The sequence below is a fragment of the Lotus japonicus genome, chromosome 5 (genome assembly GCF_012489685.1).
Source record: "Lotus japonicus ecotype B-129 chromosome 5, LjGifu_v1.2".
Classification (NCBI taxonomy): domain Eukaryota; kingdom Viridiplantae; phylum Streptophyta; class Magnoliopsida; order Fabales; family Fabaceae; genus Lotus; species Lotus japonicus.
Genome location: NC_080045.1, coordinates 54,929,313 through 55,065,513, shown reverse-complemented (window position 1 = coordinate 55,065,513; position 136,201 = coordinate 54,929,313). Strand labels below are relative to the sequence as shown.

The window sequence follows — 136,201 nt, the reverse complement described above, 5'->3', positions numbered from 1 at the left end:
TAGAAATTCTGAATTAAGATTATGTTATTATGATATTGCTTTTGTTGTATTAAAACACATTTATGAGTTGGGATGATTGTGAATTTTTGCAACTTGTGAGTTGGTTATGAGTTTGTGGTTTTTATTCTTAGTGTAATTGTGGAAAAAAAAAATTGGATAAGCAACTTGTGGAATTGATTCTACTTTAGATGAATCAAAATTCAATAGTAATGTTGACATGGAACAAAAAAATATGGAGAAACCACTTTTTTTTTTTTAATTTGGTCTTAGTGTTGTAGTGTTGCTAATTGCAATTTTTCGCTTTTTGTCTATTGCCCAAGAAAAATGGAGTAAAATTTTTTACTTATTGCACTACATTTTTTTTGATTGTATACTTTAAGTGGACTAGTCCGCCAACCCGTCAAAATGTGGACTGGGTTGGGACTTTCTACCCAAATGTGAAAAGTAGATTAGTCCAATCCAACCCGTATTTCGGCGGGATTATGACAAGTCGTCCTCGACCCGCCCTGCCAACCCATATTGTCACCCCTAATCTCTAATAACAACTCCACCAGTTCCACTATTGACCATGGGCAAAAAGGATCCATCTCTGTTAAGCTCAATCCATGATTCAGTAACTTGTGTTTGAAAAATGACTGTCCGAGTCCGATTCTTTGATGACAGCAATTTGAGTTTTTCCTATCAATCATCATTCCTCACTTGGTCAAGACTGCTTGTTGTTGGTTAATTCTTTCATTTCTTATAGTTTACTTCATGTAAGGAGATGTGGTAACACAATTGTAAATTTAATGTATATGTTGTCTTTTACTGTCAATGATTTTGTTTCAATAATGTTACTTACACACCTCATTTTGAGGTGAAATGAGGAGAGAGATAGGAAGAAAAGAAAAAGTAAGAGAGAGAGAAAATATGAGATGTGATAGCTGATAAGAGGAAAGAGATAGAAATACGAATATGTGGAAATAAAGTGTTTAAAAAATGATGTGTGTATATATCATTTTTTATTTTGTTTGACTTGAAGAAATTCCACCCAAAATGGATTCTATTTTTCTTTAGATGTTAACATTTTTTCATTGATTGAAAATATACTCCATCTATCCCAATCTTTTAGTCACATTTACCCAATTCTTTAAGATTAAGAAAAGTACTAGCATTAGATGTACGAAAAAGCTGATTGACTTTCTTTTTGGTCCAGTGGCCACTAATCTCCATGGGGAAAGATGTCTCACGTGACTAATCTGGCTCGGGATACGGTAGTAATATCCCTGGCCACAAAGGTATTTTTTTACCTCAGCGGGGATCGAACCCAGGCCAGAAGCTTAGGCGAAATCCTTTAAGGAAATGCACATTCACCACTTGTGTCACCCCCTTGTGGTTACCCATGAAATTCTTTTTCCAAATTAAAAACTTTTTAAAATCACACTATCTCTTTCATATTAAATATGAGTGCTAACATAAAAAAAATCATTAATGCTTCATAGATATTGAAGAGTAACTTTTTAAAACCACACTATCTCTTTATTATATTTTGGGGCAAATTCTTTTGAAAAAATGTAACTTATAATATAGGACCGAGGGAGTACTATTTTTGTTCATTGTTCTTCCTAAACTCCTCAGATACTTAATTCAAAGCGTAACTAAGCTTAGGTCTTGGATTAGCTAGTGTTAAAAGTGAAGATGTGTTAGTTCTACATGTTTTCTTATAGGTCCGGTCCATTTCTTGTCTCTTGAGTTGTTAAGTGCACGCTACCATTATGTGCTTAATTAAGCATTAAGTGTGATAAGTACTTCCTCCGTTTCAAAACTATTGTAGTTTTAGTTTTTTTGTTTTGTTTTAAAACCATTGTTGTTTTACATATCCAAAACACTTTACCTCATTCTCTTCCATTCATGCTCTCATTTAATATTATATCTCCCAAGTATCAGCTCTTATTTCCACCAATAACAATTCTCATCGATTACTTGACCAATGATTTCAATTATCTCTCTTTCATATGACTCATATTAAATCATGATGTTTCAGTCAAATTATAATATCAATTAATGGACTCTTAAACTTTGGGCATAACCTTTAATTGCTTTCAACGGTACGGTTATTAGCGACTACTCCCTCCGGTCCTATTTATAAGCATGAAAGAGAAGAAAAACCTTGGTCCTTTTTATAAGAACCAAATGAAAGTTTGAGCTATATTAATTAATTTTTTCCAATGATGCCCTTATTAATTCTAACTTGTAAAATGTGTCTCATTAATTATTCTCTCTCTTTCCCACTTTCCAACACTAATAACAAAGGATAATTTTGAAAGTTTATTTTGATTTAAGACAAATTTAATGCATTTTATCTAGTTTAACTACATTTCTTAAACTATGTGAATTTTTTTTTTGTTACTTATAAATAGGACCGGAGGGAGTATTTATCATTGGGAGTTATTACCCATGGACCATTGGGTTCCAATCAGTTATCTAATGCCTTGGGGATCAATGGCCTTGGGAGATGTTGCGGGCTTGACCCCCCTTCTCGATTGGGATATCACTACCTGAATTAAGAGGAACACATCCGTTCAAGCTCTTAAGTGTGTGCGCTTAAAGGGTTTTTTAAGATAAGCTTCTTTTATTGTTGGGTTATCGTTTTATGATAACTTAGGAGAGACATTGTTTATTATAAGAATCAAATTGGAGGTACATTTTAAGTCCTTATATATTTTTTTTAGATAAGCCAAATTTTGTATTGAAATGGAAGTACAAGGGGTACTTCAAACCCAATACAATAGAGAACAAAGTAAAGAGCAACATATAACAAAATTAAACTGACAGCAAAGCAAATAAAATCCCCTAATATCAACTACCCAACACCCAGCGAACAACACCAAAATGCATCAGGTTGGAAACAGGTGGGGAAACATGAACTAATGACACCCAAAAACCAAAAGCCAACTACAAAGAACGGATGCAAGAGACAGGCTCAGTACTCCATTCAAACATTGAATAAGAAAAACCCTTTAAATTAGCAGAATTCCATTGCCACGACCTCCATCTTATTAATTCCAAAACTGATGCCATGCAAAATCCCTCACCTCGGAAAACAATTCCATTACGTGCCACCCAAATTGACCAAATACATGCCAACCAAATCGTGATCAGGCCACAACGCTGCTTCAATGAGCCTCCAAAATCAAACTGAAGAAAATGGTCCTTAGGAATAATTGGTAAAGCTGTATGAAACCCAATCCATCTATAACAAGCTCGCCAGATGTCCATGGATACAGTACATGAGAATAGGAGATGAGTAGTTGTTTCCAAATACCCTCCACAAAGTTTACAAACCGCAGCACCATCCTGTAAGACAACACCACGCCTGACCAGATTAGCACATGTAGGGACACGGTCCAGCAGACACCGCCAAGCAAAAGCTTTGACAGTTGAAGGTGCATGGGAGCGCCATATAATCTCAAAAGCAGGATCAGATGGGCCAAGAGAAGGCTCCTGTAAAAACAAGTAAGCAGAATACACAGAGTAAACCCCATCTGAACTCGGAAGCCAAACCCACGAATCCCGAGCACCCCCCTGAAGATTGCAGTTAGAAATCACTTGAAGCATTGCGGCTAGCCATCCCTGCTCCCGCCCTTGTAGCTGTCTGCGCCACAAAAAATCCCACTGCCACTGATTTTGAACCCAGATACCACAATCAGAAATATACCTTTGCTTCATTCTGGATAAATTAAACAGCCTAAGAAATTGCTCACGGAGGACACCACCCCCACTCCAATTTTCCAACCAAAACTTTGTACTATCTCCCCCACGAACTATTTTCTGAGTTCCCTCATGAAACCAGTCAATCTCTTCAAAACAGCAAGCCTCATGAATATTCCGCCACCACGATGAAACTATTCCAGTAAGATCCTCCCCATACTTTGCACGGATCACTTGGCACCAAAGAGCTTGCTTTTCCGTACGCCATCGCCAAAGCCACTTACCCAACAAGGATCTATTGAAGAGGTCAAGATCCTTTATACCCAATCCTCCAACATCTTTAGGTTGACAGACATCAAGCCATTTCACCCAAGCAATCCTTTTCCCACCGTCACTAGCACCCCACAAAAAATCCCTCATTATCCTATTGCAAACCTTCACAACACAGGCAGGGATCCGGAAAAAAGATAGGAAAAATAGAGGCAATGCTGACAAAACGCTTTGGATCAAGCAAATCCTACCACCAAAAGAAATCAGCTTTTGCTTCCATAAAGCTAGCCTATTGCGCATCTTTTTAATTACTGGCTCCCAAGTCTTCAAGCAACTTGCCCGAGCACCCACGGGAATCCCCAAGTAAACAAAAGGAATAGTCATAACTTTGCAGTTAAGAAAAGATGCAAATTGATGTGCTACCCCAGTCTCAATTGCAATAGCAGCTAACTTACTTTTATGGAAATTTACCTTCAAACCAGATACTAGCTCAAAACAGCGAAGAATGCATTTCAAAGATACCAAATTCTGAATAGTTGCCTCACCCAAGAAAACAGTATCATCTGCAAACTGCAACAACGACACCTCAAGGCCCGTATCCGCACCCACTTTAACACCCTTGAATTTGCTCAACCTGACTGAATTCTGAAATAAACCATTCAGACCCTCAGCTACAAACAGAAACAGGAACGGTGCCAAGGGATCCCCTTGCCGGAGACCCCTCTCCATTTTGAACTCACCAGTTGGACTACCATTTACAAGCACTGAAACAGAAGCTGATCTCAGACATCCCATAATCCAACTTATCCATTTAGAGCAAAAATTCATCCTACCCATCATGTATTCCAAAAAGCTCCAATCCACAGTGTCATAAGCCTTTTCATAATCAACTTTGAAAATAATACTTGGCTGTTTTTTTCGTTTAACTTCATGAATTACCTCATTGAGGACTACAACACTATCCAGCATATTCCGGTTACCCACAAACGCAAACTGACGCTCATCAATTACCTTCCCAACAACTGTACTCAATCTAGTAGCAAGCAGTTTGGATATTACCTTATAAATGCAGCCAATTAGAGAAATAGGCCTAAACTCATTAAGAGCTTGAGGAGAATTGACCTTCGGAATTAACACAATGAAAGAAGCATTACAACCGCGAGACCAAGCTCCCCTACGCCAGAATTCCCTCACAGCCTTGATCACATCGCCTTTCAACACATCCCAAAACTGTTTGATAAACCGGAAATTAAAGCCATCTGGACCGGGGCTTTTATTTCCTCCACAAGCCCAAACAACATCTTTAATCTCCACCTCATCCATAGGACCAATCAGAACAGAATTATCACTGTCAGACAAGGTTTTAAATGGAACACCCTCAAGCCTCGGCCTATCCCACACATCTGATTTAAATTTGGCCTCAAAGAAGCTTTCCACTGCTGCTTTTACCCGAGATGGGTCCTCCTCCCAGACACCCTCAACCCAAAGACCAACAATGGAATTTGTTCTTCTCTTCCAGTTTATAGTTGAATGGAAAAACCCCGAGTTCTGATCGCCTTCTGCTAACCACCTGGAACGAGCCTTCTGACACAATAGTGACTCATGGTGACGCAAAACAGTCCAAAAATCAGAAAGAAGACTCTCTCTCGTCGCCACCTCTTCCTGGGACAGCCCTGTTTCTTCCTCCTTGACATCAAGGATGTTGATTTTTTGAACGACCTCCTCTCGCCGAGTCGTCAAATCACCAAACACGGCTTTATTCCAGTCTTTAAGACGCCCTCTTAGGCCTTTTAACTTCTCCTTAAGCACATACGAACCCCAACCTTTAACCTTCATGTCCTTCCAAGTGCTAGTAACAACAGTAGTAATCCTTGGATCATCCAGCCAACAGTTGAGGACCCTAAAGGGTTTGGGCCCCCAATCAAACACCAACTGCCTCATCAACAAGGGACAATGGTCAGAAATATTACGGTTCAACACAAGTTGAGAACAATTTGGCCAAGCCTGACACCACTCATCAGAAACCAAAAACTTGTCAATTCTGCTCTGTGCTTGATTATTAGGCCTCCTCCAAGTGAATTTCCTTCCTGCCAAAGGAATGTCTGCCAAACCCATATTGGAAATAAAAAGATTGAAGGCATTCATCTCACGGCGTTGCGAATAACTCACCCCTGAAATACCCCTCCTTTCATCATCAGAACGAACAGCATTGAAATCGCCAGCAAGGCACCAAACCGTAATCAGACAGTTACTACGCCAGGATGAAAGCGCTTCCCACATTGCCATTTTACTGTCAAAATCGCACGCAGAATAGATATTAACAATTACGCACCTTGTATGAGTTGCTTCCCAGCAGCCCACAAGGCCAAGGTAACCTGGGCCTTCCACACACTCTTCTAACGTAAACAACGAAGAATTCCAGATACAGAGCAAACCCCCACCTCTGTTAACAGCAGGTACAACTCTCCAATCAAAATTCGAATCCCCCCACAACATTGCACAAGTCCTTCTACTCACACCCTGAAGCTTTGTTTCTTGAATGCACAGCACTTCAACATGGTTTTTACACACAACCTCTCTAATCACCCGTCTCTTTGCACCCTCCCCTAACCCTCGTACATTGTAGGAGAGCATCTTCATTGACACCCTCTATTCACCCCTTCAAGACTACCATTCTGACGTGGAGCATCACGCTGCTCCATCCCAATCAATTTACTAATCATCTCGGACTCATCTCCATGAAACGAAACCCCAATTTCCTTGCCTATGGCCCAAATGTGTTTTGCTTCCCTGGCCGCACCACGGATCCATGTTGTTGATTGCACCAGACCTGGTAAAGAGGAGGACGATGAGACCACTGAATCGCGGGTTGGTGCCGCAGACGGAGACGGAGCTGAAGATGACGTGCGAACACGCCGGCGCAAGACGTCAAACTGGTTGCGGACAAGCACTGGTGATGCATCGCACCTCTCTGCCGGAGACTGCTGAGGTCGCGTGAGTTCGGTTGTGGGACAGGAACTATCGCTCATAATCCTTGTGTGCAAGATGATCCCAGAAGAAGGAACAGGGAAAGATCGTTCCAGAGTAATGTTTTCTTCCTGTTGGTTTTGACCCGACCCGGGTGCCACTTCCCCAACTTTGGGCCCAATCTCAATACCCTGGCCCAAATCGGTTGGATCTAAGTCCTTAGACAACACAACAAAATTTTCCTGGGGTCCCACTGTGTCAACTGGCACAACTGATTCTGCACCCAACGGTTTGTCAACCTTTGTAACTTCCTCCGAGAAACTCTCATCACATGTTGAATCATTTGAATTCAAAACTGCATTCATGCCACCATCATTATCCACGCAGTCTTCGCCACCGTTACCGGGTAAACTGTTACTCTCCTCAACGGATGCACCGTTTGAATTCACACCGGCAACAACCTGCTGCATGACCACGGTATCCGGCGGTGAACCATCATCTCCGCCAGCGCTGTAACCAGCAAGGGAGTGCGCCAACCCTTCTGAGGCACTGGACAAAGAAAACGTCTCAGAATCCTCAACGTCTTCATGCTTCTGGCACTGACACGTATACCCTTGAACAATCCCACGCTCCTCCTCCAAGCGAACACAGTATACCACGCCATTAATAGAGATCTTCCTGACGGAAGAGATGGCATCATACACCGTCGTTCGAATATGCAACCTAGCGTACTCAAGCACGGACATATCTGTCGTGCTGTTATCAATGGACACCAACGATCCAATTGGATGGACAACTTCTTCGAAGCACTCTCGATTCCACATGTGGAGGGGAAAACCAAAGCAACGAATCCAAGTCAACCTAGCAGTGATAGCCACCGCAGGACTCCATTTGTATAACTCCTTGAATACAGCATCCTCCCCTTCCTCCATGTCCTTGAGAGCGTTACCCAAATCAAACTCCTCAGGACCTGTCAACAAAACCTTATCGTCCCCAAGGTACCTGACACTAATATAAGTTAAGTCTTCCATGAGCCCTGCATTCTGGAATGCTGGTATCAAGTCCGGGTGTTTGATGACCCCTACGAGGCTTCGTTCCAGCCAAGCTTCTCCTTCCCGAACCAGAGGTCCTTTCCATTCTTCAGCAGGTGAAGATGAATTCGTTTCTGACAGTGTAACCGCAGCAGTGCAACTGGGATTAGGCACGACTGGTGTGGAACCAGATTGTACCACCTGAGCAAACATACGTGTCACTGGTTCACCCCTCCGGCCACCATCATTGGCCACCCTCCTCGAATGGTTATGGTACCCTGGATTCTTGTCTGCCTCTTTTGACCGTTTCGGGAACCGGGGGAAGTTTACATACATCTTCATGCTTCCTATTAATCAACTTGAAGTTTGAGGTGCAATAACTATTTTTTGACAAAAAATTAATTGAAATTTTTATCTCTCAATCGCTCTCTAAAGCATTTTGATGATGTATATAAATTAAAAAAAATGTGTTATGAGTAATTTTAGAATGATATAAATTGAGAACAAAGTACAATTATATATTGATAGAAGGTTGATTGGGGAGCTCGAATAAACTCATTTAGGCTCATGGTGACGTTGAAGTACCTTGTTTTTTTTTCAATATAATTCATTGCATATAAAAAAAATGTAAAGCAATCTTACTAATTGATAGATATTTCAGTTCTATTTGGGCTTATGTTCCTTGGGCCAAGCTATTTCTATTACTCTTATTAATTTCAGTTTATTATTCTAGTTAATATTTCTACCATACTATTATCTCACATGTTCTAGAAGCTATGATTTTAATATATATTGTAATGTCTTGCTAATGAATAAATTAACCAGAAAATTGAAGTAATTTTTATTTTATTTTTTTGTTTTCTTAGCTTTAGCTTTTAGGTTCTTAATGTTCTTCCTTAGTAAGAATTATTTTTCTATTAACTACACTTTTTTATAGGCAAAATATATTAAAAAAAAGTACAAGTGGTACCTAAACCGTAGTTAAACGACTATGTTACAATCATTCCTTAAGCATATAGGAAGTTAAGAGATGTCCCAGCAAGCTGAATTGTTAAGGTCCCGGCCCCCACCCTTCGTAAAACAACTAGAAGTCTAGCTAGCATGATCATCAATCCTTGATTGTCCCTTCTCCCCTTCATTAATAGAGTTGTGCATCTGCTAAATTTCACTTTTTTAAAGTCCGTGAGATAGTTTTTTTTTAAAAAAAAAAGTGAGTGAGATAATTATTTAGTGAATAATGTTTCATCCACACCTCTCTTTAAGGTGGAGAGAGGTGGAATGAGGAGAGAGATAGAAAGAAAAGAAAAAGTAAGAGAGAGAAAGTATGAGATGTGATAGATGATAAGAGGAGAGAGATAGAAATAAAAAGAGGTGGAGATGAAGTGTTTAATAAATGAGGTGTGTATGTATCATTACTCTTATTTAGTTTCTTATAATCATTTTAGCGTCATAAAGAAACATAAAAAAATTAATTGAAATGAGACTTCCCCGGAAAAGAACATATTTAAGTGTTGAAAGTGAAGTGCCGGAATCCGCTGCTCCTGTCCGCTGCTCTTGACTTATTCGATTTGGCAACTATAGTCCACTCAATAAGACACAACAGAAAAACTCCAACACACTTGACTCATCTTTTTACTCATATGACATATTCCAGAATATTTCTCTTCTTATTGTCATGTTTCCAACTAAACTTCACATATCACATTTGTCTCTAAATTTGATCGTTTGTTGTAAATTTCATGTTGTCTTGTATGGCCCTTAATTACATATTCAATTGCAGGCGCAGCATATTTATTTCTAACATTATTAGTCGAATTTTGTACAAATTGACATAATCATATAAAAGTGATGTTGGGGAGATAGATGACTTCATGAGCAAGAGAAACAAGAATATCCACACTATATTTTACCTAAATCAATCTTAATAAAGAATAAATACATTAAATTTATGAGTCACATCTCTTATAATTTTTTTAACTTACTAATTTAATTGATGTGAGACTTCAACTCGTACTTAAATTATTAACGAGTAAAGTAAAAAACATTTGAAATATTTGTATACAAATGGAATTACTTTATTATTATAAGGTGAGGACAATGGCCCTCTAAACATGCATTCTGAACCTCTACAATATTTGTTGTGTTTTCCGCATCGTTATTCTTCATAAAAAAAGGTGATGTATTATATTTTATCTATTATTGTAATGCCCCATTACATATAAATCAACTTTTCATTCATCATATATATATATCATTATAATTTTTTTCTGTTCAAATGTGTCGGTCGGCCGGACGGATGGGATGAGAAATATATACATATTTTATTGTGTAATAATTGATATAGTGAATTATTCTTGTTAGGCTTGTCGACATGCATGTGAATAAAATATTAATTTATTAGTATTTGAAATTGTATGTATAATTACAAAGACAACAACATAACATGGTTAATTGAGTTGATGGACGAATTTTACATTCTAAAAAATGTCATAAATTCTTAAATGTGTAAATTTGTCAATATTAAAATCTAGTGTCAAAAAATTACTATACATACACGTATAGAGAGAAATTTGATAGTACTATATATATATATATATATATATATATATATATATATATATATAAATAAAAGACATTTACACTGCTTAACGTTTCTTGTAAAATAAATAATTAAAAATCTAATCATTTTATCAGAATCATAACCTTTTTTGTTTCTTGTATTTATAAATATATAAATATTTATATTACTATAATTTAATAATATATGCCTATTAAAGTTCAATATTGATTGCTCGTTAAGAGGAAACCGGGACCTAATGGCATCAGAGGTATGATTAAAATCATAACAGGGAGACTATATATGGAAATTTTTCAATGGATGTTGGGATAGCATGGGCTTTTAAAGCGGAAGTGAAGCAATCTTAAAAGCTCTTGTCTTTTGCTAGTAGTTTGCTCTTACAAACATTATAATTGAAAGTGATTCCTCCTTAACAGTAGGGGAAGGTGGGTTGTAAATCGAATTGACACTGAAAGTTCTTTAATCAGTTCAACTTGAATGATTTATTAATGAGAGAGGTGATCTGTGTTGGGGTGGTTCATATCTCATAGAAGCAAATTATTTATCTAAGTTAGGAATTGGAAGGGAATTTCCTTTATGGGAATTTCTAGACTCTGTGTAACATTCTTTATATTTCATTTTCCTACTTGAGGGATGGTTTCATCAACTTTCAAGGCTAGCTCTTGCAATAAAATGTGTCTTCTTTAAAAAAATATGTACTTATTAATTATAATTAGTACTATCTCTTTTTTCCTTAAAAGTTCAAAATGAAATACATGGAACATCATATATTAAGTGGGACTTGGAAGTGTCAAATTTTGATTAGGACCATTATCCTCTCATCATTTTTTTCTCATATTCTTTTATATTGTAGTTTTATGTTTATATCTCTTTGTTCTTTTTAAATTAATCTAAAATCTTCTTCCCATCTTACGAATTCACATGAACTTGTTATTCTTAAATGCTATATTAAATAGATGAGGAGACTTTGTGATTATATATAAAAAATAAAATAAACATAAAAGTGAAAATGACTATATTATGTGATATGAGAAATTTTGGAGGCACTTCCAACCAACTTCAATTCAACTTATGAGTGGCAGGTTGTATACAAAAATAGTAGTATATTAGAGTTATCTCCATTCTATCCATTGAAATGAATCAAATGATGCTTTCCTTTCATAAAATTAATTTTAAAAGCTAAAAGAAAAAGAAAGTTCATTAATGTCGTTGCAAACTGCCAAACTGTATTTGGAGTAGTTATTTTCTCAACTGCTTTAGATCTCATTGGACGGAAAAGGCATTTTTGTCCTAATCATATCGTTTCAGGTGAATTAAATATTTTCGTCATTTTCTTAAGATAAGTGTAAGCTCCACCAGATGTAATTTTAATTTTTTTAGTTGGAAACATTGACACTCTGGTATATACTAGTTCTCCTAGCTCAGATTTTTTTTCTGTTCACTAAATAGAATTAAACATGTAGTATCACTTAAACTAGTTTTCATTAATGTGTTTACATTATTTAATTGAGAGATTTTAAAACTATTTTGATAATAATTGCATTCAGTATATAATAGTATCATATTACCATCATCAAAATGCTACCCCACTTGATATAAGTATATTCCAACAACCATTGCAAGTGGCAGAGTCATTCACGTCAACACCTACAGCATAAGTATTTAATTAATTTCTTAATTAACAAATTTTGGGAGGTCACCTAGATTGACATAACTGGTTTTATTTTTTTAAGGGGTTGTCTAAATAACCCTTGATAAAAATTGGGTTAAATCAACCTTTGATGATGAGGTGTTCTAATAATATTCTAACATGTGTTTTTATAAATTTTAACTCATTTAATATTCTTTTTATTTTATATTTTCATAGTACTCATTTTATTAAATAATCTATTTGCACAATAAACCAATCAATTAAGATAATAACATATAACTCCTTTTAAAGAAAAACCGTAAGAATCCTTACGACATTTTGGAAGCTCTCCAAGCTCTGCCATTGTTTTTTCTACCTGCCATAGCCGCAACAGCATTAAATGGTTTCAAAATATAAGAATAATTGTCATATGGATCAACAATTAAATCAATTTTTTTAAATTTAAGAAAATAATAGTGCAATTGGGTTATGTCTAATTTTCATCAGACCATGATCACCTTTCTGCAATTGTTGTAGCACTGCAACAGTAATTGAATATGGTATCAATCCTTGTTGCTTAAGTTTTGCACACTAAGATTAATTCTGAAAAGACATTATTGATTTTCTTTGTCACATCTCGTGTCCTTCAGTAACGAAGCCAAGAAGAAGAGCGGACAAAACAGATTCAGCTTACATGGAAGAATTAGAGATTAGGGTTCTCACTTGTTTCTTTAGGGAAAAGGAGTTACGTGTTATTATTCTAATTGATTAGTCTATTATGCAAATAGATTATTTAATAAAATGAATATTATGAAAATATAAAATAAAAAGAATATTGAAATGAGTTGGAATTTATAAAAATACATGTTACAATATTATTGGAACACTTTATCAAAGAATGATTTAACCCAGTTTTTATTAAGGTCATTTAAACAACTTTTTTTAAATAAAAAATTAAGGAGATGGAGAAGCTTTCTAGGTCAGAGGAGCAAGGACCCAAGATTAAACAATTTTCTAGTTGCAAATCAGGATTCAAATTTAATGACATCGTCTTTGTCAATGCAATATTAATGCACATTTATTTATCGGTGCCTTATTTATGTCCCGTAACTTATGTTGAATCATTGCCTTGATTAATTCATTTATTACAATTTTTTTTTTTGCCGACCTCATTGGTGCCTTAAGTAAGCACTGATCCCGGTGCCACATGGCAAAATGTTCCCCCGATTATACAGAAATTAAATTAATCAACCTTTCTTCCTCTTTGTGTTGCTTGTGTTTGAGACACATCTTTCAATTGATTCGATCAGCTTACTAATTTTAATTCGACTTTGGTCTGCGCTGTGGTGAACCATGCATGCATGTACATGATTTCACTCAATTCTAAAGTACGGGAATACCATTATCCTAGAGGACCTAGACAATACTTTAACTTGATACAACCTTTTTATGACCCCATGCATTATCAAAACATCAAGGTTATCAAAACATCAAGGTTTTGTTGAAAGACTTTTGATTATTTAGAGCATCTCAAATGCTAGTTCTTAGTTCTTAGCACTATTTATGTGGGTCCGTACTGCCACATATGCTTAAGCAATTTTTTGTAGATTTTGCTCAAATCATGAGTTTTTAGTTCTTAGAACTATTCATCCGGTCCCACAATATCATTATATTAATATTTTTTATTTCCATATAATTTTGATTTAAATTTAAATGCTAATTCAATACTTAAATTAAATAAATGAGAGAAAAAAAATTAATTTTTTTATGCTAAGAACTCAAAAAGTAAAACTTCTTATATAAGAACATAATCCTTATTTTTAAGAATTAAGAACTCCACGTTATCCTCTCCAATGGTTAAAAACTTAGTTCTTAACTAAAAAATAAGAACTAAAACCTTGCATTGAAGATGCTCTTACACGCTCAATTTTCTCTTTTATTTCATTTATGATGCTATCTAGAGTACTGAACTATGTCTTCATTGTCTTGCATACACCTATAAACATGTGATATCAAAATTCAGTAGTGTGTGTATATATATATATATATATAATTATAATGCACATATAATAATGGATTTGGATCCCTTATGTGTTAATTTCACATGATCATGTCATGTGAAAGATCTGAACCTTTAATTACTTTTTAATAAAATCTGGTTGTCAATATTATTTCCGGTATAATTTTAATTTTCTCTCTCCATATGTCTATTAGCGCTCAAGATTTCATTAACATATAATTAAAGTTTCTCTCTCCATATGTCTTTGTCTATTAAAGTTTGACTGTGTCTTTCATTTCTAATGTCAGGAACTCATCCCTAAAGCGGATGTCACCACCTGTGGATGACGCCCCAAGTACATCCATAGAAATTAAAAGAGTGCAAGAACAAACTTATCATGAGAACATATGAGTAATACAATAATTGAATATACTTTGCACATCCAACCACACTTACTCTGCACTAGTAGAGCTACACATAAACAACCACATTAATGTCATGTAAGGCATCAAACTTAGAGTCGGTCTACATATCATGCTCATGCAATTCCTACGATGATCTGGATATAAACGTCGAAACATAATGGAGGCGGGACAAGCATAACTCAATATGTTATCATGTCAATTATAACTTATATTGTTACTCAATATGTCACTTATACCTTGGTTCAAACTAGGGGTGTACAAGGGACGGGTTGGGACGGGTTTTGGTTAACCCGAACCCGGCCCTAAATGTTGATTGGGCCAATTCATAGACCCTAACCTGTCCCTAGACCCGAAGCAACCCGACATTATGCGGGTCCAATTTAGGACGGGTCTATGTAGGACGGGACCGGGTTGACCCGAGGGACAATAAGTTTAAGACTATTTGATACTAATTGTAAAATTTTAAAGATAATAACATACTAAAAGAGTTATAAGTTGGAAATATTTTTTAGAAGAAATAACTTGAAAGGATCCAATTCTTTCATAATCTATTGCACTTGAGATATTTACATTTTATTTGATCATTTCTTCACTTGTCTCACATATACATAATACGCACACATGATTTTCTCTTATTAGAGCATGAAAGTGTCCATAGTTTGACCAACGTTTATTTAATTCATAAGGTAGATGTTAAACATTTTAATCTCATCTACATGGTAAGATAAATTTGAGCATCATGTATCACATTTTAATCACTATAACAAATTAAAATTTTATAAAATATATATGTGGGACGGGCCGGGTGACCCGAGTGTCAACCCAAACCCGACCCTACCCGAAGTCGGGTAACTCAAAGATCAACCCGAACCCGGTCTCTTTTAATGATCGGACCGGGTTCAACCCGGCCCTAAAGGCTTGGGCCGGGACGGGTTGGCGGGTAGGGCCGGGTCTTGTACACCCCTAGTTCAAACTACTATTCAATTCAAACAGATTAATGAACGCATGGTATATTCTACACGTTATCCACAATCGTTCCTTACAACAATCAACAATTAACAACCACCAACGGAGATATCCTCTCACGTGTTCGGTTCCAATTCCAGAGGCATGATCACTTTCAAACTAAGTGTATGTGTCTACTCGTTACCACGAGATCATCCTTCCCTTATGGATAAACTCTTATCTTTTCTTTTACAAAATTTTCTTATCATTTCTTTCATAAAAATTTTGTGATTCATTTTAGAAACGATGTGGGGGGCAAGACTCATGGCCATTTATAGTTATACGACACTAGAGACTTGTCCGCCAACACCAGACTAAGAGTTACCTTACTTACACGAGAGTCTCAGGCTTCCCTTGATGCGACCACTGGTGGAGTGGATGAGGAAACCACAGCGAGATGTCATAGTTTCTAAGCTTAATCTCCTCGCCTAAACGAGGAATCGGTGTTGTCGCAACATATTGTTATTGCAACCAAACGACTGCAGACACATGGATGCAAATGTCGTTGCCAAGGTGGATATGTTCCTAAAATTAGGACGTTCATGAGTGTATGGCATCCATTGACGCTAGTCATGTACCGCAAAAAGCTAATCAGAAGTATGGTGTGGAGCAGGACAAGGAATCAGTTCGTAATTAGTCCCTCGCTCAATATCGTCCTCATATTTAGGAATTTTTTTGTACTTGTTTTAGATATTGCTCTTCGAAAATGTGACTTTTATTGACAATATTGTTTTGAATTTGATACTTAATAAACTACATTAATTAACTTGCATTCTATTTTCTTTTATGCTGAGTTATTTTTTAAGTATTTAGAATTGATGATTTATGTGGAAGGCCAATTATACCTTCATATATGCTATTTGTGTCATTTTGTGGCGGTCTAAAACAGGAGAGTGTCCCAAAACAAAGTTTGATCGATATATCCGCTTGATCTTAAAATCAATATATCAAATGGTGCTAGATAACAACTTGATACATTCTAACCACTTTTAGTCCTATCTCATTTTGATCTCTTTTTTTTTTTTTCTATTATCTTTTTTTTTATCCAATCATTCTTCTATATTCGTATCTCTCTAGTTGCATGTAGAGTTCAGGTTTATATGGATTATTTTTCTGCTGGATAAATTGGATAATTTGAACAATAAAGTGACTCAACCGACTTCCCCAGACAAATGTGAACAACAGAGGAATAAGTTAACTTTATACAAAAATCACCTGAGAAGAAAGAATCCTGCAATATCGGTTGTAGAGTGTGATACAGAGCAGATTCTCTGTTTTTTGTTGCTACACAAGTACCCAACATGATACACATTTTGAACAATATCAGTTGTAGAAGAGTGATACAGAGTAGATTCTCTGTTTTTGATTGCTACACAAGTACCCAACATAATACTACACATTTTGATCAATTTAAGGCATTGTTTCAGCGTGTATCCTGCCAATATATCTATAAGAAATCATTGATGTCCTAATAAGATGATTATATGACTTCGAATTGTGTTTACTTGTGAAAATATACATGATTTCAATACATTCTCATTCACTTTGTATTTCATCTTATTTTTAGTCTTATCACTCATTCACAATGTCATATTATTTATGTTCACCATTATTTTGGATTTAGTAAGAATTTCTACCGGTGTGAGTAGAAAGAAGCTTACAGGGTGAGTCTAACTTTGAATTTGAAAGTTGAAGCAGTCAACGCATACGCGTTACTCACACTGGTGCTGCATCATAAATGTGATGGATAGCGAAGTGAACCTTTTTGCTTTTAATTCAAAGACCATAACACGGTTCTGAAAAAGCGTGTGTAGCACAGCAGTCAAGTCCATTTAACGCACCAGACACACAGCCGCTACCAGTCGGCTCCCAAGTCTCACTGTCCCAACTTTTCTATATATTCACCTAAACCTAACATACCTACTACTTCCTACCTTAAAAAAAATCTACTCACCTCCATAAAATAAATGTAATAGTATCAAACTATCTCATAAATCATGATGTTAGATTAAGTGAATATGTTTTTCTAAATAAATTCTTCCATATACACACGGTTCATATATTAAACTCTAAGCTATACTTAAAGAGCTCAGTTATCTACCGATTGTATTAAACTTTGTTGGTAATCAATTCATTGCTAGTGACTTAAAAAGAACATTCCTGTTAAATTAGTTAGTTACTATGTCGTTACATTATACTCCCTCCGTTCCTAAATATAAGACATATTCCAAAAAATTGCGTTTATTAAGAAAACACTTAATGTGACTAATTAGTGTATTGGTTTTTTAAAAATGCATACATTCTTCCCTATTTACCCTTTGTCATTTTCTCTCACTAATAATCATTGCATTCATAGTTAGTTGGATTAGTAGTAATTAATGGTGTGTGGTAACTTTGGAATTGAAAACATATAATTAATGTGAGGGGTGAATATGGAAGAGTACAAAACCTTTTGCTAGATTTTTGTAAGAGGTCTTATATTTAGGAACATGAAAATTTTGAAACTATGTCTTATAATTAGGAACGGAGGGAGAGAGTAATATACATAGATTTACCTACCTTTTCAGGTTGGATCCAGTCTCAATGGACTATGGAATTTCAGACTTGACAATTGGGATTCCTCTTTCTCCCCTTTTATTTTGCCTTTTTCACTCCATCTTGCCCTGTCTTGTCTATAAAAGCCCACTCCTACTTTAAATAAAGGCTTAATCCTCAAATTAGTCCCTGTCTTTGTCTCGCCGTCTGATCTAAGTCCCTTACCGGAAAAATTTGTGGAAAAGGTCCTCATCAATGCAAAACGTTTGGAGCAGGTACTCGCGGGAGCCCGAAGCTCCGGCGAGTGATGATTTGACACGCTGACTGGTTTAATGATGCTGACGTGGCATTTTTTTTTAAATTAAGGTTTAGTAATTAACATAAATGAACTATTTCTAATCCTAACCCTAAATTAATTAACCTAATCTAATTAACTCCCCAAATCAAAATAAACCCAAAATCAAAATCCTCAAATCAGAACCAACCATGGAGATCTTCCTATTCCAGTTTCTTCTTCTTCCTCATCACCTCCTTCCTTTGTTCCTATTGTTCCAGCTTCTTCAACCGGGCTATGCCCTCATTTTGTTAGAAAGTGATCAAATTGTTAGCCTAAGACATTAAAAAGACAATAGCCTTAACGATTATTTCACTGTCAGTTTGAAAATCACTCAATATTTAATAAACTTTTCATCATGACTTGGTCCAATTTTACAGAAACAACACTCGATTAGTTTTTTTTAAGCCTGGAAGAAAGAACAATTACAAAGAACAAGAAGAGATGCATCAGTTTGGGAAAAAATAAAATAGAAAATTGTAACTCATGGCTGCCAATTTCTTCTCCTTCTTCCTCAACCTGAAGCACAGCGCAGCAGCCACCACACACAACTCCTTCTCCTCCTCTTTCAAAACAAAGCTTCTGAACCCATCCCTCCCTCACCTGCCACCCACCCCTAAAACCCACCCCCATCCAGAACCCATCGCAACCCACCGCACCTCACCCACAACCCACCCCCATCCCCACCCCACCCTCACCCGCAACCCGCAACATAAACCCACCGCTACCCACCACAGAAATCCACCCTCACCCAAATATTGAGCCCACAAATCAGATCCAGAACAAAGGAGAAGATGAAGAAGTAGAAGACAGATTTGGTATGGGTATGAAACAAAGCTTCCTCTTCTTCTTTTCGATCTGTCTTGCTTCCTCCTCCCTTCGATTTGAGTTTCTTCCTTCTCTCTTCGATCTGGGTTTCTTACTCCTTCTCTTCGATTTGGATTTCTTCCTCCTCTCTTCGATCTGACCGTGAATGCTATTGGTGAGCCGGTTGCAGGGTTCGAACGAGAGTCTGGCTCAGGGTTTCAAGGCGAAGGAGGTGTCGCAGGTTGAGATGGAAGCTGCTAATGACATTCTCTCAACCTCTTCTTTTGATCTGCAAGCAGCTCTTGGCTGTGTTCAAAGGAGGAAGAACCGTCTTCTGTAGATTGTTTTTATTTTAGGGTTAGTTTGTTAATTGTTTTGGTTAATTAAGTTTTAGGGTTAGTTTTGTCAATTGGTTTTAATTTTTTTTAAATAAAATAAAAATTCTGATGTGTTGTTTATTTTTTATTTTTTTTAATGCCAAGTCAGCATCATTAAACCAGTCGGCGTGCCAAATCATCACTCGCCGGAGCTTCGGGCTCCGGCGAGGACCTGCTCTAGACGTTTTGCATTGATGAGGACCTTTTCCACAAATTTTTCCGGTGAGGGACTTAGATCAGACGGCAACACAAAGACAGGGACCAATTTGAGAATTAAGCCTTAAATAAACACAATACTATATATCAATTTCCAGTTGATATATATTTATTACCCTACCCCATCTTGGTCTTTTAAATTTGATTGATTTTGAATAAATTTTTATGATACCTCTCTACCCTTCTCATCCTCTCCCCTCCTGTGTCATGTATATATATAGATCACACACCATGCCACCTTCTCCAACCAATTTTATCTACACACCCTCCAACTGTTTCTTCAATTGCTCCATATCGACAATTCTTATATATACTTCATCGCTATATTCTTAAATAGCAATGGTTGCGCCTTCTCCAACCTCGATGAGGGTGAGGACCAGGAAAACAAAAGCCGTGGGGATTCCGACAATCGACCTTTCCATGGAAAGGTCAGAGTTGTCGGAACAAGTGGTGAGAGCATGTGAGGAATATGGTTTCTTCAAGGTGGTGAACCACAATGTGCCGAGAGAGGTGGTTTCCAGATTGGAAGAGAAGGGAACGGAGTTTTTCTCCAAAAGCACTTCTGAGAAGACTCAAGCTGGTCCTGCCACTCCTTTTGGTTATGGCTGCAGAAATATTGGGCTAAATGGTGATATGGGTGACCTTGAGTATCTCCTTCTCCATACAAATCCTCTTTCTTTCACAGAGACATCCAAAACCATAGCAAATGACCCTACCAAGTTCAGGTATTACTTAATTAATTGTCTAGCTAGCCAGCAATTTTATTATAGTACTCTGTTTTTTTCATTCTGTACTCAACAACAGAACTGATTCCATGATTTGCGTCATAACTTTCATATAATAATAAGGGGGGAAAGGGTAGAATAGGGCCCCCTTTAGAAGAGTTCAATTGTACTTATATTATATAGTAGGTACAAATGTTTGAGAAAACCTATATGTAAATAGTTACAATGACATACTCATATGAGCTTATGCATTAAACAACTCAAGTTAAGCATTTACACATACATATACGCCCTTTTTGACTTGTAGTATAAACGCTTATTCAAGTGTTTGAAAGAACTTATAATTTAACCGTAAATTGTTTTAAGCTTATTTTGATTAACTATGCTGAATAGTTAGTGCTTACCTTTAGTATATTTTGACCTTATTTCAATATTTCTCAAAATAACTTATAAATAAATGTTTATGCAACAAACACTATTTTGCTATATCTGAGAATTCGGGTTAGGGTTAAGTCTAGTCCAAAAGCTAGCTCAAACTGGTGAGAGTTTCCTAACTCTCTGATAAAGACTATTTTAGTCATTATCTATAATTAATGAGATTTCTCAATACATCCCTCACACCCATGACTAAACATCAAAATGTGTCATTTTCACGAATGAACATCCAAGTTTAACTTATTTACGAGTGATCTATAAAAAATGGTGTAAGAAAAACTCCAATATTATTTTAGAATTGACCTAATTCTAAAAAAAATAAAATTGGTCAGAGGTAATGTTTGTTCTATTGATAAGAACTATTTTAATCATATATTTCTGGATAATAAAAAACTTCTAAACATCATAAGAAACCTATTTTAAGCTATTTGTGCACACTTGTAATAATAGAGGTGAGCTTTGCAATTAATTTACTTTATTGGTATGAGAAAGGGAGTAGGGTATGGGGAATAATCCATCATCTGTCTGTGTCTAGTAAGTGCCAAGCAGGCTGGTAAAGGCTTGCTGTAACACTCTGACGAGCTTGTCATAACTTTTTGATTTCCTTTTTTTGGGTTATTCTTGTTTCTATTTCATTTCTTTTTTTGGTCTGCATATTTCTGTTTCATATATTGATTTAACATATTGGCATTGCAGTAATTAACATCTCAAACAATTGACTCTGGACTGGTAATGTCAATATATTAATTAATGTGCGTCTATAAACAGGACATTTTTGTCAATTTCTTTTAGGACATAAGTATAATATTATTGATAGACAACAACTGCATTTTTCTTTCGTATTTCAAATCATTATGCTGCATAAAAATTTACAATTTGTTCAATATTTAATAATTTATTAGCAAAGCTCGATCATTTTGTCGCAGCTTATACCATTTATTTAATCAATATGTATAATTAGTGTTTTCTTGTGGTTGATTCAGCTACACGATAGAGACTTCAACACCTGTGAATTAGTTGGAGACCACTCTAATCATCAGGGATGGGCTCCATCTTGGCTTCTATTCATTTTAATTTTTAATCATCATTTTTATTTCCTTTTTTATAAATATGTTAAATATATAGACTCTCTATCACACTTTCCTTTTATAATATATAAATATATAACATCACACAACAATTAATATCCTGACTTATTTTTTGATATTTGTATCATTGTAATATGAAATTTAGAGTTCAAATGGTACACACGTGCACAAAGAATGGTTATACCATACAATCTGTTGATTTTTTTGGGGGTCTTGATCTTTAGTCCCTGACTGGTAGTGTGCACATTCCGATACCTCATTATTGATTATTGTATATAGCAATAGCAATTATAATGATATTTTTATGCTCTTTTCTTTTGAGGTATCTTAACCAAAAAGTAGTTTGAGAAATTATTGACGAAATTTTTATTTTAATTAGTTAAACAATCACAAGTCTCAACCAATTAATCATGCAAAGGTGATGAGAGAGCCACGTAAGAGATACAGAATCACCTGTACTTAAAACATCAGCAAAAACTTCATTATGTCAAGAGAATCTACCTGACTGCATTATGCAAGAATTTAAAACTAAAATCTTCTTCACTGAAATCATGCATAATTAAGCAGAATTTTCAGCTACAAATTCTTCATCCATTAGCACAATTGTGCCCAATGATTTGTCAACCGAAGAGGGTCCAAGTACATGCATCCACAATTTTTTTTTTTGAAGAAACCGCCTAGCTTATTTGTCCTAACATTTTCAGATTGAGCCAATGACAATCGAGATTAAGATTATATGTTCTCAAATGATGTTTTATTTCATGTGTCATTCATGAGATTGTGTTGTATTAATTAAATTTTGTTTCAATTAACGCGACACATTTTGATTGATTGAAATAAAAAATGAAACAGGGAAATTAATAACTCAACACTATCAAATCAAGGATTAATACAGAAAGGACTTTTCCCTTCTTCAATCTAAGAAATGGGAAATTAAATATAATATATATCATGTGACCCTCCATATGTCTTTGCTTGCTAGTCTCACAAGTTCAAGTTAACAACAAAAATATTTACTAGATGAAAATGAGTGACATGAGTCATGACTCTGATTCTGTTCTCCAATTGCAGTTGCGCAGTGAGTGATTACATAGAAGAAGCAAAAGAACTAGCATGCAAGATTCTTGAGCTTGTAGCAGAGGGCTTGTGGGTCCCGGACAAATTTTCACTGAGCAAGTTTATCAAAGACGTGGATTGTGATTCAGTGCTAAGGATTAATCACTACCCTCCAGTGAACAAGAATCAGGACCAATATGAACAACTTGATCAAGCACGGGTTGGATTTGGCGAGCATTCTGACCCTCAGATCTTAACCATCATGAGGTCCAACAACGTCGGCGGCCTTCAGATTGAGACCCCTGACGGGTTGTGGCTCCCGGTCTCTCCTGACCCTAATGAATTCTTCGTCATGGTTGGCGATGCCCTTCAGGTTAGTTGCTTCTTAACCAATTTAGTAACGGATCCAGAAACTTTATATCGTGAAGGCAACATATTTATATATTTATTTATTTTTGTAGGTGTTGACAAATGGAAGGTTTGTGAGCGTGAGACACCGGGCTTTGACAAACGCGGCGGAGGCGAGAATGTCAATGATGTACTTTGCAGCGCCACCTTTGAATTGGTGGATCAGTCCACTGCCAAAGATGGTGACACCGCACAATCCAAGTCTATATAAGCCTTTTACATGGGCCCAATATAAACAAGCAGCTTACTCTCTCCGATTAGGTGATACTCGCCTTGATCTCTTCAAGGTTCAACAAAAAGAAGATACATCCATTGTTGATATACTTGTACAACCTAAGTAGTCACTATATAGATAGCAACATCAGCAGGAGTTATTGATGTTTCATATCCCCTTATTCTATATTTTTTGTTCCTTGTTTTATAGCCTTTATAATTTGATAGTGTTTTATAAGGTTACCTTAGGAATTTTTTGGGGATTTACAGTGGGGAGAAGTGTTTCACCTTAGTTGGATCTGTTGTAAAATATAGGCAACATTTTAAGTGTTATATATACAAGGGGATTTTGACATGAAGAATGATGAAAATATCAATGAATTAAGCAGCACCATCATTTATTTATATAGGGTTCTGTTTCTTGTGTGTTTCAAGATAATTATTAGTAGCATAAAGTCATCATGTAGGGTTGGACAACATGATTGCTTGTACTTCTTCCGTTTCAAAATAACTGTCTACTTTATCTAAAACACACATATTAAGAAGTGTAATTAATTTTGGTAACTTTTAGAAAAATGATTAATTTTTTTAAAATAACTTCTATTAGTACTTATCAACATGAAGTTTGAGAAACATTAACAAGACAAGTAGGGCAAAGTCATACAAGACAGGTCCAATTGGGCTTGAGGGGAGTATTGAAATTAAAAAGAAGTCTCACATCAGTGGGAATGTTAGAAATCCAACTGCTTAAAATTTTTGGACCACACAACACACTCACCTCATACTAGAGGAATCTTTTTGATCCGTGCTTCCAAATCTAACAATATTATGCTGTCGTCGGTAGACAGTGAAAGAACACAAAACCAGCTGCTAGAACTTGAAAGTCAAATTTGTTTTTCACGCACAGCACAAACCAAATCTGTTCAGTCTCCGACATATACAAATCTTGGGGACCAATCAAGGCCAGGTAACGCTCAAAGAAGTTAGGATGCAGCTTCTAAAGTTTCTCTCTTGAAAACTAATCTTTTAGTCTTAGATACCAATTGATGTTGAGGTTCACAACTAGTAATTGAAGGTTCCTATCAATAGGTTTGGCAGAGCAAAACAGGAGAGATATGAACTTGCTATTTTGACATATAAGAAGCTTTGCAACAAAAGCAACTTCTTTTTTCTCAGCTTTTGTGTGTCTACTTGATTTTATCTTTGTGGTTTCATGGTATATCTAAACATGCGCTAAATTGTGCGTGATAGGGCCGACTTAAGGGTAAAGCCATCCAAATTTTAAAAAAAAAATTACTAAGTAAAAAATGCTCTAATTTTTTTTACTAAGTTAAAAAAGCCCAAAAAAAGGTCACACTTTAAAATTTATTGTATGCCACAGTTAGTGTTGGGTCGACCCTAGTGGATGTGGTGATTATTCTAGGATATGAGAAAAACTTTGATATTGTGGCTACAATTGCTTGCTTATTGTCGAATACTGTTTCGTTGACATTTGAAACACACCTACATTTAGTGAGATACTAGAAGAAAAGGGGGAAATTAAATTAGAGATATGATAAATGTCTTGATGAGATAAAAATAAAAGTGTTTTGAGCTACCTAGAAAATCACATTTTACCAACATTTCAGTGTTTAACACGTGTTTATAAAATGGTTTTAGTGTCATTGTCATTTGATCATTCTTTGTTCTTTTGGTTGGAGAGTTAAATTCTGATGCAGATAAGAAGAAGGAAAAAAACGAAGAAGCAATGATATAGGCCAATTCCAATCAGGCAAAGAAAGCTGTCATGACTAGAAATTGAAATGAAGTTTTGGGTGTCTAATTTATGGTCTTACCAACTTTGGCAAAGAATTAAGTCACAGTTGTTCATTAATTTGTGAGCTCATTCAAATGGTAGGTTCAACTAGACACTGACCTGAAACTCTGAAAGGTTATACTATATTTTCTCATGAGGCTGTTCAACGCTCTCCTGACCTACATAACTGAAAAAGAGAAAAGTCTTAGGTGGCCAACTATTGCCAGAACTTGGAGGGTCATCCGAGCTACATGAAAAAGTTTGGTACACAAAGTATATCATAAGTTAAACTCACAGTGAATGAATAAACTGCTTTAGACTTCTCCATTTTTATTTTGAAATCATTCCCATCAACCAACAATCTTATATGATTTCTGGTTTAAGCCCAATTCTGTGATTACATTATATAACCAGTTGTCTTGATTTGGCGAGAAAATAGTAGAAGCGTGGAAGAGTTAACTTTGAGTTTTATGATTATTTAATTTGACAAGCATTCAAGAGTGTCTCCATGAGTAACAACTAACAACTAACAAGTCCCCCTTCAAATTTAAATATTGAAAACATGTATAAGGGTGAAGAGCAGAGCAAAACCCTGCATATATATATGATGTCTCATTCTTCCATCTAATCTATGTCTGTCTACACCTTGACAACAAATGTACCATCTCTACAATGGCTTCAATTTTGCTATTGCTTGAAGCTTTAATAAGATGCTGTCATCATGAACTTCTACTACAGTGTCCGAGGTGTAAGGGGAAAGAGACAATAGATTTGACATCTATTACTGAGGTGAACAAGCAGGGGAAAGCATCCACCAGCATGGACAACTTAGATCACTTTTGTGGTTTTCTGAATGATTACAAAGAAGAGACCAAACCCTGGAAATTAGCAGAGTGTTCCATTTGGCCTTAAAATTAATCAAACATTATGACATTCTGATGTTCCTCTCCATCTTACCCTACATTGTATTTTCAATTCATATCCCAACAATGAAGACAGAATTTGATGCTTTTGTAGGAAGCATCAAGCTTGTCCAGCGTGGTGTTTTATTGGTCCTTTCCTCCATCATAAGTTCATAACCGCATCAAATAATATTGTCTTTTATTCTTTCTTCCATTCAAGAAGACATATACTGTCGCTTAATTTGAAAGTCCAAAGGGAAATTATGAAGATGAAGACAGTTAGCAGTGCATTATGTATCTGTTGATGGTGAGACAAATATATGAATAACATATTTAATTAGTTATGCAATTAATTAAGAGCCTCATAATCAATTTTAGAGAAAAGCTATGAATAGTGTGTTTGGATGAGTGCACACGTTAGAAACTTTTTGGAAAAACCACGGAGGATTCAAAATCATGATGATGGACATAGACAACTTCTCTTAGCTTTTACTTTTGTTCACCATAATTTTCAAATAAGTTTCTAAATATGTACCGAGAGATGAACACACAATCCAAAGTAGTTAGTCATAAGTTACATTTTATAACTTCTCACTAGAAGTGATTATGGAGTTTCCTACTACATAACCAAACACACTAACAATGTAGTGCTATTTTTTTTTGTTGGGGACCCCATTTGATACCTAGGAATTTTGAATCCCACTTTCTAAGGCAGTGAACGCAGAAGAAACATCACTTCAACACAATTAAAAATAACAGTGACTTTTAAATTACCGTACTTTAGATTATGTGTGTCCCCAACCAACCTAAACACAATAGTAGAGCTCTTATTATTTTCAAGTAGTTAAAACTTAATTGAAGCAAATTATTTGTAGATATAAATCTAGCATTGATGAACATTGATAAGTTGTGGAAATTCAGAAGTTGAGATCATGGCTTAGGGGTTAATGAGCCAAGTGTCTCCTTCAATGAAGTTCATCCCAATAAAAGGTTTGGCCTCTTCATCTGTAAGCACTCTAGCCCATGGCACTCTTCCGCTCAAGTTAGCTCCCGGCCCACTGCACTTGTACTCTCCATAATATACCCTCCTGCAACACACACAAACAATAAAACAAATTCATTGTGTAATTTGTGTAAAGACAAGGATTATGGAGACTATGCTTCTGCATTGTACTTACTGGTCCCTCTTTTGGTCACCCCAATCACTCCATCCTCTTGGGTGGACTATCTTGTCCATGTAGGTGTAAGAAAAAACAACTCTTGAATAATCTCCCCATGCTCTTCCAAGATACACCTGTCCACTGCCTGTTATAACACTGTTTTTGAACGAAAAGCCGCTTTCCAATGATGAATTTGTACGCTTTTGTGCAGTGATGGAAGCCACTTTCTTGGTTATGGAACTCAGATAGCAGTTCTGTATGTCAATTGAATCAAGCACTTTAGCCTTCAATTTTACTTTATTTTTTGGGGCCAGCAAGCCCATGACAAGTTATCATAATGCATGTTTGGAAATCCTTAAAAAAAAGCTATCATCAATTCTGGTAAGAAGCTTCTTGTGAGTGCAAGAATTGGTTCTGAGAAAAATAAGCTGATATAAGCATCCTTATTCAAGTTTATAATATTAAGCCCAACTAGGCCAGGAAAACCCATCTATTATAGTTTTTTTATATTGTCAAAGGCCATCTATATAAAGTTAACTTGAGCTGGAAGTTAGTGTCTTTTGGACCTTGATCAAACCCATGTCTCAATTAGTTAATTAGCAAAGGCAGGTCCACACCCAAAAAATAACAAAAGTTTGAAACAAAAGAACCTTCATAAAGATAAAAAGAGAAGCAAATCAAAAGACAAAAAGACCTCATAAAGGGACTTCCCAGAGCCGAAGATGAAATCAACAGAGCCTTGAATAGAGCAATTGTTGAAGTAGTGAAGACCTTTGTGATCATAAAGTGTGTCTTGAGCCCCATAGAAGCTGCAATTGTAAAATGCAGCTTTGGTTCCTGAGATGCGAAGCGCCACTGCTTGTCCCCCCACTGATCCAATGACATGCCCAGCAGTGTTCTGTTTTAGCATGCAATTAGAGGTGTTATTAGCATTTTTCATTATGTTATGAAGGTCTATTTCCTTGTTCAAGAAAATAAACTTGGATAAAAGTAACTTGTATTTATTAATAAGGAAGTTTATTGTTATGAAGTCAGGGGAAACAAATGAAGAAGGAATTAATGAAAAGGGCATAATAGACAAAGAGGTGGGTCACGTGGCACATGACAATGAGAAACAGAAATTGAGAAGAAGCACTAGAGAGAAAATAACCAATTCTCAATTGAGGGATTACGTGTGTGGCTGAGAGGGATATAAGCATGGTTGGGGGAATGAGAGAGGGTGGGGAATATTGTGGACTCACCTCTCTTCTCTAGTCTAGTCTCTGTGTCTCTTCTGAGTGTTGTTATCTTTTAGTTATTTCCATTCCATAGAAACTCTACATCCATTGTAAGAAATTTCATACAGAAATACAGAAAAGTTTACCCACGTACTCTATACTGGTACTGTTATCCACTATAATTCAGAAAATTCTCTTAATTGCTTGTTTGTTCTTTACATTTGGTGCTTTCATTGACCTCCATGGCTGAGAACACAAGGTTGAAGGAATTGTCTGCTGATGTGAAACGGCTTATGGAATTGATGGAGAAACGAGATCTGCAATATTCTGAGCGATTTGATCAGATTGATGCTGCAATGGGCAATCTCGGTCAGATTCTCGCCGATGGCGGCTCGAACTCAAGTCGACCTGTGCAGCCATTTCAGGTAAGGAACATTAAGCTTGATTTCCCACGTTTTGATGGTAAGGATGTGTTGCAATGGATTTTTAGGGCTGAACAATTTTTTGATTATTACAAAACCCCTGATGAGCAACGTTTAACGATTGCTGCGGTCCATATGGAGAAAGATGCTGTGCCATGGTTCCAAATGATGAATCGAAACAATCCATTTCAGTCCTGGAAGGGTTTCACCAAATCATTGGAGCTGGAATTCGGTCCATCCCCTTATGATTGTCCACGAGCTACTATGTTCAAGTTGTCGCAATCTGGGTCTGTGAATGACTATTATGTTGAGTTCACCGCTCTTGCTAATCGAGTTTATGGAGTTAGTTCTGAAGCATTGGTTGATTGTTTTGTGAGTGGGTTGAAAGATGATATCAAACGGGAAGTGATTGCTCAATGCCCCACTTCCTTACTCAAAGCTGTGTCTCTAGCCAAACTCTATGAAGAAAAATATATCAAACCAAAACCAACTTATCCAAGTTCATTTCCCAGAACTCAAAACCAATCATACAGAACTCCCACCATGGCTCCAATCTTACCAACACCAAACCTTAAACCTACCACACAACCTCAACGAAATTCTAATGTCAAAACCATGTCTCCTGCTGAGATGCAATTGCGCAGAGAAAAAGGCCTCTGTTACACATGTGATGACAAATTTTCCTTCAATCACAAGTGCCCAAATAAGCAGTACTTGTTTTTGCAATTGGTGGATGATGATAACATCACTGCTGAACCTGAACCTCCTGACAATTCTGTTCAAGATGGTGGGCAAGAAATACTTGAGCATCATTTATCTTATAATGCTTTAAAAGGTTCTACGGGTTTAGGAACTATGAAGTTTCAAGGATTGATTAATGGTCTTCAGGTGCAGATTCTCCTAGACAGTGGCAGTTCTGATAATTTTTTGCAACCAAGATTGGCTCATTGTCTCAAGTTACCTGTAGAACCTGTTGCGGAATTCCCAGTAATGGTGGGCAATGGTCACTCTTTAGCTGCTGAAGGACTGATTAAGGAAGTCCAAGTCCAGGTTCAGGGTCACACTCTTAAATTACCTGTTTATCTTCTGCCAGTTTCAGGTGCTGATTTAGTTTTGGGAGCTACTTGGCTTGCCACATTGGGCCCTCACATTGCAGATTACAGTGCTCTCACCATAAAGTTTTATCTGAATGGTCAGTTTGTAACACTTCATGGAGACCAACCTCAGTTACCATCTGCAGCTCAATGTCATCATCTCCGGAGGATGAGTAACACACATGCTATTGCAGAGTTATTCACATTGCAGTTTCAGCTTGTTGACACCTCACATGATCAGTGGTTGGACCTTCCTGATGATATGGAACCTGAATTAGCTCTACTGTTGCATAATTACAGGATCATATTTTCTCAACCTGTTGGCTTACCACCACCGAGATCACAGGATCATTGCATTCCCTTGCTTCCCGACAGCACTCCAGTTAAAGTGCGACCTTATAAATACCCACATAGTCAGAAAGAGCAAATTGAAAAAATGGTGCAGCAAATGTTAGAGGAAGGCATCATAGTTCCAAGTAGAAGTCCTTTCTCTTCTCCTATTGTATTAGTCAAAAAGAAAGACGGAACTTGGCGGTTTTGTACAGACTACAGGGCTCTAAATGCAATCACGGTGAAGGACAGTTTTCCTATTCCTACTGTGGAAGAATTATTGGATGAGTTATTTGGAGCACAATATTTTTCTAAACTTGATCTTAGATCTGGGTACCATCAAATACTGGTGAACAACAATGATAGGTATAAAACAGCATTTCGGACACATCAAGGACACTATGAATGGCTTGTGATGCCATTTGGGCTAACCAATGCCCCTGCCACCTTCCAAAGCTTGATGAATGATGTGTTTAAAGAATTATTAAGGAAATCAGTTTTAGTTTTCTTTGATGATATTCTGGTATATAGTTCATCATGGTCTTTGCATTTACATCATTTAGAGATGGTTTTACAAATTCTGCAGCAGCATTCCTTATATGCTAAACTGTCCAAATGTTCTTTTGGACTCACTGAGGTTGATTACTTGGGTCATACGGTTTCGGGACAAGGAGTAGCAATGGATAAGACTAAGGTTGAAGCAATATTAACTTGGCCCATTCCCAATTCTGTCAAACAGCTGAGAGGATTTCTTGGGCTTACAGGTTACTATAGACGATTTATAAAAGGGTATGCAACGATTGCAACTCCTTTGACAAACTTGTTGAAGAAGGCTAGTTTCTCTTGGGATGATCAAGCAACTGCTGCTTTTAAGTCATTACAGTTTGCTATCACTAGTGCCCCTGTACTAGCTCTACCAAATTTTTCTCAGCCTTTTATATTGGAGACTGATGCCTCCGGGACGGGTATTGGAGCTGTACTAAATCAAGGAAAACACCCTATAGCTTTCTTCTCTAAGAAATTAACACCAAGGATGCAAAAACAATCTGCTTATGCAAGAGAATTCTATGCTATTACAGAAGCAATTGCTAAATTTCGTCACTATTTGCTGGGCCATAAGTTCATCATTCGTACCGATCAAAAGAGTCTCAGCAGTCTTTTTGAGCAACCGTTGCAAACACCAGAACAGCAAGCGTGGTTACATAAATTTTTGGGTTATGACTTTACCATTGAGTACAAACCTGGTAGAGAAAACCTTGCAGCTGATGCTCTTTCCCGGTCTTGTTTCATGGCATGGTCACAACCAAAGCTAGAAATTCTCCACTGTCTAAAAGAAGCCATTGCTGCTGATTCAAAACTCACTGAGGTGTATAAGTTGTGCATTCAAGGTAAACCGCCCGATCTTCATTATTCAGCACATGATGGGCTATTATATTGGAAAGGAAGATTAGTGATTCCACGGGACCATTCTATGATCCAACAAATATTGCATGAATACCATAGTTCTCCCTTGGGTGGTCACTCCGGCATCACAAGGACACTAGCTAGAATTGCGTCTCAGTTTTTTTGGCAAGGAATGCACAAAGATGTTAAAACATATGTGCAAGAGTGCCTCATTTGCCAACAGGCCAAGTCTGCTACTACACTCCCAGCAGGCTTATTACAACCTTTGCCAATCCCAATGCAGATTTGGGACGATTTAGCCATGGATTTTATTACAGGTTTGCCTCCTTCTAATGGCTTCACAGTTATTATGGTGGTCATTGATAGGTTATCAAAGTATGGTCATTTTGCTACATTGAAGACTGATTATTCTAGCAAACAAGTGGCTGAGTTATTTCTCAAAAACATTGTGAAATTACATGGTTTTCCAAAGACAATTGTCTCTGACAGGGATAAAGTTTTCACAAGTCAATTTTGGCAACACTTATTCAGGTTGAGTGGCACTACCTTAGCTATGAGTACAGCCTACCATCCTCAATCTGATGGCCAATCTGAAGTTGTAAACAAATGTATTGAAATGTATTTGAGGTGTTTCACTTTTGAGAAACCCAAGAGCTGGACTGAGGCACTCCCATGGGCTGAATATTGGTATAATACTTCATTCCATTGTAGTATGAATATGACTCCCTTCAAGGTAGTTTATGGAAGGGACCCTCCCACTATTTCTAAATATGTTCAAGATGCCAAAGACCTTCCATCCTTACAGGAATTGCTTCTGCAAAGAGATATCATTTTGTCTCAATTAAAGGGAAACTTGTTAAAGGCCCAGGCAACTATGAAGAAATATGCTGATCAGAAAAGGGTGCATAAAGAGTTTCAATTAGGTGACTTGGTGTTGGTCAAATTACAACCTTATAGACAGCATTCAGTGGCATTGAGGAAGAATCAGAAATTGGGTCTCAAGTATTTTGGACCATTTCCAATTGTGCAGAAAATTGGACAGGTTGCCTACAAGTTACTGCTTCCTCCTTCAGCAAAAATACACCCAGTATTTCATATTTCACAGCTGAAACAATGCAGAGGAGGACACCACATATCTTATGTTCCTCTACCATTTAAAACAAATGAAGTAGGCCCTGTTTTATACCCTCAGTTAGTATTAGACACTAGAACCATCATCAGAGGCTCTCAACAAATTTTTCAAGTCTTGATCCAATGGGAAGGACTAGACTCTACACAAGCAACATGGGAAGATGCTAAGGAATTCAACCAATCTTATCCAGACTTCAACCTTGAGGACAAGGTTGTTTTTAATGGGGAAGGAAATGTTATGAAGTCAGGGGAAACAAATGAAGAAGGAATTAATGAAAAGGGCATAATAGACAAAGAGGTGGGTCACGTGGCACATGACAATGAGAAACAGAAATTGAGAAGAAGCACTAGAGAGAAAATAACCAATTCTCAATTGAGGGATTACGTGTGTGGCTGAGAGGGATATAAGCATGGTTGGGGGAATGAGAGAGGGTGGGGAATATTGTGGACTCACCTCTCTTCTCTAGTCTAGTCTCTGTGTCTCTTCTGAGTGTTGTTATCTTTTAGTTATTTCCATTCCATAGAAACTCTACATCCATTGTAAGAAATTTCATACAGAAATATAGAAAAGTTTACCCACGTACTCTATACTGGTACTGTTATCCACTATAATTCAGAAAATTCTCTTAATTGCTTGTTTGTTCTTTACATTTATGTACCTCAAATTTGATGTTGATGGCAATAAAATAACTAGCATCCACAGCAACAGTTGCACTCCGGAATGTCCCTAATGGAGCTCCATTGCTTCCAGTGACAGAAGCTGTATCATTTCCAGTAATGGTTGGTGGATCCAAAGCATCCCCTAAGAATGTAATGAATGGCAATGTTCTTGGGATCATCACTTTCTCCCTAAAAATCAATTAATTAATCATCATACCAAGTTAATTAATTTCTTTGTAACACACTATGAATTGTGATCTCCAACATTGACAAATTTCAATTCAACGTGTACTACATACCTATAAACACCGGGGGCAATCATCACTATGACTCTCCTAGTGTTTCGCGGCGGAATGCTATTAATAGCTTCTGTAATGGTTTTGAAATCACCAGCACCATCTTGGCTAACTGTAATTCTAACTTTGTCACTCTCAGCCTGCCTCAGTTTCAAATCTGGTGCAGCCAAGTTCCATTTGGTTCCCAAAACGGTCTTTTTCTGATGATAACTCTTGACGTTCCAAGATATCCACTTGTCAAAATCGTCTGAGCTGGTAGTAGTGATGTATAACGATGAAAGAAGAAATAAAATGACATGGAAATGGATTTTCAGAATCATGGTAAGGTAAAGCTAGTGATACTAAACTTGCTATTTCAAGACCAAGCTAGCACTTGATTATAATTTAAAATGCAAGTAAGTGCATACACACACACACACACACAAAATGGCCTATTTATTTATTTTTGTTCTTGGCCCCTCTTTTGATCAGAAAGGACCTAATATGTAGTGGGGACTAAGCATTTTCTAGAACAAAATCAGAGACTCATAGGGTACGATGTTGAAGAAGGAGTTTGGGGCCCCAATTCTCAAACTATATCATCAATGTGTAAGGCGCATTGGCCTCCATTGGGGATGAATTGGAAGAAAATTGGCGAAGGTCATAGCTGTATTCCATTTTTAAAAGTACAAAATGTAGTGGTCACAGCCTCACAGGGCCAGTTTATCACCAAACTCATTCTATATATCAACAGATATGGGGGTTGTGGGTACATAGGAGTTTGTTTTTAATTTATTTGGGTTTTATTGCATCAGGCTTACGTAGCATGTTGATCACACCACAGAGTTGTGCTTGCTTTAAGGTTTGATGTCCCATTTGCCTAAGAGCATCTCCAATGCTAGTTCTTATTTCTTAGTTCTTAACACTATTTATATGGGCCCGTATTGCCACATGTGTTTAAGCAACTCTTAAGTAATTTTGCTCCAACCATGAGTTATTAGTTCTTAGTTCTTACTACTATTCATTTGGTAGAGCTGTCAATATGGGTTCCAACCCGTCGAGTTGGCTCGACGGGTTGGCTAAATGAGCCGGGTTGGGTTGGTTAAATTCCAGCTCGAATAGAACTCGGGTTAGTGCAACCCGGCTCGTTTAACCCGCGGGTTAAACGGGTCAACCCGCGGGTCAAGCGAGCCAACCCGTCGGGTTAGAGTTATTTTTTATTAAAACAATTATTTTATTTGTCTTTAATTTAAGGTTAGTTTTATGGATTACTTTTAGATAGAAAAATGGAAATTTTCATTTCTTTAAATTTGAGACAATTTTTTGTGTTTTATTTATTGTTATTCTATTATTTATCTTATTTTAAATGTGACAGTAAAATAATTGTATTTTTAAATCTTGTCAACTAAATTATTTTACTATATTTTGTAACCAAAAAGTTACTTTACTATATTTCAAATGTGACATACAAATTAATGGGTTGATAAACCTCTTTCTTATGAGTTGTTACCAATTTCTTCAAGTATTTTTGTGAAATTATTTTTTTAAAACATTTTCTAATCCAATTTATCTATGTTTTATATTTGTTTCACCCAACCCGCGAGCCAGCCCGCCAACCCGCGAGCTCGTAGCGAGCCGGGTTGGGTTCATATTTTCCTGGCTCGTTAAGGCCCCGGGTTGACACAACCCAACCCGTTTTCAACCCAACCCATACGGGCTGACCCATATGGGCCGGACTGACCCGTATTGACAGCTCTATCATTTGGTCTCATCAACCACATTATTTATACTTTTTTTTCCATAAAGTAATAAAACAAAACTCATAAAGTAATTTGGATGAGAGAGAAATAATTAATATTTTAAGCTAAGAACTCAAAAAGCAAAACATCTTATATAAGAACTGAGTTCTTATTTTTAAGAACTAAGGAGTCCATGTCAGCACCTCAAATGGTAAAATTCTTAGTTCTTAGTTCTTAACTTCAAAATAAGAACTAAGAACCTTGCATTAGAGATGCTCTAAGAAAATCTCAATCTTACATACTAATAAAAAAATTAATGTGGAAGGAGTTAACTCTTCGTTCTTTTATAGTACTAATTTTATTTATTATTACATAATAATGATCTTTAAAATAATTTTTCTCTCAATATATATGATTAATAAATTTATGATAAGGTTATATTCGATCTTGTTGCAAAACCGAGTCTTAACAACTTTCATTTTAGAAAAAATCTCGATATGTAGAAGTTGTTGAGACATGTTAAAACAAGATGTATCAATTTATCGACAAGTGAAAATATTATTATTTTTTCAATTTTGATTAACCTTCAGTTAAACTCGGATAAACTACACATTTTTCTTAAATTAAGATCTTGAGAAACATGTCAATTATAACTGAAATAATAAATTATATTCTCCAGGTCAGAAAAAAAAACATCCGCATAATTTTCTTTTTAACAAGCTTACAGATTTTTTCATTATCAAATGATTTAAAATTTTTCTTACTATCTAAAGTCTGACTAAGTATAAGAAGTTTCACTGTCTCAACATTAAATGTTCTATTTAATTAAGATAATTGCAAATTAATGATAGTATAAAATATCTATTATATAATGATGTTCCAAATTTTCATCTTCTTATATATGATAACAATTCTCTATAAAATAAGAGACTTTCATGTCAGGAACTTCAACTTGATGAACACTACAAAATGATATTCATTATCTCTTGATTCTTGAAAAAGATATTTAGTTGTTGACACAAAATCTAAAACATTAACTATATTATGAGAACATTTCTATATAAAATATATATTATCAATAGGAAAAATCAAAATTCGAGGGGAAGTCATGGCCGCTATAAGCCCCTCTTTAGATATGTCTTGCTCCACTTAACTTATAACTTTTATAAAAACAAGGTACAAGGGTCTCACTCTTGTGCTAACCATATTCGCATGATTCAATCTAACAAGGTAGATCCATGATTCAGAGAAAGTAAGGCTAATGCTCTTGAAAGCATAAATTTCCTTCCATCTATTTGTTCAATTTCTGTTTTGTTTGATTGTCTCCAATGTAGCCCGTTTTGTATCAATTTTGTTCTTTAATTTGCTGGGCTCGAAGCCCAATAATTCAACAATAAAAACTTAAAAAAAAAAACTTTTTTGCCAATTATTCATCAACAATTATTTTTCTTAAAACATTCATCAACAATTATGAACTCCATATATAAATATATAATAGACAATTTCTTTGGTACCCTTTTAAAAGTGAAGGGTTCCATACCTTTTAGTCATGTTCTCTCCCCAATAAACTTTTTAAAATTTACAAATTAATTCTTTGTATGGTAAAAAATGAACTATTGGGTACTATATCCTCTTATTTTCAATGGGTACCGAAGCAATGTCCTAAATAATATTCATATAAAAGGACTTCCAAAAAATTTAACTCTTAAGTTTCTTTCTTTAATTTTTTCGGCAATAAAATATAATATTTTTTAAAGTAAAAAAATGTAATAAATATATTGATAAAGATATAGTTAAGGAATACACTCTCCTCAAGGGGATTAAAAGATAAAAACAACGTTCAAAAAAAAGGAGTTAAAAATAAGTTAAAGAAACCAAAAAAATGGATCAAACCTTCATCTACAAGAGCTAAGGATGCATTCTAGCTGAAATCTGAGTTGCAATGTCAAAATGAGCAGCCGTACTCCAAAATAAGTCATTTTCCTACCATGATATTACTTCTGGCCCAATTCATGATGTCATAAGGATTTGAAAACTCCTCTGAAAGCACCATAATCTCTTTCCTTGTTGTCATCGCGTCGTCGTAGTCATCCATTGTTCCCAAACCAGTGCAGGCAGCACGACCTTCTTTATGTATATAATATTTTAAACAGAAATTAACAATATACAATCAATTAATCAGATCTGAAATTGAATGAATATAAAATTAAAATTACGTGCATGTTTTGTTTTAAGTAAACCTAATTGAACACCAATTACATGCTTTTTCCCTTTGTAAAAAAAAAATCAGCTTAGCCGGGTTTTCAAATAAGTGTGAACACCATTTCCATCATCTCCCCTTCTCTTTAGTTGAGACACCACAATTAGTGTGGGACCTTCCTAAGTCAAGTGAAGCCAAGTATAACAAATTAAAAAAACAGTGTCCTTACTCCTTATAATAATTTATTCAGTCGAAAAAACAGTGTTGTTTTATGAGGTCATCTATGACCATACATGTAACTAACACAACATGCGACATCCAAAAGCAAAGAAAAGAACAAAAAGTTAGTTGACTGCCAAATCACGTGTGAAGGAGTCAAGACTCTGAATATCAAATATTGAAGAATTGAAGGCGCTGGTTTCAAAGGTTGCGGCACTTAGTGCTTCTAATGAGAAACCCATTGAACTTAAACCAATATATTATTATTTTTTTGGTTATTAATATATTATTATTAAGGTAACAATGATACATAGATCCCAGTCTTGTTACTCAATTTGTTAATTTCAAACCTCCATCACGTTTTTTATTCTCTTGTTTCTAGATTGATTACAATCCAAAACACGACACCACTAAGGAAGAATTCAAAATATAAACATAGCAAAGGTCAACCCATACACGTACGTCTTTGCAACATGTAGCTTGCTAGTAATTTCAATTTCCTGATTAGATTTTCTCTGTTTCCATAGAAGCAAACCAAACTCCTTATTAATAGAGGAGTGCTACCGTGAACAACGAAGCTCATACACTCATGAACCGTATTTTTACTTGTATTAAAATGTAATATTTAGTATAGCTTATTTACAAAGTTTGATCCTTATGTGTTAAAAATCAATTTGCAAAGAAGTCTTTTTAATTTGTAAACTATTTTTTTTCTTAATCCATAGTATACAAAACCTTATTAATAATGGTGATTAGAAGAATGAGCTACACAACTAGTCTCTCATTTCGTGGGACAATGTATTATCATCATGTAAGAGTGGAAAAATTACAAACAATCAATCATCACCAGTTACTCAACAATGTCATCAATCCAATTTAGCTTGTTACTAACATAATGCCATTAATTCATGTGTTACTTAATATCATATCTTAGAACTTGTTAATAAATGCCTAAGTGTGAAAAAGACTGGATCAAAATTCAAATATCATCAGCAAGCTGCTGCTGCAAGAACCAAATGTTTTCATCCGTCCACAAATTATCTACACCACCAAAACCATTGCCTGGTTCAAATGCTTGCATGTTGTCAGAGTAATTGAATTGCCCCATTTCTGCACTATCTGGTGACCAATTATTACTACCAGCACCACCCATTAAATTGTAAGACACGCTTGATTCTGACAGTGAAGGAGGTTGGACATTTTCAACCCCTGATGAGTAAGATGAAACCTCCAACAACATTTGGGGGTTAGCCATCACACAAGAGTCACTGTGTGCTTGAGTGTTGCTGCAGAAGGTGGTTTGATCATTGGAAGAACCACCAGTAGAGGCATTGATCCTTTCCATGAGGCGCGGCATCCACACGAAACGCAACGCGTCCCTGAACTGTTTGCTGTTAACATCACATTTGAGTTGCCTAGCCAGCTTCACAACCCTGGTCCTCCAATAGTTCTTTATCTCATTGTCTGTTCTCCCAGGCAATTGTTCTGCTATTTTAGACCACCTTCAATTTACATACAACACACATTAATATTAATCATGTTATAGTTTGATCAACTTAACATATAATCTTAATGAATTCATCACTGTTAATTATGTATACATACCGATTGCCCCAGCGCGAATGGAGTTCGAGAATCAAGAGCTGTTCTTGGAGGGTGATGTTCCCACGTCTAACATTTGGACGCAAGTAGTTCAACCATCTTAGTCTGCAACTTTTGCCTGTTCGCTTTAGACCTGAAATTAAAAACATATAATCAAACATTAGCCAGGGTGCATGCCAAGATGTTTAGTTATATAATGATCCCACTAACGAGTAATTGATCATAAAGTCAAAATCAATTTTTTCAAAAATTATGTAATTAGTTTCTGAGTGTCAGAATTAATTCAAGGAAAAAAGATGTTGAGTGCTTGCCTGAGCAGCGAGCGACGGAGTTCCAATGACCTTCGCCATGGATGGAGACGAAGTTGGTAAGAAGAAAATCCTCGTCCTCTGTCCATGAACCTTTCCTTATTGCAGCTTGCTCTTCACTTCCACATGTTGCTGATGAGCCACAATCTGATAAACTTCTCATCACGTGAGTGTACGCTGTCTCCATGTTACACTCAATTAACTTGTATATTGCTTCTGGTTTTTTGTTGGCTTTGGAGTACTAAGAGCAACAAAGAGAGAGGTGGTAGTGAAACAATGTTTTAGTTTATTCGGTTAAGAATATGCAAGAGAAGGTGTTGTTTATATAGAGAGAGGTCAGCGCTGAAGTTGACATTGGATTTAGGAGGATGTGCACTTAAAGTTTAAGGACCTAGTATTTGTCAAAACTAAAAGAGAATTGGGGCTGCCAAGATCGCTGAATAGTTGCAGGGTGTAGAATTGTTAATTGACAATAGGACATTAAACTAGTTTTTCCTCTCAAGTATTTTGACCTTTCTACTTGGAGTTGACCCTTTGACTTTCACACGCGCATATACATAGAACAAGCTTACAAATAATAATATTTTTAAGGACTAGTTGTGTGTATGATCTTTAGATTCTTTACACGTACAGTGGATGTAGGCGGGGTGGAGATTGGCAAAGTACAATGAGATGTATTTGTAAAACGTACTATAACACTCACGATTTCAAAATGAGTAATGCATCTCTAAATAAACTATTAAATATGTATTTATAGATATGGTAAAACCTGTAATTGAGGTATTGGACTTTAATGAAGCTTTTGTGAAAGTTTTATAAGATGATTACTACACTTTAGTAGCTTTGCAATTGTTTAATAAGTCGGCTTTGTTCCAATCGGTGGCTCACTATTGAACGAGATCAATTTTTAGTTTTAGTTATTGTGATGGACTAACATGATATTCACTTGGTTATGAAACTTTTAGATTATCCGAGACCATATTGAGTCTTGTGACTATTTGGGCTAACAAGTTGCAATTTAAATAATAGGTAAAACTGCATTATGACCATAAACTATCTTATAAGAAGTAAACAAATGATCACAAACCATCTTATAAAGAGTAATCTCAGATGCTTCTTTGGATGAGTGTCTATGTGCCTGTAAACTTTGACTAAGTGTTTAAATTCCTAATAAAGAGTATTTAGCTGCAGACTACATTTAGCTGCCAAGACGGTGATAGCATGAAATAAAAAATAAGAATAGATTAGCCGCCATGGCCGTTAAGCCAAATTTAAAAGTTTTCTAGCTATTTTGCAGCTAAAGAGCAATAAGTTACCTTACTACTAGTTGCTACACTGATACTTGATACACATACATCAATATCTTCATGGTATAAGAATAATTTGTCATATCCAGCACTGTAAAACACATCAGTTAACCATTACCCCCAAAGAAATAGAATCTTCATGGTGCGCTCAGCTATGATAAAATAGGCGGGTACACTTATTAGCCACTTCTTCAGTCACTTTCGGAGTCCATCTCATCATGCCTTAAAGCATTATGAGCAACTGTAACACCACTCATAATATTTGCCAATTCATGGATTGAACATGAAGTTCCCTGCCTCATCTTATCAGCAAGTATTTCAATGCGATCCAAAAGGCCAAAACGCAAGAGGCGATTCCGCAGCATTTCAACCGTAGTAACATAAGGTGGTATTCCTTCATCAATCATCATCTCAAAGTACTTACATGCCTCCTCTACCTTTCCCTTCTTTTTACAAAAACCATGAATCATGACAGAATATGTTGAGACAGATGGATAAATATTTTTATGCCCCATGTCCTCCCAAACTTCAGTTGCCTTATCAAACCTTCCTATCCTAATCAGCAATTTGAGCACCATGTTATATGTATGATGATCAGGAAAACAATTATCCTTTTCCATTCTAGACATTAACCTTAGAGCCCTATTGACCTCACAATGATCACAATGGTAAGTTTGTATTGCATTATAACTCCAAGTGTCTGGTTTTACTCCTCTTGAAATCATTTCATCCAACAATTCATAAGCTTCTTCCACTTTTTCATTCTTACAAAGCCGCTTTATAACACAATTGTATGTAAACACATTTGGCAAAAGTCTACATCTTCTCATTTTATCAAGAACCCTGAAAGCTGAATGTATATCATTTGCATCACAATACGCGTGAATGAATATTGAGTAAGTAAAAGCATCTGGTTCAACTCCTTTTGACAGCATATCATGAAAAATATTTGTAGCTTCATCCACACGACCTCCTTTGCAGAGGGCGTCTAAAATTCTATTATATGCAAGCAAATCCACAGGACATCCTTGCTCAAGCATTGATTGAAACAGCTCATGTGCCTTCCCTGAATCACCAATCTCACCCCATCCACTTATCAAAATGCTGTAAGTCTTAGCAGTTAACATGAAACGACTCTTAGCTTGATCAAAAAAATTCTGAGCCTGTTTGACATGCTTCCTTTTACATAAAAAGTACAAAAGCTTCTCAAAATCATGAATAGTTGGGTTAATTCCAAATTCATCCATTCTAATGAAAGACCGGATTGCGCCATCCGGTAAATTAGCCCGGCTATATGCCTTGAAAATGAGCCAGAAGATATCATTCTTGATTTCACAACAAGAAGACTCTCTCATTTCTACAAGAAAATCCCAGAGTATAGCAAATTGTTTACAACTTCCTAAGATTTCTACCAAAATGCTGAAGCTCTCAGCACTATGCTGGAAACCTGGAATTGATTTAGCCCAAAGAAAGAATCTGTGGGCTGAGAAGCCAAGCTTATTGCACCTTTTCAAAACCTGTTCAACTAAATCGGTGGACATTTGTGCTGAAAATGGATTGAGAGAGAGTTCTAGATCATGGTGAGGGAACCGGTGATCACTGACTACACGAGATATCTCATTCACAAGGTCCGGTAATAACAGGCCGGACACTTGTGGGGCTGGGAAAGAGTGAAAGGGATAGCAGTAGTGCTTGTGTTGGACAAGAGGGCAACAGGAAGAGGTTAATACTTTATATTTAGAGAAGAGTGACTGCATAGCCATTTTGGTTTTGGACATTGTGACAGTAAGATATCAATTCAAGCACAGGGAATCAGCACTTGGTTAAATCACCTTCAGTCCAACATTTTCCAATTGTATTCTTCCCTGTGTAGACATCAAAGTAAAAGACATTTTATTTTATTGCAACTATGGAAGACACATTTATCATAGAACAAGTCAGTTTCAACCTATATTCAACATCTAAAACATAAATTCCAGAGACATATGGCACTTAGCAGCTAAGGATGGCTTGTAATATCAATTAATTGAAGAATATCAATATGAATAAGATCCTACAAAAAGTAGCACAATAGGGTAAAGAACATAACCCAGCCTCAACGTAAATAAAACCATGAATTGCTAATCAACTACCACAGGCCTATTATACAAGCCCAGACAAGTAAAAGGCTAAAAGCTATACTTTTAATTTGGTTCTAGCTCTGATTTAGGAAAAATTATTATTTTTTGGTTAAGAAAAATTTAGGATGAGGGGATGGTGCCTCAATTCAGTCCAAGGCAAAAAAAGCTGTCGGGCTGAAATAAGACTTACAAAATACTTATATTTACCTGACCCGGGCCCAAGGGGAGTAGTGGGGTTTGAACTTGCAGGCCAGCGGCAGGTATTAGACTCTGTCATCCTCCACTAAACCAACCCTTGAGATTATGTATAGGAAAAATTATTGTCAAATACTTTGGATTTTGGGCTTAAAATGTCAAATAATTGGGGGATTCCAATCAAATTCATATAGATGAAAGTCATGAAACCGAATTTCTACTGAACCATAGAATTAGTTTGGAAATTGAAATCTAATTTTTAAACTCTTTTTTTTGAAGCAGTGAACAATGCAACTACGATAAAACTGGGGGAGAACAGAAGAAAAGGTTGTGGGTAAGGATTTTCTTACCTGAAGCTTCAGCTCATGGAGGAGGTGAAAGAGATTTGAGTGAGCGTGTTTAGTTCTCGAGAGAGAAAACGAGAGGGCCACTGTTAAAGAGTGAAGCCAAGCAGTAATGTTATCTAACATGGATCTAGTGAAAAATTGTCCATCGATGGGTCAAGCAAGAAGAACTAAATTTAAGCCCTTAAGGGTAAATTGCAAGGAAAATTACTTCTGTAAGTAAAGTGTTGTCTTCCATTACAAGCATCGGGTGCATATGGTAAATCACTAGAATGATATAGATGTTAGTTTAATGGATTAAGATCCTCTCTCAATTATAAACTCCTTGAATTTTCCTTAATTAATATTAGAATTAGAATTAGGAATGTCTAACTCAATATAAAAGCTAGCTCAAGTATTGAGGAAAATCTACGTTATGCTCTAATATCATATTAGAATTAGAGAGATGTAACTCAGTCCAAAAGCTAGTTCAAGAATTGAGGGTTGTTCTATCCTATATAAACACATGTTTGGTCATATGTCTAGTCAATGTGATCTGATACTTCTAGCAATTGCAATTTTGTGTTTATCTCTTTATGTACATGTATTAAATATGTGAATTTTTTCTTTGAATATTTATGAAGAGAGAAATATACATAATATTTCATATCAGTAAAATAAGGGGTTGTTTAAACAACAATGTTATATACACACCTCTTTTTTTATACATTTCATTTCCACCTATTTTTATTTATATCTCTCTTTTTATCATCTATTACATCTTTTACTTTCTCTCTCTTACTTTTTATTTTCTTCTTATCTCTCTCCTCCTCCACCTCTTTCCACCTCAAAATTTTCACCTCATTTTGAGGTGTGAATTAATAATTATTCATATTCGTTGTTTAAATAACCTATGTGGGTTACTAATAAGATTTTTTATAAATAAACTAGTAAATAAAATTAAAAATTATAACTCTCTTATCTTCAATGTAATTAAATAATTAATTATTTAACTCAAACTTTCGCATGGGTCATTGAGACAACCCTTAATCTTTGTGATTATCTAGTTTTAAAATTAAGAATAAGTTTCTTTGTGATAAAAACTTATATATTTTTAGTCCCTATAAAATATGAGTGATTGGATTGGGTCCTTTTAAAAGTAATTTATAGTTTTTAGTTTCAACATTAATGAAATAGGCGGATTTGTCTTGTGGTGCATTTTGAGGCGGTTTAAACCGCCACTAATAATAAAATTCTGCCACAAAATGAACAACAAGAACTAACTTCATATGTTTTATTAATATTAGGGACTAAAATCAATAAACAAAATTAAAAAGACCAATTCTAATTCACTCCTAATTTATAGAGATTAAAGACATAATTTCAGTTTTACAAGGACCATATGTGATTCTTTCCAATTTTACAGGGATCATATCTGACTCCTTACTATAATAAAGGGACCATAACCACTGTGTCAATTTTACAAATGGACTAATAAAATTAGGAAAGCATATAAGTAAAACTCAAATGCATTACTTCCAAGAGTACAATTCAATGTATTCGGTACACCAGATTATCAATCAAAACACATACATGCATCATGCATCATGCATGAGATCAATAGAAGATATGCCTAATATGTTACACCTCATTCGTCACTCCACTACATTTCAAAGAGTGATGGAACTAAATTCCACAGTTGCAACCCAAGTTATTCGTGGAAAAAAAAAAAAGAACAACCCAAGCTATTCCTAACAAACAACACAACATTTTCCACTTCACTCTTTAACTTGCTGGGAAGGGTAGCTCACTTGATGACCTAAGGGAAATGAAGGAATTTGCAGGGTGAAGAGTGGCGAATGAACTAATTTACTAATTGTTAGAAAAACAACACGATTACAAATCAAGAGCAGAGAGAAACACATAAAAGTTTTATTCACGCAGTTCGGCCAAATTGCCTACGTCTGCGGTTAGAGAGCAGATATAGTTTTGTTTATTGATTTGTTCTTAATACAATAAGGGTTTTAGTGTTACAAGCAATATAGGAATACTAATGATTCAGATTACAATAATACCCCTGAACCGCCGAGGGCACCTAACCCATTGCCCCTATGAGCCATACTCAACACTACCAATTAACAACTAAAATTTGCCTATAAAAAAAACTCTTGAACTTGGCAATCTTCTTGTCCTTCAGATCTTCTATCTTTTCTCCAATCTTGTCTCTATCATCCACTTTTGAAGATTGCTCCGTTACACTTCCTCATCCCAGCAAAAAAATAAGTGGTCCTCCCCTTTTCATAATAACACGCAACAAAGACAAAGATGAGTATGTAAATAATCTCAAACACTATACATACTACCAGAGCATAAATGAATTTTTGAAATTTGCAAACTAACTTTTTAGTTGGGAAACCTCCAAAAACGCTTCCCTTGATTCCTCACATTCTTCAATGTGAACAATATCATATCATCTCCATGCCTACATATCAACTCTAAAGGCTCCTTCGACTTTGATTGCCTCATCGTCCTCGCTTGCCCAGCTAGAAAGATGTTCTCCTCCTCCCTTAGACACGTCTAGGGTTCCAAGCTAATTAAACAACTCCATCTCTTCTCCATGACCAAATGTGATATTATAAGGAATAAAAATGCATGTCACACCATTACAATGACTAGGATTAATGAACTTACATGTGGGGCCAATGAGCAAGCAAAAATTAGGCCATGTAAGCACAATCGGTTTTCCTTAGACCATATGCAATGGTGAGTTGAGAGAGATGTTGAGAGTTGTTAAGGGTTTGTAGTGGTTGTTGAGGGTTTGTTGAGGATGAGGTGGAGGAGTGAGATGTTAAGAGAGTTCAACAAAGTTAAGAGGGGTACTCAGTGCCACGTGGCAGCTTCTGAATGGTGGACGCCAGGCGCGTGGGAGACACGCGCAGACAGGGCGCGTGAGGTGCTGTCGGCAGGAGAGAGAATCTGAGTGGAGATTGGGTTAGGACGCGTGGCGACTTCTGATTCGTCCGCCGGATTTTTTGTTTTTAAAAATTTTAAACTGAATTATCTTGTTGAAAAAAAAATTGAAAACTTTTTTTAGCCAAAATTCATAACTTTTTTTCCTCTATAAATAGAGACTTGGTTCATTTGATTTGGACACAGAAAAAAAAAACTAAGTTTTTCACCATCTTATTATCTCTCTCACCATCTTATTATCTTTCTATTAGCCTTTGTTTTGAAATGGATCCCAACAATAAATTATTGTCTATATTTAAAAAAAATTAATTGTTAAGTGTTTATTGTTTTAATTTAAAACAATAAACAATAATTGTAATTTTATGTAAATAATAAAAACAAAAATTTAAAATTAAATAAAAATATGAAATAAAAAAGTGGTGGGGTAGGGTGTTGAATGAAAAACCATTGGAGTGGGTAGAAGTTGAGAGAGTGTTGAATTGGAGAGAGAAGATGATGTGGAGTGTTAGGAAGAGAAAAAGTGGTGTTGAGAGTGTGTAATTTAAACAAACCATTGTACATGGTCTTACGTCAATCTTTTTTAGGAAGGATTCAAAACATTGCACAAATTTTAGAGGGACCAATTCAAATTTACCCCATATTACACGGACAAAAAATAGAACCCTAAAAAATTGATAAAAGTAAAGGATAACACTTAAAAGCCTCAGTAGTTGAGTACGTCATTATCTTAAACAAGATAATCAGCCAATGTCAGCTATATCAAAGTCATCACTGGCCTCAAATGTTTATCATAGGATTTGGGATTTGGGGAGATATCAAAATATTTATGAATGTATTTTTAGAAATAGTATTCTCACTCAAGTTACAAGTGTATGATGAACTAATTCAGATTTACCCCATATTACATGAACAAAAAAGAGAACCCTAAAAATTTGATAAAAGCAAAGGATAACACTTAAAAGCCTCAGTAATTGAGCCTCATTATCTTAAACAAGATAATCAGCCAATGTCGGCAATATCAAAGTCATCACTAGTCTCAAATGCTTATCATAGAATTTAGGATTTGGGAAGATATCAAAATATTTACAAATGTATTTTTATGAAAAGTATTCATACTCAAGTTACAAGTGTATGACGAATCTAATTTTAGTCGTTTTTAACATGTTTAATGAGAACTTAAACTCTTTCATCTTATCTTCATTGTGATTGGAAGATGAATTATTTAACCCAAACTTTATCATGGGTCATTTAGACAACCCGTATTAAATATGTAAACTCTTTAAATATTTATGAAGGGAGATAAATACATGAATTGTTTTTTTACCATCTATCTGAAATCACTCACATCCATTTCATAAATTGTTTGTTACCATTAGTAGGAGTGTAGGACTCCTAGCAATGCACTCTTTTAAAATAGTTTATTTTTAATAGTCAACATATTACTATCACTTCTTAAAAAATATGAATATTTTAAAAACTAAATCATATTCAGTGGGTTGAAAAATGTGTTTAAAAAAAAGTGTCGTTACTTACTACCACTGCATCTACACCAATGATTGAGATTTGAGAAGCTAAGGTTGACGGTTCAAATCAACCAGTGGACTTCCTCTCCTGTTAAAACTTGAAATTGAAGAGGGGGAGTGTTGAAATGTTCCTATATATTCTCCTCCTGAAAACTCTTTTCTCAAGCAAATAATAATACGGTTAATAACAAAAATACAAGGAGAAGAAACATATATATGATAATAAATTTGGAAGAACCATGCTTTCCAGTTGAGTCACCGTACGTGATCTCTTTGGTTGAGAATATGAAAAAGATAAAATTAAAAGCAAACAATAGAGACTTTGCAGATGAATGAATGATTGGAGTAAGGCAGCGCACACCTCTGAACTTATAAGAAGGAAGTAATACGATATTTGACCAAAAGCAGTCATTTTTCTTGATAGACAAGCAAAAACAATAACTCATCAGTTGAGGTCGGCTGCTTTTACTTTTCAAAGCACCAATAAAATTTAAGCATGTCTTCCCTCCCACGGAATGATTTCCCAGCCACAGAAAACAACATTAATGTTGTCTGCGAGCGGAGACGGATGTATGTTGTGCATCCATGGGGTCAAATGCCCCCACTATATTTTCAAAAAATGCACTAGTAATACTATAGATTTATGATAATAAGGGATATATTACCCTCACTAAAATACAAATGCCCCCACATACTTGTACATTTTTATAAGTGCCCCCACCCACGTTCCTCACTTGAATTGCCATGTTTTTTACTTGGTAAATTAATTAGTCACCATGAATAACTTTGTGGACTAAGACTTTAGTCTCATTATTCATAACTGATCTATAATTATTATATATAATTCAATCAAATATCTGTATATAAAATTTCATTCCCATGCTTATTTATTGTTTAAAAATGTGAATAGTTTTATTCTGCTATACTCACATTTCATTACTATTTGTTACTTCTTTCGTTCCAAAACTATTGTAATTTTAATTTTTTGTTTTATTCCAAAATCATTGTTGTTTTATATATCCAATGCATTTTACCACAATTCTTTTTCACTCATGTCATCATTTAATATTGTATCTCTCAACTACCACTTATTATCACTAATTAATTGACCAATGATTTTCATTCTCTCTCTTTCATATAACTCATATTTAATAAGGGTATTTCAATTAAATTATAACATCAATTAATGAACTCTTAAACTTTGTTTATAACCTTAAACTACAATAGGTTTTTGAACGGAGGGAGTACTTCATTTATTTCTTCTTTTTTCTCCCTGTCTATATTAATGATTTTATTCTTTCATTCATTTCTCTCCGTTCTACCATTTTTATTTTAAAAAAAAGAGCTTTGTTCAAAATCTATATTATTCTTGTCATGTAGCGTTCAGACTACAAACAAAGAAAGTAGTACCGACATGAATCTTCAAAAGACTCATGTGTGTATTGCATTCTCTAGTCGTATTTACAAATTTTTATGTTTTGACAAAAAAAAATTGCCTCCACAACATTAAATCTCTGGATCAGTCCCTATCTGTGAGTTTGTAATCTCTTCCCGAAATCAATAAGGAGTGAGAATTTTGAAGAAATTGATTTGGTAAAATTAATTATGATAAAAGAGAGTTGGAAATGACGTAATTTAAGTTTGGATACGTTTATGAAACAAAAAAAATTCATGGGGTAATGTTATGACCAGTTGTTAAATCATACACTTGACTTGATTATGTTAAATGTTGAAGCTCTCCTCTCTAACTTCTAGCAAAATTGATTTGAGACTGAAATCAGTTTTCTTTAAAATGATTCATACAAAATTCATAGTGAGAGAAACATGTTGACTATCTTGTAATTGGTTTAATTATTAAGTCTACCAACGCATTCCTATGTAGTATAACGTTTCTCTAGTAGAATTAACCTCTTAAGCGGGTGTGGGGACCGATTAGATTTTGATCTTCTCACTCAGTAGACGGGTCGACCAATCTAAAGGGTTTCAGCACCATGATTATCTTGGAAGGATCGAATTATGTTGATTGAACAATCTCTAAAGCTTGAGTTCAATACAAGCAACAATGAATAGAGCATAGTATGTGGCGCTCATAGTTGGGCATGCATTGGCTTTGGCTTTGGAGTTTGGACATGGGCCTGAACGTGAGGAGCAATTCACAACTCGTCATCAATAAAGTAAAGTTAGGATATCAAGTTAAGGATACCGAACTCGCAAAGTACGTAAGGAAAGTGCAACAATGGGTTAAAGGTCATATTAGTCCCTGTATTTGTAAAAGTGTTTGATTTTGGTCCCTCAGTCAAAAAACCACCAGTAATTGTATTATAAACCGCCAGTAATTGTAAAAAAACCGTCACTAAACGTCATTTTTTTGCTAAAGAACCAAAATCAAACACTTTTACAAACATAGGGATTAATATGACCTTTAACCCTGCAACAATTGATAAAGCATTCATGACGATAGATATTGATTGATGAAAGTCTGCTTAATTGAAGTTGGTGATGATTTTATATGTGATGTACATATTGGTTTAACACGTTAGATTGGTTTAATACGTATGATTGGTTTCACACACTAATGTCATTGTTAGAACCTGTAATGCAAAAAATTCAAACCAAATTAGGACTAGTTTTACAACAACTACTTTTATAACAGCTACTTCGACAAAAGATTAGCAATGTTTCAATAAGGATTAGTTTTACAATGGCTACTTTTACAACAACTACTTTTACAACAACAAATTAGAATAATGGTATTATAATATTGACTAGTACACAAATTAGAATTATAACATTATAATATTGAGCTAGTACAAAATGACAAACTAGAATAATAACATTACAATATAGAGCTAGTACAAAATGACAAATTATGGAGCTAGTTTCCTAGTTGACGCTTAATTTAGTCACACATAATTTGCTTTTGGTTTCTCAGTCATCTCAGATGTGTCATTTACAAGGAGTTCATGAAACATGGTAACATTTTCATTCTTATTTGACAAAAGAAGTTTTTTTATCATTTCATTTTTTAGTCACACCAGCTTCCCAATTTGAAAGGTCCATGTAGTTAGAAGATGCATTAGATGTTTTTGCTTTGGCCTTTCTTTTTGTTGCCTTCTGCCTAGTTAAGTGGGTTGATGGTTGTGCATGCTCATATTTTAAACAATCGATTAGCGTGCTCGGGCTAGAAGATGATGTGTACACACCATCAATAGAATGCTTATGTCTCCTTGAATGGTTGAACATTAATTCTCCCTTCCACTTTGATTCATCTCTCCACAACTGCCATGCATGCTCACATTTGAAATCACCATTGATATATTTAGTATACAATGCACACGCCTCATCCATGATATTCTTCTCCGAGTAACCACTTTTATGATAATTGTTAGCTTCCTTGTAGCAGCCAACAAATGCTTGAACCGATCTATTCAATCGATGATATCGAGATTTCAGTGATTGCGATTTCCTCGAAGACAAACCTATCTTGCGATACTCGTTATACTGCTCTTCCATTATAACGCAAAATTTTCTGACTTTTGGTCATTTTGCACCACAAATCCTTTGAAATGTTGAGTCAGGTCTAAAGAATAAGTGTATCTTCTTCAACACTCCATATGTTAGTGTTTTCTTAAGATATATCTCCCTATTTCTTCGTGGGTCATATTTTCTATGACTCCTAAGTAGAAAATCTGGCTCATCAGACGCAAATGTATGCTCATATTATGTTTCAAGTACTTCCTACTTACATTCACCAATTTGAGGCCTACACGAGTTGGGTGGTGGTGATGAATACATAAAATGATATGGATTGTGAGAAATGTCACCGGCCTAAAGTGGTTGGTTTTGAAAATAGTATGACAGTGGTGGTGGAAATACCGAATATTGTGGATTTGGAGGATTGTCACCATTAGGTGGTGGTTTGTTTTACAAAACACTCATGTAAGCTTATAAAAACAGATTCATTGAAAACAAAAAAGAAAACTAGATAAGTAGTTGAATGTTATGAGAAGAAGAAAATTGTGTGTAAACAATGATGTGTTTTAAACTTTGAGTTGTTGTGTAAGTTACAACTCTCTTGTTTGATCTCGGTCTCAAAGAACAAAAAAATAATTTGCAAGGGTAAAATTGATCCAACAAATCTTTTTTGGTCTAAATGGTCAAAAAAAAAATGATCCAACATCTAATTTGTCTCAAACTGATCAACAAACACTTCCTCTTTCTCACAACCAACCCTATACCACACACTCCTCACAAGTGATCTCAGCATGTCCGCCCTTTCACGACCACACCCTCTCCCTCTCCATACCACTCAGCATTTCTCTCCCTCTCATCCCTTTCACGACCACATGCTCTCCCTCTCCTTACCACTCAACTTCTTTCTCTCTTTCCTCCTTTTCACGACCAAACCTCCCCTTTCAAACAGATCAACAAATCACTTCCTCTTTCTCACAACAAACCCTATACCACACGCTCTACCTCTCCTCACAAGTGATCTCAGCATGTCCGCCCTTTCACGACCACACCCTCTCCCTCTCCATACCACTCAGCATTTCTCTCCCTCTCATCCCTTTCACGACCACATGCTCTCCCTCTCCTTACCACTCAACTTCTTTCTCTCTTTCCTCCTTTTCACGACCAAACCTCCCCTTGCAAACAGATCAACAAATCACTTCCTCTTTCTCACAACAAACCCTATACCACACGCTCTACCTCTCCTCACAAGTGATCTCAGCATGTTCGCCCTTTTATGACATCACCTTCTCCCTCTCCATACCACTCAACCTCTTTCTCCCTCTCATCCCTTTCATGACCACATGATCTCCCTCCTCTCCTTACCACTCAACTTCTTTCTCCCTCTCCTCCTTTTCACGACCAAACCTCCCCTTCCATGACTTCTCCTTGTCCTCCCTTTCACATGTTTTCTTTCCCTTTCAAACAAATCAAAAATGCAAAGTGAACCAGATCGAACTGAATCAAGTCGCAACCACAAAATAGGAGTTCTAACTACCAAATCAGAGTTCTAGATCAAGTACCAACCATGCATGTTTGATAGGCATAACTTTGGATACAAAGATGTGAGAAAAGTTGAGAGGAGCGAAGGAGAGCTCCCTCATTTGCTTGTGAAGGGAAAGGAGATTAAGAAACTAATCATGTGAAACTCATGACTTTATGCTTCCTTCATATTTTAAGAATTTGATTGAAGACAAGTGATACTTAAAACTTTCTTTATTAGACACCCATCACATGCATCAAATATTCTAATTTTTAATATTTTTACTTTTAAAATAAAATAATATTTTATATCAAAATATTTTTGATGTAAAATGACATTTTTATTCAAAAAATAAAAACATTAAAAATTAGGTTAGATGATGGGCGATGCGTGTGAGAAGTGTCAAGTTAAAGTTATAAAACGTCATTTATTTCACCAAAAATCTTCACATATTGAGAAGATGACATAAAATCATGAATCTCATGTAATTAATTATCTCAATCTCCTCTCCCTTAATATCCAAACAAAATAAGGATTTCCCTGTCCCTCAAACAGGACACTGTAAAAGAGGGGAAGTGAATGTTAGCATGTTATGGTGTTTGACCTAAACAATTTTAGAACAAACTTACCACTTCTCTAACTAATGTAAATGTGTAGACAACAATTGCAAAACCCGAAAACGGCATAGCAATAAATACACACCTTCCAAAACATAAAAACACATTAGGTTCCTTTAGGATTCTCTTAAAAATATTTCAAAGTTCTCTACCAAAATCTTATATAAATCATCCGACTACTTGAGCAATATCTAACCTAGTAGAGATCTTACGTCTTAGATAAAGAAAGCTTCAAATACTAATAACTAATGCATAAGCTTCAAAAAACTTTATTGGGTTAATAGAATTAGCATGACTAGGTGTGAACAGAGAAAAGAACTAGTAAAAGGGGGAAAGAGATCACTCAGTGGTGGCAATAGTTTATGGTTCGATTCAGCCAGCGAACTTCCTCAATTTGATATTTCAGAAGAGGGAGCTTTTCTATCCTCATCGTGAAAAACTCTTCCCCAAAAAATGCAGAAAATAATAATAATAATTTAAAGGAAATTGGAGAAGAAAACAGGGAAAATGGAAGAGATCGCTCAGTTCAGCGGGGTTGTCGACACGCAAAGTAACATCCGAAAATGGATGAAACCGTGCATTCCGGTCTGTTGAGCTTGAATTTTATGTGGTCATCACTGCGATCTCTTTCAGAAAATAAAATAGTATGAAAATAAAATGTAAACACAGAAAGACTTAGAGCGAAAACGAGAAAGCTGCGCTTGAATGATCCTCCACAGTGGTTCTGTGAAATTGCGCACATCCTGTGAATTTATAGCAAACATTTTTAGGGTTTTAGAGGAAGAGTGTGGCTTGTGAATGTTATAGCCTATAGGGTCATTTGGGCCACAAAATTGTCATAGCCCATACCTTATTTTTCTTATTATGATGCAATTATATATGATTATTTAAATAAGACGAGAAATACTTAATTGGGTGCAAACTCAACACATCATCATTGAGCACAACCAATCAAAACAGTCAACCTTATTTAAATTTTTTTCAAAATAAAATCAATGCTCGTAAATTGGATAATTATATATTCACATCTCACTTTTGAGGTTTGTAGAGGTGGAAGGAGAGAGAGATAGGAAGAAAGGAGAGAGAAAGTAAAAATGTGATATGTGATATGTGATTTGATTGATAAAGAAGAGAGAAATAAATAGAATGTATGTGGAAAAGAAGTGGAGAGGTGTGTATATATCATAACTCTCGTAAATTGCTTCGATAGAGATGGTCGTTGATAAAAATGGTAGAGAGACCAGTTTATAAGAGCAGGGGGACTTTTTGTTAGAGCCAACAAGGAGGAAGAAGGGAATGAAGTAAAATAGAGGAAGGTGGGACTTTGGAACTGCATGAAGACATGGGGGAGAAGACGGCGTAAGGAGAAAAACTGCCTAAAACTTTTCTTGCTATTTTTTTTTTCAAATTTGACAAGTGGTTTTCATTTCATGTTTTTTTAATGAGATGTAATTTTCTGATTGGATGTGCCCAAATATGAGCTGTTGGGTCTGTTCCCAAGGAAGAATATCTCTAAAGAAGACTTAAATAATTTGAGTTTAATTTATGCACGTTCAGTGTTGAATAATTTTACACTCACGTCTGGTCATTATTTGTCATGACAGAAAATTAATTTAGTTTTTTTCAAAATAATGAGATAACAATGATCAAACTAGTTCATCAATCATTGTGATCATTACACTTCAACATTGGTATTAATTTAAATTGAATTTTAGATAAATAAAAAGTATTGAAAATTTGTGACTGAATATTCTATCACAAAATTTATGACTAAGACTTCCATGGCTAATGTTATAAAATGTCTTCGTAACTAAGTGGTGATGGAATACATATGTAACCAGTGTTTTAAAACTCGGCTCGGATCGGCCGGTCGAACCGGTCCGACCGAGACTCAGTTACATGACCGGTTCGAGTTTGTTATCGGATCGGACTTGCAATCAAACCGGTGAAAATCGTTTGACTCGGCCGGGTTGTTGTGAAAATCGGTGTCTCGGTTCAATGGTTTAACCGGATTGTATTTTTTGGAGCGGATCTCCCTCTTCAACAAAGAGAAAGTCGTCGTTGAGAAGATGAAATGATAAGATTCTATTATGAAACTTCTTCACTAGTTCCTGTGTCTTCTCCACCGCAACCACACACCTTGCTCTAACCCTGTCTCAGATCAGATATGTTGTTGCAAGTTGCAGTAGTTCAATGAAATAAAAGAAAAATAGATCTGTTAGTAGAGGAGGTGTGCGGCTGCTGCTTAGATGATGGAAGATGAGTGAAAAATGAGGGTAAAGGAAAATATATATATTAGGGTTAGTATAAGTGGGTCCAATTTCTATCATGGCCCATTTGTGGGATTTCATTAAAATATATATATATATATATATATATATATATATATATATATATATCTCCTGCATTGTATTGGCTTACGTCGCTTCTTTTCACATGGCTTTTTTGATTTGGCTTCAAATGTCTTTTTGTTCATAATAAATCAAAATTTAAAACACAAGGTTATGCTTTTTTTTCTACACAAGGTTGTTTTTTAGATAGTAGTTGTTAAAAAACCTGATATTTTGGGATGTATTTTTGATATAATATGAATATATGTTTTTTGGAGTATAAATTAATTAATTAATGTTAATTAGTATTATAAATTTTAAAAATTTTAATATGCATCGAGTCAAGCAATCCGACCAGTGACTCACTGGTTCGACCAATAACTCGTTAACTCAGTACCTCGACCGAGTCGATGACCGAGCCGAGTTTTAAAACACTGTAGGTAACTGATATGAGAAAATCATGACCACCCATTTGTGACGGAACGTGTCATCACCATTTATTAACATCTCATTTGCTAACTAGAGACGAAAATTTCCTCTTTCGCCTATGAATCGTTTGTAACAGAATTATCTTTTCAAGACCGATGCAAATTCATCATTAACTTGTTATCAACCATAAATTATGTCACAAGATTAGCAACATGACTTTCTGTCATAAACTCCGTCACTAACAAGTTTTGTGGCGTAATTTTAACACTTTGTGACGACATTTGTCCGTCGTTGATTTCAGTTTTTTTTCATGTGCCTTGAATTTGAGGTCTGTAATGTGATTTATTTTGTTCAAGAAACTGCACTCGTTGCATTTACTCTAAATTTATCAAATCATGTTTGTATCTTCAGTGAATAAACACTTCAATTTGATGTTTCTAAATTGAATAGGAGATTCTGATTAATATTTATCAGTAACAGTATAAAAATATAATTGATTCTCATCATTCAAATAAAAAAAATCTAGGAACTATTTATAATCAGAATAACTTGAGCAAATTGGTATTGAGTCATGTGACCAAATTTCCATCATATTTGCTTATTCTTCTTTTAATTAGTTTGAAGTTAGTCAAGGAATTCTTGGGAAGTTGCTTTGATTTCTATGACTTCTCTCTATATCAGGCTCGGGAATTGGAAGGAGAAGCTTACTCAACATCCAACCATTTTCTAAATAAGAGTTTATGAATCTTCATGTCACTACCATTTACATGGGAGAAGATATTACTTACATAGTCGAAAGAAAGAAGTTTGTGAAAGTGAGAGAGAAAAATGCTCGAGGTAATATACAAATAATTATTTTGAATATGAACAAAGGAAATAAGATCAAATGTGGAAAATTCATTTTTTTAGTAATATAGAAAAATTATTGCATATATTTTACTACACGTTCAACAATCTTATAATTAAAGCTTCACCACCAGTATTCCTTCTCCCATATGTCGTTGAACTCATCGTAAAAATAGACTCCATCTCCTCTAACACTCCGCAAGCATTTCGCTGCACACTTTTTATAGTCTCTTCGGGCCTCATAAATTTTAAAACTCTTTTCCTTAGTGATCCCATCAGAAACCCATCTAAAGTTGCACCAATACATGGTTGTGAGAAAAATATTTACTTTGAATGACCATTCTTTGCCTTGCCAATAGGAAAGCACTTGTTGGCCAAGGTCATCCTGCTTTGAATGACAATGCATTAAGAGATTAACACCATGACGCAAATCATTTTCAACACGCACGGTAATTTTATGCCATGGCCAACGATTACCTCCACTTTCTTGACCCTGCACAGGTACTATGAAGACATTTGTTGTACTAATCACCAACACAGAAAGTACTAAAACAAACACCTTCAACATGATTTTGAGACACTAAGAAACTCACTCTCCTATTTTCAATATCCTTACAAAAAGTTGCAATATATATAGTAAAATAGGTTGAGTTTGACATTAAAAACAATATTAGTGAGTTATTATAAATATTTAATATTATTAATTATATTAACTATTAGTTTACAATTAAAAATATCAATTATAAAGTTTTTAATGTACATAACAATATAAACAAATTATATTTATTACAGTTTATAGAGTTACTTATATCAATAGTTTTTTTTGGTCCAACTTATATCAATAGTCAATTGTAAGGCATAATATATATACTTTATTTGTTCTTATTTATAAGTCACTTTGTATAACTTTCTAGGATTTAAAAAAAACCATTAGCAATAAATTTATAAAATATTTTATTAACTTTTCAAGCCTATCCTTATTTTAAAACTTGTAAATTTAAATAATTTCTACCACTACTTTAACTATTTGTTTAAATTTCTATAAATTTCTCTTTTGAATAATTTTTTCAAAATCTTACTGACTCTTTCATAGTAAGTATGAGGATAATTTTAGATAAAATATTAAATTCTTCATTAATATTATAAATTGACTTATAAATAAGAACTAACGGAGTATATAGAAAATTGGCTTGAATTTGATATTAATAAAAATTAGCGATTCATGGATTAAAGACAGTGAAGCTAGCAGTGCAAGCAGTCATGAGTTTGGACCTTCCTCGTGTTATTGTTGAGACCGATTCCTTGGGTGTCGTCGACTTGCTGAATGCAACTGATCTCCCTTCCCATCGTTATGTAGAACATGCTCGAGCTATCCTTGACCTGCAGCGTGAGCATGGTTCCCTCATGTTTCAACATGTTCCAAGAGAGGGCAACTGCCTTGCGGATTATTTAGCCAAAGTCGGTTTAAACCTTCAGTTTGGTGAGCACTGGTTTACCTCCCCGTTTGGCGAATGCCATTCCATTCTTTCTAGGGATATGCCTGTTGATCCTGGTGATCCCATCTAGTGTTTTCTGCTAGGGGTTTCTAGTCTCCTTCCTTGTAACAAAAAAAAAAAAGGCACTTAATATTATTAATTATAAAAAATTTAATGCATATAAAAAATTACTAACTATATTGATTATACTTTAGATTTGTAGTTATATTAATTATTAATTTTTTTATACATCGAAAAACATTAATTATTATTTGTAAGGCTTATAATATATACTATACATATAGAAAAAAATCACTTGAATTTGACATTAATAACAATATTAATGAGTTTTTTAAGAAAAAATAAATTCAAAAGGAGAAATATATATAAATAATTAAATACTCCATGCTCCGTTAGTGTAAACATTTTTACACAGACATCCAATGATGGGTTGCCGAATTAGAAAAAAAAAAGTTTTTAATTTAATTATAATAAAAAGGAACATAAATGCTTTTGAATACATGACACTCAATTATTGGATGTCTGTGTAAAACATTTTTAACCGACAGTGCACAACCATTAAACTCATAAATATATTATATTATTAGTCATATTAAAAATTAATTTTAAAATTTTTAATATGTATAAAAATAGTAATTTTATTTTATTCCATGTGTAAAAAACAATATTTTTTTGTTTATTTTTCAAGGCTTCCCCACAACCGACAACCATAAACTAATCCCTTTGAAACTCGGCTATCACATTAAGTGAATATACTTCTCCAAGATCAAAGAAAAAAAAGCATGCATTGAAGAAGAATGTAACTAAACCATATTTTGCCTTCTTCTTGCTGTCCTTCTTCTTCATTATAGTCAAATGAACCCAAAATCAGAAACCAACCATCTTACCACCTTCTTCTCCAATCTTCTACCTCTCCTTAGCAACCTCAAAAACCAATAAACAACAACCCAATCTCATCAGAACCCAACAATCCAACCAAAACCACCATTTCAGGACCTATACACTCAAACCCACCAACACCTTCCTCCTCCATCGAGCCATGCTCCAGCCATTAGCCACACAACGAATCTGGTATGAGAGCACTTTGAATTGGCCGATAAAGAAGCACTTTTTCAGGGAATTTCATGTTTACCTCTTTGAAGAAAGATCAGAAGCGAAGTAGAGAGTCAATGATGATTAGAAATAATTTCTAAATTCATGATGAAGTAAATTAAAAATGCACGCTGTTCTTTCTTTTGTTAAATAAAATTGTTAACTAATTATCGTAACAGGTTGTGTCATCCATTAGGCTTTATGCTTGCTAGCTTAGTTTGAGAGAAACTAGAATCTTCATATTTGTTCCTTGTAAAACAAAACAAAAAAAAAACAAAAAAGTATAAAAGTGATTAAAAAATATTGTTATTTCTCCTGTTTGTCTATTTCCCTAAATCAGGGCAGATCTGCTTCGAAGCTTGAAGAATCGAAGATTGGAGTGAGAGAGCAATGGTGCGATTTTGGGTTTGCATAATGAGAAAGTATGAGGGAGTGTTGGTGCGAGCGAGGAAAAGCTAGACATAAGTGTGGGTTTTTGGAAGAAAAATCGATGGAAGTTTTGAAGGAGAAAATGTTGTATGTGTGGGTCTGAATGAAGATGAAGTTCATGGATGTGGCGTTTGGATGAAGATGAAGGGAATGAAACGGTGTGAATTATATGAATTTATGTTTATTACATTTTGATTAATAAGCATGATATAAATAAATCTTTATTCAAGATATAACCAATTGATTGTGTAACTTAATAAGTAATGCATATCCCGCGTGTAACATGTGTTGAATGACAATTTAAGATTTCACATGCTGCTTTACAATTAGAAATTGTTAAGATACTACTAGGACAGAAAAAAACGATGGAAATGAGATAGTCAACTAATCTAGCTGCGAGATTGATGGAGCACTAAACTTCCATTCCTTTTGAGGTTTGAAGTATGAAACACATTGCTTGCTCTCCACAAACTCTATTTAACAAGCGTAGAAGCAACCCAACTCTCGCATCGCTAAAACTAGTAATTCCCACAGGAAAATACCAAAAAAAGAAAAAAGAAAAACTAATCACATCATTCATTGCTAGAGCGTGCACTTGCTTGTAGGAAAAATCATCATGATCATTCTTTAGGAAAAAGATCATCCCTAATGCAATATACCTATACCTATTACTATTAAATCCAGTGCGTCACGCAAGGAAATTAACTGTATGTTGATTCCATGCCATCAGAAAATTGCTGCAAATTAAACCACATACTCTCATCATTCCACAAATTCTCTAACGAGTCACCACCACCCTTCCCCTGTTCTAACATCTGGTCATTGAAACATGGCCTTAAATCCACCGAGACATCACGACCCAACAGTTCAGGGTCTGAATTTGAACCAACATGGAGCTCCAGTGACGATGAGTCTGAGTATGCTCCACTTGAACCGGAGGAGAGGGAGTTGCTCTGTTTTACACACTCTGTTCTGTTTGTCTGAACTCGCTCCAGCAAGCGTGGCATCCACACGTGACGCAAGGTGTCTCTGAATTGTTTGCTGTTGACATCGCACTTTAGCTGCTTTGCTTGCTTTATCACCCTCGTTCTCCAATAGTTCTTGATTTCGTTGTCTGTTCTTCCTGGTAGATGCTGAGCAATCTTTGACCACCTGTTACCCCACTGAGAATGGAGTTCAAGGATCAATATCTGCTCTTGGAGTGTGATGTTTCCACGCCGAACATCAGGGCGCAAGTAGTTTAGCCACCTCAATCTGCAACTTTTCCCATTTCTCCTCAAACCTGTATTAATATAATTCATGTTTCAGTTTTAGATTTCTAAATTATAATCGAAACCCCTTAACCTTGCAGTCCAGGGACACCTCACTATTGTAGCGGTTTTGATTCCGCAAATAAAGTGAGGTGTCTCGAAGCGTACTGCAATATTAAGAGGTTTCTGTATCTTTTTCAATTATATATAATTGAAGACAAAATGAAAGTGCAGTAACTTGCCTGCAGCACGTGCCAGCGAATTCCAGTGACCTTCACCGTGGGTGGTAATGTAATTGATGAGAATGGTGTCCTCATCTAACGTCCATGGACCTTTTCTGATGCTTGTTGAATCGTTTTCTTTGTGCTCTGTTACAGACACTCCTTTCTTAACCTTAGGATCTACACTTCTCATGCTACTCTGTTTTGCCTATGTATATTGAGGTGGTGACGAGTGTGAAAGTGCGTGTGTAATTTTGGGAGAGGAAGAACGAATGGTATGGTCTATATATGGATAGGACAGTACGGCTATGAAATGAAGAAGCGTGTGGGATTTGGTCTCTGTTAAGGAATTGATGGTTTTCACTTATTGGGGGCATGTGGAATTTATATATAATACTAATAGAGTTGGATAAGAATAACCACACTCCCTGTTCTGCACTCCACGGAATGATAAAGATGGTCAGTGACTAAAAGTACACAGAGAATGCACCAGATTCCATATACTTCAATTATAGTGGTATTGAAGATTTTTCATTGGTTGGCATGTAAAAATAGGGAAAATTCAGCAGTCGGTGGTGGTTGATTAGCTGATTTCAATTCTCATGACAATTGATTATAGTTAGCTGATGGATAGACTAATAATCAATTGTTAATCAACAAATCAATTGTCAGTCAGTCGTTAGTTAATGGATTGACTATCGGTCAATCGCTAGCCGATTTGAACATTGAAATGTCGAAGGTTATAAGTATAAGTTTGTTACTTAAGTAAATTCTTATATAAAACACGTGCTAAAACAGATAATGCAATTTTTTTTGTTGATAACAACAAATCCCTACTTTTTTTAAGGAGAGGGTGTAAGACCTAGGATTTTATAATTAATTAATTTCCAGCTCACGCATAAGATTCTGTGTAAGCGTGAGTGAAACTTGACTTGTGTTTGACCTTTTGACTAGTGTTATGGAGATTAAAGTTCACAGTATGTTTAAGGATGACACTATAGTCATTTTGATTGATAGCACGAGCCATATTCGCACCCGACTAAGGTCGAGAGTGTCTGAAAAATGTTATATCCGCTCCTAGAGCACTGTTTAAGAGAATTTTAGAATTAAAGAGAGAATAAGAACCTCTGAGTATTTTTCCCATGACCAGCTTTCCGATACGAAACCCTGGACTGTACGCTTGTTAGGTTTCGCTTTCCGGAAGTCCGTCGAAGCCAGACTTTAACTTCTCGGGGACTTTAACTAAGACCCTGAATGAAGAGTTTTTCTATTCGGAGCTTCTAACGAATTTTCCATCCGCGCAGCCTCATTTCTTTCGACGTTTGTGATCTTTTTCCTGAAGGAAGTTTCTTCATCCGACATCGACTGCAAAAAGTAGTTTTTCGGCATAAATCGACCCACACCGTCTTCGAGACGTTTTCCTCAATTAAATGAACCTTGATTTGAGTTTCGACATTCTGTCGCCGAATACTCAATTTTTATCAGCAGATGAAAGTACCAAAACGATCGGAACCGCGAAATCTCGATTTTTCGGATTTTCCCTTCACCTATAAAAAGGGAAAATGAGAAATTTCTCATTTTCTCTCATTTTCTCCCAAGAGTGGCCGAAGCTTAGAGAGAGAGAGAGAGTGGAGTAGAGCTTTTTCATCCTTTGCCCGATCGTCCTGATTTCGGAAGCTACGCGCAGGCACAGGGGTAGGATGCTTAATCTTACTTTTATTTATGCTTTCTGTCGGCTTATTCTATCTCTTTCTGTGCTCAAAGTTTTGAGTTTTTTGTAAAAATGTCTGATTACCTCGATTTTTCTTTCCAACTATCTTCTACAACAACCCAACATGCTATAATCACTGTCGGATCGTTCAGATTTTCACCGAGTCGCCGTAGATCTAAAAAACTGACTAAAAACCCATTTTTCTTCACATGTGCTTACTTTCTTATCAAAAAGTCGCAACCAAGCTTAGTGTCATTGAGATTAAGTGCTATAAACGTCATTGTGAACAACCCCATCAATTTTGTTTTTCATAATTTCAACTTTGAGTTTTTGGGTCATTAATTCTTGACAAAAATACCCCTAAGTCGTATTTTCAGTCGTTAAATTTTTCTGAGAGTTTCTCTGGCCTAGATATCACCTACGAATACCTAGGAATTAAATTAGATCGAAGAAAAAGTTCGGGAAACCCGATTTTTGGTAGTGGCCGAAACTTTTTGGAGCTGTACCGTGTCCAAAAATAATTTTTTGGTTTGTATGGCCTGAGCATTTGTAGCTCGAGTTTTGTAGCTCGAGTCATGCGCATTTTAGCGAAAACATGTCTTATTGTCCATTCGTGCCTAAATGTCGAACCATAAAGCTTCGAAAGCTTCTTTTTGGGTTTTGTTAGTGTTATTAGTTGTATTGTTTCTTGGCGACTCAGCAATGATACTTTGTTTAAGGTTTGGAACGAGTTAAGCTGAGGAAAGAGGCTTTGAAGCAAGCAGTGAGGTTTCACGACGGAGGAGGACGCTTCAGGGAACTTGTTGAGTTCGGGGACTTGCTTTTGGATCGATTGTTATGTTAAGCTTGGATGGATAAATAAAAGGTAAGGGTAACTCAGTTTTAGCGTGTCTTTGAGTCTTGCCTGCTTTTATCGCACTGCCTGCGTTTGAGATGAAGATGTTTATATTGATTGACATTGGATTATGACTGTTGTACTGAACTGGGAAAAATGTTTTTTGGAGGCTTCGGCCGAGTGAACTTATTGAGACGTGTGTCTCCGTTTTCTGAGAGGCTTCGACCGTTTACGGGTTTCTGTCATTACTGCTTTCTAGTGGATATGACATGATTATTGTTGATACTTGACTTGGTTATTGGATTTAGGAGTTGTTGATTGATTTTGGCATATAGGGCTGAAACTTATGTGGCAGTGTAGTGGTTTTCTTTCCACATGACTGTCCCGTCTTTCATGGACGTTATTAAGTGGCATTCAGGGGAGTCTGTTATCCGTCTGTCCCGTCTTTCATGGGCGCTATTTGGTGATAGTTCAGGGGAGTCCGTTCCTCGCTCTGTCCCGTCTTGCGAGACATTATTGATGGATCCATTTTGGTTGCAGCATATAGTTGCATTATAGGGCAATAATATTTGCTTCTGATGTTTTGGTTGATAACTGATTTGATGTTATATTTTTAAGGTTGTTGATATCTGATTTGATGTTACATTGTTGAAGTTGTTGATAACTGATTTGATGTTATATTTTTAAGGTTGTTGATATCTGATTTGATGTTACATTGTTGATGTTGTTGATATCTGATTTGATGTTATATTTTTAAGGTTGTTGATATCTGATTTGAGGTTATTGTCATTTGATTTGATTCTATATTGTTGAGGTTGTTTATATCTGGTTTAATTCTATGTTGCTGCTTCTATTGATATCTGTCTTGGATTATATTGTTAACTTATCTATTTGTGGTTATTTGTTGTGAAGTCGTTGATATATGTTTTAAATCCCTATTGTCGATTTCGTTGATAGGTAATTTGATTTCATAGTGTTGGATGAGTTGTCATCTAACTTGAATTAAGTTGCTAGTTTATTTCTCATGTTATGCAATTAAATTTGAATATCATGCCTTTCTCTTTTATACGTGGTAGTTGTATGGAGTTAACCCTTTCTGTTTGCTATGTGTTGTTTGGGCGCTTAACGCTATTAAGCGATGGAGAACTTTTGATGAAGCTTAACCTTTGTGCGAGTGGAGATGATGACTTGAAGAACCGTGGAAGACTCGAAGAATAGAGTCGGGTGTAGGGCTAGAGCCTTGGGTTAGAGAGCTTACCGTTACTGGTTTAAGCTCGCATAATGATTTTAGGAATTTATATTTGAGGTTTCGGGTAGGTTCCGATACGTTGCTTTCCTGCGTTTCCCCGATGTGGAAATCGCAGGGAGTATGTCGAATTTTGTGGTGTCTTTGCATAATGGATTCTTGGTTGAATCTGATTCTTGTTAGGTTCTGTAGGTTGTGTGTTGTCGTTTTACCCTCGGGTACTTGCCTTGTTCAAGGCTCGATGTAATTTGATTTGCAGTTGGGAGTATGCATGACATGTTTTGGAAATAATTTGAAAAGAAAAAAAATAATACTCGTGTTTAAGAATCCCTTTGGAAAAACATTGCATATTTACTTTATCAGATTGTTACCGTAACCCTTGAAAATCTAGGCGTTACAGAGGGCACTTTACATAGATATTAAGAGTTCTACTATAATTGATTGATCTTTAAGTGATATTTTCGTTCAATGCTTGAAATTTGAAAAAGAGGTCAGAATGAATACAATTGCCATAAATATAAGAGTTACATGTCAAATGGAGCTAATCGAACTTGGGAAGGGAAATCCTTTAGCAAATATGACGATTTTCAAAGAATGTGATAGATGTCATGATCTTAAGTGTTTATATGTGTGCTTAGTGCTTAAAGAACGTGAGAGACTTCATAGAAGAAAATAGATGTAAAATAATTGTTTTGGGACTCATTTATGGACACAACTCAATAACCAATCAAAATGTACATATTTCTCGCATTTACCTTCTTTACCTTTCCGTATTTTATTTTCTTATAGTCTTTCAACTCTTTACATTTATGTCATTTATTGCAACCATTTACATTTATGGCGTTTATTTCAACTTTTTGCAATTTAGTTTTTAAGTCTTTATCTGTTTTAGTTGTTTCCTTGGTTTCATAGAGTTATCATGTTTACACAACTTATAAATAGCGACCGCTAAAAGCTTTTTTTAAAGTGTATTAGAAATCAACATTGAAAAATAAAGTCAATTTCTCAAATACTCGCTTGATTAAATAATTATTATAGGTTTTTTAGCTACCCACATAACTACTGGTCTAAAATCTACTAGTAAACAACCAACATTTTTTATCGTAGTATTTTAATTGTTTTTGAAGATTATTATATTACAATTGTTACAACAAGTGTTTGAGTAAATTTAATACTATCATATACTTTTAAGATCCCTTTAGGATTAAGATGGAACTCGACTTTATGTTTCGAGTTTGACTGGTTGACTCTTATAGTCTTGCTTATCCCTCTATGACACGCTCAATGAAAGATTAATGCAACTTGTGTGACACACCTAGAATCTTGAAAACATTTTTCAGTTTCACACACTTGCTTGGATTCGGTCTTAATGCACTTGAAATACGAGGTTATAGGCTTATAGCCATTAGTAAAAAAATCATATTTAAGATTACATATATCTAAATAACTTTGTCTTATATGAATCAAGAGAAAAATTGGTCCATCCATAGATAAAAATTTCTATACTTTGAATGTCATATATGTTATTTAATTGAACGGAAGAGCTAAAGCACATTCTTGATTATGCTAGTTTAGTCTTCCCACTAAGTGACCGAGAATGGCATTGACCATGGACTGGTAAGCAAAACTTCACACCAGCCACCACTTTTATTTCAGAACACAAATACATGAATTTCTCATTCTTGACTAAAAACTGCATTTAGATGACTAATATTGTCAGGGTGCATCCTGAAATATTGTGTGGCCAATGATGAGAATTAAGGAGGAAGAATTTTAGATTGGTGGGATTGCTCATTGTAGTGAGTGATCAGCGGAAGACTTAAAAGGGAGGGAAATTGTAATGATGTTTATTGCACGTTGACTGGTAGATCAAGCAGCCATCGAATCGGGAAATTTTGTTGAAGACTTGAAGAATCTTTGAGATAATCCCATCACATTCATGCATGATGCAGGTTTCAAAAAAAAAAGGATCTGAACAAGTTTTACTATTCTTCTTTTGCTGTTTCTCTCCACAATTAACTGTTCAACTTTGACCTACTGCTAAGGAAATAGAGCAATCATCCAAATCAAAATCTTTACAAGAGTTAAGCTACTGGCTTGTTTCCAGGAAAAGAAACTTCTATTGCGTGTGATCTCAAACATAGGAACATATATGGTTAATATCAAAGTGGGTGGTTCTATTCAATCTTCAATAGAAATGATGATGATCGACCATATAAATTTCAAAAGCAACGTGCCAATATTGTTTTAGACTTGAGGGTTAAGCTACAACATCCACCCTACATGCTTTTAGAAGTGAACATTTGCATTGACAAAAAAAAAATTCTCTGACACTCCCGAGACTAGGGTAAATTAGTGTGAATAACGCCTTCATAGTAGTTGGATTTATTAGTTTTTTAATCAACAGACTGAATAGACAACCGCTTGTTCATTTTCTTTTCAAAATCATAAAATTGACTCAAGAAAATCACAAAATTTGTGGAGCTCCACTCATTATCATAACCCTACTTCTCTCATCAGTGCCCCTATATTTCTTCGAGGCCAACCCCCTCAACCCCGCCCTTCACCCCCGCCCTTATCTACTTGCCAGATGTCCAAGCTCCACCCTGCCACCTCTGCACAGGGACTCAGAGCCAATACAAAACTATCTCAGCCACACCATTAATAGCAAAAAATCATCTCTTATAAAGTCTTCTACTCACTCATACTTAACCAATGTGAGATTCCAACTCACACTTGAATTCTGAACACTGATGCCCTTTTCTAGCCAATTTGAAGCCTATTTGGGTTAATTTCAGTTAAATTGATCATTTCATTGTGATTGAAGTTAGATTTTTGGTATTCTAGTACATACAAGTTAAGAAGTTTTGGAGGCGTACCTGTTGGTTTGTTTGAGTACACCTACTTATGCGATATCCACATCCACTGCAAGATAAAGGTCATATTTAGAGTAAAAAAATTGTGTTGTTCGTGATGCTGATGCTAATTATGGTTCGCTAGCGTTGGCAAAGCGTACAAAGAACTCATTTAACTTTAGCGTTTGCTGGGCCGAAGTCATTTTATGTTGATAGTGTCGGTGCATATAAATGCTAAAATCATCGGCCAACATAGCGTCTCCCCAGCATCCATTAGTGGCGGTTGGCAGCCGACACTGCATTCACCGGTCAGCTTAGCATTGCGTGCAGAGTTTAAAGTTGACCGATACATCATCATTAATTTCTCCGTCTCATCTTCCTTATAAACTCCTTCTCTTCTCCTTTTTTTCTCAAACTCTTCTCTTTCCTATTCACTATATCTCTCTATCTTAGCTCAACCTCCTCCAACAGCCCTCAACCTCCCACCTAGTGTGAAAAATTGCATCTGATACGCATCGCGAATTACACACAAGATGAAAAAAACTAAAAATTTGCTACAAAATTGAATCAGATGAACGAATCATTATAATTTGCTACTTGTAATGTATATAAAATAAGAGCTTATGCTTACATCAACAAGCTTATATGAGATAAGTACTTATTGTCATTAGTGCTTAAAGAAGCTATTCACCCAAACTGAACAAAGTGAATCAAGTTTGCGGCACCTCAGTGAGCTTTGTAGTCTCTGTCATCACCACCACTCCATCACCCACCACTCAAACTCAAAATGTTGCTGAAGCGTTGCACATTTCAATCCCAATCCACGTTCCTCCCCGCTCCAAATCTCATCCTCTCGCGCCTCCTCAGCTCCACCCTCAACGACGGCGACGTACACAGAGTCATGACCATCATCACCACCACTTCCTCGCCGGAAAACCTGCGACAATCCCTCAAATCAAGCGGCGTTTTCCTCTCAAACGAACTCATCGACCAAGTCCTCAAAAGGGTCCGTTTCAGCCACGCAAACCCCTCCCAAACCCTCGAGTTCTACCGCTACACTGGCCGCAGAAAAGGGTTCTTCCACACCGCGTTTTCCCTCGACACCATGCTCTACATTCTCGGGAGAAGCCGCATGTTCAACCATATCTGGGACCTTCTCATCGAAGCGCGGTGGAAAGACCAAACTCTCATCACCCCGCGCACTGTCATGGTTGTCTTGGCCAGAACAGCGAAGGTTTGTTCTGTTAGACAAACTGTGGAGTTTTTCAGAAGGTTCAAGAAGCTGGTTCCTGATTTTGATACTAACTGTTTCAATGCATTGTTGAGAACTTTGTGTCAGGAGAAGAGCATGACGGATGCTAGAAACGTGTATCATAGTTTGAAGCATCAGTTTCGGCCGAATTTGCAAACGTTTAACATTCTGCTTTCTGGGTGGAAGACCCCAGAGGACGCTGAGGTGTTCTTCAAGGAGATGAGGGAGATGGGGGTGACGCCTGATGTTGTTACGTACAATAGTTTGGTGGATGTTTACTGCAAGGGTAGGGAGTTGGAGAAGGCCTATAAGGTGCTCGATGAAATGCGTGAACGGGATTTGTCGCCGGATGTGATTACATACACGAGTATAATTGGTGGGTTGGGGTTGGTTGGTCAGCCGGATAAAGCTAGAGATGTTTTGAAGGAGATGAAGGAGTATGGCTGTTACCCTGATGTCCCGGCGTACAATGCTGCCATTAGGAACTTTTGCATTGCGAAGAGGCTTCGTGAGGCTTATGATTTGGTGGATGAGATGACGAGCAAAGGTTTAAATCCGAATGCTACTACTTACAATTTGTTTTTCAGGATTTTTTACTGGTCTAATGATTTACAGAGCTCCTGGAACATGTACCATAGGATGATGGGGTTGGGATGCCATCCGAATACACAGTCTTGTATGTTCTTAATAAGGCTGTTTAAGAAGCAGGAAAAGGTGGAGATGGCGCTGCAGCTATGGGGTGACATGGTGGAAAAGGGTTTTGGCTCCTATACTTTGGTTTCTGATGTGCTGTTTGACTTGCTTTGTGATATGGGGAAGTTGGGAGAAGCAGAGAAGTGTTTCTTGGAGATGATTGAGAAGGGGCAGAAGCCGAGTAATGTTTCATTTAGGAGAATCAAGGTTCTCATGGAACTAGCTAATAGACATGAGGCCCTTCAGAACTTGACACAGAAAATGGCCGTGTTTGGGCGACCAGTCCAAGTTCGTGAAAGTAGACCAGTCCAAGTTCATGAAAGTAGAGAGAGCGCGATTGATACTTAAGTTATAGACTTATAGCATAACTTTTAACCCATAATTCTACTTCCAATAGTCATGACAATGTGGAAGGAGGAGCAAGAGATCTTGATGTTGTGGCAGAAGTTGTAGGAAACATGACTCAGGGATCAGTCATATGAATATATCTTTCAGAATATGTCGTGGAACGTGTGTGAAAGATTCAAGAAACCTAGCTGACAAAAGAGGGTTGGACAATTATTTAGGTGAGCGGCATTCTACATAATGGGGATTTTTCTGGCTTCACTTAGACAGTGATCAGCATCAGCTGTATGAACGTGTGATCTATGCTTCTAGGAAAAAATGCACACGGGTTTTAAACATTTTGCATAAGAGAAGTGTTTGTAAGTGGTTGGCTTGTGATGTTACTGTTATAGCTAATCTGTTACTCTTAACTTCTGGGAACTCATACTTCAAGCTTACTACATGCTCATCATGACTTATAGGTCAGGAAATAAAGAGGTGTTTCTTCCTTCTGATACTTGCTGTTTCTTTCATCCGTTTCTTTCTTCATTCTAATTCAGATTATGAGTCCATAAAGTCTTTAGTCTAATGATTATGAAATTCCCATTGCCATCCGGAAAGCTGAAGGCTTAGGTACCAAACATCCTATTTCTAGTTTTAGGTCACTTAAGAATGTATCCGCTACTTTTAATTCTTGCTCTTCAGAACAGACAGAATCATAAATTCCAAAGGATATCCATGATGCTTTAAAGGTTCCTAAGTGGAAGCAAACTGTCTTAGAAGATATGAAGGCTCTTGAAAAAATAATCAAATATAGGAGGTGGTGGAATTTCCTAAAGGAAAGATAGCCTTGGGATTCATAACTAAGTACAAGTCAAGTGGATCAATTGAAAGGTATGATGAAGTCCATGGGTTCCAAAGGCTTCACTTAGACCTGTGGAGTTGATTACTTGTAGACTTTTGCGCACATGTTAAATTTTTAATCATAAAGAATCATATTATCCTTAGCTGCTGATCTTGATTGGCTTTTACAACATCTAGATGTGAAAACTACATTTCTAAATGGTGACTTGGAGGAGGAAGTGTACATGGGCGCACGACACACCCCTTGGCTTTGGCTAACATTTCAACCAAAAAGTATGTTAGCTACGAAAGTCATTGTATGGATTAAAGCAAGGTTGCTTCAAAAAGTTCACTTGGTTCATTAAGGAAAAAAAAAGGCTAGTTGATCATACTATGTTTGTAAGGTGATCACCCAAAAGGTGTATGTGGATGATATAGTGCTCAAAAGATATTGTTTCGCAAGAGAATGTTACAAGGTTAAAAAAGTAGTAACCAGAAAGGGGATTGTTATTTCTCGAAGAAAATATAATCTATATGTACTTAAGCATAACAGAATGGGCGGCAGTAGACTAGCATAAACTTCAATTGATTCCAACTAGAAGCTTGGAAATGACCAAAAAGGTATGGATACCTACTATAGGTATCCTCAACCGAGACAATCATGTTCGAACTGAGTAGGACCTCTTTCTATCAAAGGTTAGTGGGAACGATAATCTATTTATCTTTTACTCAGCCACATTTTGCTTTTGCAGCTAGCCTAGCGAGTCACTTTATGCATTCACTCTATGAAAAACATCTTAAAGAAGAATCTTGGCATTTGGAGAGTACTCCAAGTAAAGGTATACTTAGAAGAAAAACTTGCCAGCATTCTTTTAAAACTTATATTGATGCTGACTAGGTTGGGTATGTCGCAAACCAAATATCAACATTTGAATATTGCACAATTAAGTGGTAATAGTGAAAGCTTAATATAGGTAGAGTGATAATATTGTGTCTAAAATTAATTCTTGAAATGAGTTGCACCTACCTATGACTTTACAAGTGAAGCCATTCAGGGATCACTCAAAACTCTATGTAGCACAACCGTCCCAAGCTTGTGAGAACTCATAGAAAGTTCCAAACAGAGACAATAGATGAAGGGGTTATTTGAATAGCATTTGTTCCAATCACCTAACAGCTGGATCACATACTGATAAGAACCCAGAAATTCAAGAACAAAATTATATTGACTGAACTTGGTATCCTCTACAATTGGTGAGAAACCAGTGATTAAGGATACAGAAAATTAGAGAAGGAATGAAGATACCCTGGTTAATTCGAGAGAACCAGGAACTCTCCCACAAATACCCAACAAATCAATTGATACCCCCTTTTCCCCCAATTTCCCCTATATATGTATACTACCAGGAAGCTTATCAATACTTCCTTCATTAGTTACAAGTAAAATATATTATATTCTATTATTTACTCTATTTACTCTTTTATCCCTGTAGCCTTCTTATTTCTCCTACGGTAGACCCTTGTCACACGGGGCTTGATCCTATCAATACCCGGCGCCAAAAGCTTCACCTTGTCCTCAAGGTGATATGATGGAAACGCCTCTTGCATGCGTGTGACCAACTCCCAGCTGTTCTCACAAGTGGGCAGTCCCTTCCACTGCACCAGAACCTCTAAGCCTTCTGATGCCACATTTCGAACTGCTAGGATATCCTCAGGCCATACCAATAGCTCATGCTCCTCTGTTAACAATGTGGGAAGAGGTTGGGGTTGGCTAGCTGGTCCAATCACTTTTTTAAGAAGTGATACATGGAAAACGGGGTGAATCTTGCTATTGGCAGGCAAGTCCAGCTTATAAGCCACTTCTCCTACTCTTTCCAATATCTTGTAAGGGCCATAGAAGCGAGGGCTAAGCTTCTCATTGATTATGTTGGCCAGTGACCTATGGCGGTAAGGTTGTAATTTGAGGAAGACCCAATCATCAACCTAGAATGTCACCTCTCTTCTGTGTTTATTAGCATGGGCTCGCATGTAGTTCTGAGATTTGAGTAAATTTTCCCTGAGGTCAGCCAGTAGCACATCCCTCTTTGCTACCAAATTGTTGACTTCCTCTATCCTAGAAGGAATGACAGCCCCATTCAACAAGGTGAGAGGGTCCTGACCGTATAAAGCCTTGATCGGTGTCATTTTGCTTGAAGCATTGTAGTTGGTGTTGAACCAAAATTCTGCCCAAGGGAGGTAAGCACTCCACTGCTTAGGTTGAGTACCTGTAAGGCAACGTAGATAAGCTTCAAGACACCTATTGACCACTTCTGTTTGGCCATCGGTTTGGGGGTGATAAGCTGTACTGTAGTGCAACTGAGTTCCAGCAGCCTTGAAGAGGGTCTTCCAAAAGTTGCTGAGAAAAAGAGCATCCCTATCGGAAACAATGGTGGAGGGAAACCCATGGAGACGTACAATCTCTTGAGTGAAGAGGGCTGCTACTTCACTAGCTGTAAAAGGATGACGTAAAGGAATGAAATGAGCATATTTAGTGAGTCGATCCACTACCACTAAGATAGTGTCCTTCCCTTTTGACTTCGGTAAGCCACCTACAAAGTCAAGGGATATATCAGACCACACAGCCTTAGGAATGGGCAGAGGTTGCAGTAACCCAGCAGGAGTCAATGTAGAGTACTTGTTTCGTTGGCATATGTCACAAGCAGCTACAAAATCTTTGATGTCTGACCTCATTCCCTCCCAAAACACCACAGCAGAGAGTCTCTTGTAAGTCCTGAAGTATCCGGAGTGTCCCCCCAAACTAGAAGAATGAAATTCCTTCAAAAGCAGAGGTATCCTGCCAGAGTTTTTGGGCAAAACCAATCTGTCTTTGTAAAATAGTTTCTGCTCTCTAATACTATAACCAACATGGGCTGTAGAATTAATAATCAGCTCTTGCATGATGGTTCTTAATTTAGGATCCCTCTGAATTTCCTCTTGCCATTCCTCTAAATCCTGTAACTGCAAGACTGAAATGGAAGAGTAAGAGCCCTTCCTTGACATGGCGTCAGCTGCTGTGTTGTCCTTTCCCGGCTTATATTGAACTTCAAAATCATAACCAAAAAGCTTAGAGATCCACTTGAATTGCTCCTCTGCCCACAGCCTCTGATCCGTAAGGAACTTCAAGCTTTTTTGGTCGGTTCTAATGATGAAATGGTGGCCTAAAAGGTAGTGTCTCCACCTTTGGACTGCCTTAACCACTGCCATAAGCTCCCTCTCATATACTGACTTTCGTTGATTCCGGTCAGATAAAGTAGCACTCCAATAAGCCAAGGGCCTTCCCTCCTGTAATAGCACAGCTCCCAAGCCTGTACCTGAGGCATCAGTTTCCAGCACATAGGTTTTTGTAAAGTCAGGGACTGCTAGTGTTGGTAACATAGTCATGGCTTCCTTCAATTCCTCGAATGCCTTCTGTGCTTCCTCACTCCATAGGAAAGAATCCTTCTTCAAAAGTTGGGTGAGGGGTCTTGCAATGTGTCCATAACCTTGCACAAACCTTCTATAATATCCTGTTAATCCCAAAAATCCCCTAAGACTTTTAATATCCTTGGGAATCGGCCAAGTCCACATCGCTTCCAGCTTTTTGGGGTCTGCTGCCACTTCCCCAGCAGAGATCACATGCCCCAAATATTCCAATCTTGTCTGTCCAAATGTGCATTTCTTACCATTCACCTTCAAACTGTTCTGCTCCAATAAAGACAGGACATGAGCCAAGTGTTGTTGATGCTCTTGCATAGTCAAACTGAACACCAAAATGTCATCGAAAAACACCAAGACATATTTCCTGAGTAAGGGTTTCAGAACCTCATTCATTAATGCCTGAAAGGTAGAAGGAGCATTGGAAAACCCAAATGGCATAACCACAAACTCATAGTGTCCCTCATGAGTTCTAAAGGCTGTTTTCTCTACATCGTCTTCTCTCATTCGGATTTGATGGTAACCGGACCTCAAGTCCAATTTAGAAAAAATAGTTGCCATCCCCAATTCATCCAACAATTCATCAATCACTGGAATTGGAAATTTGTTGGGCACTGTCACCTTGTTAAGGGCCCTATAGTCAACGCAAAATCTCCAGCTTCCATCTTTCTTTTTTACCAAGATGACTGGACTAGAGTACGGACTTACACTTGGCCTAATGATTCCAGCATTCAACATCTCATTAACCATTTTCTCTATTTCAGTTTTTTGGTAATGAGGGTATCTGTACGGTCTTAAATGTGGAATATCAGCTCCCTCTTTTAAGTGTATTGCATGATCTTGTCTCCTTGGAGGTGGCAGTCCTTGGATTGGCTCAAAGAGAGTCTGGAACTTAGCCAACACCTGAGCCAATTCTGCTGAACAATGCAGTTTTGATTCTTCTGTTGCTTCTACCACCTTGCATTGTACCATATAACCCTCTCCTTGCTGGTGCAGAGCCTTCCACATTGAATTAAGGGAAGCTTTTCCCTTAATCAATTCTGGTTCTCCCTTTAATAACCTCTACTGGCCATTCAAATTGAATCTCAGAGTCAATTTTTCAAAATTTGCTCTAATCTCTCCCAATGATGCTAACCACTCCAAGCCCAGTACGACATCCTCCCCTCCCAAGCCAAATAAGTAATAATTCTGATGAACATCAATTCCCTGTATTTGCACCTTCACCCCATTGCACATGCCTCTGCACTTCACCTTATGGCCATCTCCAACCTCAACCACATAAGTAGGTGTTTCCTGCACAGTGAGTTGTAATCTTTCCACCAAGTCTTGAGCTATAAAATTATGGGTAGCCCCACAGTCAACTAGCACCACCACCTTCTCTGTCCCTATAGTACCCCAAACTTTCAATGATCTCTTGGAAGTAAACCCCACAATGCTGTTCAAGGACAGTTGTTTGTACTCCACCAAGTCTCCTCGGTCCTCTGTAATTGTTTCCTCATCTTCTGTCCCCTCTATTTCTTCATCATCCTCAAGTAACATGACCCTCAATTGTTTGTTTTTGCAAACATGATTGGGTCCAAACTTCTCATCACATTTGAAACATTCTCCTTTCCTAAGTTTTTCTTGCATTTCTGCTTCTGATAACCTCTTGAATCCTCCAGTTCTACCCCTATTGAAACTTCTCTCAGAGTTCACCACATTGTTAGATCCCACCGAGGTACTTGGAGAATTTTGACCTTTAAAACCAGATTTCTGACCAGTGTCCACAGACACAGTTCTAGTGTAAGTTGGACTCTTATAAGTGCTTCCTCCTTTATTCCAAGAAGCTCCACCAGTTTTAAGCACTGCTTGATTCTTCTGATCTATCATCAGGGTCTTCTTCATCATGGTGGACAAGTGCTGAGGTTCATACAATTTCACCTCAGCTCCCACTTCTTCCTTCAATCCATTCAAAAATATATCCATCAAGTAGTCTTCGCCCACGCCATTCACCATCCCCGCAAACTTCTCAAACTGAGTAACATATTCCTCAACTGTACCATCCTGTTTCAGTGCTAGCAAGCCTGCAAAAGGGCTATGAGCCACAACTGATTGGAACCTCTCTATAATAGCAACCTTGAACCCGTCCCAACTCACATTTGGGTTGCAGGTCTCCCACCATTGATACCAACTCAATGCCTTGCCATCTAGTGCCACAATTACTGCTTGTAATTTCTCATTCTCTTCAGCACCTCTGATTCGGAAGTAACGCTCAAGTTTATTGACCCAGCCAAACGCATCTTCTTCGCCATTATACACTGGGATATCGAGTTTCTTCCATCGCTCATTGTTCCTACCATTTGAGTGCGCGTTTGTTGCCTCCAATTCCGCCACTTGCGCCGCTCGCGCCGCTCTTGCCGTCGCCTCCGCTGCTAACCGCGCGGCCATATCTCGCTCACCCTATGTCACCGTGCGCTCAGACTCAGATTTGGATAAGGACTCGATCATAGCTTCCAACCTCTGAAAACGCTCGTCATCTCGTTCACGATCTGCAATTCGATTCCTACGATCCTCCTCCCTGCTTGCGCCCAGGGATTCCAACAATCTCTCAATTCGATCAACTCTTGTTTCCATCTTCGTCGGTCCCTTAACCATTCACCAAAACGATTCCACAGCTCCTGGAAAGAGCTCTGATGCCAATTGATAAGAACCCAGAAATTCAAGAACAAAATTATATTGACTGAACTTGGTATCCTCTACAATTGGTGAGAAACCAGTGATTAAGGATACAGAAAATTAGAGAAGGAATGAAGATACCCTGGTTAATTCGAGAGAACCAGGAACTCTCCCACAAATACACAACAAATCAATTGATACCCCCTTTTTCCCCAATTTCCCCTATATATGTATACTACCAGGAAGCTATCAATACTTCCTTCATTAGTTACAAGTAAAATATATTATATTCTATTATTTACTCTATTTACTCTTTTATCCCTGTAGCCTTCTTATTTCTCCTACGGTAGACCCTTGTCACACGGGGCTTGATCCTATCACATACTTACCATGGAACCTTTTTTTTTCGGTACAACATATTGGAATCTTATGTACTAACTTGAGGGAGGCATCAAAATTCTCAAGAAATTTAGAAAACAAAAAGCTTAGAATATGAGAATAGAATGATACCAGAATTATCTAATCCTCATCCCATCGATTCTATTCTTATTTTGAATTGTAGTAGTGGTAAGAAATTCTCTAGCCAACTCTTCTATATATTTCAACTCTCTTTGTAATCATGATGATTAAAAAAATAAATTATATCTTCTTTAAAAAATTTACATATACTATGTCAATTTAATAAATGTCAAGAAGTAGGTTTAGGAATAGAAGCAATATCCTACCTCCGATTTGCTGAGGCTTTTCTGAATGCGTTGAGGAATAATAGTGATACACTTACTATGACATCATAATTCATACAAATAAACATGACACTTTAAATCATTCAAAATATGAAAGGGTCAACAATGCTATTTGGTTATACATGGAAAAAATTGAATTCGAATTATTCTTCAGTAATAGACTGCTGTTCTTTTTTGAAGAAAAATAATACATGTTGCAATGAAAATCTAATCCGGGCAAGTAAATCAGACGCTGGAGATCACATCGTGAAAGTAAACTCAACTTCTTGCACCCTTGACTAATAACTCTCTATGCCTGCACATCATTTAAAAAAAAAAAAGCATCAGTTACAACTATTATGTTGTAATTTAAATTTCCAAGTACGTCATAATAACTGTTCCATATTAACCTTGTTTGCAATGTTGTTTGAGAGCCAGTCAAGTCCTTCATAAAGCCCTTCACCAGACGTGGCACATGTGCTCTGGATATACCTGCATGCGTAGAGCATGTTAGTGAGAATGAGTGATGAATGCAGGAAGACAGAGAGGAGTTAAATGTTGAGAGCAAAATCTTTAGTGTACCAGTGACGCTGACGGAGAGAATGAAGACCAAGCTTATCAGTTATCTCAGCAGCATTCATAGCATTTGGAAGATCTTGCTTGTTAGCAAAAACTAGTAGCACGGCATCTCTCAACTCATCCTACCATTGTAAGATTATAAGCATCCAAAAAGACAGTATAATCCAGTATACAAAATCATCTGAAATAATCGACATTTCATAATCACTCATTCAGGATCTGTTTTATTACCTCATTCAACATCCTATGCAGCTCATCTCTAGCTTCAACAGCACGGTCCCTGTCATTGCTATCAACCACAAAAATAAGTCCTTGTGTATTTTGGAAGTAATGTCTCCACAGTGGACGGATCTACAGGTACAAACATATCAATGGTCAGTACCAAATTGATCCAAAGAGATCTAACAGAATAACACAGAGGTTTTAGGGGCCAGTGCCAAATTGATCCAAAGGACTAACTTAAAGATATACAAATTCCATAAAAAATAAGTGAATAGTAGTTTATCACACTTGTAAGAGGTTGATTACATCCAGAGTCGTAAATCAAGAAACTGGCATTAAAAAGGAGTAGAAGATGTCATTGACATTTGGATTATGATATTGATAACCAGCTAGGTATCACCATAAGCACAAATTTGCATAAACATTGTGCAGAATGAACCATTATGCACCTCTAATCCAAACAACATATGTATTTTGAAGCACATCTGTATCTTAATGAAAAGGAGTACATGTATGGTATGGTGAATACAAACAACATTTTGCAGCTCATATGTATTTTGCATAGTTAGTCAAGTGGATTATAGGCTAGTTACCATGTTATAAAATCAACAAAATTGTTGAGTACAATTTGCTAAAATATCAAAAAGTATTCTAATATAGACATAGAAGATGTAGGGGGGAAAATTACCTTGTCCTGACCTCCGACATCCCAGACAGTGAAGCTGATGTTCTTATATTCCACGGTTTCCACATTAAACCCTAGACAAAATGAGACATTAGTAGAAATTGCACAAGGAACGTACTATTAGAATGGTGAGACATGAGATAAAACCATCAACATGAAGACAACATATATAGTTAGGCTTAAAACATTGACAATATAATATACCAATCTCGATGGACACCACAAAGAATAATATTAGAATGAAGGGAAATGTGTGGAAAATGCCAAATGAAGCGTGGTGGTAACTTACCAATGGTGGGAATGGTGGTGACAATCTCTCCAAGCTTGAGCTTGTAGAGAATGGTAGTCTTACCCGCAGCATCGAGACCTACCATAAGAATACGCATCTCTTTCTTGGCAAAGAGCCTGCTGAACAGCTTGGTGAAAGACAACCCCATTTTCAAGCACAAATCTGAATCCACAAACAAGTCAGCAATATACAATCATGCAAAATGGATCCGAATTGACAAATCGGATCTGACACAGAGATCGATCAATGAACCAAGAGAAAAACAAGTTTGCAATTACAATTGCGCGATCTGAATACATACACGTGATCGATGTGGATCGGGGAAGGAGATAAACGAATAGGAAATCACAATTAAGATTAGAGAAACAAACGGAATTGAAGAGAGATCTTGGTGAAGAGATGAGGAAAATGAACGAAGGAGTTACCTTGAAGAACGCGAGATCTCTTCTCTTTGCAATTGGAACAAAGAGAAAAGAGATGGAACTTCTCTGCTCTAACAGACAGGGCCTTCGCGGATTTATAGATTAGAAACAACGCGGACAGGTAACAACGTTTCTAATATTCGCTGTCATTAGATTATCGTTTTATTTTTATTTTTATTTTTTTTGGTACAAAGAGTTTATTGTGTTTAAAAACTCCCGTGTGTGAATATCATATGGACTGTCATATTTGTTGTCTGATCAACATGTGTTATCGGCACTCAAATAAGTTTTCTCTTCTCCAGACATCAATGGCATCATGTATTCATTTAAACTATCAACAATCTCATTTGTTATTTAGGTAGTGTTTGATCCAACTTTTTTTTTACTTCAACACTTCAATTTGTTCATATGCTTTTCTTATTTTCTTCCTTCCCTCATCTCCATTCACCTTATCAAACTCATCCTTCCCATTGCCAAAAAAAAAATTCAAGCAAAACTTTAGAAAATTACAAATAAAAAAGAGGGATTTTTCATTTTTGTGAAGAACTTAATCCAATTAGAGAGCATCAAGCTGAGAAGGGAACTGATACGACGAATTGGAGACCCTAAATCTGGTTTGGGGGTTCTGAACTTGTTCCAAGAGGAAACTTGGTCAGAGAATTTAAGGGTCAAGTTGTTCTTGTCCAACTCGATTCGGAACTTGTAACCCTGGGAAGTGCCAAACCTAACCTTGCCAACATCCAACTTCAAAACCCTCAATTCCTTCAAATCCCACTTTTGTTTTGTCGAAATTGACTTCAAAACATCCTGATTTTGATGAATCGAATAAGAAAAAACAATCAGAAGTAGAAATATCAAGCCAACTTAAATATCATAACCATTTGCCCTTTTGTTACAGCTGCACGCGTCAGCCAACGAATGGAATGCTCGTCGTACCAGATCATGTACTCTTCATTTGGCCCAACATGAACATTAACCTCGGGTTGGTTAGCCAACCTTTGGTGCCTCTTCGACCACATCCGTATAAAACCACGCATGTTATGCACCCAATTCTGCTTTTCCTTCCCTTTCAAAGAAATATCATGCATTTCATTTTGTTGAGATGGTGCATTCGGTACAGGCTGAAACATCTCGAATTGATGCATTACTCAATCTGGTTGATGCCACTCTGAAACGTGATACACTACCATTGGCACCACAGTTCTCCATAAATGCATGTTTTCTCGACAACGTTCCGGAAGAGCATTGAGAACATCAGCAGAGTACGACATCCACACAAACTACAAAGACAGACACAAGAAGGAGAAGAAGTTAAATGAATATAAAGTTGACATTTTGAGATCAATACAACGTTAACTCGCGTCATTTGATCTCATATCGTCTAATTTAGTGTGCCACCACTCGATTTGTAAGAGTGATAACACAAGTTTGAATCCTAAAAAATTCATTAGTTATGAAAGACATCTAAGTTTCTCAAATGTAATTAAAGTGGATAATTCAATATTATCAAATTTTTGGAAGAAAATCTCAATAATGTGTTGGAGATTTTCTCTTTTTTGAAATTGAACACCATATACTAAGAAAAATAATTTTACTTTTTGATTGTTTTTCATTGCATGTGTTTTCTCTTGATCTTTCTTAGTTTACCTTTAATGTGTTGGAAATTGGATCGATTGGCTTAAAGGTAAATTAGTAGTATAAATGATTGATCTTTCTTAACATTTATCTTTGTTTTAATTTCATTTTTCCATTGTTAATCAATTTCGGTTTTGATCATTTGATGTGTTTTGTTTATCAATATTCATCAGTGTCTCCTTTGCCTAACATGATAATGTGTTTGATATATTGATTTTCTTCATTAATTTAATATTCAACATTTATATATTTTGTAACTCACATTATTCCAACAAGTGAGCTATCTGTTTCGTAACTCACATTATTCCAAGAAGTGAGCTATTTTTAAATTACAATATATAAACAAAAGTGCGCTACAAACAACATCGCGGGGATAGCTCAGTTGGGAGAGCGTCAGACTGAAGATCTGAAGGTCGCGTGTTCGATCCACGCTCACCGCATTTTAGTATTTTTCATCTACAGATTGGTTTTTTTTTTTTTTTACTTCTAGGAGTTTTGTAGCAGTACAAATGGATCTAATGAGGTAGATCAGCCCGAGTGAACAAGAACTAAAACCCAAGTGGATGCAGAATTATATTTTAGTTTGGGCTTTTAAATTTTAATCTATGGTATATTTCTGAATAGTTTCCCATCTGACCCATCAGTTTGAATTGCTATATTTATTGACCAAAAAAAAAAGGAATTGTTATATTTGTATTGCATTTTCTGCAGAGGATTATGAGAAAATTGAGCTAGTCTTTTGCTCACCACTTTGGTGTGTGTTCCCTTTCTCAACAATGTTTAGGTGAAAATCCAACAATGATATATACACACCTCATTTTCTAAACACTTCATTTCCACTCTTTTTTTTTTCTATCTCTCACCTCTTATCATCTATCACATCTCATATTTTCTTTCTTTTACTTTTTCTTTTCTTTCTATCTCTCTCTTCATCTACCTCTCTCCACCTCTTATTAGAGGTGTGAACATAACATTATTCGTGAAAATCGTCTCAAACTCGTTGTAGCAATCATGGTCTTCCGATCAGAGTGGCAGAAAATACTGATGATGAGCTTAGCGGTTATTTGAAACCCTCACAATTTGATAGCCTGACTAATATTACTTAATTTCTTTAAGTATGTGAATATACAAATGTAGTTGTTACTTAGCTATGAATGGATAAAATAATTCATGATTACTAGCTAGTCTAATGAAAGCCTGACGAATATTTAAACATGAAAATATCTTGTGTCATACAATTAACATGGAATCCTACATATGCAGAACCTCTAAATTAAGAATAGTTTATATTTATATTATCTAAACATCTATAAAGATATGAAGTGTCTATGCACCATCAAATGAGCCTTGAATCCTATCCTGTCTGATTTTGGGATCAAACGGAAACAATGAACTCATTAGATACAGCTACTTTAATCTCCTTTACCCATTTTATTCGAAATCCCGTTTTAATATGTGCACCATTTATATTCCACTTTTGAAGTTAATTTGAGCAACTAAATTTTTTTTGTTACAAAAAATGGTAGAACGGAGAGAAAGCACCTCCAGACTACCGGGCAGGGCGCCAGTGGCATGTTGGGGAGGCAAGCAGAGGCCCACTCCTAGAAGGAGCGTCAGGGGATCTCTCCAAAGAGGGTTGTCCACCAACTGAGATTTTACTGACCCCAGGAGGATTTGAACCCTCGACCTTTGGGAGGTGAGAGCTAAACCCGGAACGTGAAGCCAGTTGTGTCAACCCATGTTGGCTTTGAGCAACTAACTTTGTGATCGAGAAAATTGAAGACAAAGATGCTCGTGTCTCACGCGATCATTTGAATAAGAAAAGCAGGGTCCTAAATGCTTTCTTTCTACATGTTTAAGAAGGGGGAAACGTGGAAATTAATTAAAGAACAGGTACAAATTCAAGGGAGGGCAAGTGAACTATCTCTTTCTCGGAGAAAAAGATCGGTGAACTCCAGCCCATTGTGACATCGAGGTGTTACATAGCTTTTGTGATGGTATTTTGATAGAAAATTCTGAGGAAGTTAGAAAACATAAATTAGCATGTGTGCAATGAGCAAAAAATGTTTCCTGAAGATGTACCATGAAGAATTCATGCTTGTTGCCATAAATAGTTTGTTTTATGTAACACAATTTTTTTTACAACAATATGTTTGGCTCTATTTGTTTGGAGACCGATTACTTGAATCTTTTTGAGCTTTTGAAGATAGCTGGACGGGGAAGATCTTATTTGGCTACTCTAGTGCAGGAGGGACGTTCTTTAGTTATTTATTTTGATTGTGTTGATTTTAATTTTGTTCGTCGTTGTGGTAATTGTGTTGCAGACTATTTAGCATGTAATGCGGCGTCTTTTGGTTATTCGGTTTTGGTGGAGGATGTTCCACGGGACCTTGTGTCTTTTGTGAACACAGATTTGTTGGCCTCTGTACCTTTGGTTTAATCTAAGTTTCGGAAATTTTCAAAAAAAAGTTTCTGCAATGTTGTTCAAAAAGAATAGGTTGCGCTGTAACGTAAGATCGTAAAAAATTATTGCTTATAATTCAGGAAACATTTTTTATATTTATGACTATAATTTTAAACAGTTGTAAAAAGTAAACAAATGTTATAATGGAAGCATGCATGATGCAATTGTTTGTTAAAACTTAACTAAGCAAAATAAATTTGATGTCAAAAAACATCAATTTAATAAAAAAAGTAAATGAAAATGACTAAACATGCAATTTAATAAAATAGATTCAACAAATGTCATATTTTAATTCTATAAACTCATGTCGTACATACTATGCTATCGCAAACCCTAACAAAATACTGATGAACTCTCATTTATAGACAAAAGACTTGTTTGTTTGTAGTTTTCAAAACAATTTTTAGTTTATAAAACTAAAAATCAGATTTATACAACCTGATTTCAAAAATTGTTTTTAAAAATTGTTTTAAAAACTGAAAAAAAAAAACTGCAATTATCAGATTCAATGTGCCCCAAAATACCAGTACAAGAAATGGTGCCCACTAGGGTGGGCACTTTCACTATTGGTCCACCGGTGATCCAGGCCTGAACACTGTTGGATTTATGCATCTTAGAATATTCTTTATTTGGACGGTTAAGATTAAGTGAATGGTAAAAGGGTACAAATGTAAATTAACAACCCCTGGTCCCCCTATTCTTCTCCATCTTCTGGAAAATGATGGTGGCTTCCGGCCTACACTTCTCTCTCTGACGCCGATGTCGCTGCTAATGGTTGGCCCTCCTCCATGTTGGAAAGCCCAATCGGCACTTTCACTAAATCAACGTTTTGTTATTTGCCCATTTCATTATTCATTGTTGATTTTAATTTTGGTATGTTTGTTTGTTAATTTGTGAAATGGTTGTTTGGTGATTGTGTTGGAAAAAGGTACCGGGAAACCATGAGTGTCATTTGTAGTGCTTTGCAATGGGTGCTTGATCGGCGGCAATGGGAAGCAGCAGAGTTTGTAGGTGGTGGTAAGGATCAAGCTTGATGGGAAGTAGCAAAGTTCATAACCCCTTCAATCTTTCCTGCATTAAATTTCGTTTTTTTCAACTATGTTTAATCAATGCATTGTTAATATTGCATTGTGAAATTTTAATTGAAAATATGGGCACTGTTTAGATGGTTTCATCTGCGTGTGAATCGCCAGAGCAAGTTGAAATTGGATATTGAAATTTAAAAGGATCAGATCTGATGATTTTGGATTTGTGTTTGAAGAATTAGCTTGCATGAATTTTACTTGCACATTGTATGTTCATTTTCAAAGAGATTCAGATATGTGGGGAAGGGTCAGAGATTGGTCGGTGATGAACTAGAGAGGCAGAGAGGGTTCTTTTGGGAAAAATTTTTCGACATATTTTTATTAGGTGTAAATTACTAATATAACCCTTGGTCCACCGGTGAACCAATAATGAAAGTGTCCACCCTAGTGGGCACCACAAGAAATATCTCACTACACTATCACACAACGTTTCGACTAGCCTTTAACATCTTCTAAAGTTTCTCATATATGTGTACCATGTGATTTAGTCTTCGCTTTCTCCATGTGTCCTTGTAACATATTTGAATACGGATTCTAACATCTTCTACCTGCTCTCAAGAATAGATTTATGCCTCTTTTATCTCCATAACTCAGAGCAATTTTAACTAAATTTGCACAGAAGGTCTTCAACCTCTTTTTGAGACAACTTAAATATTTTTCTAAGTTCAAAATATTAAGTTCTTCAATTTGACTTAGACTTCGACCCATATTTTTCAAATGACATAATTGATTTTAAGAAAAAATAAATTGATCCAAACACGATGAAATATGGAAAAGGAGAGAGATCATGAAATGAAAAATACTAGTATTACTGATATAATAGAAAAAGAAATAAGATGAAAATAACATGGAGAGTTAAAGTATATATCTAAAGTCCAAACCCACCAAATAATTGAAGGTCGATCCATGATTCCATGGTGTCCTTTGGGTAGGTTCAACCAATACAGGATTAAGAGCAGAAAATAATTAAAACTGCATTCTTTCTCACCCACATACCACAACAAGCCTTTGCCACCAAATAAATTAAATATCACATGTAAGCATGAGATTGACAGAAAACTATGAGCGCCAGCTACAGAGCCAGATTGAGGTCGAGATCTTTGTGAAGTTGTTCCTTCTTCTTACCTTTGTTGTTGTCTTTGACTTTGTTTGTGTCCCTTGGAACTGGATTGGGGAAAATTGAAGGTGGCTTTCTGAAGTGAATCTCGGTAGTGAAATCCTGCCATTCAAAAGAAGCAGCAGCAGTTTCTACCTTGATCTTTTTGTTGCTGAGCTGGTTGTTCTCAAGATCTTGCAATTCCCTTCTGCGACGATCCCGTGCATCACGAAAGCTTCTTAACAAGGAGTAAAACTTCTCCATCTTCATCTCATCGTCATCATCATTGTTCCTTATAATCTCTGATCTCTTGTTATTTTCCATGTCCATCAAATATTCAAAGAAATTTCTGGTTGTACAAGAGGAATATATGGATGCTTTTCTTGGGTTGGTGTTTGTTGCTGGAATCGAAATGAACTGCCGTGTACTTCACACATCACTGATTGATTTGTGTATTTTTATGCGCGTGACAGCGAGGCGTTACGTTTTGTTCCAAACTGATGACGTTATACTCTTGACGTCACTGCCCTTTCGCTGCATGTGTAATCAAGTCGGCTCTTATGACTCATCATAATTTGGAAAATAATGAATTTAATATACTTAGAACGATAAATTACGGACTATACAATCCTTAGTCTCTCGTTTGTCTGTCATTCTTACCACTTGAGCTAGAGCAATTTACCCTCACTCTACTAAATTTGACAGACGATATGATATGAAAAGAAAAAATACAAGTATAAAAGAGAAAGAAAAAAGTGTGGAAATGTGAAAACAGAGAAAATAGAAGTAAGTATATTTAAATTTGAGCACCTGTCAATTTACATGACTTGTGGCCTTGTTTATTTTTGTACATAGTGGTAGATCCCATGACAAGTGGCAAGACACAACTTAATAAAAAAACGTGTTTAAAAAAGCAAACGGTCGACCTGGTTGTTAAGTTAAAACTTAAAATAGACGTGAGTTTCAACATTCCCCTTTATTTTAAAGAAATTCAATTTTTTAGATATCTTAATGCTTTGTTTGTTTATATTAATTAATTTTCCGTAGAAAGAATAGCAGGGGAGATGATGAGCATTAGGCCTGTCTATAGGCCTATGGCCCTCCTATGGGCCGCATAATTTAAGGCTTTAAGCCATTTCATCAAGTTTTTCGGTCAATAGTCATTTTTAATCAATCATTCAACAACTACTTTTGTTAATATTTTAGCTAATTAAAGAAATTGGGCCACTTAAAATTTTAACTATATCCAGCCTAATCCTTTTTTATTTCTTTTGAGATCACATTAACTTTTTCATTGATGCTAGAAAATGGAAATACAGTGAAATATATCATGATCGGAGCGCATTAGCAATATGAGATTAGTCAAATATTTTTTTTTCATTCATAAGAGTTGAGAATTAAATTCCAACTAGTTAAATGGATGAAGTGCTAAATATTACACACATTCAATTCAATTGGTCAACATAATATTAATATACAAAATCAAAACTGAAAATTAAAAATTATTAAAAAATGACCAAATAGAAATAATTGAGAAAGATGAAGAGTGATAAAAAAGGGAAATCAATAGTTTGTCCTGCAAAGAACTAACTTAATTAATGGAAAACAATTGAAAAAGAAAATGAAAACTTTTTATATAAGAACATTGTTCTCATTTTTAAGAACTAAGAACTCAACGTCATCTTTTTAAGTAGTTAAAAACTCAACTCTTAATTCTTAACTAAAAAATAAGAATTAAGAACCTTGCATTGGAGGTGCTCTAACAATGCACTATCTTAGTTGGAGAGTTTACGCTAAAAGGAAACTTAGAAAGGAACGGAGGGAGTACATGTTTTTAACTTTTTTTTGTTACATGTAAATATGTTTTTAACAATTTGTCTTAAAATAATATTAGCCATTAAAAAAAATGGAGGATTAAGATTTTATAGGAATAGAGGTGCACATCAGGTGAGGATCCTTGTTCCCTACTTTCTATGTGGCTTTAGATAATGATATTATTCAGGTATTGGTTTACATTTATAAATTATTAAATGTGCTCACGGAATATAATAACACTAGTATGTATACCCGTGCCGATGCACGGGGGACATATTTCCAAGTATATAATAATTTGTTTTTAATATGTATAAAATATTTATTTTGTATGAATGAACAAAAAATCTAAATATAGTTTATTGTGTTTTTAATAAGTTTATGAACATCGGACTGATAAATGGCACCATCAAGGAATTGAATTACTGGACCTCTCCCACTCAACCCATGAAATTATAATAAAATTTCATCTTAATTGAAAATATTTTAATGTGAACGTTCTTCCCCGTCGGATCCTATTTTCACAATTAAATTGGAATGTTTATGTATATCTACTCCTTAAAATTTTTCAAAACTCTAGATAAAAGTATAAAAATTATATTAAACATCTTTAATTACTATCATACTTTTATTCCTTTTTATATATATTTCATATTAAAATTTATGAAAAACACCACTTAAAATATTTAAAAAATATATCATTTTAAATATGAACGTTTTTTATTCAAAATGTTCCTCCCATGGGATCTTTCAAAATATATTACTCCCTATATAATTATTTTCCCTATATATGGAATCCTCAAAATAGTAAAAAGTAAAAATGAAAATACTAAAGTGCTCTAATAAATTACCCGCAAAAGCATTTTACCTTATAATTTAAATGGTAATAATATATATATATATATATATATAAATTTTTTTTCGGTATAATGAAAATAAAAATTACACCCTTTAGAGATCGATTCCTGAACCTTCCCATTCCCAACCCATATGTCCACAAACTCTTCCATTTGAGCTATCATCTGGGGACAAATAATATAGGCTTGAATATGTTTTCGGTCCCTAAAAAATCACCGATCTTTGGTTTAAGCCCCTCAATTTTTTATTGGAAAACAACCATATTTGGAAAATAATCCTGAGTTTTTTTTTCCCTGTCACCGCCTTCCATCCATTGAGTGTTGAATCACTTAACACAAGCTGACGTGATATTATTTTAGAGGGACCTAAAAATGAAGAACCATGATTTTAGAGGACCTAAAACCAATTTTTATCATAGTCTTAGGTCCTTCTAAAATCATTATTCTTTGGTTTAGACCCCTTTAAAATCATGATTTTTTGGTTTAGCTTCCTCTAATGGATGGAAAGTGACCGCAGGGGCTGGAACCTCAGTATTATTTTCCATTTAGGGATGTTTTTCAAAAAATATAATTTAGATGGACCTTAACCAAAGAACACTAATTTTAAAGGGACCAAAAACATATTTAAGCCAATAATATATATATATATATATATATATATTTTTTTTTTTTATGGATTAAATTTTTGATATAAATGATAAATAAATACAAATATAATTCTATGTTTAATTAATATGATTATAATATAAAAAGTGAAAATATAATAAATTATATGATTTTTGCTTTTTTTATTTCGTTTTTCTCATCTCTAAATAATTCTACACAATTTATAACATGTAAAAGATGTGATATTTTTTGGAACATCGGAATGATAAATTGCATCATCCAGGAATTGATCGCTGGACCTCTCCCACTCAACCCATAAAATTATAATAAATTTTGCTTTTTTGTTGTTTGTAATTGAAAATATTTTAATGTAAACGTTCTTCCCCGTCGGATCCTATTTTTCACAATCAAATTGTATTGCTTCTGTATATCTACTCCTAAAAAGTCTAGAAAAATTATAAAAATTATATTAAAACATTTTCTATTAATTTCAACTTGAAGGCATTTTAATGCAAAATGTTCCTCATCGTATCAGCTTTTTACTATGTAATCTAAACATCAATAAATATAGACTATATATTTTCAATCCCCATGTGACAAATTTTTAGTATCAAATTTCATATCAACACATTTTCGATTAGTTTCTACTTGAAAGTATTTTCATGCAAAATGTTCCTCCCTGTATAAGCTTTTTAATATGTAACTTAAACATACATAATTATAACTGAAAATGTTCTTCCCCGTGGGTTCCCATTTTTTAAAATCAAATTATAATGCTTATATATATATATATATTCTCTTAAAATCATTTAAAAATTCTGAAAATAACATAAACTTATGTAGAAAAAATTATTGAAAATGACTGATAGATATAGTGGAAAAATGGGAACAAAGAAGTAATCCATGCTTAAGAGAGATAGTGGATTAGTTCTTCAAGATGCACGGTAGCATTTTCTGAACAAATGAGAAATCTAAAGAAACACAGAAGGTACTTTAATTTTAGACCAGAAAGCAAAGAAATGTAAAATAGAACATGCTTCATCAAACACGCCCGGATAATCCCACCATGAATCAATGTCCGCTGCTTAAGAAGCATCCACTGTTTGCAGAAACCACCAATCTTGCCGATTCAGGCAGCATCTCCTTCTGGAATGATGATAATAACATCAGCATTGCAAAGAATAGCCAGCTCCTCCACGAGCCATTTCCTTTCCCTCCCTTTGCAATCAGCTTCTCAAAATCCACAAACCCCAACCTTTGAGAGGCGTAGAGACTAAAAACCTAGATCAAATTACCAATCACAAACAACCAAGAGGTTTCTTATGTGAAAGATAGATCTTATGAGAGAGAGTAAATTTAGAATTTGAAACAAAATAGATAAAAAAAAATAATGCAGAAGAGGAAAAAAGCTTTCCCAGTTTCGTAAATGAAGAGCCTTAAAAAATTAAATAGTAAATGGGATAGAAGCTCGAGAAGTGAGAAAAAAAGGAATTTGAATTATAAATCAATAGGGAGATTTCGTGCATTAGAACTGGTGCAAGTAATTATTTTTTTAGCAACATGCAACAACACTGTCTATAAATTTAATGAGATCTTCAGATGTGTAGAACTGAGAAGGAATGCATGCTTTCAAGAGCGTGCACAAGTTTCATATCTGAGACAATCTTCCTTACAAACCCGAGATTCATAGATAAATGTTGAGCTACTGTTGATGAACTTCGGTACTTCCATCGCAACAGATTGGAAATCATCTCTTTAAAATTAGAAACAGACATGGTAGAGAATAAAAATAAAGGGACCAAGAGAGAAAAAAGCAATTTTAAGCTTTGAATTCATGCTATTTTTCCTTGGGCGTGATAAAGACTCATAAATATTCTAACATCATCTCCTTCTCCCTCTTGTAATGAGAAATAGGGCCTTAAATACCCTACGGTTTCTGAATCTAAAAAACACTCAAAATAAATGGAATAAAAAAAACCAAAACTTTATTCAAGTGGGTCACGTAATCTATATATATATATGTAAAGCACACTTGAGTTTTTTCATTAAATACAAAAGCAAAACTCAAGTGTTGCATTGTATTAAAAGCATCAAAACAAACAAAAAACTTTGTAATAAATATGTTAAACAATAATAAACTTAAAATTGAAAATATATATATTGTAAAAAACTATTCAACTACTTACAATAAATAACAACAACCATAAACTTAAAATTTACTTGAGTTTTGTATTTCACAAATATTAAAAATAAATTCAATAAGAAAATAATATTTATTAACAAATAATTTTGCGAAGAAAGAGACAAAAATATTTCAACATTAAACTTCCATTAGCACACTTTTCAACTGAAGGTACTACTTTCCAGGCCAAAACATGAAAGAAAGAGATAAATACCACTTTTTAAAAGTCGTTTTTCTTTTATAAAAGATTTTACACAAACACAGACTAAATTATTCAACAAAAAATAGGTAAAGAGAAAATTTGAAATATAAAGAGAGAAGAATAGATGATTCTCCTCTCGTATATATCACAAACAAATAAAATTATATGAGAAATGAGGCAAGAAAAACGAAAATATAAAGCCTCAAAGTAGTAAATAATTCTTGCCTAAATTATTATCAGCATAAAACATTGTAAGAGTTGTGTTAGGAAATCAGCATTTGTATCTAAAAATTATAAAGGGCCTATATATGGAAGGGACTGAACAGATGAGGAGATCATTCTTAGAGTCTAGAATCTACTCTATAATAAACTACTTTTTACTAACAAACTTGACCTTATGTTACAAAAAATTGTCAAAATCTGTCAAACATAAAATAAGTATCATCCAAATTAGCACACAAAAAAAAACATGGTCCTATTTCAAACTTAATTGTATTTATAGGAATTCGCAGAGCTTCAGGGTTAACCGGATTCTACAGCCTCTATTTTCATTATCTTCCTTATAATATGGGCAGTTGAAACAAAAAATCAATTACCAGCACCAATAATTCAACTTCTCCATCTATCTCTTCAGAAATTTTATAGAACATAAACAAAGGAAAATGAGAATGGAACATTTCTTTATTAAAATTGAACATTTCTTTATTATCATCAGGCGTGTGCTTTCCTTTCTCTTTAGAATTTTCTCCTTCCCCTCTAGCTTGAGATCGTACAGAGAAGCTCAGCCAGACTATAGATATTACTCTGCACTCTCTCAAGAACCTTCAGCCAATCCAATCTCTCTTTGGTAACAACCACGGAACCACCTTAAAACAATATACATGAATTAGAAAAACAATACCAATACATGAATTGGAAACACGATACCAAGATATTGCTTACTTCTTGAAGGAATTCAGCAGCACCTTTCCTCTCCGGACACTTGAAACCAAGAGTTTCATACCATATTCTTTCAATTCTGCAAGCACGTCACCGACTTCCTCAAACAGAAAATTAGATAGAGGATCAGAACTGAGCAAAACTTTGGCTTGGTTCCCAACAAAATAAATACAAACAAAGAGTAATGAAAAAGCTGTTTGAGATGATTAAAAATGCACTCTTCACATACTGTATTAATCTCATTTTTCTACTCAATCACAATCTATACTACACATACATTTTATCACCTTTTTCATTTTTTCTTTCTTTTCCTTTGGTGAGTGTTTGTCCTCTGCAACAGTAGCTGCATCATTTTACCGTTCCAGCCTACAAAATCAAAGAAAGGTGGCACAGATAATAATTTGGGTAAATAGTCACATTGGTCCCTGGATGTTTGCACCGACTTCAGAATCGTCCCTGGATGAATTTTATTAGGCTCGCGGTCCCCAAATGTGGCAAAAAATAGTCATATTAGTCCCTGACGTTAAAATCCCCTAACGTTCGTTTACCCAATTAATAAAAGTCAACATTATCTTTCTAATTTTCTTTCACTTTGGTCCCTTTCTTCTTTCTTCCACCCTTTTCACCCCCTCCTTCCATCATTTTCACCAAAACCCACCCCTCATCATGCTTCAGAAACCCACAATCTTCACCTCCTTCATCTTCATCTTGTTCATCTTCACTTTATTCATCTTCATCCCCTTCTTCCATCATCTTCACCAAAAACTCCTCTCTTTCTTCATCAACCCATTTCCCTTTTTTTTTCTTTTTTTTCATATCATCATCATCAACACTCTTCTTCTCCTTCTTCAACCAACCATGTCCAAACCTTCTCTCCCAGATTTAACACAAACCCAACTCAGATTTAACACCATCACCGCTCTGATAAAAAAATCACCTTCACCATCTTCACCCATCACCTTCAACAAAACCCAGAAAATAAACTCTAATCCTAAAAAATAAAACTCAAATCAGATCTGTACAAGACCCAGAATTCTTCAACCAATTTTCATTTCCTTTATTTTTTATAAGATTTGTACAGACAAGCATAGGGAAACTACCCCTGTCCAACACAAATCAGATCTTTGCAACACAGGGAAGCAAGCCAAAAAAAACTCAAAATAAACTCAGACCACCACCACAGGGAGGGAACACACCACACCAGCAGTCCAATTATGCAGAAGATTAAAGGTTTGCTAGGCAATATCTTGGTTCTGCAACATGAAAAGTTGAAAAAATTGTAACTTTACCATTTATTTGAGAAGTTTGAGATAATTCCCACAAGAAATTTAACACAACTCAGAGAAAACAAACAAAAGGGTATGTCCATTGTAACACCCCATTTTCTGTTATTAGGTTATTTATTATTTTATTTTAATTAGTATTATGGTATATGGTAATTAAGTGATTTTGTTAGATAATTAAGTGATTATGTGATATAGATAAATAAGGTTTTAGGGTTTAGTGTGAGTAATTGAGAGTGGGGCCCATTGTATGGCTATTTAAGGGTTAGGAGTGAAATAGAAAGAAAGAAAAGAAAAAAAATAAGGATTAGAAGAGAAGCAGAACAAGAAACACGTGAAAGCAGAGAAGGAGAGGAGAAAAGAGGAGAAAACTTAGAACTGATCTACAAGAGGTAAGGGTTTGAATTCATGTTTTATGGATTGGTATGATAGTGGATAATGATAGAAAGCATGATTTAGGAACCCTAGGTTGCAAAAATTCCCAAATTGAAATAGTTAGGGTTTGGCTTCTAGATGATTTTGGGGGTAGATGATAGGCTTGCATGATGCGCAGAAATTTACGTTCTCTTGTACCCTTTTTTGTGCTATTTTAGTGGCCGAATTTGAAGAAGTAGTCTTCATAAAAGTTGTAGGTTTTTCTGTTACGAAACGTTTGCCACTGGTTTCACATCATTCCGACGTCTGTAGCTCGCGTTATGTGTATTTTAGTGAGTATAGGTTAAGCTGTCCAGTTTCTTACGAACTGCGGTTAGTGTACGATTTTTCCTGATTTTTGTACTTTGAATTGTGACTTGAAAATTTATAGAGGTTTACAAAACGTGTATACGGAACCAATATAAAAATATTAGATTTTTCTGAGTATATTTGATAATTTACATCTGTTTAATAGTTCATTAGATGTGTGGTGCGCGCACATGGCGAGTTGCGCAGGAAGATGTCGCAAGATGTCGCGACATGGCGAGTTGCGTAGGGAGATGTCGTGAGATGTCGCGACATGGCGAGTTGTGCAGTGAGATGTCGCGAGATGGCGAGCATGAGCATGTCGCGAGTTTTTGGGAAAATTTAGAGAGAAATCCAGTCTTTAGGAAATAGTTGCAGAACCTGTTATATATGAATTATATTTAATTTACATCTATTTTTAATAATCATTATATGATGTTGTTTCTGAATTGATGTTATGTTTGAGATGCTAAGTTGTTGTGATTGCAAGTTGTATAATTGATAACATGTAATATGTGTTTTGTGCAACTGGTGATGAATATGCTAAAATAATTAGGACTTGGAGATGGTCTGAATATGCATATGTTAGTTGAGTTTTGCACAATACACTGCATAGTTGTCAAGAGGCAATGTTTGCTAGTTCTCGTGGAGGCTAGTGACTTGTCCCAAAACTGGAGTGGTTTTGAAGCCTAGAGCGAGGGCTTTATTGGTGGTTATCTGTCTGGAGTGGACGCGGTGATACCGCTAAGGATAACAACTTTGGTACCAAAGGCATTTGCACGGGTCTCACTTGAGTCATATGTGTTATGGTGATATTTTTGGAGAGATTTGATGTGGTGGTAATTAGAGACTATTATATATGTTCTAATTGAGCTATAATTTATGGAGTATTTGCCATAACTGTGAACTTGATTAATTATGTTAAAATTACATAATTTATTATTTGTTAGTGAATGTGAGTAATTTATGTGGAGCATAGATAAGCTTTTACATTAATTATTATTATGCTTATCCATATGATATGAGTTCTCACCCTTCTGTTGGAATGATGTTCTATGCGACATCGCTCAGGTACCGAAGATAGTGGAGCTTCTCGCGAGGGTTAGTTGGAGGAGCTAGTCTTTCATTTACGGTTTAGTTAGGGGAGTCATGCTCTGTTATGTAACACTGAGAAACGTTTAGTTTTGTACCTTGATGTTAAGAGTTACCTATGAACTCTCTTTATGTTAAATTTTGGAGTTGAAATAAATCCGCTGTGTTATGCATATGATGTTGCGACATTAAAGTTGGAAAATTTATATATTTATTATGAGCATGACAGGTGTTTTGATTTATGTTTCTAGAGAATAAGTGTGACACCCTTTGAGTTATGCATTTTACTCTGATTTATGATATATTATTATGCAGGGTTTAGAGGGTGTTACATTAGTGGTATCAGAGCATGATTGGTCAGTAGTCTAGGGTTATTAGCATGTCTAATTCTTTTTGTATTCGATATGTGTTTATGACACAATCGATACTGTTTTGGAATTCCTATCCCGAGTTGTTCGTTTAAGGCAATTTTCGAGGGCGAAAATTCTTAAGTGGGGCAGAGTTGTAACACCCCATTTTCTGTTATTAGGTTATTTATTATTTTATTTTAATTAGTATTATGGTATATGGTAATTAAGTGATTTTGTTAGATAATTAAGTGATTATGTGATATAGATAAATAAGGTTTTAGGGTTTAGTGTAAGTAATTGAGAGTGGGGCCCATTGTATGGCTATTTAAGGGTTAAGAGTGAAATAGAAAGAAAGAAAAGAAAAAAAATAAGGATTAGAAGAGAAGCAGAACAAGAAACACGTGAAAGCAGAGAAGGAGAGGAGAAAAGAGGAGAAAACTTAGAACTGATCTACAAGAGGTAAGGGTTTGAATTCATGTTTTATGGATTGGTATGATAGTGGATAATGATAGAAAGCATGATTTAGGAACCCTAGGTTGCAAAAATTCCCAAATTGAAATAGTTAGGGTTTGGCTTCTAGATGATTTTGGGGGTAGATGATAGGCTTGCATGATGCGCAGAAATTTACGTTCTCTTGTACCCTTTTTCGTGCTATGTTAGTGGCCGAATTTGAAGAAGTAGTCTTCATAAAAGTTGTAGGTTTTTCTGTTACGAAACTTTTGCCACTGGTTTCACATCATTCCGACGTCTGTAGCTCGAGTTATGTGTATTTTAGTGAGTATAGGTTAAGCTGTCCAGTTTCTTACGAACTGCGGTTAGTGTACGATTTTTCCTGATTTTTGTACTTTGAATTGTGACTTGAAAATTTATAGAGGTTTACAAAACGTGTATACGGAACCAATATAAAAATATTAGATTTTTCTGAGTATATTTGATAATTTACATCTGTTTAATAGTTCATTAGATGTGTGGTGCGCGCACATGGCGAGTTGCGCAGGAAGATGTCGCAAGATGTCGCGACATGGCGAGTTGCGTAGGGAGATGTCGTGAGATGTCGCGACATGGCGAGTTGTGCAGTGAGATGTCGCGAGATGGCGAGCATGAGCATGTCGCGAGTTTTTGGGAAAATTTAGAGAGAAATCCAGTCTTTAGGAAATAGTTGCAGAACCTGTTATATATGAATTATATTTAATTTACATCTATTTTTAATAATCATTATATGATGTTGTTTCTGAATTGATGTTATGTTTGAGATGCTAAGTTGTTGTGATTGCAAGTTGTATAATTGATAACATGTAATATGTGTTTTGTGCAACTGGTGATGAATATGCTAAAATAATTAGGACTTGGAGATGGTCTGAATATGCATATGTTAGTTGAGTTTTGCACAATACACTGCATAGTTGTCAAGAGGCAATGTTTGCTAGTTCTCGTGGAGGCTAGTGACTTGTCCCAAAACTGGAGTGGTTTTGAAGCCTAGAGCGAGGGCTTTATTGGTGGTTATCTGTCTGGAGTGGACGCGGTGATACCGCTAAGGATAACAACTTTGGTACCAAAGGCATTTGCACGGGTCTCACTTGAGTCATATGTGTTATGGTGATATTTTTGGAGAGATTTGATGTGGTGGTAATTAGAGACTATTATATATGTTCTAATTGAGCTATAATTTATGGAGTATTTGCCATAACTGTGAACTTGATTAATTATGTTAAAATTACATAATTTATTATTTGTTAGTGAATGTGAGTAATTTATGTGGAGCATAGATAAGCTTTTACATTAATTATTATTATGCTTATCCATATGATATGAGTTCTCACCCTTCTGTTGGAATGATGTTCTATGCGACATCGCTTAGGTACCGAAGATAGTGGAGCTTCTCGCGAGGGTTAGTTGGAGGAGCTAGTCTTTCATTTACGGTTTAGTTAGGGGAGTCATGCTCTGTTATGTAACACTGAGAAACGTTTAGTTTTGTACCTTGATGTTAAGAGTTACCTATGAACTCTCTTTATGTTAAATTTTGGAGTTGAAATAAATCCGCTGTGTTATACATATGATGTTGCGACATTAAAGTTGGAAAATTTATATATTTATTATGAGCATGACAGGTGTTTTGATTTATGTTTCTAGAGAATAAGTGTGACACCCTTTGAGTTATGCATTTTACTCTGATTTATGATATATTATTATGCGGGGTTTAGAGGGTGTTACATCCATAGTTCATAAAAATTAAAACTTTTCCCTCAAATGCCTCTAGTACAGCTGCAATTTGAGCGAAAATCAAAGGCTTTGATACAGAACTTGAACCCTACACAAATTAAGAGAGAGAATTTGAGAAAAAGGGCAACATAGTTGAACGGTGAGTGAGTGAGTGAATGTACTACCATCCAAAGAAAACGGTCCAGTGGTAAAGGGTGAGGTAGAGGCGCCTGAGAAGTGAGAGGAAACCAGCCATTGAAGAAGGGGTTGAACAGATCTGGGCGGAGAAACATAAAAAACTCACAAGATTGAAAGATGAATATTTTAAAGGTGTTAAATATTGAGGGGGAAATTGAAAGATGATGTGTGTTTCTGGTTACCGAATTTGGTGAAAATGATGGAAGGAGGGGGTGAAGAGGGTGGAAGAAAGAAGAAAGGGACCAAAGTGAAAGAAAATTAGAAAGATAATGTTGACTTTTATTAATTGGGTTAACGGACGTTAGGGGATTTTAACGTCAGAGACTAATATGACTATTTTTTGCCACATCTGGGGACCGCGAGTCTAATAAAATTCATCCAGGGACGATTCTGAAGTCGGTGCGAACATCCAGGGACCAATGTGACTATTTACCCATAATAATTTTGAGTCACATTATAAGTTTTTAACCTTTTACATAACAAACTCACTCATCCTCAAAATAATCATATTTTCATAAATAACTGGAACTAAAGAGACCAGACCAATAAATATTTGAATAAACTACCTGCAAAATGAAGCCACCACAGTAATAAGAAATTGAGACATTATTGCCTATCAAAAAAAAGAAATTAAGACTTAAAAACAAAATTGAATCAGAAATTTGAAAAAAAAAACAAAAGCTCTAAATCAAGTCAAGAATAACAGAACCTCTAAATCAAGTGATGAAGAAGAAAGCATGAACTGCGACATTGGTTAGCATTCATAATCTACCCGCTTAGCTCCAAAACTTGTCTCTTCCATTCATCGAAAAACCTCTCTTCGTAGGTTTCACCCAAATCTTTTTAGCCACGCAATCTTCCCTATCTACCTCTTCACAAGCTAACACGGGTGCTCCGTAATCGCCCTCTGTAGCTCTAATGAAGCTTCGACGACCACCTCAAGTCTATCTCTCTCTCCTCTATTCTGATGGGTAGTGATCTCCTTGAGAGGGAACCTATATTTATAGAAGGTTAATTATGAATTATGCCAGAAATTTGAAACATTTCAAATATGGGGTATGCCCTATGCAGAACCATGGCAAAAATATTGAATTAAGCAAACCTTGAAATATGGTAAAATAACTCATTTTACAATTCTCTAGCTTATAGAAAACTGAGCGTGGGAAGTTAAATCTTGGAAGGAAAACGGAAGAAGGGATTAGGAAGAATAGAATTCAAATGCAGGTATTTAATTGGTCAAAAATATATAATGGGTTTTAAATGAGATTTATGAAAAACTGTAATTTTCGTTTAAAATTGATTGGATATTAAAGAGGTGGGTTTACCCGTGCATCAGCTAACAATAGACTTGTTAAAGATTTTAAAGATTTGCCTCACAATAAATTTAAAAACAAATAACGTTCCAGTTATTTATGATATGCCTAAAAAAAATCAGAATACTATTAAAGAGCACTAACACATGTAATCTCTAATTGGCTATTTATGTGGTGGAAATAATCATAGTTAAACAGGTAAACAGTGATTGGCTTAGAAGTGGGTAGTGAATAATTAATGTGAATCAATAATGAATGTTAGTCAAATTTAAGGTTAAAAATATTTCAAAAATAAAATAAATATAAGATGCTACTCCCTCCGTCCCTAATTATAAGCTAACATTGAGACTTTTTTTGTGTCACTAAATATAAGCTAACCTTGCAAAAGTTAATATTTCTTTCCATATTCACCCTTGCATTTATTGGTAGTGGAGCACCACCATTAGTAGTACAATGATGAAAAAGTGTTATCATAAATAGGGGTAAACATAGAAAGTTGTACATTTTTTTTGAAAACCAATGCATCAATTAAGGCTTTCTTAATAAGTGTGATTTTTACAACTTTAGCTTATAATTAGGGACGGAGGGAGTATTACATAGCTACCCTTAGATAAAAAAACAATTAGCAAAGATGCCACTCCCAAGTTTCTAAAAGTGGTAATAATATTTTCTTTTTGATTTTTTTTAATCATGGAAAAATTGCTGAAACCTCCATCATTGCTTGCCAAGTGTCAAAACTTGCCATCTTTTAGGTTCTCTTTTATATACTATTTAGATTTAGATAACTGGTAGATAGTTAAATTTTTAAAGTATTTAGTCTAGGTTTAAGGTTTTGGCAGTGCGTATGAAAAAATATTTGTCAAAAGAGATTTATCAATTTAAAGTAATTTTCGAATTTTGAGAGATTAATGTTATAACCGTCTGTTGTCAACTACAACATACAGGAAAAAATAGCAACTCAGCTAACAAAGAGTAATATACGGATATAACATAACCAATTGCTAGCTGTTTAATAAATTTATCAAATTTCACATATTAAGAATATATTAACCAGCACATACCTTACTCTTCATACCGTCGCAGGTACTGATTTCTTTATCAGTTTGGAGTATGAATGTGTTGTGTTTGTGATAATGTCTAAACCAAATACCTGATTTTTTTCTTCTTCTTTTCTTTCAGGTTCACTGGTCGATCCTAAGCTTTCTCACAAGTCACTGAAATATAACTTGCAAAGATCTTTCTCTTGCCCCACCAACTCCACGTCTCCACCTTCAAAACAGAGAACTGCTGCAGCAGCACCATGAGAAACTCCTCCTCAGCCAGATCTCCTCACCAAGCTCAAGATCACATAGTTGCTGAGAGAAAGAGGAGAGAAAAGATTAGCCAGCAGTTCATAGCTCTTTCAGCTCTTATTCCAGGCCTAAAAAAGGTTCAGTTTTCAGTAATAAAACCCAAAACCCAGAATGGCTACTTAATTTTTCTGCTGATTATAGTTAGGTGGATATATGCATTTTTTATGCGTACTGATCATCAAAGGGTATGTAAATGTAATGCAGATAGATAAGGCCTCTGTTCTGGGGGACACTATACAACACATTAAACAGCTCCAAGAGCAGGTGAAGCTACTGGAAGAGCAAAGCAAAAGGATAAACGCAGAATCAGTGGTATATGTTGATAAATCTAAGTCCGAAGATGTCTCAGACACATCCTCAAATAATGTCTCACTGCCTGAAATTGAGGCAAGGGTGTTAGAGAACAAAGTTTTGATCCGAATCCACTGTGAGAAACAGGAGGGGGTGCTGATGAATATACTCAGAGAGATAGATAACCTTGATCTAACAGTGATCAATAGCAGTACCTTGCATTTCGGGGCCTCCAAACTGGACATAACCATCATAGCCGAGGTATTAATTACTTCATTTCATGGCCTTCGTTAATCAAGCCCTTAATTAGTATACTCCTAGTTTAACCAAGTTCAAATTAAATAATGTCATGTGTAAATGAGTGTCCATTTTGATTTGTTGAGAATGTGAAGGTAAGTGTGTGAGTCTAAGTTACACATTATTGTTAATGGAGTTCTACGTTGGATGGTTAAAAGTGGATTTGTTGAAATAGACAATATAAAAATTGAGACATTCTCTTGATTTCTTGTTTTCATAGCTAGACTATTGTCACTTTACATTATAGTAAGGATGGATCTAGTTTGGAATTGTACACATCATTTTTTTCAACTTGTTGCAAATGCATGCAGATGGATGATGAGTTCAAGCTGAGCGTGAAGGAACTGGCTAGAAAGCTTCGAGTGGGGCTCTTGCAATTAATGTAGCATTTATTCAGTTAGAGGTCTTTTCATACACATGCATTAGCAGCCCTCACTTTAATGTATTACATTATGGAGTCAGTAAATGTCATGTCCATCTTCTTAGCACTTGGAGAAATAAAATAGATAGTAACGTCTCTTTTTGTTTTAGTCTGTTCAATTTATTCTAAACGTGTTGTTTGTTGTTTGGCTGGAAGCATTTGATGGTAGATATTTTTTTTGGTTGGGGTCTTGTTTGGTGTTGCATGGGTTTTTTCAAGGCTTTTTGATTCCTTAGGCTTTTCAATTTGCGCTGTAGATTGTGACTGATTGGACTTTATACTTTACAATCTTTTTCAAAATTGTATTTTTATCATATATATCAATTTTGCTTTCTAAAAAAAATTAAACAAATGAATGGTTGTAATCAATTAAGGTAAATTACGAAATTTGTTCTCTGTCATCTCTTTCACGCACCGCAAAGCTCATCACAATAGTTCAGCCGCTTGTTTTTCTACTCGTGGCCAGTAGTCCAATCGTTCGATTAACCTCTAGTCACTGCCGCCTTCATCATCGAAGTCTCAAAACTAAAAAATCGATCTTCCTCAAATTCACTATTTCAAAACCCTTCACATCACCACATAACAAAACTAGATGTAATGACACATGAAATTATTCAAGCAACACCACTTTAACACAAGACAACAAAAGGTTTGCGTTTTCCTCAGTCCACAATGCATGATGCTGCCAACGCCAATATTAGTGTCATTTATTTGAGGTCGGCGTAGGAGGAGGAGGAGTGGCAGAAGCTCCAATTGCACCACATGGTGAGGCTTAAACACATCGGTCTTTAAATGTGTGCAAGATCACGATAGACAAGAGAAGGTGAGGGAGAGGATACACAAGAGAAGGTGTGTCACTTTTTAAAGTAACGCACCATAGATACAACATACTTTTTGTATCATAATCTTAAACTACAAACATTATAAAACATGTGTAGTATATATTATAGTGAAATACTTTCACTAGTAGATAGATTTACACATTATTGGATTGGTTGCGTTGTGGATCGACACTAAGCATAGCTCATTCAATTACACTCCTTTCTCTGTTTCTATAAATAAATAAAAAATTTGTATCTTAGCATGCATATATATAAAACGCATATGTCGTTTTGTTTGTCTAAACCGTCGGTAACAGTGAAACTTTACAACGATTTTTAGGCGGGGTTGTCTAAATTATCTATGAAAAATTTTAGGTTAAATAACTCATCGTCCAATCACATTGAAGATAAATGAGTTGAAATTTCTATATATATATTTTATTCATTTATTTAAAAAAAATCATATTGATCCATGCATTGAGTTGTGGGTCAGTAACCCACATGAGTCATTTGGATAACCCAACAAAACCTTTATTTCCAAACATACCCAATTCCTACTTCGAACTCCATCAAAGGGGAAGAATCACCGGTCGAGAACAAAATTTGTTGTCATCGCCACCAAGAACAAGGCAATTTAACCTTAAAATTAATATTCAACTTCCTAATTACTCTTTACTTTCTTTTGGTTTGGGTGCGTCTTCTTTTGAGGCATTTATTCCCGATGTGCCTTTTGCTTCTCTTTCTCGTGGAAGAGGACGTCCAAAAAAGGTCAAGAGAGGTCGCAAGCTCCGCTAGTTGCCACAGACCACTTGTGCGAGGTTCTTTGCAGTTAATGGCAGGGGGCTTCCTCTGGTGCGATTACGCCTCGGTTCGTCCTGCTCTATTGGATTCGTTGAGCGCTTTGGGTGGTCGTTACTGGCAAGGTCGTGTAGTTGGGGAGCCCAATTAGGCAATTGCTTAAGGCCTCCAATAATAATTAGGCCCCTAATTTTTTTAACTAAGGCCCCTAAAACATTTAATACCTATAGGATACACTACTGAGACTTAAAAGAGATAATAAAACAATAAAAAATTAGGTAATATTAATGACAACACATTGAAATTGCAACGTGAGAACTTAGAAGCGCAATATGAGAAGTGCAACTTTGTTAGTTTTTTTTTTTTTTTGAAAGCTGAATGAAGTTTATTATAAATAGCCTGAGGGAAACAACCCCGGCAAGATCAAAATACAACCAAAAAAAGCACAAATGAAAGCAGCAGTGATAACAGAGCTGTGCTAAAAACCACCACCAACCCACCGAGTGACTTAGGCGGAATCCCAGGAAAGAGCCTCATTAAAACCTTACTTGGAAAAACCCAGTGGGATAAAAACCAAGCAAGGAAAAAGAGTACCACAATTCTGGGATAGACATTCTGCACTAGGACAAATAAGTATTACAATCCTTGAAACAAAAGTATAACACTAGCTCTAAACCATGGACCTATACAACATAAATTCTTCTGTAAGAGTGCAATCAGCCCACATAAAGACAGTAGCAGCAGCATCATCATCAGGCCTGGAAATTTTTATGAATAATAGCAGCAACAATCTCAGGCACCAGCAACAACAGGAATAGACAGCTACAGGAAATCAGGAATTTTTGAAACAGTACAACAGCACCAGCAACATCACCATAAAAAAACAACATCAGCAGCAACCAGCAAAAGAAAACAACAGCAAAACAGCAACAGCAGTGGAAACGCATCAGCAACATCAGCGACAACAGCAAATACCATGACAACAACAACATTGAAATGCATCAGCCACAGCAGCGGCAACTACAAATGCCACGACAGCAAAACAGGGGAGTAAAATGCAACATAAACCAAAACAGCCACTCCAAGCACCCTCACCAAAACCTGCGTTTTCAATGCAGCAAAACAAATCTGACGCTCCAGGGGCGTGTGAGGACCATAAACGCTTCCCACCAACACAGTGATATCATCAGTAGGAATTTTCACACTCAGTAAAATGAACCATGTGTCCAAAGTCACTGTCTGAACCTGTAAAAAAATTTCTCGCCACAAACACATCAATCCACCTGCTGAACCTGAACATGTCTTATTTGCAAACTCTGAGCCCAAGAATCCACTGTACGCTGGTGCTTCTCATTCAGTGTTGTTTCCCGCCACGTCAAAATTTCTGGTTTCAAGTTCAAGACTGTTTTTTTGTATTCACAACTTCACTCTTAGTTGATCCGCCTAAACCGCGGACATTCCAAGAGAGCCACGGGCCTGACAAGTCAATTGAGATGTGGATGGTTTTGTCGAATTTGAGCTTCTAAGCCACTGAGCATCAACGCCTCCGAGCCTCGAGGTTTCAAACCCAACTGCTTTCCAAGTAACCAAGCTCTCTGAGCCCGTGTCGTCACGCCATCTTCTCCCTGTACAGGCTCTAAGTAATCAGCAGGCAAAGGTTGTGGTTTGTTCTTGCTTCCTTTTGGTCGACCACGCTGTGAACTTTTTTGTGAGGAGTTTGTATTTGGCGATTGCTTCAAAGTCGGCGATGCTGAAACAGGTGAGGCCTCACAACCAGGAGAGCTCGCGGGTATGGGACGGTTCTGATTTGGTGTCACAGGCAAGGCTTCTGCATGCATAGGAAACGAGATAGAGTCGAGTTTCCTGACTATCTGATGTGGAGCGGTATGAAAAAACTCGCTGCTGGAATCACCTTGTTTCAACGTGATTGAACTTGAAACTGTCGTTAAGCCAAAAAGCCGCTTCTGGTTATTCACTTGAGAAGGCAAACACGCCCTACTCCCTGTTATCTGGTTAGTAGCACGTGGGTCCCTGCAAACAGAATTAAAAGGCCAGGAAATATTTTTATTTTGAAACAAATCTTGAGAATTGAAAGAAAAACCTGTAACCGAAAATCTTTTATCCCGATTTTGAATTTTTTCCTCCAAGATTTGTTTTTCTTCACATAATAAACCTGCAGCCATTACGTTATTTTTCCAGCCCTCAATTTCCTTCATAGAGTAACCAGCATCAATGATATCCCTTAACTGTTCCTTCTGTTCCTCCCCATAATTGAATGCCGTCATTAACGCTTCTGAATTTGAATTTGGGCCAAGAAACTCCTCCTTTTCTGGCTGTAACGTCTTCACGGCCACCTTCGCCGCCGGTTTCTCGCCGCCGCTGCACTTGGCTGAAATTATTTCTTCCTCACCGCAACACCGCAAACCTTCCAAACATCCATCCCTAAAGATTTCATCCTCTTCATCAGGTTCACGAGACTTTCCAACATCCTCAAACCGGAAATCATCATCTCTGGCTTCGTCCTCCTTTACCTCATCATTTGTTTCATCCTCCATCTCCTCCTTAGAATTATAAATTTTTACCGGTGTGGATGGCATATCCTCAACAATGCCATAATCATGCACTTCCATATCCTTCTCAACCAGAATTACACACGATGTACCCCCAACATCAACAGACATGGTAAAGCAGTGTAAGAGAGGATGATTCATGCGAACTAAAATTCGAGCGAAATCAGCCCGATGTCGCATCACAGTTGGTGTATCAGATAAAGCAAAGCTTCCCAACTTGTTTCCTATGGCAGCAAAAAAAGCTTCATTCCATAAGCCCATCGGAACTTGCCATAACCGAATCCAGACGAAGTGTGACGTGCCGAAAGTGAACATGGAGCAAGGTTTTATGTCAGTAAGAAATTGTGCAAGAAAGAAAGCACATTCTGTGATTGTGCTTTCCATCTCATCCATATTTTCGAACTCCAATAGCACCTCATTCGCTCCGAACGGGATTAGTCTGAAATTGAACAGGCCAATTTGACTAAACTCCTCTTGTAAAATGTCAACCGGCTTGATTGTTAGAGTGCGAGCCTGGGCACATCGCTGAACCCACTTTTCATCCATATCAGATGTAGCAAATTGCAATGGACTTGTCTCATGTTTTCCAAAAGATCCCCTTGTGTCTTGCTGTTTTTTAGGTTCTGTTTCCTGTTTACTCTCTGCTTTTGCTTCCTTTACCTTCCATGACCTTCCACGAATTTCATACTGATGTCTCCCTGGGGACGGAACTCTAGCAGCTTGGGATGACCGTTGAAATCTTGCTTTCTGCACTACCAGGTAATTTCCTTCAAGCCTCAAGCCATGAAATTGTTGTATCGCAGCCCTGGCCTCATCATCACATGTGAATCGCACAAAACCGAATCTAAAGCGACGGTGATGCTTCTTTTTTTGCTGGATAAAAACATTACGTAATTTTCCTGCCTTCCCAAATATTGCTCCCAATTTCGCATGAGTAATCCTATCCCTCAAGCCATCAACAAAAATTGAGAAGGAACCTGATTGTTGAATTGAATTCTGTTGCTTATATCCTTGACTCTGGGATCGTCGGACATGATACCTTGATGGAGCAAAATTTGAAACCTCCCCTTGTATGTGCGTTGCTCTCGGGATCTGCCAGTGTTGCTGTGCACGACGCAAATCAGGCCAATGTTGGTCGCTCCTCCCTTGTTGTTCACGGGGCATTTCAGGTCGTTGTAGATGAGGTTGTGAGGTCCGTCCACCATGCCTTTGCCGCTGCCAGAAAAACTTATCTCCCCAATGACGACGATCACCACCATTTCCAGCGGCTTGCCATGGCCGAAACCACCGTGCCGGCGGTTGCCAACCAGAGTTCCTCTCTCTACTTCCTCTCATCTCATATTGCAACTTTGTTAGTTATTAATAGTGGTATTTTATATTAGCAAATTTACACTCTCCAAAAAAATAAGTAAATAAAATATCCGTTATTTTTACATCCTCAAAATTGAAAAAATAAATTGTGTTACTCATAACAGTTAGTTTTTTATGACTTATTTATCTATATTATTGAACAAGTTTTCTACTTAGACTTCACTCATTGTTTCTTCTCTAAAAAAAGGAATTTTTTTTATTTTTCTACGTTGAAGTGAATTATCGAATGAGATATTTGACTTCAAAATGTCGTATAATCTCACATTATTTCATACATTGTGTTACTGGTTCTATTGTTCATAGTTTTTTTTTTTATTTTACATTATAAAACTCTGATAAATGATTTCGCAGCACAAAAAACTAGAATTGAAGGTTAATATAAAAAATTGATAATTGATATGATATATCAGGTCTCTTTAAGATTCATGTAAAAACTAAATCACTTTAACATTTTCGCCTTAGACCCCAAATTCTCTATACACAACCCTGGTTACTGGACGCAAGTGGAGAAGACGTGGATGATTGACAAGCTTATGGATTGTACACTTGACGGTGAGGATGAGGTGGTTATCAGCGGCATGGCAAAGAAAATGAAGGAGTCGTGGCCGCCCTGAGTGACGGGGTTGCTCTTTAAAAAGTGTTGGCTTTTGAATCTGGTTTAGATCTTCAACTTTACTTCTTTAGTTATTTTTTAGGGCGGTTCTTGTTATTTAATTTATAGGGTGGATTAGAGCTTGTGCATTCTTATGGATGGTTAGAATTTTTTTTATTATCTCTACTCTCTTATTCTTGAGCTTAGTCTCCTCCCTCTTTATATATATATATTTTCGGGCTTCTAAAAAAGTTTTGACTTTTCTACTTTTCTAACATTATTAAGAATTATTTGAAGTTAACCGTATAATTGGTATAATATTATTAAAACTTTATTGAAATTTTTAAAGTTTCAGATAAATATGAATAAAGAATCTCTAAAAATTATGACAAATATAAAAAATTTAAGGAGTGGTATTTTTTTTAAAGAATTTTTTCTATTAAATATAACTATATTTTAAAATGGTTGTCTTAATCAAACTATGTGTTAAGTAACTAATTTTTCCAAAAGCTTAACATGTTGGGTAAGTGCCAAATGAATGGTTTTATATTACTTGTCTTTTTTTTGTCAAAGGAGAACAATTTCATTGATAATGAACAGAATACCCAACCATATATTACAAGAGGTGCTCAAATGAGCCCAACCTGATGCCTTTACGGTTCTACAATTAGAACTCAAACTAATTCATTTGCAAAAGCAAAGAGTGATACAACAACATATAAAACTTTAAAACAGGGCATACTCACTCATGCTAAAGCCAGTAATCAATAACACTAAAGACCTACAGAGACTCAACAGTCCTCAGAAAACATCAGTGAGTCAAAATGACCTTTGGAGTAGTGTGTGTCTTCCATTTATACTCGACCACTCAACTGTGCAACTCACGAATCTGCCGGAGTTGTCTTCTGAAGAGCCTTCTTCAAAGAAGTCAAACGTGACTTCAACGGCACAAAGGGTAGCCATGTACTTGTCTAACTCGCCCCCTCACGCAAGAGCTCTTTAGACTTGCGTATTTGGGCTTGAAGCGTGATGAATGCATAGGTCTGCCTACTGTAGACTTTCATTCTTTTTTATTAGAAGAATTGGGGCTGGTGGCAAGGATTGAGCTCTGGACACCACTTAGTCATAGATGTTCTAATACCATGTCAAGTCGTCAATTATTCCAAAATCTTAAGCACTTGGGAATAAGAGACACATGAATGGTTTTCTATTACTTCTATAACACTATGTATACCAATCAATTAATTACCTCTTAAATTATCAGCATAACTTTAAATAAGAAAGATTAGATTCCTTGTAGGATGGTTCAAGTGGTAGGAGTTATGAAACATATAATTTTAGTAGAGGGAGATCTAGGGATCGATTCTTGACGGGTTAAATTTATTTTTCCAATGTAAGAAAAAAACAAAGATTAGGAAAGAGGGGAGTGCCGTAAAGCTTCTGAAACACGCACTTAGAGTAATAGATACGATTCTCACATGTTTTCTGATCACATTCAATTGATTAAAAAAAACATTGAATTTCGAAGTAGTGATCAAAATGAACAAGGGCACCATTCATTCATTAATTGAAGTACAAGTTAAATACAACACTGACAGAATGACACATAAACCATTAATTAAACACAAATCTACAAGTTGCAAGCAATCAAGTATTCAAGTTAAACAAAGACACCACATTAGGTTTCTGGGCATCGAGCACGAACATGTATAAAATCTAGGCCACCCGCTAGGCCACCATGATCACTTGAAAGGGCATGCAGTGTACACACACATGATATCAACGCTCACTTTGACATTCTCTTTCTAATATTGGAGTCTGACATATGTCCGTCATCTTTAATTATATCAAAGTGATAGACTCAGGTCAATACCTTTTTTGGCTGAGTCTTCTTGCTTATAATCAAGGTTATTACTCTGAGAGGGCGCACCTGCTAATAAGTCCACACTACTAGGCAATTGATCTGGGTTTGGGCACTTAATAGCTTCTTGATCTTCCATGAAATCTTCAACTTGAAACGTGGGCTTCCAAACTGGAATAATAATGTCTTTATTATTTTCTTCCTTGCAGGTGTCACCTGTTTTGAAATTGATCCATCGATCACGTGTCTCGCGCATGCTTCTCACCAGAGCAAAGAATATCTCCATCTTCGCTTCGTCTTCTTGATCTTCCTGATCATCAAGGCAAATTTTCCTCTTCTTGCTACCACCGTTGTCGAACTCCATGTTTCAGATATGCTTTGTCTGTTATGAGATCGAAGAAGAAAGAGACAACAACACGCAATTTCTAAGTTGCTTCTTCAAAGAAATGCTGAATGATTGTGGAATGTGGAGTGGTGATGGTCATTTATCATGATGATGTCAAGCTGTCCATTATTCTATAGTAATCTCGATGACTAATGTGCCACATATGGTATACTTTTTCCTACATATAGTCAAGAAAAGTCTTCCAATTAATTATAGAATAAGTTCATGTTTAATTTACACCAAAATTATACTCACATTTGAGAGAATGAAAAAAATTAGAGAAAAATAAGTGATATAATAATTAATGTATTATAAATGAAATGAGACATGGATATTAATTTTCTTGGAAATGTGGTAAAAAAAATGGGAGGCAAACGTTATGGTGTCTCTCAAAATAAAATGGGTATCGGAATATCGGGTGTTTCAGCCAATTTGACTATAAATATAACATTAAAATATTTGATAATTGAATTAAATCACTGAAATAATCAAAATATCCTTTTTTAAATGCCATTGTTATTAAGAGCAATTTTTAATCTCACTACAAAAAGAAGAGTAGGGAGAAGCAAGGATGGAAAGTTGTTGAACGGGAATAATATTTCGTCATTGCACCACATGGGGTGACGTCGTACCATTACGACAGCAAGTGCGTAGTCGTTGCTTTTCTTCTAAACATAATAAGCAAAAGAAGACTTGGTGGGTTGAACTTTGGAGGAGTCCACCGCTAATCAATAGACATTTGTTCAAACTTCACTATCTTCTATCCTATATTTCAAAATCCCGGTTACTGTTCACGGGTAATTTTTTTTTTGGGGTAACTGCTCCTTACGTTTCAAAGATGGCGGGCTTTTTCTGATGCAATATTCAAGTTTTGGCCCAAATTAAAAAACATCATCACCCTAACAGCTTTGACGTCTTTTGCTGCTGTTTCTTCCTCTTCATCAATTGTCATCACCTTCGTCCTCCTACGCTCACAATTGTGTTCAGTGGCCATGGCAGTCCTAAAGTTTGCGTCAGTGGTGCAGAGTGACGTTTTTCGCTTGGCTCCTTCCCTCCTACTCCCATCTGCATCATCAAGTTCACAGTTTGACGTCTTCCCCTTTCTTTTTCCTATCGCCAGCTGGTTTTTCCTTTCCTCCTCCTACTTCGTAGCTTTGTGCAGGCTCAATTGTATCCCTAAAGTTCGCGTCACTGGCTTAGGTATGACAGTTTTTGCTTGGCGTCTGGTGCAAGATCTTTTACTGCAATATATTGCTGAATTGATACTCTTATTTCAGGAACTATATGAGTGTTGCCTTGCTTGTGTTTTCCCTTCAAGAAGTCTGCTGAAACATTGATACTTTTCTTCCATAGCATGTTGTTCTTTATATATAGTGTCTCTCCTTTGTTTTTTTCACCCTTCTATAATTGCTGGAGTTTTTATGACATCACTTGATTTATCTTGCTGTGTTTTTTAGTTACATCAATGGATGATTTACCTGGTCCTCTTTTATATGTTATATTTGATGTCTTTCATTGATTTTTGTATGTGTAGAAAACTAGCTGAAATAAAAGAAACGATGATGATGGTGCTTTGCTTCACCTGGTACAGTTAAAAATGTGTTCTAATCCTTCATTTCTCTTTAGTTATGATTCATTATCATTTTATTATGAATGATAGCAGGAAATTAGTGAATGCACTGCATAAAAGTATATTCGATGCTATTTTTTATTGATTTGGGATTGAATGATGGCAGGAAGGAAAGATATGGTGTGTATGCAAAGCCAGCTGATCAAGAAGAGGTGTGGATTTTTATTCCTGTAAATGATTATTCATGCTTTTGAAAAGCTTTTGCTGTGGTTGTTGTTAAAGCTAAAACTGACTAAGTTGTAAATGAACCATTGAGTCCATATGCTATTCACATTGTTTTAATTGATGCTGAGGTTTAGTCCTAACCATATATGTTAATCTGATTAGCATATAATTTTTTAATTTATCTTTCTTTCCCTCTTTTTAATGAAACTGAGATTGCGTGCATTTGTGTTAATTTGTAATTTAATTCTGACTTACAAGTTCTCTTTAGGGGTGTTAGGCTAGGAATCATTATCTGGGATCAATGAGGATTGACTTCAATTGGAGTCCTGGTATGTTGGTCTTAGTAACTGTACCAGTAGGAGTTACTTCATTTACCCTCAACCTTGCCCTGATGGTATTATTTATCCCATTTCCTCAAGTTGGTTGGTTGTACATTACAAACATAGCTTTTGCTATTTTATTAGTGGCTTTAAACACTCAGGGGAATCAGGAAAACCTTTGAAGACTGCAGCAAAATCCGCTTCCTACTACAGAGTTTCAAGGTTTTGTATTTTGAGAGGGACATATCAATGGACAAAGTGATTAACTGCGGAGCATTCTGGATGGGAAAACAGATCCTCCAAGGCTCTTTGTGAAGGGGAGGTTCATTGGTGGGGCTGAAGAAGTTGTGAGCTTGCATGAGCAGGGGAGGCTGAAGAACTCTTTGAAGGGGTTCAAATGGATTGCTTTGATGGTCCTTGTGATGCATGTGGTGGGGTCAGGTTTGTGCTGTGCTTCAAGTGTAATGGAAGCCACAAGGTTATTGCAGAAATTGAAGAGAAAGAGAGCAGTCAGTGCCCTCAATGTAATGAGAATGGACTGATTGTTTTCCCTTATTGTTGCTAGGAGCTGAAAAATATCAGTTCATACACTGATAGAGTTTATACCTTTGTGTTCTATTATCTTCCTTCATAGAATTTGTATGTAATTAAATATGTGGGAACTGGGTTCCCTTTTCTTTTTTTTCCCCTTTGAGTAAGGATCATTCTTTAAACATTTTTTGCAAGTGTTATTGCATTGGTTGTTTGTGTTGGTTATTGGATCAATCTAAAGTTGTTCAAATTCAGATTTAGTATCTTTTTTCAATGTATATATCTTTATACTATTTGTTTATATATATAAACCATCTGGTATCGTCATTCAGATTCGGATGCTGACTATTTCCAGAAGAAGCTAAACTATCTCCAGAGGCAAAGGATCTTATTAGCAAACTACTTTGTAATGTGCAGCAGAGGCTTGGAACCAAAGGGGCTGATGAAATAAAGGTGTTTTTTGTGTGTTCTTTTATAAATTTTATGATTTACTTTGGGTTACAGTTGTGTATTAACAAAATAACTGGCCGGTCTTTTATTTCCAGGCTCATCCATGGTTCAAAGGTATTGAATGGGACAAATTGTACCAAATGAAAGCTGCTTTTATTCCTGAGGTCAATGATGAATTAGATACTCAAAATTTTGAGAAGTTTGAGGAGGTATCTATATGTCTTTATTCACAGATATAAAAATGTTTATTGGCCTGCTGTTTCTAACCAGTTCATGCTCTCTTGATGTACTAATAATGTGTAGGTGGACAACCAAACTCAACCTTCCTCAAAAGCAGGCCCATGGAGAAAGGTTCGTTCTTGTTTGAATTTTGTATATAGTTAGCTTATTTTAGTTGCTATAATTTTGGCATTTTTAATTTAATAGGTATAATGTTACTATCTAGGTTCTTCCAATAGACCATTTCTTCTCCTTTGAAGCTTAACGATATGTTGTGAGATTATTGGGGTTCTATGTCAAAAGTTGCCATATGCTTCTTTGCTTTTCTGTTTTTCATGAAACGGTAAATATTTTGACATATCTATGCCATGTGATAATTATGAAGGACAGTCCTTTGAATAGTTTGAGGAACTTTTCAATAGGTTAAATACTTATCTTTGGATCCCTTTTGTTATGCTTGTAGCATTTTGCCAATAGAAGCAAGCCTTTAGTTTAAAGATACTTGATTAATTTTACAGACCAAACTAAAATTTTACATAACTTTTGGTAGTAACTCTGAATACAAATGCCTCTTTGTTGAAATTCAAGGATCATAACTTTTTGTGAGGGACATGTACTTTCTCAAGTCAAGTCATGTGACATTATTGTGTTATTTGATGCAGATGCTGTCATCTAAAGATGTTAACTTCATCGGTTACACATACAAGAACTTTGAAATCGTGAATGATGATCAACTGCATGGAATTGGTTTGTACATCTTCATTATTATACTTGACCACTAATATTAGTAACTAATTTTGGATGTTGATACATGAATTGACTTTAATTTTGGTGTAACTGTGTGGGTTTTTCTAAAGATCATACTGTTGAACCTTGCTAATTGTAGGTTATACACTTATTGTCCCTTCTAAGACTGCAGATGCAGAATTTTCAAGTCACAATTTTTTTAAACATGACATGTACTGGTTTGAATGTTCTATCTATGTATGCATTTTATACAACTTGCTATAGCTATATCTTGGTCTTTTTATCATCTAATATCATCATTTTGTGTTGTTGTTTCATTTCCAGAGTGTAGCAAAGCGTATATGCACTCCTACGAAGAAGTGATTTAACTATTTCACGGTACAAGGAATTTGGAACCCCTGTAAAACTGCAATTAGATGCAGGAGTTGTCGGCAAGGAATGCTTCAAATTTAGGGTAGGAATAGGTTCATGATTTTCACCTTGGCAATACATATTAGGGGTGTTCATAACCGAACCAATCCAAACAAAACCGACAAACCGATCCAAAAAAACCGAAATCCAATCAAACAGAAAACCGAACGGACTGAAAATTGAAAAAACCGAAATTATTTATTGGATCGGATCGGATTTTGGATTTGATTTCCAAACACGAACCAATCCAATCCAAACCGAACATTCACAAATATGTATAATTTTAGTTATACATATATCATTCCATTTACACTTACATAGTACATATTTATTGTATATATATTGATTATATCACACATGCTTATTTATAAAATTACGTTTTAATAAAAACAGTTCAAGTAATTATTTGAACTATATACATGCATTAATGTAAACAATTATAATCATAATTTAAAAATATGTTGACTATGTTATAATTTATGAATGTTATATTAATGTTATAAATTATGTATCGTTGTATTTATCATATATTATATATTATATATTTTTTAAATTTATAAAACACAATTTTTAAGCACAAAAAAGTGAAACAAAAACCGAACAATCCAATCCAATCCAAACCGCTATAGATTGGATCGGATTGGTTCGGATTTGAATTTAGTAAAAAATCCATTGGATGACAAAATCATAAAACCGATGAGATCGGATCGGATGATTTTTCTCCTCAAAACCGATCCAATCCAATCCGCGAACACCCCTAATACATATAGGCAAGCTTAATCATTTGCTGTTTTCATAAGAACTTAAAAAAGATGGGAAGTAAAAGCAGCGAGGGAGATTTTGGAGAGGGAGTCTTCATAAGTAAGGAATGATGTCTGAATGTAGAAGGAATAATAACTAAAACAAAGCATCGAGATTTCTCATACTATTTGTTTTTGCTTTCAATCTCTTAACACCAGTATTTATGACATGGCTAAATGAAAACTAACTGTTTATGTAAGGACTATTCCAAGGAAAAGCAGAAAGTTTTGATGTGGAAAAAGCTATTTTTGAAAAATCTGTACATGGTTTTGAAGAAGCAATATCCATGTTATCTTATGTCTCTGGGGATATAGAAGATCTTTATACAAAATCCAGCACAAGAAATATAATCTTAATTTGTAAATCCAATTTTAGCATGAGTTAGTTTTGATGCAGCTGGTAGGGGATCTGAATTGGTTTATCATGTAATTGACATTTTGGATTTTGGGTTTTCATAGAGTTAATTATCTAGATTATAATTTTCTTATATGGCTTTGTTGCTAGATTTTCTTGAATAGCTATTCTTAATTGAAATTTGAAAGATTTTTGTTAACGCATAATTCTAGCTTATAACTAAATGAAATGCCTTGAGCAATACTACTCATTGGCATAACATGTCATGTATGTCTCACTCTTGCTACTTCCCATAGTTTTTCACTATCTTGTTTCACTTTCATGACATCATGAATATCAATGCACATCAAATACATTCACTTCGATTATTAATTATTTATCTCAATGATGTTTCCTTCAAATCATAAAGAAACTTTTTCAATTTGATGAACATTTGTGTCTCTTTTTGTTAACAAGTTCAATTTGATTATATAAAGATATATGTGTATACTATTTTTACTTTTTAGGTGGATGGTGGTGATCTTAAGCTGCCTAAAAACATGATTTCTCCAAAACTCTTATCTTGATTTACGATTTATAATCCAAGAATGAGCTTGATACTGGCAGTTTGTTAATGGTGGACTTTATTGATGTGTGGGTCTCATTATTTTCTTTCCTCCACCTCCTTTTCTTTCATAGATATTTCAAACCTTTGAGAAAGACAATTGAATTTCTTAGTTACATATTTCAAGGCTTTGTTGGTTATTTTTCCTCGATTGTATCAAGAGCTAGGATTTATTTACACTTAATCTTTTTTCCAATCCCTTTCTCCTTTACTTTGTTTCTATCTCTCATCTTTCTCAATTATATCATCTATCTTATCTCATATTTTCGCTATCCTGATTCAAACTTTTTCCTACTTAAATTGAGGTGTGAAAGAAACTATGTTCTTGTACTAAAAGACATCTCTTTTTTTTTGTACAAAGGAAAATTAAACCAAAACTAAACAACGCTTCTTGACAAGAGGCACAAGGAGAAAACTTCCAAACTTGCCAACGACAGCCATCTCGAGTTCCATCTCATGCATATATATTCTAATACCATTTGTAACATAAATCATATTATGTTATAGCTTTTAATTTTAGCTATTCAACAACGTATGCTCAGTTAGTTGCTTATATAAAATCTAAATCATAAAAAAAGATAAAACTACGTATGAAGGCCCCGTGCGTCGCACGGGTCACAATCCTAGTAAATTATAAATGAAGAAGAAGTGCACGAAGCATAAAGATAGGGAAAAAAATTGAGAGAAAGTAAAAGATATAAATAATGATATGATTGAAAGAAAATAAAGACATAAATAAAAAATGGATATTGAAGTGAAGCAGTAAATTAATCATATCTCGAGAACTAAATACACAAAAGATACGTTTTGATCTTTACAATAAATAAAATGTAAAGAAAAATACATTGGAAGAAGTATCAACATATTTTTAAGGAGTGCTTTTAGCTTTGAAGACATATAATTTGTCATGGATGCTATTCTTGCTAATTATCTTCGTTTGTATGCTCTTGCTAATTATCTTCGCTTGTAGAGGGTCTAAGTGACAAAAGAATAAGAAGAAAACAACACAGTAAAATTAGAATTTGTTGGCACCCAAAATTCTGTAACGGCTACTAAGTACTAAGGTAGCCAAAGAGAGACTTACTAGCTAGTCATTAAGGCAAACTAGCCGTTGGGAGTACTAGTCGTGGATCTAGGCTCATACGTTAACACATTAAGATAGACCGACTAGATGAATGAGTTATGAATATGGACAAGATTTGAGGAAATGTACAAGAGTTCAAATACATAATTGAAGATATTTCATAGGCTTCTAGAAGATCCCCACGTGTGAAAGTATCAACAGGTTTAATCTCGTTGATTTAGGGAAAACGATTATTGCCAATGAACTAGCTGATATATGGTAGATTGGCTCAAAACAAGCTTTCAGGCTGATTAGAAAAAATAAAACACTAACACCTCACGATCTGCTAATGCTTGTAAGAACACATAAACGTGGGTAGTGACAACAGATGGTTGTTAAAGACTTAACGGTCTTAGGTTAGCCAAATTTGTCTCTATAAGTAGATGAATGATCATTTGTAGAAAGACAAAATTCAACATTCAATCTCTTTATGTTCCAGAAAATGGAGGGTATTTTGGGGTTTTAGAAAATTAGTTGGGATGAGAAATTTAATGAGTGGAATGGAAAATTTAACACCTGTTTTGCAGGCCCAAATTAAATCCAAACATGAGGGAAAAGCAGACCAACCAATTATGTCAATAATAGGCCCGGTGGAAAATAGTTTTGGGCTGGAGCCGAAAGGGTCAATTTCTTACTCACTCTTACTAGAGAATACGTTCAAGCCTATTTTTTTTTGTTACAAGCCTAAATTTTATTTATACTAACCCAACCAGTACAAATGACCCAGTTTGGAAACACAACTTAATTAAGCGCTTATGGTTATAAGCGTTTATGACATAAGCGTTTATTCATAAGTTATTTAATTTTTTTTTAAATAAATAAAAAATAAACTATATTTAAGCATAAGTTCTTTTTCATAAGCTATCATGAGTAGCTTATGAAAATAAGCTCAAAATAGTTTATGGTCTGCCATAAGCTGTTTGCATAAGCTTTCTCAAACACTGATATAAGAACTTATACTATCAGATAAGCTCTTCCAAACGGGCTTTAATGGTTTTTAAGTCAGTTTAATTTTATCTTTTTAATGAATGAAGTCTTTTTTAAAAAATAAAATAATAATTATCTAGTTGATGTGTTCAGCACCGTTTTCATTGCCTTTTGAACTGGCGTGCATGAAAGCCACCCGATTTTCAGTTCCCATTGTCTCATTTATGTTCATTTCTAGTGTTCTTCATTGTGAATAGATACCAATTAATCTGTCGTTAATGAATACATTTTTTTGCTGTCACTTTTTCTTTTTCCAAAAATAAATTGCTTTTTACATAAATAAAGTTTAATTTATATCAGACAGACATAAACCTGCAGTAGTGGGTAGATGAGATGCCCTTTTTAGTGGCCTAGATTCCTTTTGCTACCTTTTTCATTAAACTTTGGACAGGCTTCCATGCCCATATTCATGCGACATCCCTTCATTGATAATGTAGTATAGGAGCTATATGTCCTTCACTTTTTCTCTAGCTGCTGAAAAAAAAGTGTTACCACAAGCTATTACCCTAACTTCTCTTTACCTCCAAGTTGTTCTCATGATTATTAATATTTTTCCTAGAAGCCTTTTTTGTAACTATAAAAATTAATTTACAGAAAAACCATTTTAACCGGTGAATTTGTGTTTTAAAAATCTTGTACCCCGTTCCCGTATTTGTACCCGATATCGGTAGTATGACGTAGGTTATACATTGCATAGTGTACACTTGGATTTCCGTTGAACTCAATATATATTTACGTTGAAGCCAACATGTCAAAATTCTCTTTTCTAATTCACGTTAAACTCAACGTGTCAAATTGTAACTTCTCTGTTGATACATTGAGATACATGAAATCACATTGCTAGCATGGACTCTAACGCCCCAAACATGCACATAGTGTGTTGGCCACTTGGCCTAGATGCTTTGCAATTAAATGTGATGTGATCTGTATCTCCTTGTGAGGACTTTGCCTGGTCCAGAACAAGAAATGAAAAGCCAAAAGGATATCTGAAAATGGATCTTGTAAACGCCTGGAGTGTTATAGAATGATCGATCTTACAAGTGTAGCAGGCAGCAGCAATGCAGCATGAAAAGGAGAGGTAGCAGGAGAAGAATGGGCCTAAAAGCTGAAAGCATTTAACCAAGCATTTGAGAAGGGGTGTAGACTAAAATTGATGTTAGATAAAACTATTTTCCTGAAATCCCAATCTAGCAAGAGCATGTTAACTTTCTTTCTATCCAAAGGTTTCATGTCTTGCATTTTGCGGTAGTAACAATAATAACGTTTGGAAAAAAAAGTACTTTTGGTGGGTGGAAATTGAACATAGCCCGTGCACCGAATGTTACTTTTTTTCTGAGTGAGTGCAAGAGTGAGTGAGTACCTTCCTTGTAAAATATAGACACTATGTGACCCATAATTAGAGTGGACACCACCACCACGCATGCAGAATTGAAAAAGGCAATTTGTCACTCCTTTCACTTCAGAATCCAATTAGAAGTGAGGGTCATGGATTACAAATCCGCTTGGTATATACTCACGCTCACTGATTATTATGTAATCACCATTCCTTTTTGTTTTGCTTTCTAGATTCCCCATTTTTGTTTATACTAGGACTTGGTGACACAACAAATCAAAGCCATTGGATGAAGAACATGGATGACTTCAATGGAATTTGAGCTGTCCGATTTTCATCTAACTATTTTAATTATTTTATTGCAGTATTTTTGTGATATTTTTACTGCATTATATCTAAATCCGTGTACTGGTACCCTCATCAGTCATGACCTTAATCTTCCTAGGTGCTAAGGCAGTTTTGGAATCTTTCTACTAGTTTCTAGTTTCTGATTTAAATAGGATTACTGGTTTCAACCTGAACCGAATTATAATATTTAATTTCATGGGAGGCAAAAGTTCTGTGCAGAATTTAAGCATTAAGTTCAACAGAAAGATACAAAAAATTCTTAAAAGTGTCAGTTGTTTTGCTAATACAGCAGAGCCAGGTATAATATATACCTCAACTTTGGCATGTTTGATGAACTTTTCTTTTCTCAAGATCAGTTTTAAATGTAAAAGCTACTCACGAAACGATTTGATGTTGAGAATTGATTTTAATGTCACGTCTATAGATATTCATGTCATCCTCATACCATCCCCTTCCTCACATTTAATGTACGGAATGTATAATTTGTGTTCCACACTTATAAATGTGGTGTTTAATTGATCCCGCACATATAAGTGCGGTAAAATTGGGTGGCGAGAAGACATAGACATATTTGAGTAATTTGACCAAAATTATTCTTCCCTTTATATTCCTTCAGACTCCTCAATCCTACATTCCTACGATACCATTTGTTTCAAATTTATATATAACAACATTTTGCCAAAAATATATAGCCATGGCCCATGACAATAATGGCAGTAGTGGATCAAGATTTATTCAGGAGAAATGCTGCAAATGCCATGTTTTGGACTCATTCTTAACACATTCATCATGATTGATCTTTAAAAATAACACACTTTAAGCTACATACATGTTGGTCACAAATTCAAGCCAACAAGTCCAAACTTCCCTTTCATAACAATAATTGAGGAGGAGCTTATAAAACACAACTCCTCAACAACCACACACAAATACTCAAGATTACACTACATTCCTTAATCACTTCCATAGCAATTATATACACAAACACACATTTTTGCTTTGCAGAATTCAGTGGATTAGCAATGATCTATATCATTGGTTGAAATGGACTGAGGAAAACCTTCCAGCAAGCAAAACACTGGGGGAATAGTTAGTGTCTCTGAATTTCCATAAGCATTCCAACAGAAAGGATCAAGCACCATGTCTCCTTGAGCAGGAAGAAGCTCAATATCTGAAAGAGTCAAGTTGGTGCAGGGGATAGAGTCACTGCAAGCGAAATGCATAGGAGGGTGCCTTACATCATAAGTTCCCTTTATGTTTGAGTAAACTATATCTGATACAAACACTGCAGAGGTCTTGTTTGTGCATTCCTTGCTAAGGCAATAGAACTGGTCAATTATAATGGGATTCTTCACACTATCCATGTGAATGTTGCTGAATGTCACTCCTGATACTGATCCTGATCCACCTTGCCATGTCTTGATTCTAACCCCATTATCTGACAATTTTATGACTGAGTCCCTCACTGTGATGTTTGAAACACAGGCTCTAGAGTTGTGATTTCCCAGACTACCAATGCTGAAAAAATTAATACAGTGACATTAACTAGAGAAAATAGATTGAAGTTAACCATAAGAACAAGAAAATACCCTATTGATGAAAGTTCTCTTGAAATAATAAAAAGTTACCTGATTCCATGACCTGGTCCGCATGTCATGTTCTTTATATCAACATCATAGCAACCAGATCCAATGGACACACAGTCATCACCTATAATTCATAAAACATCTAATGCTAATTCCTTTTTGATGCAAAAGATGAAGGGAAAGTAGGGGAATATTGGTGGCTAACCATTAGAAATGACAGAATTGTATATCTTCACGTCATTGGTATTCTCTATGTGGATTCCATCAGTGTTGGGGCTTAGTGCTGGAGCTGTTAAGAAGATTGATTCTACATGGACACTTTGGCAGCCATCAAATCTGAAATGGAATTGGGGGCTATTTTTTATCCTAAGTCCTTTTACAGTCAAGTTGGAACTCATGAAAAACCTTAAGGCCTGCAATATGTAAAGTTATATATTAGAAATATACATTGGTGTGTACTTTACTCAACAACTTAAGCTTTTGCAGAAGTTAATTCATGACATGGTATGGTAACAGAGTTTCTATGACTGAGTGGTCAGATATCAATCCTTGTTGTCCCATTATTCTAATAAAAACTTGAATTTCAGCATGTCGATCTGTGCAGTGTCACGCTTCAAGGCCAATGAGTTCTTGCCCAATGTGAAATATAACATAAAAATCATTCATGTATCTTTTACCCCAACAGTTTAAGCGTCTGGTTCATGACATTATATACCATAATGCAGTTATAAAAGCACAAGATGCATATATAAGAAAGGTTTTGATTTGATAACTTACAACTGGGCTGTCACAAGGTCCTGGGGATGTTGTCCCATTAGGTCCCTGTGGAATTTATTAGGGATCAGCTAATGTACTTGAAACATCAAAATTGCTTATTTTGTTGTTGTTAATACTTTGAAATCATGAATACCTTATGAGGTTTACAGGGAAGGTCCCACCATTTTTGTCCTCTCCCATCAATTAAACCACTTCCTTCAAGTGACATCCCATTGATTCTATAAAAGACCAACCATTGACGCTTGCTATTGTTCTTTGGCCAAGATTCAGGTCCATCAGGTGGCATAAGAGTTCCATCAACCTTCTCCATATGAAAAGTAAAATAGTGAGCTTTAATCATAAGTTTTATCCATGATGCAAGAGGTGTTGGGGGAGACAGGGGAAGCCCAATGGGCAGGCTGGGACTGAACTAGAAAAAATATGTGAAGGGGGCAAAAGTTTAACACATGAAATGAAATCTACAATGACTAATTAAAAGAGATAATATAAATTATTTAAGGGGGCAATATATCCTTTCTACACTGCTTTGTTAAGGAATTCTTTTTCTCTTGGGGCGACCAGCAACCGCCCCATTTTCTTATGCCTAGGTCTGTCCTTGGGGCCGGCCAACTAACAAGACCACAACGAGAATTGGACACCACATCTATACTTAGTGCTTTGGTTATGTGAGTCATGTTTCTTATATTATCTTGGACTCATTCTTGAACAATGTGAGTCTCCAAACTCACACTTGAAAACTCAACCAGCAGAACAAAAAATGTGCTTAGTTAAGTACATTACCTTCAATACTATGCTACCTTGACAAGGACCTGTGAATATAGTAGATTGAATAACGAAGGAGAATCCAGGGGGAACAAGGATAGTGTTAACTTCTGATTCACTTAGGCAGGCACTGTCCCAAGCCATCTTGAAGGATTCTGTATCATCAGCTATTCCATCACCAATGGCCCCAAATGTTCTTATATTGAACAAGTTAGATTCATCATGGTAGTTTTCATCACCAGAGGGGCTAGGACTAGGAGCATCATCATCAGTATAGCTAGAAGGTGAAGGGAGTGAAGCAGGTGGTAGTGAAATTCCTGAAGACTTTTGAGAATGTGGGTGCTGGTGGTGTTTTGTATGGAAATGGTATCTTGCTTGTGTGGAAAGAAATAACGTAAGAAAGTATATGGAGAAAATTGATAGTGTTAAAATAGGAGAATTCCTCATTCTGAGTATTTTTTAGTAGTGGAGATTAAAAAAGAAATAAGAAGGTAAAACAGATAAAATAGGAGAAAATTTGAAAACTTGAAACAACAATTGGTTGTGAGTTAAAAATGAGATGAAAGAAATAAAGGCTCAAATTATGGACTAATTAGGCACCCTGAGTTTGGGAAAGTTGGGAAGAAACCAATGGTTTTAATTTCGTTGTTCAAGTGACCACTAGGAGCACTAGATCACAAGTTGCAACAAGTTGAACTAGTTTGAGCACTGTGAATTGGAGTACATGCAGAATCAGAAAGGATGAGTTACTATATATAATAAGAAGGCATAGTGGAGAATCTGGTAAGTTTCATTAGCCCATTACCAAATTTTTTTAATGTCTTTAGAAGTGGGAACCGACAAATAACACATAGGCATTGGCCTTCATTTTTCGAGGTTGTGGAGTCTGCCTTTAACAATTCTGAAAAGGGCAAAAAGGAATAACGAGATGACAGGCTGAGTAGTCTACACAAGTCTTTCATGTTCTTCCCATAACTATATAATATATTAAGAACATAATATGCATGCACTTAATTGATGAATATATATGATGACAGTGTTGTACTTTTTCAATGTATTTCAAAGGTTTTAACTCATTCGGAGGAAGTTACTGAATAGCTGTTATCGCTTAGTGTGCTGATTGTAAGGCGATTGATTAGTCTCATAACTACCCTATATAAAGGTCTTTTAAACCTACAATATGGAATGTGTTACCTTCTAAAGCTTTAGTAATTGGTTGCATTTAAGCCATACATTGTTTCCTTTTAAATGTTAATTAATTGGATTGGATGAATTGAAACTTCTGTAATGATAGTTTAAGGAAATGATGAAGTAATAAAGTGAGTTGATTCACAATATTTCTCTTTCACTTTATAATAAGTTTCACATTTCAAAAAAAAAAAAAAAACTTTCACGATCACAAGAAGTCTATCACACCTATTTTCCTCCTGTAACCCAAAAAAATCAAGAAGTGAAGAAGACTACCACACCTGTTTTAAATTTTACTCGTAATATAGATTAAGATGAGTGTTTTGGCAGGGGTTGTGTGTGAGAGAGGTATATATTTTCATTATTGGTTGATATTTAGTACTTCTTCTCTGTTTTGTTTAAACGTTTGTTGTATCTTGGGATGTTTTGTTGTAATTTTATTGTCTTCTCACTTTAAATTTTCCAATAGATACTCAAGCACTAAATTCAACCGGCTGACAGGAGTGGCATAAACCCCTGCAGAGGAAGGTTATGTTTAAACTTCCACGGACACCTTAAAGCATAACAAATTAATATTTGTATATATATGGTACAGTTAAAAGAACTATATACCCATCTCTATTAATATTTGTAGGGTTCATATATGTATATATTATATACCATATGTATCTGCAGGTTTCACCACTATTAATGTTTGTAGGGTGAACTTAATTACTAACATCGTTCATATTGGACTCAAAAAAGTATTAACATGAAGCATTATCCTTACAAAGCACATCATTAATTGATGTGAGGTTATTCTAGCTTAAATGGATGCTTCACATTCAAGTTACTATATGTTGAATATGGCTCATAATTAGTAATGTCAAGTGGGCAAGGGTCGGGGCTGCGAAAGATGCTTCACATTCAAGTTCCTATATGTTGAGTATGGCTCATAGGTAATGTCAAATGGGCAAAGGTCAGGGCCGTAGAGTGGGCATAGGGATATTATTGTAATCTGGATCATTAGTATGCTTATATATGCTTGTAATAACAATGAAACCCTAATTTTTGTATTCAGAACAAATCAATAAACGGAACTATAGTTTTTCTATAATTATAGTAATTGTTGTTCTAACACTATACGAATGCATGCGCTTAAATATTACATATAGTAGGGAGATTTTAAATAAGATTGTCTCAAATCTCAATAGAGAATATATGTGGTATAAACCAAAAATTGCATGGAGCATTATCCTAAAAATAATGGCAACTTGCATGGACTCATATATGGGTTTAAAAAAACAGGTGAATGGCATGCAGTCTTTAATTTAGCTGCTGTGTCTGCACCTTAATTAAATAATTGATTTGGAATTTTTAAACTATATCTTAAATCTTTAACCGTCCATCCACTGATCCACTCTGAAGTTGAGAATTCACGCCTCTTGCTTTGCTTCCACTCACAGCCACACACAGCACTTGAACCCATCTACTATACCTTTCTGTCGCCGCCCAAGTCGGTACCACTATTTCTGGTCAGGGCTAATTGCTCGGTTCCTTCTGTCAATGAGGGAAATTTTATAGTATTTTTGTCTGACTTGGTTTCTGTTCTTGTACAAGGATTGGGTGTTGGTGAAGATTGAGTTTTATGATGGTTGATGTGGACATATATAGAACACTTACATTGGTCACTAAATATAATTCTTCGTGGGTAGGGAGTGGTACTTGCTCAAGTCTGTTCTCCTATAGGCTATAGGAGTAATAATGAACAATGGTACTTGGTTAACACAATCGATCATGTTGATATATTTCAGATTTAACTCTCACAAATATTCATGTGTTTAGTAAAATCTCAGTGGGTGGACAAACCTTTTTAGGGAGATCATTTACCACTCATACTTAGGAGTGAACCTCTGCTGATATCCTCAGTAATAACACGTGTAAATATAGTGCATACAATACAATAATACACATTTTTTCTCTCTATTTCTCTATTCTGATCATGTCACATATGACATCTATTACCTATATCGATCTCATCTCTTTTTATATCTCTCTTGTAGTCTACTTGTGTGTTTGTATCAATGTTAGTAAAATTGGATATGACGAGAATTGTATATGGGAACGTGAGTTTAAGTGATGTGATTTATGTTTGGATACATTTACCCAGAATTGATTTTCGTAATTGAATTGTAGTATAAATACACAAAATCAAATAGGATTAGCAAGATTGAGAAGTTTCCCCAAATCAATTCTGTCAGATCCGGATCAATCTTGTAGAATCGATTCTCAAAATTGGTTTTCATCTTAAAAACGATAAAGAACCATGTTTGAGGCTCTGATCCACCTTTGAGAATTGCAACTAAACACACCCTACGTCCATCGAGTGTATACCACCAATCTTTATTAAAAAGCAAAAGAACTAGGATTAGGGTATCATGCTTGTGCATAGCTGCTATTGTTATATAGACTGGCATTATTGACCAAAAAAAAAAAGAGTGGCATTCAGCAAGGCGAATGAGAGGATTGTATATGGTTCCTGATTTATGAGGGAAACCCAAAGGGCTATTACAGGGCCAAACCATAATCCCTACATCTAATTTTCACGTTTCAACCATAACCCCCGCCTACATCTTATTTCCGATCCCTATCTGATTTTCATTTTCACTCCGAAAAAAACTTAGGAAACACATGAATATTATGATTAATTGATTATAATAATTATTTCAAGTTTCTCATCATATGTCATTTGCCTACAAATATACTCACGTGAACGATTGAAACGACTAACAACCGACTTGAATTTGGTAGCTGAACTTCAACTATCCTAGCTTTTAGCTGAATTTTTTTTGGTGCCCACAGTTGCATAACTCTTAGAATTTCTGTTAGGTGTAAGTAACGAAACGCTAATGTAAAACAAGCTTAAGGGTGAGTATTGCTAACTCTACCATTTATAAGGACTTATTTAACCATATCTCTTAACGCCCAATTTGGACACCTTGATCCTGATTTACTCCCTTTTAGAAGATACATTGCCATAAATCTGAAATATCCACCGATAACTACCATTGACAGAGATGAAATTTTAAGGTAAGACAATACCAGAAAATGATACAAGACAATAAATAATGTTCCGAAGCAAAATTTCTCATCATTAAGGTCATACAAAGAACGCTTTAAAACATCTCCTCCTGGATCACATAGTGATGGTGATCAAGTATGACATCACTTGAATATACAATGTTTCAAATAAACAAACCAATTAAACCCTGAAGAGAAATCAGCCTTAAGCTTCTTCTCAAAGAGCTTTCTAAGACAAGGAAAATAACTAATTGGAAGTGTGATGGAAGGAAGGGAACAAACAAGTTAACAGGAAAAACTATGAACATCTTGACAGACTAGATATACTTCTACAGGCAAGGGGTAGATAATATTTACACAAGACTACTCCACTACGAACCAAACAACGCACATTGCTTTCTTGCATGAGATGGAATCAGCTTCACCAGCATTTCAGCAGGTACTCCCCTAAGCTCTGTATCAGATCACCAACAACACCAGCATTAAACGAGAAATTCGATACAAGGATATAATAACATGATACTAAAATGAAAATAAGTTATTACCGTTGGCTTTGAAGTTAAAAAGTGGAGGGAGGAAGCGTCCATTTGGTAAGTGGGTATTTGGATCACGAAGTTCATCAAAGAATGGATGGACCAGGGCCTCCAGCTACATTGCACAAGGCACAAAACAATGTAGTTTAATATAATGTTCATTTGGAGACAATTATAGAAATAGTATTGGTGAAAATTCAGTAAGGAAAGTGAAGGAACTTTCAAGGCTATACAATGGCATTAGTAGGCATGTCCAGAAAAAAACTAGAAGGATTTTTTTAAAAAACTAAGGACAAAAAGAAGTATGGATAAAAATTCAAAATCACACGTAATTTTTAATAAGACAGACTAGGGAGTTCATCACATATCATTGAAAGATTATGCCATTAACAGCAGCCATAAATGATCATGAAAGTATAAGGTATTCAATAGGATGTGAAATGTCTTTAAAGCTCTCACACATCTTGAAAAAAATAAATACTCACAGCTGTGCATCGAAGATTTGGAGAGTATTGTAGTAGTCTTGACACGAGATCCACAGCTTCAGGTGGCATACGCTTGTGAAAGATCTGATGATGAAGGTTCATATATATATATGAATATCACTATGAAATAATGAGCATAAACAGACAAGAAAAAATAACGTTCGATCACCTTGTGCCATGGGTGAGCTTTGATTTGTGGGAATTTGAACTCAGTGTAATTCGGATTCATACACTTTATTTCTTCCCTAGTTGGGGTACCTAAAACCTGCACTTGAATCCCATAAATCTTCAGAACTAATGAAAAATATCATGGCACTGAACAAGGATAAAGGAAATAATAAAACAAGGTGACTATTATTATGGATATCTACAAGTTAGTTACAAGTAAAGACAATCACTATACATTCAGGTGATGATTATTCAAAGTAAGAACCATCCATCATGTAAAGACAGAAAATGGCAGATAACATGATTTTACATAGTATTTAGAACTGATGTTACCTTGATAATTTCAACAAGCTGATCTACTCCACTCTCGCCGGGAAAGAGAGGCTGACAAGAATAAGAGTTCAATTTCAGTTTCTGTGCCAATATGAATTCTAAATATACAAATAACCTAATATAATTAACAGCTAGATACCTGTCCAAGCAAAAGTTCTCCAAGTACACAACCAGCTGACCAGATGTCAATGGCTGTGGTGTACTCAGTTGCTCCAAATATAAGCTCAGGTGCTCTATAGTACCTAGAACAGATGTAAGATATGTTCGGTTCGCCCTTGACCTGTCAAATATGTAAAAAACAATTAATACATCAGATAGACAGAGAAAACAGAATGATTTCCATTTCCAGGTTGAGAATAAACATACCAATACTTTGGCACTCCCAAAGTCACAAATCTTCAGCTGGTGGGTGTGAGGATTGACCTGTTATCAGAAAACATCCAAAAGAGATATGCATGAACTACTCCATCAGATGAGATAGTAAATTAGTCTTACAAAATTTTGATGTTTCCATGTGAACATACCAGTAAATTTTGAGGTTTTATATCCCTGTGAGTGACTCCAATACAGTTGTGAATATAAGCTAGAGCTCTACATATCTACAAATAAGAAGCAGAAGGAATGAAAACCAACAAAGTGGGTTCACGTAGAGGCTTTCATAGTATCTCTTTAAACAGGAAAAGAAAGATCAAAATTGATAAAGCACATAGAAATATACCTGGTAAGAATAAAGCTTTACATATATTAAGGGCATTCTTTGATTCATTTTGTTGTAGTGTCTGATCACTCGATGAACAGTCTCAGGAACATACTCAAGTACCAAGTTAAGATAAAGCTCATCTTTTTCAGTTGTTGAAAAGAAACAATGCTTCAAAGTTACAACATTGGGATGATCCATGAGGCGCATGGTTTGCAATTCCCGGTTCTTGTACCTCTTGTCTTGAAGAACCTTCTTTATAGCCACAGTTTCACCAGTTTCCAAGCACTTTGCCTACACAATAAAGGTAAAAATAAATAAATATCAGTTTACTGAAAAATCTAGACTACTGTCTAATCAAAAGCTGCAAAGTAAAGAACATACAAGGGACTGACCTGGAAAACTACACCAAATGATCCATGTCCAACAATACGCTCAGCCATGTAGCTTATAGTCTACAATCACAAAAACGTCGCAACATTATAGCCATGTAAATATGAACACACATATTGATTATTCACGTAATAGATAAGATATCGAAATCAAACCTGCTTTGGCTGTCCATTTTTACCGCCAATAGTGGTGACAATTACATGTCCTGTTTCAGCCCCATTTCCATCTATGACAGTTTCTTCCATTTCCTGCATTTTGTTAAACAAATTTTGACATAAGTAGACTAAATATTCACCAGGAAGTCGCTAAAGGGAGTGATGCAGACAGAATAAGATAAAATAGACAATTATCTTTATTTACCCTGTCATCCCTAATTTTCATGCCATTCAACTCATCAGGCAACTTATCAACACCACCTGAACTTGCATTAGCATCTCTTAATCCAGGAGCAGGCGCTACACCCGCTGTTGCCATCACCGCAGGCCAATAAGATCACAAAGATTTCGATTCGTCGCAGCTTCAATTCAACGAACTCAAAGAACGGGCGAGCTTGTCTAGAGGAAAACAAAACTCTCTAGGGCAACTAGATATTCAATAACAATTTTGGTATCAAAACCTGCACACACCAAAACGAAAATTGTTAATAAAAATCCTAAAATGGAAATAAAACCAGAAAACGAAACACCACCATTGCCAATTACCATACATCAGATGCACCCAATTGAAAATAACTTTTTTTTTCGTTTAAGAAGAAGAATTAACCGAAACCAGATCACCATACAATGTTTTCTAACTTTCTCAGCACCAAAAACAGATGGAAGAAGTCACAAACTACCTAATCAATTTCCAGGGTGTAATACACAAAATCCAGAATTTCTCAACGAACCTTCTAGGTTACATAACATAATTTTTTTGTAAAAGGATGAAAATTTAGTTTCAAAAAAAAGGATGAAAATTTAATCATGGAAGTACCAAAAAATCATGAATTTATATGCTAAGCATGGATCAAACATAAGAAGAGTTAGATTAAGCTTGTGGGGCATCAAAATAAATAGATTACCATGCAGCAATTATAGAAATTTTGATATAATAAAGAAGGAAAATGAAGGAAGGTGATTTAAGAAGAGAACTCACGATGTTATTGATTCAGTGGAAATTGTGTGATTTGAGGAACAAGAGAAGAGACAAAGGAAGAAGTGAAATCGGAGATAGATAGAAGAGGAAGAAGATCCGACAAAATGCAAATCATTGACGATGTTATTGTTTTGAGGTGTCCCACTCTGTTGTTACCACACAGTCAAACAACAACAACCATGTCTTTCTTTTTTTCTCTCTGCTTTTATTTTCCCTCTTAACTTTTTTTTTTCTTTTGACCATTCAATGGTAGTACTTGAATTCAATGCTGTCTTTACTTTATTGAAAAACCATAGGAAGTAAGAAACACAAATTAAAAACATAATTAATTTTGTTAATTTTTTAATAGGACAGCTAAACTCTTGCTTCAAACTCGTCATATCTCGGTCATACACATAACCACTTGAGGTGTATTTGATCAGCCATCACCCAAGTGTGACGAAATTTACCTTTGCATACCAATCATATTGACTAATGTCATGTGTTCTCCCATCATGCGATAATCTTGATGGGTGAATATTGTAGTCAAGTAAATTAAGAGAGACAATTAAGCTATGAAAGGTGTACTTATCAATGCACATTGAATCATTCTTTATTGAACAACCAAAATCTCTTCCCTTTAGAATTATTACCTAGCAAAGATGGGGAATGAGACATCTTCAACCTGACTTACATTTTCTAGGGTTTTCTTAGCAATCTTTGAACTAATATATTGGTTAGAGTCAGACTTTATGTGCAAACTGAGAAAGAGATAAAGATCTTGACCTGTAAAGTTGAACACGTAATTTAACTGATTGTGTGTGTATGTCTGGGTGGAGTGAAGAGATCTTCATTTTTAGTTGGGCACAATTTTTTATTATGTTATGACCTTTAAATGTAATAATTAAAAATATGTGAATTCCATAACTTTGTAAAAAAGAATTGAATGTCAACTAATTTATTTCCGCTGCCATTGCACTTAGTCTCATTCTCACTTCTTTAAATTCTTCCATTCTGTACGGCAAGCATTAATGTTCATGAATCATGACCTCTCAAGTGTCAACTCAACAAATATGGTTTATGTAGTTATTTTGTGCACTTTGTCCCTTAAGTGAGTGGTTAAATTTGAATCTCAACTTTTATAAATGAAATATAGTCATTTATCAGTTTTTTACCGCATGATTCGCTGACTATAAGGCAAGATATTAATCTCGTGAATACCGAGTCTATTATACTTTAATCAAGATTAAAAAAAAACTCTCAGCTCAAATTTCTGAATAAATAAATGATGCTTTGACCCAGCTACACCTTATGCAATTTGTACCACCTGGCACCTCTAAAGACAGATTAAATTCAAAGCATTCGAATCAATTTTGAACGCCGGCCATTGAATTCAAGGCTCCACGCGATTACAAAGTCTTGCTTGTTCAATCCATTCATTTTTTTCACCTTTCTTTCATTCTTTGACTAAACATGTTATACCATGGATATTTAAGATGAAAATAATTAAGATTTTTTTTGAACTAAAAATTTAGATTCCATGGATATTTCAAGCTACATGTCGCTTAATATCTTACATTTCAAGTCACTACATTATAATTTGATCCCATAATTGTTCAGTTAGCTAATATAAAAAGTTGTGGTGTCTAAGGTACAATGTCCCATGCCTTCTACGATTCAGGGAACAAAGCTAGCTAATTATTATGATATTATCTAATCCATCATTGATTGGTAGATTGCATTGGTATTCCTCCAACTAAGGATTTGAATTTAATTATTTCTTATTCATCTCTTAGAAGCAACCGGAGTCCGGAAGTAGGGATGGCAAACATATTCCATACCCCACCTGTTTAATATGACTTTGCTTAAAGAATTTGGATGAACTTAGCAGTTGGACCCACCTGTTATTACCAGGATGTATCAAAACTCAATCTGAACATGTCAATCCCATTGGTTGCTGATAAATTGTAATTTTGGTCCCTTTTAATGGGAGTTAACGGCCATGAGTCAAGTATTTTTCATCCCTGACCCTTTAGCAGCAACTAACACTATTAGCAGTACTGCAATTTATATAACAGATTCCTAATAAGGTTCTACTTAATAACAACAAGTGTCATAGTAATGAAGTCAGATTAGAAAACTAATTAAACAGTTAAAGTTCAGGAAAAAAATTTAGGAAAACAGGGATACTATCACTTCCTACAAATTAATCATGCATGATTAACACCTAAGATATGAAACAAAAGAATAAATACAGAGCAGAAATCAAATCAAATTTTTTTGTGACAGTTAACAAAAAATAAATCAATGTGAAAAGGCAATTAATTAAGCACTTATGGTCATAAGCGCTTATGATATAAGCGCTTATTCATAAGCTATTTTTGAAAATTTATTGAAATAAATTAAAAATTAGCTGTATATAAGCATAAGCTGTTTTTCATAAGCTATCCTGAGTAGCTTATGAAAATAAGCTAAAAATAGCTTATGGCAGGTCATAAGTTGTTTGCATAAGCCCTCTCAAACACTGGCATAAGAGCTTATGCTGTCAGATAAGCTCAAATAAGCTATTCCAAACTGAGCCATGTATACCGGGAAAATAATAACATTTTTTTTTATTTTCAGACCTGTAATTTTATGGGTTTTCTAGCTTTCAATTTTGTTTATGGGTTTTATTGGATTTTGATTTTTTTATGTAATTGGGACTAAGAGTCTGACATTTTTTTCTCAAAGAAAGATAAAAATTCAAGCTTTGTACCGTGGTTTGCTAAGCGAGATGAGATTGGAGTTTTCTTCTTTTTTTTTTTTTGAATATTGATTCCTTGAAATTTTGGGTATCATGAAGAAAACATGAATTTATGGGTTGGAAAGAAGAAGAGGATTGATTAGGGTTTGTGATTTGTTAAGGTTCTTCAATCACGTGAGTGTCATGTGATTTTGATATCTCCTAGTAACCCTTCTCTTTCCCTACTCTCATGCCACGTCAATTAAAAAAAAGCTAATTAAGACAAATACGTAAAATTTTGGACGGAAATCTGACGATGGACCAAAACTGTTGACGGAGACTAACGTGGGGTAACAAAATTCTATTTTTATATTTTAAGGACCCCGTTCACGATA

At 35.7% G+C, this 136,201-nt stretch overlaps 13 protein-coding genes, 1 long non-coding RNA gene and 3 other non-coding genes across 20 annotated transcripts; 5 read left to right on the top strand and 12 right to left on the bottom strand.

Annotated features, from left to right (window-relative positions):
- The first annotated feature begins 20,027 nt into the window (after positions 1-20,027).
- Positions 20,028-24,194, top strand: LOC130720710 (gibberellin 2-beta-dioxygenase 2). The gene is made up of 3 exons (XM_057571395.1): positions 20,028-20,589; positions 23,184-23,541; positions 23,630-24,194. The coding sequence occupies exons 1-3, from the start codon at positions 20,204-20,206 to the stop codon at positions 23,915-23,917; spliced, it is 1,032 nt and encodes a 343-aa protein (XP_057427378.1). The 5' UTR covers positions 20,028-20,203; the 3' UTR covers positions 23,918-24,194.
- A 3,229-nt stretch (positions 24,195-27,423) lies between these two features.
- LOC130719810 (probable pectinesterase 53) lies at positions 27,424-28,586 on the bottom strand. The gene is made up of 3 exons (XM_057570416.1): positions 28,341-28,586; positions 27,665-27,900; positions 27,424-27,574 (listed from the first exon to the last, which is right to left on the bottom strand). Exons 1-3 carry the CDS (start codon positions 28,584-28,586, stop codon positions 27,424-27,426), a joined length of 633 nt encoding a protein of 210 aa, XP_057426399.1.
- Positions 28,587-33,740: 5,154 nt separating this feature from the next.
- On the bottom strand, positions 33,741-34,520 carry LOC130719808 (probable pectinesterase 68). The gene is made up of 3 exons (XM_057570415.1): positions 34,204-34,520; positions 33,904-34,093; positions 33,741-33,773 (listed from the first exon to the last, which is right to left on the bottom strand). The coding sequence occupies exons 1-3, from the start codon at positions 34,518-34,520 to the stop codon at positions 33,741-33,743; spliced, it is 540 nt and encodes a 179-aa protein (XP_057426398.1).
- A 4,613-nt stretch (positions 34,521-39,133) lies between these two features.
- LOC130718577 (transcription factor MYB108-like) lies at positions 39,134-40,526 on the bottom strand. Its single transcript, XM_057569187.1, has 3 exons — positions 40,251-40,526; positions 39,943-40,072; positions 39,134-39,839 (listed from the first exon to the last, which is right to left on the bottom strand). Exons 1-3 carry the CDS (start codon positions 40,432-40,434, stop codon positions 39,317-39,319), a joined length of 837 nt encoding a protein of 278 aa, XP_057425170.1. The 5' UTR covers positions 40,435-40,526; the 3' UTR covers positions 39,134-39,316.
- An 843-nt stretch (positions 40,527-41,369) lies between these two features.
- On the bottom strand, positions 41,370-44,365 carry LOC130716681 (pentatricopeptide repeat-containing protein At1g52640, mitochondrial-like). 2 transcript variants are annotated; one of them, XM_057566684.1, is made up of 3 exons: positions 44,220-44,365; positions 43,882-43,968; positions 41,370-43,419 (listed from the first exon to the last, which is right to left on the bottom strand). In XM_057566684.1, exon 3 carries the CDS (start codon positions 43,330-43,332, stop codon positions 41,746-41,748), a length of 1,587 nt encoding a protein of 528 aa, XP_057422667.1. In that variant the 5' UTR covers positions 43,333-43,419; positions 43,882-43,968; positions 44,220-44,365; the 3' UTR covers positions 41,370-41,745. The 2 variants fall into 2 exon arrangements, with proteins under 2 accessions (XP_057422667.1, XP_057422666.1); XM_057566683.1 differs by lacking the exon at positions 43,882-43,968.
- A 7,338-nt stretch (positions 44,366-51,703) lies between these two features.
- LOC130719807 (glutathione S-transferase T3-like) lies at positions 51,704-52,198 on the bottom strand. The gene has a single exon (XM_057570414.1). It carries the CDS (start codon positions 52,196-52,198, stop codon positions 51,704-51,706), a length of 495 nt encoding a protein of 164 aa, XP_057426397.1.
- A 2,436-nt stretch (positions 52,199-54,634) lies between these two features.
- On the bottom strand, positions 54,635-54,735 carry LOC130721721 (small nucleolar RNA R30/Z108). Its single transcript, XR_009013641.1, has one exon. It is a non-coding gene; the product is annotated as a small nucleolar RNA R30/Z108 (small nucleolar RNA).
- A 75-nt stretch (positions 54,736-54,810) lies between these two features.
- On the bottom strand, positions 54,811-54,920 carry LOC130721684 (small nucleolar RNA Z107/R87). The gene has a single exon (XR_009013603.1). It is a non-coding gene; the product is annotated as a small nucleolar RNA Z107/R87 (small nucleolar RNA).
- A 6,283-nt stretch (positions 54,921-61,203) lies between these two features.
- On the bottom strand, positions 61,204-62,732 carry LOC130721322 (transcription factor MYB108-like). The gene is made up of 2 exons (XM_057572093.1): positions 62,410-62,732; positions 61,204-62,199 (listed from the first exon to the last, which is right to left on the bottom strand). Exons 1-2 carry the CDS (start codon positions 62,579-62,581, stop codon positions 61,619-61,621), a joined length of 753 nt encoding a protein of 250 aa, XP_057428076.1. The 5' UTR covers positions 62,582-62,732; the 3' UTR covers positions 61,204-61,618.
- A 6,751-nt stretch (positions 62,733-69,483) lies between these two features.
- Positions 69,484-72,604, top strand: LOC130721215 (putative pentatricopeptide repeat-containing protein At1g02420). Its single transcript, XM_057571978.1, has one exon. It carries the CDS (start codon positions 69,823-69,825, stop codon positions 71,326-71,328), a length of 1,506 nt encoding a protein of 501 aa, XP_057427961.1. The 5' UTR covers positions 69,484-69,822; the 3' UTR covers positions 71,329-72,604.
- Positions 72,605-79,049: 6,445 nt separating this feature from the next.
- On the bottom strand, positions 79,050-81,336 carry LOC130718939 (ADP-ribosylation factor-like). 2 transcript variants are annotated; one of them, XM_057569593.1, is made up of 7 exons: positions 81,178-81,336; positions 80,753-80,914; positions 80,467-80,537; positions 79,788-79,907; positions 79,560-79,678; positions 79,388-79,469; positions 79,050-79,293 (listed from the first exon to the last, which is right to left on the bottom strand). In XM_057569593.1, exons 2-7 carry the CDS (start codon positions 80,898-80,900, stop codon positions 79,288-79,290), a joined length of 546 nt encoding a protein of 181 aa, XP_057425576.1. In that variant the 5' UTR covers positions 80,901-80,914; positions 81,178-81,336; the 3' UTR covers positions 79,050-79,287. The 2 variants fall into 2 exon arrangements, with proteins under 2 accessions (XP_057425576.1, XP_057425575.1); XM_057569592.1 differs by lacking the exon at positions 79,050-79,293 and having other exon boundaries at positions 79,364-79,469.
- Positions 81,337-83,176: 1,840 nt separating this feature from the next.
- On the top strand, positions 83,177-83,249 carry TRNAF-GAA (transfer RNA phenylalanine (anticodon GAA)). Its single transcript has one exon. It is a non-coding gene; the product is annotated as a tRNA-Phe (tRNA).
- Positions 83,250-87,146: 3,897 nt separating this feature from the next.
- Positions 87,147-87,890, bottom strand: LOC130718345 (protein NIM1-INTERACTING 1). Its single transcript, XM_057568926.1, has one exon. The coding sequence runs from the start codon at positions 87,782-87,784 to the stop codon at positions 87,431-87,433; it is 354 nt and encodes a 117-aa protein (XP_057424909.1). The 5' UTR covers positions 87,785-87,890; the 3' UTR covers positions 87,147-87,430.
- Positions 87,891-102,152: 14,262 nt separating this feature from the next.
- On the top strand, positions 102,153-103,813 carry LOC130719080 (transcription factor bHLH18-like). The gene is made up of 4 exons (XM_057569722.1): positions 102,153-102,290; positions 102,387-102,636; positions 102,764-103,111; positions 103,459-103,813. The coding sequence occupies exons 2-4, from the start codon at positions 102,508-102,510 to the stop codon at positions 103,531-103,533; spliced, it is 552 nt and encodes a 183-aa protein (XP_057425705.1). The 5' UTR covers positions 102,153-102,290; positions 102,387-102,507; the 3' UTR covers positions 103,534-103,813.
- Positions 103,814-112,608: 8,795 nt separating this feature from the next.
- On the top strand, positions 112,609-116,848 carry LOC130718618 (uncharacterized). 2 transcript variants are annotated; one of them, XR_009012730.1, is made up of 8 exons: positions 112,609-113,166; positions 113,501-113,551; positions 113,703-113,748; positions 114,945-115,065; positions 115,158-115,271; positions 115,366-115,413; positions 115,944-116,240; positions 116,353-116,848. It is a non-coding gene; the product is annotated as an uncharacterized LOC130718618 (long non-coding RNA). The 2 variants fall into 2 exon arrangements; XR_009012729.1 differs by having other exon boundaries at positions 112,640-113,166; positions 115,944-116,028.
- A 5,910-nt stretch (positions 116,849-122,758) lies between these two features.
- On the bottom strand, positions 122,759-125,846 carry LOC130720734 (polygalacturonase At1g48100). The gene is made up of 6 exons (XM_057571426.1): positions 125,133-125,846; positions 124,486-124,653; positions 124,353-124,397; positions 123,781-123,988; positions 123,618-123,699; positions 122,759-123,507 (listed from the first exon to the last, which is right to left on the bottom strand). The coding sequence occupies exons 1-6, from the start codon at positions 125,559-125,561 to the stop codon at positions 123,006-123,008; spliced, it is 1,434 nt and encodes a 477-aa protein (XP_057427409.1). The 5' UTR covers positions 125,562-125,846; the 3' UTR covers positions 122,759-123,005.
- Positions 125,847-129,407: 3,561 nt separating this feature from the next.
- On the bottom strand, positions 129,408-133,263 carry LOC130717997 (glycogen synthase kinase-3 homolog MsK-3-like). Its single transcript, XM_057568428.1, has 13 exons — positions 133,106-133,263; positions 132,332-132,587; positions 132,127-132,219; positions 131,974-132,033; positions 131,600-131,872; positions 131,406-131,480; positions 131,248-131,304; positions 131,021-131,161; positions 130,882-130,932; positions 130,550-130,645; positions 130,381-130,464; positions 129,908-130,010; positions 129,408-129,816 (listed from the first exon to the last, which is right to left on the bottom strand). Exons 2-13 carry the CDS (start codon positions 132,443-132,445, stop codon positions 129,734-129,736), a joined length of 1,230 nt encoding a protein of 409 aa, XP_057424411.1. The 5' UTR covers positions 132,446-132,587; positions 133,106-133,263; the 3' UTR covers positions 129,408-129,733.
- Between the last annotated feature and the right edge of the window lie 2,938 nt (positions 133,264-136,201).

Coding starts and splice junctions, on each gene's coding strand:
- LOC130721322 (XM_057572093.1), bottom strand. CDS start 62,581: ATGAGAAGTGTAGATCCTAAGGTTAAGAAAGGAGTGTCTGTAACAGAG. Junction 62,200..62,409: donor TTCGCTGGCACGTGCTGCAG/GCAAGTTACTGC, acceptor ATATTAATACAG/GTTTGAGGAGAAATGGGAAA.
- LOC130716681 (XM_057566684.1), bottom strand. CDS start 43,332: ATGTCCAAAACCAAAATGGCTATGCAGTCACTCTTCTCTAAATATAAA.
- LOC130719808 (XM_057570415.1), bottom strand. CDS start 34,520: ATGATTCTGAAAATCCATTTCCATGTCATTTTATTTCTTCTTTCATCG. Junction 34,094..34,203: donor ATTGCCCCCGGTGTTTATAG/GTATGTAGTACA, acceptor ATTGATTTTTAG/GGAGAAAGTGATGATCCCAA. Junction 33,774..33,903: donor CCATCAACATCAAATTTGAG/GTACATAAATGT, acceptor CAATGGATGTAG/AGTTTCTATGGAATGGAAAT.
- LOC130719080 (XM_057569722.1), top strand. CDS start 102,508: ATGAGAAACTCCTCCTCAGCCAGATCTCCTCACCAAGCTCAAGATCAC. Junction 102,637..102,763: donor TTATTCCAGGCCTAAAAAAG/GTTCAGTTTTCA, acceptor AATGTAATGCAG/ATAGATAAGGCCTCTGTTCT. Junction 103,112..103,458: donor ACATAACCATCATAGCCGAG/GTATTAATTACT, acceptor AAATGCATGCAG/ATGGATGATGAGTTCAAGCT.
- LOC130720734 (XM_057571426.1), bottom strand. CDS start 125,561: ATGAGGAATTCTCCTATTTTAACACTATCAATTTTCTCCATATACTTT. Junction 124,654..125,132: donor AAGGTAGCATAGTATTGAAG/GTAATGTACTTA, acceptor CATATGGAGAAG/GTTGATGGAACTCTTATGCC. Junction 123,700..123,780: donor CAATTCTGTCATTTCTAATG/GTTAGCCACCAA, acceptor TATGAATTATAG/GTGATGACTGTGTGTCCATT.
- LOC130720710 (XM_057571395.1), top strand. CDS start 20,204: ATGGTTGCGCCTTCTCCAACCTCGATGAGGGTGAGGACCAGGAAAACA. Junction 20,590..23,183: donor AATGACCCTACCAAGTTCAG/GTATTACTTAAT, acceptor CTCCAATTGCAG/TTGCGCAGTGAGTGATTACA. Junction 23,542..23,629: donor TGGTTGGCGATGCCCTTCAG/GTTAGTTGCTTC, acceptor TTATTTTTGTAG/GTGTTGACAAATGGAAGGTT.
- LOC130717997 (XM_057568428.1), bottom strand. CDS start 132,445: ATGGCAACAGCGGGTGTAGCGCCTGCTCCTGGATTAAGAGATGCTAAT. Junction 132,220..132,331: donor TGAAAATTAGGGATGACAGG/GTAAATAAAGAT, acceptor AACAAAATGCAG/GAAATGGAAGAAACTGTCAT. Junction 130,933..131,020: donor GAGAACTTTTGCTTGGACAG/GTATCTAGCTGT, acceptor TATTCTTGTCAG/CCTCTCTTTCCCGGCGAGAG.
- LOC130718939 (XM_057569592.1), bottom strand. CDS start 80,900: ATGGGGTTGTCTTTCACCAAGCTGTTCAGCAGGCTCTTTGCCAAGAAA. Junction 80,538..80,752: donor CACCACCATTCCCACCATTG/GTAAGTTACCAC, acceptor CATTTTGTCTAG/GGTTTAATGTGGAAACCGTG. Junction 79,470..79,559: donor TCTCTCCGTCAGCGTCACTG/GTACACTAAAGA, acceptor CTACGCATGCAG/GTATATCCAGAGCACATGTG.
- LOC130719810 (XM_057570416.1), bottom strand. CDS start 28,586: ATGAAAAATGCTAATAACACCTCTAATTGCATGCTAAAACAGAACACT. Junction 27,901..28,340: donor CTGGGAAGTCCCTTTATGAG/GTCTTTTTGTCT, acceptor ATTGACATACAG/AACTGCTATCTGAGTTCCAT. Junction 27,575..27,664: donor GGTGACCAAAAGAGGGACCA/GTAAGTACAATG, acceptor TGTGTGTTGCAG/GAGGGTATATTATGGAGAGT.
- LOC130721215 (XM_057571978.1), top strand. CDS start 69,823: ATGTTGCTGAAGCGTTGCACATTTCAATCCCAATCCACGTTCCTCCCC.
- LOC130718577 (XM_057569187.1), bottom strand. CDS start 40,434: ATGGAGACAGCGTACACTCACGTGATGAGAAGTTTATCAGATTGTGGC. Junction 40,073..40,250: donor CTCCGTCGCTCGCTGCTCAG/GCAAGCACTCAA, acceptor TTTTAATTTCAG/GTCTAAAGCGAACAGGCAAA. Junction 39,840..39,942: donor CATTCGCGCTGGGGCAATCG/GTATGTATACAT, acceptor TGTAAATTGAAG/GTGGTCTAAAATAGCAGAAC.
- LOC130719807 (XM_057570414.1), bottom strand. CDS start 52,198: ATGGAAGAGCAGTATAACGAGTATCGCAAGATAGGTTTGTCTTCGAGG.
- LOC130718345 (XM_057568926.1), bottom strand. CDS start 87,784: ATGGACATGGAAAATAACAAGAGATCAGAGATTATAAGGAACAATGAT.